Source organism: Capra hircus, chromosome 2, assembly GCF_001704415.2.
Source record: "Capra hircus breed San Clemente chromosome 2, ASM170441v1, whole genome shotgun sequence".
NCBI lineage: Eukaryota > Metazoa > Chordata > Mammalia > Artiodactyla > Bovidae > Capra > Capra hircus.
In genome coordinates this window covers 107,214,983-107,359,161 of record NC_030809.1, presented here as the reverse complement: position 1 = coordinate 107,359,161, position 144,179 = coordinate 107,214,983, and the positions used below count along the sequence as shown (strand labels likewise).

Below are 144,179 nucleotides of genomic sequence, written 5' to 3'. Positions count from 1 at the left end.
AATGTGACTTGATGTAATTCTCACAACAGCCCTGTTCATTGTGGATATGTATTGATAAAACCTGTTTCTACAGATGAATGTAAGTTCAAAGAGGCTTTCTTTTTTCTTTTTTTTCACCAATTTTATGGTAAATTGACTGTCAGATACATTTTATTTGTTGTCATCCAGAGACTGTTTTTCTCATGGTCCCTTCACTATGCCATTTCCAATATGGTTGAAATATGCACATTTAAAGGCTGGTTCCTTCATTTAAATGAAAGTCAACCCATTTAATTTAGTATTGGATGTCAGCTGCACCTGGAATAAAAGGATTTCGCCCAGTAATGTAATTAATTAGATAACTTCAAATACATAAGTCTTCTGTTTTCATATTAAGAACTCTGAAACATCTATACAATGGATGCCATGCTCATGTTAAAAGATTACTATGTAAGTTTCTTGTGTTAAAAGATTAAAGAAAAATCAAGACAAGAAAACAAAACCACCAGAAAGGAATTGTATTCTATTCAGGTCATCATAACTAGTATTTTTTTTTTTTTTTACAAACTATATACCAGCACCCCCACGAACACACTTGGATACAATAAAGTCACTCATCAAAATTTAATAGGGAACAGGTCTCCAAACCAAGCAAACATTACAACACCTAGCTTTATACTATTCCCCCTCATCATACTTCTCTCCTGAGACTTGGGAGTTGTCAGGAGAAAGGGAATCACTGAAACTAACAGAATGTAAAAGATATCCAAGGACAAAGCACAGACAGAGCGACAAGCATAGGAAACCACTTACAATTAAGAGAACATAAAGATGGCAGGGTCTCTTTGCAGGGGAGGCAATTTAATATGAAATCCCAGAAGAAACTGAAAAGTAATTTGGCACTGTGGAATCCAAGGAAAGAAAGTAGCTAAAGGACTGGAAAGTGACATATACCAACTCTTGACTCTAAATGTTGACGAGAGATATTATGGTAGGCTGATTTGAATGAAAATCATCTGACCCACACAGAATGGGAAAAGGAATTCCAGTGGGTATGCTTCTATCACATTGCAAGCGTGCTAAGTCACTTCAGTGGTGTCCAACTCTTTGCAACCCTATGGACCGTAGCCCTCCAGGCTCCTCTGCCCACGAGTCTCTCCAGGCAAGAATACTGGAAGCGGTTTCTGTGCTCTCCTCCAGGCGAGCTTTCTGACCCAGGAATTGAACCTGCATCTCTTATGTCTCCTGCACTGGCAGCTGACTTCTTTACCACTAGCGCCACCTGGGAAGCCCCTACGGTTATGTTAGAAAAGAGTTATGTTATTCTAGGTTTAGTATTTTGAAATAAAGGTGGAGTTATGATTTATACAGAAGGCTGTATAAGAATTTTAATTGATACAGAATCTCACAAAGTCTTCAAGTAGGGGCAGTCTTTATTGTTATCGAAACAAAACATTTGCAAAGATACGCAATCCTTCAATGAGTGTGTGTGTTATGGAAACCAAACCATTACCAAAATTGAAGAAAAAAAAATCTTTATTTAACTACCCTTTAGATTATCTTCAATTTTTATAGTCTCGAATTAGGTTATTTGCTTGACTAATAACTAATAAGCCAATCTCTTGTAATAATGTTCTTTTTCCTGTAACTTTAATCACTAAAGTTAATCTATTTTTCTATTGCATGCTGGACCTGCATGTTGCATTGATCCAGCCTCAAGTAGAAAAGTGGAAAGGAGATGAGAGGGCATGTGTTGGGGGAAGGCTAGGCAAGTGAAGGAAGAGAAGTGGGGGATGGAAACAGTAGGAAGAAGAGGTGTAGAGGTTTCTCTTAGTTATTTGTGAAGCAGTTTTCCATGGCTTCATAAATCAATACTTCTCTCAGAAGCCACTTAAAGCAAAGGACACTAAAAAATTAATTTTAAAAAATTGATGACTTCTATATTACCACAGTTGAATGCTGTTTAAGTGCCTAGCATAGTGCTAGGAGCTCAATAAATGTTTGATCAAGGAAAAAGGAGCTTGTAAATATTGTATGGGTTTTTGCGGGGGAGGGGGCAGGCTGCTGCTAAAAGTTAAAATCAACTGATAACATTTAACATGTCTTGTAATTATGACTATTTTACCTTTATGTAAGTGAAATCTTAATATGTAATATTACTTTTTAAGTTTTCCCAAAATTGCTGGGCAGATCACATGATGGGATACATTCTCTCCTCAGTCTGAATCTTTCTTTTCCTTAGCTTCCCAGCCCCTCACCCAGTCAGGTGTAACTCATTCTCCAGGTGCTTTTGGATGATTAGGAAATATGCCTGGAGATTGATCCTGCTTGCTAGGGAGAAAAGTGCTGGTAAAGGTCAAAGCTGAGTTCCTAGGGACTGGGGCAGCTGAAGCTAATAACATGAATCATCATTAGCTTTTACTGATGCCAAGTCATGCAAGTCTGTGGAGTTCATACAGAAAGAGAAATTTGGATCAATAGGGCTTTATACGACCATGCAGCTTGATAATTACTTTCTAGAAATTAAGTTTGTAAAGGTTTTTTCTTCCTTACAATTTTTTTCTCTGTTCTGCCTGCCTTAGTTTCTGTACCTGTAGATAAACCCATAGTTTTCAGCCCCCTTTTTAAATTTTTATGATGATGCATTACTTTGGAGGTAGGCTGGATGTGTCCTTTATAGTCAGTAACCTTTGGCGTCTATTTAACAGTGTACTGATAATTTACAATAGGATTGATTTTTTAAATCCACTTCTCTGAATGTTTAAAAAACCAAGTCACGAACATAAACAGTCCTTGTTTTGTCATCGGCTAGTATTATGGCTGTTGACCTGGCAATGCTAGGGGTAGGTAGGCCACATTGTTTAGTTGGTAAATGAAGTGTGCAAGCCACTGCTATGCTGTGCTTAGTTGCTCAGTCATGTCCGACTCTGGAAGCTGATGGCCTGTATGTAGCTGGCCAGGACCCTCTGTCCATGATTATTCTTCAGGCAAGAATACTGGAGTGGGTTGCCATGCCTCCAGGGGATCTTCCCAGCCCAGGGATTGAACCCGGTCTCCCGCACTGCAGGCAGATTCTTTACCTTCTAGCCACCAGGGAAGCCCACAGCCATTGCTACTTCTGTTTTATTGAGAGTTGACTTACAAAACCCAGTGAACACCATGGAACGCTTTTACATTCACAGAAAAAACTATATAGACTTGCACATCTCAGTGTAGAATGCCTTAAGTAAAAAGAGCCAACTAAATATTTTATGCCCTCGCAATGTCAAGAATTTTTGAAGCTTTAAAATAAACTGAGGGGTTGAGAGCATGTGTTTATAAGCATAATACCACAAAATGTAACTTTCTTTGCACATAGACTCATTCAAGCCCATTTGCCTTTAGCTACTAGTGGAGAGGACTTTTAGATATGGTTAGAGAGAGAAAATTATTCAGTTCAGTTCAGTCGCTCAGTCGTGTCTGACTCTTTGTGACACCATGGACTGCAGCATGCTACGCCTCCCTGTCCATCACCAACTCCCAGAGTTTACTCAAACTCATTTCCATTGAGTCAGTGATGACATCCAAACATCCCAACCTCTGTCATCCCCTTCTTCTCCCACCTTCAATCATTCCCAGCATCAGGGTCTTTTCAAATGAGTCAGTTCTTCATATCAGGTGGCCAAAGTATTAGAGCTACAGCTTCAGCATCAGTCCTTCCAATGAATATTCAGGACTGATTTCCTTTACGATAGACTAGTTGGATCTCCTTGCAGTCCAAGGGACTCTCAAGAGGATTCTCCAACACCACATTTCAAAAGCATCAGTTCGTTGGCACTCAGCTTTCTTTATAGTCTGACTCTCATATCCTTATATGACTATGGGGAAAACCATAGCTTTTCTAGATGGACCTTTGTTGATAAAGTAATCTCTCTGCTTTTTAATATGCTGTCTAGGTCAGTCATAACTTTTCTTCCAAGGAGTAAGCATCTTTTAATTTCATGGCTGCAATCACCATCTGCAGTGATTTTGGAGCCCCCAAAAATAAAGTCTAACACTGTTTCCCGATCTATTTGGCATGAAGTGACGGGACCAGATGCCATGATTGTAGTTTTCTGAATGTTGAGCTTTAAGCCAACTTTTTCACTCTCCTCTTTGACTTTCATGGAAAGGCTCTTACTTCCTCTTCACTTCCTGCCATAAGGGTGGTGTCATCTGCATATCTGAGGTTATTGATTTTTCTCCCAGCAATCTTGATTCCAGCTTGTACTTCATCCAGCCAAGCATTTCTCATGATGTACTCTGCATAGAAGTTAAATAAGCAGGGTGACAATATACAGCCTTGATATAATCCTTTCCCAATTTGGAACCACTCTGTTGTTCCATGTCCAGTTCTAACTGTTGCTTCCTGACCTGCATACAGATTTCTCAAGAGGCAGGTCAAGGTGGTCTGGTATTCCCATCTCCTGAAGAATTTTCCACAATTTGTGGTGATCCACACAGTCAAAAGCTTTGGCATAGTCAATAAAGCATAAATAGATGTTTTCCTGCGACTCTCTTGCTTTTTTGATGATCCAGTGGATGTTGGCAGTTTGATCTCTGGTTCCTCTGCCTTTTCTAAAACCAGCTTGAACATCTGGAAGTTCACAGTTCACGTATTGCTGAAACCTGGCTTGGAGAATTTTGAGCATTACTTTACTAGCGTGTGAGATGTGTGCAATTGTGCAGTAGTTTGAGCATTCTTCGGCATTGCCTTTCTTTGAGATTGGAATGAAAACTGACCTTTTCCAGTCTTGAGGCCACTGCTGAGTTTTCCAAATTTGCTGGCACATTGAGTGCAGCACTTTCACAGCCTCATCTTTTAGGAATTGAAATAGCTCAACTGGAATTCCATCACCTCCACTAGCTTTGTTTGTAGTGATGATTCTTAAGGCCCACTTGATTTCACATTCTATGATGTCTGGCTCTAGGTGAGTGATCACACCATCGTGATTATCTGGGTTGTGAAGATCCTTTTTGTATAGTTCTTCTGCATATTCTTGCCACCTCTTCTTAATATCTTCTGCTTCTGTTAGGTCCATACCATTCTTGTTTACCATTCTTTAATTGAGCCTATCTTTGCATGAAATGTTCCCTTGGTATCTCTATTTTTCTTGAACAGATCTCAGGTCTTTTCCATTCTATTGTTTTCCTCTATTTCTTTGCACTGATCACTGAGGAAGGCTTTCTTATCTCTTCTTGCTATTCTTTGGAACTCTGCATTCAAACAGCTATATCTTTCCTTTTCTCCTTTGTTTTTCGCTTCTCTTCTTTTCACAGCTATTTGTAAGGTCTCTTCAGACAGCCATTTTGCTGTTTTGCATTTGTTTTTCTTGGGGATGGTCTTGCTCCCTGTTTCCTGTACAATGTCATGAACCTCCATCCATAGTTCATCAGGCACTCTACTATCAGATCTAGTCTCTTAAATTTATTTCTCATTTCCACTGTATAATTGTAAGGGATTTGAATTAGGTCATACCTGAATGCTCTAGTGGTTTTCCCCACTTTCTTCAATTTCAGTCTGAATTTGGCAATAAGGAGTTCATGATCTGAGCCACAGTCAGCTCCCAGTCTTGTTTTTGCTAACTGTATAGAGCATCTCCATATTTGGCTGCAAAGAACATAATCTGATTTTGGTGTTGACTATTTGGTGATGTCCATGTGTAGAGTCTTCTCTTGTGTTGTTGGAAGAGGATGTTTGCTATGGCCAGTGTGTTCTCTTGGCAAAACTCTATTAGCTTTTGCCCTGCTTCATTCTATACTCCAAGGCCAAATTTGGTTGTTACTCCAGGTGTTTCTTGACTTCCTACTTTTGCATCCCAGTCCCCTATAATGAGAAGGACATCTTTTCTGGATGTTAGTTCTAGAAGGTCTTGTAGGTCTTCATAGAACCGTTCAACTTCAGCTTCTTCAGCATCACCGATCAGGACATAGACTTAGATCACCGCGATATTGAATGGTTTGCCTTCGAAATGAACAAAGATCATTCTGTCGTTTTTGAGATTGCATCCAAGTACTGCATTTCAGACTCTTGTTGACTATGATGGCTACTCCATTTCTTCTAAGGGATTCTTGCCCACAGTAGTAGATATACTGGTCATCTGAGTTAAATTCATCCATTCCAGTCCATCTTAGTTTGCTGATTCCTAAAATGTCATTGTTCAATCTTGCCATCTCCTGTTCGACCACTTCCAATTTTGCCTTGATTCATAGACCTAACATTCCATGTTCCTATGCTCTTTACAGCATCAGACCTTGCTTCCATCACCAGTACATCCACAACTGGGTGTTGTTTTTGCTTTGGCTTCGTCTTGTCGTTCTTTCTAGAGTTGGTTCTCCACTGATCTCCAGTAGCATATTGGGCACCTACCAACCTGGGGAGTTCATCTTTCAGTGTCCTATCTTTCTGCTTTTTCATGTTGTTCATGGGGTTCTCAAGGCAAGAATACTGAAAAGTGAAAGAAAGTGAAAGTGAAGTCTCTCAGTCGTGTCGGACTCTTTGCGACCCCATGGACTGTAGCCCACCAGGCTCCTCTGTCCATGGGATTTTCCAGGCAAGAATCCTGGAGTGGGGTGCCATTTCCTTCTCCAGGGGATCTTCCCAACCCAGAGATTGAACCCGGGTCTCCCGGATTGTAGGCAGACGTTTTACAGTCTGAGCCACCAGGGAAGATTTAAGAATACTGAAGTGGTTTGCAATTCCCTTCTCCAGTGGACCACATTTTGTCAGAACTCCCCATGATGACCTGTCTATCTTGGGTGGCCCTACATGGCATGGGTCATAGCTTCATTGAGTTAGACAGGGCTGTGGTCCATGGACTTGATCAGATTGATTAGTTTTCTGAGTTGGAGGTTTTCAGCCTGTCTACCCTCTGATGGAGAAGGATAAGAGGCTTATGGAAGCTTCCTGAGGGGAGAGACTGACTGAGGGGGAGACTGGGTCTTGTTCTGATGGGCGGGGCCATGCTCAGTTCAGTTCAGTTCTGTCACTCAGTCGTGTCCGACTCTTTGTGACCCCATGAATCGCAGCACACCAGGCCTCCCTGTTCATCACCATCTCCCGGACTTCACTCAGACTCACGTCCATCGAGTCCGTAATGCCATCCAGCCATCTCATCCTCTGTCATCCCCTTCTCCTCCTGCCCCCTATCTCTCCCAGGATCAGAGTCTTTTCCAATGCATGATGAGGGCCAAGGTTGGGCTGGGGAGTGGTATGCTGCTGCTGCTGCTGCTAAGCCGCTTCAGTCGTGTCCGACTCTGTGCGACCCCATAGACGGCAGCCCACCAGGCTCCCCCGTCCCTGGGATTCTCCAGGCAAGAACACTGGAGTAGGTTGCCATTTCCTTCTCCAATGCATGAAAGTGAAAAGTGAAAGTGAAGTCGCTAGATCATGTCTGACTTTTAGCGACCCCATGGACTGCAGCCCACCAGGCTCCTCCATCTATGGGATTTTCCAGGCAAGAGTACTGGAGTGGGGTGCCATTGCCTTCTCCAGGGAGTGGTATAGTTGCTGCTAAAAAACAGTATAGGTGTACCTCAAAATGTGGTACATACAGTTGCGGTGCTATTAACAATGTCCCACCCCAGCTCTTCTGTGCAAAGGGCTCAAGAGCAGAATTATAAGGATCCATGCTGATATGAATACAGATTCAGTTCCTGAACAAAACTTTAAAATTTTTTAAAATTTATTTTTATTTTTAATTTATTTTATAATTTATCTATATTGAAGTATAGTTGATTTACAATATTGTGTTAGTTTCAGGTGTTCAGTTCAGTTCAGTTCAGACTCTCAGTTGTGTCCGACTCTTTGCGACCCCATGAATTGCAGCACACCAGGCCTCCCTGTCCATCACCATCTCCCGGAGTTCACTCAGACTCACGTCCATCGAGTCCGTGATGCCATCAAGCCATCTCATCCTCTGTCATCCCCTTCTCCTCCTGCCCCCAATCTCTCCCAGCATCAAAGTCTTTTCCATGAGTCAACTCTTCGCATGAGGTGTCCAAAGTCCTGGAGCTTCAGCTTTAGCATCATTCCTTCCAAAGAAATCCCAGGGTTGATCTCCTTCAGAATGGACTGGTTGGATCTCCTTGCAGTCCAAGGGACTCTCAAGAGTCTTCTCCAACACCACAGTTCAAACACATCAATTCTTCGGCACTCAGCCTTCTTCACAGTCCAACTCTCACATCCATACATGACCACAGGAAAAACCATATCCTTGACTAGGCAGACCTTAGTCGGCAAAGTAATGTCTCTGCTTTTGAATATGCTATTTAGGTTGATCATAACTTTTCTTCCAAGCAGTAAGCGTCTTTTAATTTCATGGCTGCAGTCACCATCTGCGGTGATTTTGGAGCACAAAAAAATAAAGTCTGACACTGTTTCTACTGTTTCCTCATATATTTCCCATGAAGTGATGGGACCAGATGCCACGATCTTTGTTTTCTGAATGTTGAGCTTTAAGCCAACTTTTTTGCTCTCCTCTTTCACTGTCGTCAAGAGGCTTTTTAGCTCCTCTTCACTTTCTGCCATAAGGGTAGTGTCATCTCCATATCGGAGGTTATTGATATTTCTCCCAGCAATCTTAATTCCAGCTTGTGTTTCTTCCAGTCCAGCATTTCTCATGATGTACTCTGCATATAAGTTAAATAAGCAGAGTGACAATATACAGCCTTGACATACTCCTTTTCCTATTTGGAACCAGTCTGTTGTTCCATGTCCTGTTCTAACTATTGCTTCCTGAACTGCATACAGATTTCTCAAGCGGCAGGTCAGGTGGTCTGGTATTCCCATCTCTTTCAGAATTTTCCACAGTTTATTGTGATCCACACAGTCAAAGGCTTTAGCATAGTCAATAAAGCATAAATAGATGTTTTTCTGTGACTCTCTTGCTTTTTCAATGATCCAGCGGTTGTTGGCAATTTGATCTCTGGTTCATCTGCCTTTTCTAAAACCAGCTTGAACATCAGAGAGTTCACAGTTGACGTATTGCTGAAGTCTGGCTTGGAGAATTTTGAGCATTACTTACTAGCATGTGAGATGAGTGCAATTGTGTGGTAGTTTGAGCATTCTTTGGCATTGCCTTTCTTTGAGATTGGAATGAAAACTGACCTTTTCCAGTCCTGTGGCCACTGCTGAGTTTTCCAAACTTGCTGGCATATTGAGTGCAGCACTTTCACAACATCATCTTTTAGGATTTGAAAGAGCTCAACTGGAATTCCATCACCTCCACTAGCTTTGTTCGTAGTGATACTTTCTAAGGCCCACTTGACTTCACATTCCAAGATATCTGGCTCTAGATGAGTGATCACATCATCATGATTATCTGGGTCGTGAAGATCTTTTTTGTACAGTTCTTCCATGTATTCTTGCCACCTCTTCTTAATATCTTCTGCTTCTGTTAGGTCCAGACCATTTCTGTCCTTTATCGAGCCCATCTTTGCATGAAATGTTCTGTTGGTATCTCTAATTTTCTTGAAGAGATCTCTAGTCTTTCCCATTCTGTTGTTTTCCTCTATTTCTTTGCATTGATCATTCAAGAAGGCTTTCTTATCTCTTCTTGCTATTCTTTGGAACTCTGCATTCAGATGCTTATATTTTTCCTTTTCTCCCTTGCTTTTCACTTTTCTTCTTTTCACAGCTATTTGTAAGGCCTCCCCAGACAGCCATTTTGCTGTTTTGCATTTCTTTTCCATGGGGATGATCTTGATCCCTGTCTCCTGTACAATGTCACGAACCTCAGTCCATAGTTCATCAGGCACTCTATCTATCAGATCTAGGCCCTTAAATCTATTTCTCACTTCCACTGTATAATCATAAGGCATTTGATTTAGGTCATACCTGAGTGGTCTAGCGGTTTTCCCTGAACCTTTAATCCAATTTTCTGTGATGGGTGGAGCTGTGTTCCCTCCTTGCTATTTACCTGTTAAACAATGGTGGAGGTAATGAAGATAATAATGACCTCCTTCAAAAGATCCCGGGGCTTCCCTGGTTTGCAGAGGTTAAAGCGTCTCCCTGCAATGTGGGAGACCTGGGTTCGTTCCCTGGGTCGGGAAGATCCCCTGGAGAAGGAAATGGCAACCCACTCCAATATTCTTGCCTGGATAAGTCCATGGACGGAGGAGCTTGGTGGTCTACAGTCCGAGGGTTGCAAAGAGTCGGACACGACTGAGCGACTTCACTTCACTTCAAAAGATCCCAGACACTCAGTGTAGTACTGAGTAAATGTTTTAAAGAGGTAGAAACACCTACCTTTCTTATTAGCATTATTTTAACCACAAAGTGAAAATCTGGGTTTACATTTCAAAATCTTCTTAAAATGCAGCTTATGTAAACTAGAATATTAAAAATCTTATAGTCTGTATATTTATGTCCCTGGCTTACAATCTTTCCTAAAGTCTTATAACTCTATTCCCATACTGACTTTTCTTTCTGAAAAGATGTGAATTCCTAACAGTTTATGTGAATATCTCTGGGGGGAAAAAAAAAAAACACCTCGTTATTTCATTTAATTTTAAAGACTTGCAATAATAATGGCTTCTATGTTTTTTTGTATCCTTCAGTGTTTGCTTGAGATTTTATGTGTATACACTGAATTCTGGTGTTTTCTTTCCCTTAATTATACTCACCAGTTAGACCTATATAGTACTTGACTTGAGTACCTCATTCTTAGAGAAGAAATCCTGATTATTATCAAGCACTTTTCAACTGAGACATTAATTATAAATATTTATAACAAGGACATTGCATAACATAACTGCATATAGTTAGATAAGTCAGATTCCCAACACATTTGTAACATCCCTACCAGGTTTTAGGCACTCTATAAATATGTTATATTAGAAATAACATTAATATGTATAGGGAAGATAGATGACAAGGTGTTTTACCTTGCTTTCATTTAAATACCACCCCATACTGCCTCCTGGATGGTCAGGTCTCATAAAGCGACTTCCCTGTGGATTTTAATTCTTTGGTGTAAATCTTCCTGAATCTATCCAGTCCTCAGCCACATGTCATCTCAAACTCTTCTAACAGCATCCCAGCATTATATCCCCTACTCCAGTACACCAAAAATATTCTACAGTACAACCCATTAGACACAGTATAAAGTCTCAAGCCATTGTAGCAACTTGGAAATCCCTTAACAGAACATTTGGATCAGGTACTTTAATGTAACTAATTAGTGTCTTTTTAATCTTTGAAATAAATGCTGTTTCTGGGGATTGCACAGTAGACCCTAAAATCTAAAAGCAACAGATCGAATCTGAGCTGGAAGATAATTTCCAACAGCTGGCACTGGCACCAGAACATAGATCCTCTTTGTTGGGCTTTTGCCTCTGTGGGGCAAGAGCATTATCATTTTCTGAAGAGTAATAGGATAATTACATGAAGCACAACTGCAAATCAACTACAAGAAGAAAATGAATGCAAGACCCCAAAATGTGCAAGTATTCTTTTTTTTTGCTTGACTTTTAATGAAAAGGTAATGAGAAGCAACCACTAAGTCATTAATGTATAATGTCTATATTCATTGGAATGGAGAGGCTAGTATTCAGTGATACAAACACAAGAAAGGTGTAATTTTATGGGATTTTCTGGGCATTGACTGAGTGACAGTAGAACAATAAGATGAGTGTTGGGTTTGGTAATCAACTAAAAATGTACTTAAGAGAGACACAGTTAGAGTCATTTTGGAAAACCCTACCATGAAACCTCAGTCATCCCAGGCATATTTTTATTTACATGGAATAGGTAAAGCAGGGAAGTTTTAAAGTGCTTTGCTTTCTATGACATACAAAGAAGTAATTCATAATGGGGAGAGTGAGGATAGACCAATCTGAGTTAAAATTCTAGGTCTACCTCTTATGAGTCAGTTACTTATAACTCACGGAGAAGGCAATGGCACCCCACTCCAATACTCTTGCCTGGAAAATCCCATGGATGGAGGAGCCTGGTAGGCTGCAGTCCATGGGGTAGCTAAGAGTCTGACAGGACTGAGCGGCTTCACTTTCACTTTTCACTTTCATGCATTGGAGAAGGAAATGGCAACCCACTCCAGTGTTCTTGCCTGGAGAATCCCAGGGATGGAGGAGCCTGGTGAGTTGTCGTCTATGGGGTTGCACAGAGTCGGACATGACTGAAGCAACTTAGCAGCAGCAGCAGCACTTATAACTCAATGCCTCAGTTTCCTCACTTGTGTAACATAGAGATAATAATGTCTAGTTCTCAGAGGGACTTTGAAATTTAAATGAGATAATGTGTTCTAAGTGCTTAGGTTAGTGCCTGGAAGAGTAGCTATGCAGATCATTTTTCATTGTTATTGATCAATATATTAGAGTAGGAGTAATCAAAGTTGGGGTGGATGACTTGCCCCAACTTTCAAGTGTTCTTTTGAAGATCAATCTAGTCTTATAGTTTTTGTTCATGCTTTTCCCACTAAGGAGATATGTGTCTTCATTACAAATAAATTTAAGACGCCATTTCACTTTTCTTTTTTTCTGGGAAACCTTTCCTGAAGCAGTTGTTGGGATACCACGCTGAAATGGATAAACCCCAATATATCGATGGCTTAACACAATAGACCTTTCTTTCTTACTCATTCTTGTTCTATTGGTGTAGTGAGAAGGAGAAGCAAAGGGCTTTGCTCCACAGGATTGTTCAGATACTTTCATTGTCAACATAGTCTTCAGAATGGTTCAGGGAATCATCATCCCTGACGTAGATGACACGTGAGACCAGAAGGATTGTCCAGGTGCCACACGTCACTTCTGCTGACATGTTACTGTCCAAAACTCAGTGAAATGGCTGCATCGACTTCAAGGGGGGCTGGGAATGCCAGTCTAATTGCTCACCAGGAGTAAAGAGACTCAAGCTTTTAGTGAACAGCTCCTCCATTTCTACCACAGGCTGCCTTTTAGGGGGAAGGAGAAGGTAAGATGAACTGAGACAGTAGCATTGACATATAAACACTATAGTGTGTGAAATAGGTAACTGGTGGGCAGCTGCTGTATAACAGGGAGACCGCCCTGGTGTTCTGTGAAGACCGAGAGGGTGGGATGAGGTGGGGGAAGGCTCAAGGGGAAAGATATATACACGCATATATATATATATGTGTGTGTTCATCATTCAGTTGTGTCCCACTCTTTGTGACAGCACGGTCTGAGTCCATCAGTCTCCTTTATCCATGGAATTCTCCAGGCAAGAATACTGAAGTGGGTAGCCATTCCCTTACTCCAGGGGATCTTCCCAATGCAGGCAGATTCTTTACCATCTGAGTCACCAGCAAAGCCTATATATATATATATATATGTGTGTGTGTGTGTGTGTATGTATGTGTATATATATATATATATCACTTATAATTATGGCTGATATGCATTGTTGTATGGCAGAAACAAATACAACATTTCAAAGCAATTATCCTCCAATTACAAAATAGAAAAAATAAATAAATAAAATCTCACTTAACCACTACTACGGTCAGAAAGATAAAACAACTCCGAGCTACTGCCAGATACTGCATCTGGCTCACCCCTCTTCTCCTTCTGGTGTGTTTCCTCATAAACTATAAACTAAAAGACTAGTTATCTATACCTTCTTCCCAATGAACAATGGTAAATATAGCAGCAATTAAAAGCTATCTTCTTAGGAATGAGAGTACTGGGAAATGTCAAGCAGACTTTGGTCCACAGCAAACAAGAAAACATTATTGTGGGCTTCTTGAAAGCCCCCAGTCTGCATGATAAAAGTTTCTCAGTGAGGCCCTGTTTCTAATTTCTGGGAGGAAGTCTTTTGTGCATATTTCTCTCTGGCCCTGCTTCTACCTGCAGGAAGGAGTCTCTCTTGTACATTATTCTCCATGATTCCATTTGAAGCTGGTGATAGGACACATACTCTCCTTCTGCAGTCTGCTTCTTGCTGGTTCAAGTTCAGAAACATGGTGGTTGCCTTATACCCTGGAGAGTTCAAGTATCGTTGTTGCTGCAGTTGTTTTTAAAGCCTGGACTTCTGATGTCTTTGACAATACAGTTCATCAAAAATTTAAAAGGCTCCATCCTTTTTTGTTTCCAGATAGTACTGTATGCTCATAATCACATACTCACAAGTTCTTTCTTGGACATTATTCTCAAGCCTAATGTATTTGTTTTTATCCTTGTCTCTTGCCCTTCAACTCAATGGAAGCCTCTTTGAGATAAATCAACAAAACTGGTGGGGTGGATATACTCATAAACCAATTTAATTGACCAGGTTTCTCAATCTATTTTTAAATTGTCTTTCCTAATATGCAATGGCCAGAATCAAGTTTGTCAGAACTTTAAGTCACCAATTTTTTAGTCTTCCATTTTTCATTTCTAATTATGAAACAATCAATTTGCAACTAATTTTAGTACTTTGCTGAGTTTAGCTATAAGTAAATAATACACACTATTAAAACTGCATTTTCCAGCTCCTCTTAGTTCTAAGGAAAACCTTAGTGGATGTTTGGTATTGTTTACTTGATTAATTACCAACAGCAATTTCCCCAAATATTCTGTCTGCAAATGGCATCGTTCTACATATTCAAACTCATAGTACTAATTTTTTGTAGCCTACCACCCAACTCTTGGAGGGCACATACAAAACCTTGTGCACACCAGGACCCAGGAGAAAGGAGCAGTGACCCCACAGGAGACTGAGCCAGACGTCCCTGTGAGTGTCCAGGAGTCTCTGGAGGAGGCATGGGTCGACAGTGGCCTGCCATGGGGTCAGGGGAACTGAATGTGTGTCTGGGCATAAGTCCTTTTGAAGAAAGTCACCATTACCGCCATTACCCCTACCATAGTTTGGTTTCAGGCCAAACTACAGGGAGGGAACACAGCCCCACTCATCAACAGAAAATTGGATTAAAGATTTACTGAGCATGGCCCAGGCCACAGAGCAAGATCCAGATTCACCCACAGACAATCCCTCCTGTGAAGCTTTCACAAGCCTCTTATCCTTATCCATCAGAGGGCAGACAGAGTGGAAACCACAATTACAGGAAACCAACCAAACTGATCACTTGGATTGCAGACTTGTCTAACTCTGTGAAAATATGAGCCATGCCGTGTGGGGCCACCCAAGACGGATGGGTCATGGTACTGACAAAATATGGTCCACTGGAGAAGGGAATGTAAATCCACTTCAGTATTCTTGCCTTGAGAACCCCATGAACAGTATGAAAAGGCAAAATGATCTGACACTGACAGATGAACTCCCAGGTCAAACAGGAGCTGGCAAGAGTGAACATGAACATTTTAGTAATCAGTGAACAAAGTGGACCAGAATGGGCAAATTTAATTCAGATGACCATTATATCTACTACTGTGGGCAAGAATCTCTTAGAAGAAACGGAGTTGCCCTCACAGTCAACAAGAGTCCAAAATGCAGTACTTGGGTGCAATCTCAAAAACGACAGAATGATCTCTGTTCATTTCCAAGGAAAAGCATTCAATATCACAGTAATCAAAGTCTATGCTTCAACCACTAATGCCAAAGAAGCTGAAGTTGAATGGTTTTATGAAGACCTACAAGACTTTCTAGAACTAACACCAACACACACACACACAGACACACACACACACAAAGATGTCCTTTTCATCATAGGGGACTTAAATGCAAAAGTAAGAAGTCAAGAGATACCTGGAGTAACAGGCAAGTTTGGCCTTGGAGTACAAAATGAAGCAGGGCAAAGGCTAACAGTTTTGCCAAGAGAATGCACTGGTTATAGCAAACACCCTCTTCCAACAACTTAAGAGATGACTCTACACATGGATATCACTAGATGGTCAATACTGAAACTAGATTGATTTTACTATTTGAAGCAAAAGATGGAGAAGCTCTACAGTCAGCAAAAACAAGATCAGGAGCTGACTGTGGCTCAGACCATGAAGTCCTTATTGCAAAATTCAGAGTTAAATTAAAGAAAGTAGGGAAAGTCACTAGGCCACTCAAGTATGAACTAAATAAAATCCCTTACAATTACACAGTGGAAGTGACAAATAGATTCAAGGGATTAGATCTGATAGAGTGCCTGAAGAACTATGGACAGAGGTTAATAACACTGTACAAGAGGCGGTGATGAAAACCATCCCCAAGAAGAAGAAATGCAAAAAGGCAAAATGGTGGTCTGAGGAGGCCTTACAAATAGCTGAGAAAGGAACAGAAGCTAAGGGCAAATGAGAAAAGGAAAGATATACTCACTTGAATGCAGAGTTCCAAAGAACAGCCAGGAGAGATAAGAAAGCCTTCCTCAGTGATCAGTGCAAAGAAATAGAGGAAAACAATAGAATGGAAAAGACTTGAGATCTCTTCAAGAAAATTAGAGATACCAAGGGAACATTTCAGGCAAAGATGGGCATAATAAAGGGCAGAGATGGTATGGACTTAACAGAAGAAGAAGATATTAAGAGACATGGCAAGAATACACAGAACTATACAAACAAGATCTTCATGACCCAGATAATCACAACGGTATGATAACTCACCTAGAGCCAGACATCCTGGAATGCGAAGTCAAGTGGGCCTTAGGAAGCATCACTACAAACAAAGCTAGTGGAGGTGATGGAATTCCAGTTGAGCTATTTCAAATCCTAAAAGATGATGCTGTGAAAGTGCTGCACTCAATATGCCAGCAAATTTGAAAAACTCAGCAGTGGCCACAGGACTGGAAAAGGTCAGTTTTCATTCCAATCCCAAAGAAAGGCAATGCCAAAGAATGCTTAAACTACTGCACAATTGCACTCATCTCACACGCTAGTAAAGTAATGTTCAAAATTCTCCAAGCCAGGCTTCTGCAATACGTGAACCATGAACTTCCAGATGTTAAAGTTGGTTTTAGAAAAGGCAGAGGAACCAGAGATCAAATTGCCGTCATCCGTTGGATCATAGCAGAAGCAAGAGAATTCCAGAAAAAACATTCTCCTTCTGCTTCTCTGACTATGCTGAAGTCTTTGACTGTGTGGATCACAACAAACTGTGGAAAATTCTGAAAGGGATGAGAATACCAGACCACCTTAACCTGTCTCCTGAGAAATGTGTATGCAGGTAAAGAAGCAACAGTTAGAACTGGACATGGAACAACAGACTAGTTCCAAGCTGGGAAAGGAGTACATCAAGGCTGTATATTGCTACCTGCTTATTTAACTTGTATGCAGGGTATATAATGCAAAATATTGGACTGGATGAAGCACAAGTTGTAATCAAGACTGCAGGGAGAAATATCAACAACCTCAGATATGTAGAGGACATCACCCTTATAGCAGAAAGCGAAGAGGAACTAAAGAGCTTCATGATGAAAGTGAAAAAGCTGACTTAAAACTCGATGTTCAGAAAACTAAGGTGATGGTATCTGGTCCTATCATTTTATGGCAAATAGATGGGGAAACATTGGAAACAGTGACAGGCCTTATTTTCTTGGGCTCCAAAATTACTGCAGACGGTGACTGCAGCCATAAAATTAAAACACGCTTGCCTCTTGGAAGAGAAGCTATGACAAACCTAGATACCATATTAAAAAGCAGAGACATTACTTTACTGGCAGAGGTCTGAGTAATCAAAGCTATGGTTTTTCCAGTAGTCATGTATGGGCGTAAGAGTTGGACCATAAAGAAAGCTGATCACCAAAGAACTGATGTTTTTGAACTGTGGTGTTGGAAAAGACTCTTGAGAGTCCTTTGGACTGCAAAAAGATCAAATCAGTCAATCCTAAAATAAATCAGTCCTGAATATTCATTGGAAGGAATGTTGCTGAAACTGAAGTTCCAATACTTGGCCACCTGCTGTGAAAACCTAACTCATTGGAAAAGACCTTGATGCTGGGAAAGATTGAAGTCAGGAAGAGAAGGGGATGACAGAGGATGAGATGGTTGGATGGCATCACCAACTCGGACATGAGTTTGAGCAAACTCTGGGACATGTAATGGACAGGGAAGCCTGGCGTGCTGCAGTCCATGGAGTCGTAAGGAGTCGGACACAACTCTTTAAAGAGTCGGCTGAGTGACTGAACTGAACAGAACTGCCCAACTGCTAAGACAGTGCCACATATTTTAAGTTTTTGCTTAGTAGCATCCCATTTCTGACATCAGTGTCTGTGTTAGTCAAGGTGACACCAGTTGCTATGACAGATAAATCTAGAAATATCATTGGCTTAAATTAGTGGATGTGCAGGTCCTGCTCACATAAAGTTAATTAGGTGTGGGTTATGGTGGAAAAGGGCCGAGAAGAAAAGGGGCATATTAGAAAGGATATAGATGAGGCACTGGGTGCTGTTGAACATGGAAACTCCTAAGAAGAAACCAGCCAGCTCCCGTGCAAAGAGGGCCAGGGTGACAGAGCGTGCTGCCACCAGCCTGCAGAAAGGAATGAAGTTGGCAATACTGAATTCATTCAAGAATTCAGACTGATAGAAACCCAGGGGGAGAAAAGGGAAGGAGATGACATAGCTGATGTTTATGAGCAAGGCCTGGAAGTAATAGGTACTCATGGCCTATTAACTGTAAGGTAGGCTGAGAAAGAGCTTCTCTGGTAGTTCAGTTGGTAAAGGATCTGCCTGCAATGAGGGAGACCCCGGTTTGATTCCTGAGTTGGAAGATCTCCTGGAGAAGGGATGGATACCCACTCCAGTATTCTTGGACTTCCCTAGTGGCTCAGATGGTAAAGAATCTGCCTGCAGTGCAGGAGACCTGGGTTCGATCCCTCAATTGGGAAGATTCCCTGGAGGAGGGCATGGCAACCCACTCCGGTATTCTTGCCTGGAGAATCCCCATGGACAGAGGAGCCTGCAGGCCTCATACAGTCCATGGGGTTGCAAAGAGTTGGGCACAACTGAGCGACTAAGCACAACGCAGTCTGAGAAATGTGGTCAATCTGTCCAGAGGAAAGGGAGATGGGTTTCCTGCACAGCTTACTAGTTCCTCACCAGATCACTTCAGTTCTTACTGATTTTCCATTACACTCACTGTAACACCATAGGAGATGATTTTTCATCACACCAGGATATATATTTGTGTCAATTCTTCCTCATCTCCATCCAAAACAGAACTATTTATATACAAACATAAAGCATATATTTGATTCCTCTTTCTGTATTGATAGTTGAGAAAGCTTAGGCTCTTGAATCAGTTAGTCCTGTGTTCAAAATCCACCTACACCATAAATTAGCTGTGCCATTGGGTTACTGAACTTCCCAGAGTATCAGTTCTCAGTTATGAAATGGGAATAATCATAGCTACTTTGTAGGAATTTGGGAAGATTAAAGGATATAATGGCAAAAGATAAGGTATATTTTTCCCCCTAGGTACAGAAAGTGAAAGTGAGTCTCTCAGTCATATACAACTCTTTGCAACCCCATGGAATCTAGCCCACCAGGCTCCTCTGTCCTTGGATTTCTCCAGGCAAGAATACTGGAGTGGGTAGCCAGTCCATTCTCCAGTGATCTTCCCAACCCAGGGATCAAACCTTGGTCTCCTGCATTGTAGGCGGATTCTTTACTGTCTGAGCCACCAGGAGACGTACAGAGTACATACTAATTTACTTGATTAAATTATAAGAATTGAAAGGCAGTTTGCATATGCGATCTAAAATGGAATAATAAATGTAAACCTTTAATTTACAGTATATCTTTGCCCTGACTATTATCAATCAAGGGTAATCTAAGGGACTCAAAAGACCCATAACCTTGATCTTGCTTGTAAATTTTACCTTTTAAAGATAAAAATAATTCAGTGATGCTATGATTCAAATTCATTCCCAATTTTTTTTTCTCTCTCTGAAGTTCCATTCTTAGATTTTTAAGCCTTCTATTTTATACCTCAAAGAACTAGGCTATACTTTCAGAAGCATAACCAAAGACACGTTGGCATTCTGATCATCTTTAAGCATCCAGCTTGTCAGTGCCACAGTGGTAGCAGCAGAATAGAAATTAAATTAAGAAGAGATATTCAGGAAAATACAGAGACTGTAATGGGAGTTGTGTGTCAGATGACACACTCATTTATTCATAAAACCAAAAACAATTTTTTGCACTAATTTTCTGTTTAGTGATCTTAGAAAACATTTATTTAACACTCTTTTCTCTGTCTGAAAGTGTTTTACTTTTTTAATTCTGGATTTTCAAACTATAAGAGTATATTTATTAGCAAGGAATATGCTCAAAATGTATTGTTAAGTGGAAACAGCAGGTCAAAAACAAGCTTGATCCATGAAAGAGAAAAACTGATGTTGGACTGCATTAAAATTAAAAACTCTGCTCTGTGAAACACCCAGGAAAAAGAATGAAAAGACAAGCGATACACTGGGACAAAACATTTGTCAAACACATATCTGATAAAAGACTTTTGTATGCAAAATATACAAAGAACTCTTAAACCTCAGCAATAAATTGACACCCCAGTTTTTAAATGGACAAAAGTTCTGAACAGATACCTCAAAGAAGATATACAAATAGCAAATAAACATTTGGAAATATCCTCAAGTCATTTGTAACTAAGGAATTGTAAATTAAAATGATAAGGAGATGCCCGTACATGCATGTTACAAGTGACTAAAATCCAAAAACCAACTGCTGGTGAAGATGCGGAGCAACAGGAACTCTCATTGATTGCTGCTGGGAATGTAAAATAGTGCAACCACTCTGGAAGACAGTTTGGTAGTCTCTTACCAAACCCAACATAGCTGTGCTTTGTCTGATGGTACAGTAAATCCCAATAAAATGTTTATGCTTATATACTGTGCAAATGTTGATGGTGACTTTATTCATAATCACAAACACTGAAAGCAACCAAGATGTCCTGCAATAGGTAAGTGGATAAACAAACTGTAGTAATCCATAAATGGAAAATTATTCAGAGGGGAAAAGTAAAAACGATGAACTATGAAGATATACAAAGACAAATGAATAATGCTAAGTGAAAAAAAAACCAGGCTGCAAAGGTTACACACTGCGTTATTCCACTTATGTGACTTTCCAGAAAAGGCAAAATTGTAGAGATAGTAGACAGATGAGTGGTTGCCTAGGGTTCAAGCTGGAGGGTGCTGAACAGTTGAGATACAGGGGAATTGGGGGGATGGTGAAACTATTCTGTATGATTTTATAATGATGGATATATGACATGATGCATTTCTCAAAACTCATAAAACTTTGTAGCAGAAAGAGTGAATATACTAAACTAAAAAAAAAAAAAAATCACTTTGGGGGTTGGCGGATCCCAGGATGAAAGGCATTTAAATATTTACCTAGAAACAGCAACGATTATCTCTTGACATTGACTTTTAAAGAAAGTTATTCTAATTACATCAAATGGGAGGAATGGACACCATTATAAAATTTCCAAATCTTGCTTGAGGCATTCCTTGGCTTACACAACTTCTACCGCTCAGAATGCAGACTTGAGGAGACTTCCCCAACCCCCCATCCTTAGGCAAGTGTAAGACATTTTATTCCTTCCTCACCAAGAACAGCATGCTCCAAGTGAGTTTCCACAGTTAGAGCCACTGCAGTCATTTCTGTCCGCATCTTCAAAAACGCTAAAACGGGAAAAGGTCTTCCCCCTCTCTGTTGCCAGCTCTCACCACCCAGGGTCATTGTCACTGAGCAAGTTCTGTCTAGGCTGCCAGTTCGCTTCTGCTGCATAGCAGCAAACAGCAGTTGCCAAGGTCATCCTTGCTTCCCTCGGTGCCTGAGCTGCTGGACTGCTCCCTGCTCCGATCTGTCCTGACTGCCCTGATGCTTTGGGCAGGAAGTCCTCACTTCATTCAGCATGTCTTCTTTACTCAAAGCGCATAGAATTTTCTTGACTTTTTCTGTTTCACTCGTATCTCTTAAAAATGACAGAGCTTTTTGCGTTGGAATGATAGAATACACTCCCACTATTACTGAGAGTTCTTTGGCTTCAGAATTGTTCATCACATCTTTAAGACTAAAACCTTTTTTTGGTGATTCTGTCAATTTTTTTGTATGTGAATATATTTTTAGAAAACTCTCGAGAAAAACTTACGGAATAGTGGAGAGAAAGATTTATAGTTAGAAAACATGGTATTATAGTTTAAATCTCGAATTCACTAGCTGTGTGCCTTGCAGCAAGCCACTAAACTTTTGTAAACACATGCATAAACTCATCTATAAAATGGACATAATATCTCCCTTATCTCTTTCACAAGGCTATTTTAAGGCTCAAGTATGATCATGAGTGTGAAAATGCTTTAGAGAGCATGAAACTTAACGTAAGGGATTGTTTTTAAATGGAAAATAGACTCTCATATGTTAATAAAGGAATGAAATTCAGGTATTTGCCTAATTTTTATGGTTTTTCTACTATCTATGTTAGGCAGAATAATGTACCCCAAAGATATACATATCTTCATCCTCAGACCCTGTGAATATGTTATTTACATGGCTAAATAATATTTACATTTACATTTGCAGATGAGATGAAGTTAAAGATGTGATGGTGTGCTTATCCTGGATTGCTACTCTGCTGGCACACTTGAGCCAATGAATGCCAGAGGGCTCCAGAGGCTGGGAAAGGCAAGGAAACTGCTTCCCAAATTTGCTGGAAGGAGCACAGTCCTGTTCATCTCTTGATTTGGGGACTTGTGTCCTCCCGAAAGAAAAGATATAAATTGGTATTGTTCTAAGCCACTAAGTCTGCAATTATTTATTATAGCAGCAATAAGAAACTAACACATACTCATTCATTCAGAGTCTAAACTTAAAAAAAAAAAAGTGAAAGGGAATCATCCTACTTACATTATATCCCTTACTGTATTATTTGGAAATTTGATGACTGTTATTTTAATCCTAGTCCCACATGTTTTAGACACACTTATTTCAGCACGTTTATTCTTTATCTGATTATCCTACTCTGATTTTCATAATCAATATTCGATTGTTGGCATTCCTCACTCCAATATCTTATCCAAGTTTCCTCTTCTTGGGTAATCCAAGTGTTTCCTCAAACCTTGCTTCCTATTTTGTCAGAGTGAAACCAGAGTAGTAATCTCTACAAGACTTTGGGTGACTCTCATTCTTTATGACTTATTTTACTCATTGAGCATGTGTATTTTCACGCTCCTGTTTTATTCCGTTGTGGTTTATTAGTCTGTCAACATCCAGTGTTGTTTGTCTTAAATCTTGAGCTCATAGGTACTACACATAAAGCTCAATCATTTATTTTTGCACATAAAACATATTGTCATGCTCATTCACGATTCTAATGTTTTCAATTCATCAGTCCTTATATATTCTGCCTAGGCAATTTCATCCATACCCATATTCATTTTGTGTGGATGAATCTCAATTTGATGCCTCTAGTTTTCAAGCCCTGACTTATTTTATTCCTATCACTGAGAATACAGACAGGATAAAGACACATTTTTCCAACCTCAAGATGGTTGACAGTTTGTTTTAATTCCACACACAAAAACAACAGGCTACAGAGGATAGGCACCTAAGTCAGTCTAGGGTGGTAAGGATGTTTTCAAAATGAAGTGAAGCTTGAATTAATCTTCAGAGACATGTATGAGAGATGAGTTAACCTAGCGAAAGGCAGAGAAAGGGCGTCCAAGGGGAAAGGATAGCATGAGGAAGACAGGAAGAGAGAGGAAGGCAGACAGACCAACAAGACAGAGAGACGAAGAGAGGAGGAAACAAAGGATGATCACCAGCTTGCTCTGTTGACTGCTAGCCATGGTCATCTCCCTCAACTAACACACCATGAAACACAGACACATAATCACACACACGAGAGGTCAAGGTCTGGGCAGAATATACTGTGTCGAACATCTTTGTGGAAGACCAACCAGTTAGAAACAAGGAGCCAGAGCTCAGGAGGAAGGTCTGGTCTCGAGAACTGGAGACACAGCTGTAGGATCTACTCACGCAAACGTGAATATGGATTTGAATAGACTGCTCTGGGCAGAATGCATAGTGGAGAAAGCTGAAAAGCCAAGTCTGGAGAGTACACATTCAAGTGAGAAATAGAGGAGGAGCTGAGGAAAAGCCAAAGGATGAATACCAGGAGACTGGGAACAGAACCAGGAGAGATGTGTGTTACAGGAGCTAAAGTAGATGGTGGTTTCAAGGAGGGAGCCATATTCTTGCCTGGAAAACCCCATGGACAGAGGAGCCTGGTGGGCTACAGTCCAGGGGGTTACAAAGAGTCGGACATGACTGAGTGAGCTTGAGCAGAACAGGATGAAGATTAGGTAGAAGTTCTGGGAGATAGGAAGTACCATTGATAGAACGAGATCCCTGAAGAAGCAGGAGGATGAAGACCAGAAGAGAGAAGGAAAGTTTAACCATAAATTAGCTTTTGAGATTTTTGATATGGGGCAAAAGAGAAACACTTAATTTCCTCCACTTTCCCATAACAATGTTGAAATTAAGGAAAATACAAAAGCGTAGTGTGAGAGCCTTGTCACAACTCTTAGAGAAGTTTATGCATAATTTATTTATACTTGTAGATACAGTGCAGCGTGTTTTCAAAAATCTAAGCTCATTCTATATGATAAATCAACAGTTTTAAAATCAGCACAAAGTCAACTCTCTAATAAGCTGACATCTGAATCTATTGATTATATTCTATTTCAGGCATCCTGTCACTTATTTATTTTATGTGGAAAAATAAACAATTCTTCTTTCTCTTTTTTTTTCAGGTTTGGAATCACTTTCAATCCTATTTTCTAGTACTCGGTCCACTGTTTTCCTCAAGCGCATTTTCTTTAGCCACAAATAAGAACTCATGCTAAAAAATTATGATTAATTCAGTCAAGTATATGTTTAAGCTGTGATTAGTGTTAGTGATACAGGCCCATTCACATATGAGATACATTGTACTATTATGAGAGATCATCATAAGACAGCAGAGGACCAAGTACTGAAATGAATCTTTTTTTTTCTCTTTATTTATTTTATTTTTTTACTTTACAATACTGTATTGGTTTTGCCATACATTGACATGAATCTGCCATGGGTGTACATGAGTTCTCAATCCTGAACCCCCCTCCCACCACCCTCCCCAAATCATCTCTCTGGGTCATCCCGGTGCACCAGCCCCAAGCATCCTGTATCCTGTATCGAACCTAGACTGGCGATTCGTTTCTTACACGATAGTATACATGTTTCAGTGCCATTCTCCCAAATCATCCCACCCTCTCCCTCTCCCTCAGAGTCCAAAAGTCTGTTCTATACATCTGTGTCTCTTTTGCTGTCTCACATACAGGGTTATCATTACCATCTTTCTAAATTCCATATATATGTGTTAGTATAGTGTATTGGTGTTTTTCTTTCTGGCTTACTTCACTCTGTATAATCGGCTCCAGTTTCATCCACCTCATTAGAACTGATTCAAATGTATTATTTTGAATGTCTGAGTAATATTCCATTGTGTATATGTACCACAGCTTTCTTATCCATTCGTCTGCTGATGGACATCTAGGTTGCTTCCATGTCCTGGCTATTATAAACAGTGCTGCGATGAACATTCGGGTGCACATGTGTCTTTCAATTCTGGTTTCCTCAGTGTGTATGCCCAGCAGTGGGATTGCTGGGTCATAAGGCAGCTCTATTTGCAGTTTTTTAAGGAATCTCCTTAAAATCTCATGGCATCTGGTCCCATCACTTCATGGGAAATAGATGGGGAAACGGTGGAAACAGTGTCAGACTTTATTTTTTGGGGCTCCAAAATCACTGGAGATGGTGATTGCAGCCATGAAATTAAAAGACGCTTACTCCTTGGAAGAAAAGTTACAACCAACCTAGATAGTATATTCAAAAGCAGAGACATTACTTTGCTGACTAAGGTCCATCTAGTCAAGGCTATGGTTTTTCCAGTAGTCATGTATGGATGTGAGAGTTGGACTGTGAAGAAGGCTGAGTGCCGAAGAATTGATGCTTTTTGAACTGTGGTGTTGGAGAAGACTCTTGAGAGTCCCTTGGACTGCAAGGAGATCCAACCAGTCCATTCTGAAGGAGATCAGCCCTGGGATTTCTTTGGAAAGACTGATGCTAAAGCTGAAACTCCAGTACTTTGGCCACCTCATGTGAAGAGTTGACTCACTGGAAAAGACTTTGATGCTGGGAGGGATTGGGGCCAGGAGAAGAAGGGGACGACAGAGGATGAGATGGCTGGATGGCATCACGGACTCGATGGACGTGAGTTTGAGTGAACTCCGGGAGTTGGTGATGGACAAGGAGGCCTGGCGTGCTGTGATTCATGGGGTTGCAGAGTCGGACACGACTGAGTGACTGAACTAAACTGAAGGGAATCTCCACACTGCTCTCCATAGTGGCTGTACTAGTTTGCATTCCTACCAACAGTGTAAGAGAGTTCCCTTTTTTCCACACCCTCTCCAGCATTTATTGCTTGTAGACTTTTGGATCGCAGCCATTCCGACTGGTGTGAAATGGTACCTCATTGTGGTCTTGATTTGCATTTCTCTGATAATGAGTGATGAACAACTTCTCTTTCATAGGAAAATTTATCCCTTTGTTTTTCCTAGATCCTTTCAACCTATTACTCACAGTGGGTGCAAGTAATTTCATATCCAATACAACTGAATTAACTTGTTAGTTAAGATGTTTGAAATGTATTTCAGCAATGAGAATTCAAATAAGCTTTAGAAAACACCTGTGGCCTACTAGATATGAAATCCAAGGATCTCTATAAGCAGAACTGCATTTAACTTGAAAGGAAAGGTAATGTATCCATATACCTGTGCACACACACACATACACACTCATAAATATAAGAAGAGTATGAATCTTTATTTGACACACACAAGGACCTGGATGGAAAGAAAAGACTACCCCTGCCAAAGTATTCCCAGGTTTTTGCATCCATGAAACTTAACTAGGCACTGATTTGAATAACTGCCAGGAAAAAAAAATTATTAAGAAACACACAAAACACAGAGAGAGAACTACAGGACTAAACTAAACTGCCTCAGATGGCCAAATACCAAGAGGTACCCAGGCAGAAGGAGGAGGCAACAGCGGTAACTTGGTCTGTGATCCATGGGCCTGTCATTTGCCATTGACCGTGTTGCCAAAGTGTGGAATTACCCATTATCTACCCCAGCAAAAATGCAGAGGTCAAGATAATGCAAAGTAGTAGATAATGCCAGTGCCAAACCTGTTCATTTTGGGATTTAGAATGCCTTCTCCCTAGTGCATCTATCTAAAAACACAAATGATTGACTTTGGAAATTCTCCCTTTTTCCCTCAGAGACTGGAGCTGGTGCTGTATCTTTGCCAACGCATCTGTAATCTTTAGTCTCATCAGTTTTTTACCTTTTCCGTTCTTGTAGGTTTAGCAGCAATCCTCCAGTCTCTGGCAGGGCGTCTTGAAAAATGCCTGCAAGCAAGGCTGAGAACAGTAGTCAGTCCTTTCCCAGGGCTCACACCCGGGCTCTCGGGTTGTTCTAAGTGAGTGATACTCTGCTTTGGATCTCGGCCCTCAGAGTTGAGTCATTATTGTAGTGTCTGCCACGTGCCTCCCACTTGTGCAGCTTCTTAACCTTTCTATACTTGGGGGTGCTTTGAACTCTCAGATCTTCCAAAGACCCATGGTTGTTTGAAATGGCCCAGTCTGCATTCCCGCTTGAAGTTCTGCGCTGTAACTTTCCTGCCTGCCTGGTCTCCACTTTGCCTGCTCGTAACTCCTGAATCTGTGAGCTGCAAGCCTTTTGAAATGGCCCAGTCCTCGACCTCCAAAGGTGGTCTGCTTGTCTGTTTTGACTTAGATTCATCCATCCATATCATTGCTCAGCCATTAAAAAGACTACATTTGAATCAGTTCTAATGAGGTGGATGAAACTGGAGCCTATCATACAGAGTGAAGTAAGCCAGAATGAAAAACACCAATACAGTATACTAACGCATTTATATGGAATTTAGAAAGATGGTAATGATGACCCATATGCGAGACAGCAAAAGAGACACAGATAGTATAGAACAGTGTTTTGGACTCTGTGGGAGAAGGCGAGGATAAGATGATTTGAGAGAATAGCACTGAAACATGTACATTACCCTATGTGAAACAGATCGCCAGTCCAGGTTCGATGCATGAGACAGGGTGCCTAGGGCTGGTGCACTGGGATGACCTTGAGGGATGGGATGGGGAGGGAGGTGGGAGGGGGGTTCAGGATGGGGAACACATGTACACCTATGGCTGATATATGTCAATGTATGGCAAAACCCACTGCAATATTGTAAAGTAATTAGCCTCCAATTAAAATAAATAAATTAAAAACAAAACAAAAAAAAACCAAAAATGTTTATGGTGGATTTCTAAATGAAAGGCTATAACCCATACAGGTACAAATTTTAAAGAATAACATTTAGTACAAAGGTTCTGAGAAATAGATGTGGTTGGGTGTCTGAAAGTTTGGATTTCCTTTTATCTCATTGTGGCAGACGTTCAGGTACAAGCATGTTTTTATTTTCTTCCTGGGCCCAAAGTTGAGTACGTTTCCAGGCTCCCTTGCTGGCAGGTGTGGCTATAGCGTGGAGTTCTGGACAATGAAACGCAGGCAAAAGTGATGCGACCCACTTCCAGGCCTGGCTCATAGAAGCCTCACACTGCCAAACCGCACTCCCCCTTACCTCTCTGTCTGCCAGTTCACCATGCTCCAGGGCTGTGCAGGAGGGTAGAGCCAGGATGCTAGGCTCCTGAAGACCAGTTTAGAGCAGAGTTTCTTCCTCTCCAACTCACAGTGGATTGTGATAGAAGCAAGAATTAAACCGTTCTTACTTTACACCACTGAGATTTCAGGGTCTATCTGTTACACCTGGAGTCACTGACAGTAACCAATACGTTTCTCTAACTGCCCTTTCTGGGTTCTGAGGTTTCAGTCCTAGAATCTGAACCAATCTGTTTTTACTGACTGAACCCAGTTATGCTGCTAAACCCATTATTTTTCTATCATCTACTCATGATCACCCACATTTAAGTGCAAAACAAATAAAAACATATATTTTAAAATTTACTTATTGAAGGATAATTGCTTTACAGCATTTTGTTGTCTTCTGTCAAACCTCAACATGAATCAGCCATAGATATACATATATCCCCTCCCTTTTGAAACTCCCTCTCCTCTTCCCCTCCATCCCACCCATCCAGGTTGATACAGAGCCACTGTTTGAGTTTCTTGGCCCGAAAATTCCTGTTTGCCGTCTATCTTACATATGGTAATGTAAGTTTCCATTTTGCTCTTTCCATACATCTCACATACCCTGAGGAAATCAAAATACATATTTTTTAAGCTGTTCCCCTGAATAAGTTTCTCTTTTACTACATACCTCTATTACTCAGCTCTCCCAAATTAGGTTTAGGAGATTTCTGGCCAGTGTTCCCATGTTCCCATGGTCTTTCATCATTTATTGTGCTCTGCCACTTTCTAGATGGGTGACCTTGAAAAAATAGTTTAATTTTCTTCAAGATGTAAGTTATTTACATAGAGATAATAATTTGGTCTCAGAAGTATGTTGTTAAAATGAAATGAACCTCAATTGGTTACCTCAATTATAAAAACATGATACTAAAATATATGCCAGACATTTTAACATAAGTATCACATGGATATTAACAGACATTTATTTTGGAAAAACTGAACTTTGGCAAAATGTAGACATCCACCTGAGTTTCTTCCCTCCTTTTCTTCTTCCTGCTCCCTTATCTCTCCATTATAAGCTATATTGGGGAACAAAGGTCTGAAGGTGCTTTTGCAACGTGCTACCATTTGCTGTCCACAGGAACATATGTCATCACTCATTCATTCTTCTATCAAGTATTCACTGAGCATGCATCCTGTGTGAGTATTAAGGGAGGCAGAGACAGGATGCCATGGTTAATGAAAAAAGCAGGAAAAAGTGGTGTGGAAGTAAATGGCTGCATGCCCTATGGGCAGGAGAACGAGGGAAAGGAAGTCCACTGGGACTGTCTTTAGCAGGATCTTGTGTAAGATTGTCATTGAAAGCAGAAGCAGCAGAAATCCAGCCTGTGTCATTTATGCTCACAATTCCCTTCCTTTTGCCTTGGAATAAAAATATCAGAGGAAATTATTCTGTAAATGTGGCCATTATGTTTTACTTCTGCTGATATTGAAGTGCGTTCTTATTCCCGGAGGACACAAGTGAAGGTGGAAGGGAGCCAGTGGTCTGGGTAGGTTGGCGACGCCAGCCTGGAATTGAACATTTTCTGTAGGCAATCTCTTCATGGGTAATTGAAAGTGGGCTCTTTGAAATGCTAGTGATTTAATAACTTTCTTATGAGTTAAAAAGTAGGCACATGCTCTTCCTTTCTTCTTTATCAAGTAGCCATTTACACATCCTCCTGTGTTGGAAGTATTTCTAGCTTAAATATTTCAGAACTTTGAAAATCAAAAGGTTTGGTATTTAGGGTGAACAGTTCCTGTCCTGTTTCACATGGCCGTGGCTGAACCTTTCGCCTCCTGGCATTTCCTGGCACAGGAGAAAATGCTGCCATGTTTTACAGCCACACAGAGAGTGAGGTAATCAGTAGCAGCAGAGGCCTTAGTGTCTTTCTCTAAGTTATTCACAGTCTTCAGGTCCCACATGTGCTGATTCCTACCTGACATCTCTCTGCCACATGCAATTGCTTTTGTTAATTTCATCGATTTAAAAAGAGCAGTTCTGCTTGCTGCTCGCCTTTGAGGTAGGCGAGTGAATTGATGTATTTCCTTCACTTTCATTCCCTGAGGTTGATGACATTTTCAGTAAGTAATCTTTTTTTCTCTACTTTGCATTATAAATGTGTCTTTGGAATGTACGGGCATAAGTACCTGATAGTAGTCATGTAATAATATGTGTACAAACACACAATTGCACATAGATACATTTACACAAAAAAATGCAATGAGTATATGTATAACACACATGTATATTCATTGTAATATCTAAATATAGTTATAAACATAGTAGTTAGGCATACTTGTGCTCATAAGCATGTATGAGAGCATCTGGTACATATGTTTTACTCACACAATAAAGGGCTGAAAGGCCAGAAGAAGGCGACAAGGCATAGTTAATAGACTTTTTAGTCAGTTAGGACTAATTTCAATCTGTGCCTCTGTACTCACAGCCGGATAACTTCGTAAAACTCAGTCAAGAAACCGAACAGCCTTAAGCCACAAACCCTTATTTCATGTCATAATCATGAAACCTTATTTCATGTCATATCCATGGAACACTTGTGAGAATTAAATGATATCAGGGACCATGGTGCTTGTCCTTGCTGTGAGGTTGGAGCACAGCAAAAGATGAATACTATCTGCAACTAATTTATATTATTTTTGTATGGACAAGCATAGCTGTTTATTTTCCAATTAATGGAAGTTTCTTCTCTGCCTATCTGTAATTTCTGGTTAAATAATGGTTAGTCCAAACTCTATTCTTTTCAATTCTTGTTAAAATCTTCCAAAACGAATGTACTCCACAGATTATCTGAGTTCATTAAAATAATCAACACATGAAATTTCTAAATATATTGAAATTATGAGCATTTATATAAAAGCTAATACTTTTCAGCCAAATCATGTGTAGGACCTTGTTTGAGAAATAGATGCTTCAGATTTGGTTCTAGAACATTAGTATGTGTGCATACACATGTATATGTGCACATAGATGTACATGCATGCACAAATCACACACACACACACACACACACACACACATACATCACCAGTTATATACAAAGATAAATGAAAGGGCAAAAAACAAAACAGAGAGTAAAAATTAAATGTTTGGTAGCAAAATCATCAGACTTTCAGAGACTGTTTCAATGGAAGAAAGGGTATGGAACTTCAAACAATAACCTTTTTCATGTCCTTAATGTAATGTAATGAAAGTTGCTCGGTCATGTCCGACTCTTTGTGACCCCAAGGACTATACAGTCCATGGAATTCTTCAGGCCAGAATACTGGAGTGGGTAGCCTTGCCCTTCTTCAGGGGATCTTCCCAACACCAGGGATCAAACCCAGGTCTCCCGCATTGCAGGTGGATTCTTTACCAGCTGAGCCACCAGGGAAGTCCTTTCATGTCCTTACATTACAGTATTTTAAGCATAACCTTAGATGACTCAATATCTCTAAATCTTGCTTTTCTCAAATATAAATTAGGAATACTAAAATCTCTTTCTCTTCTAATTTACTAGGTTGAGTGCTAAGTTACTTCAGTCATGTCCCACTCTTTGTGAGCCTGTGGACTGTAGCCCCCAGGCTCCTCTGTCCACAGGATTCTCTAGGCTGGAATACTGGAGTGAGTTCCCATTCCCTCCTCCAGGGAATCTACCCAACCCAGGGATAGAACCCAGGTCTCCTGTATCTCTTGCATTCACAGATGAATTATTTGCCACTGAACCACACGGGAAGCCCTGTATTATTTGGGGATAAATATGTAACCTCTCTGGGCCCCAGTTTCTTTATATGTCAAATGAAATAAAGATTTACATACAGTGTAGGATTTTTGTGAAAATTGAGATAAATCATATTGACATGATTTACAAGTTACAAGGAACTACATAAACTTCTATAGTTACTCAAAGTAATAGAGATATTACCATATGCATTCTTATACTTTAAATATGCTTTTTTAAATTCCATCTTTAACAGCATTTTATTTATATGTGGGTAGTTTTTTGAAATATGACCTCCAAATCAAGGACTTATCATCATTCCAGCCTTTAACTATCCAACCAGTATGTTCTATACAAGTTATTGTACAAAGTAAACTAGTAATATGTGGGAAAATTCATACTTTAAAGCTAATGTAATGAATATTAATACAGATTTTAAATATATGTATGTATTTATATGAATGATTTTGTCTATCCTTAGGTATTGGATTAATTTTGTCAGTCTTTAAGAAAATAAACATGTTTTCCTGTAAAAAAAATCAGCCTAGCCTTATTTGCAATAATAAAGTTTACCCATTCAGCTGTTATTCTAGAAACATGCCCAATGGTGCCACTGACATTTGGATATACAGTCTGCCAGTACAACTGCAGTTCTCTCAGAAATGTTGCTTTTACATATTATCAACATGGTCTGTGATTGATGCTTTGTGTTTAATCCAAAAGTGATCCCAGAAATATCTTTATCCATTTCCATATGTTATTCTAAAACAGTATGTACTGTGGCTCAAGTTTTAGATTTAGATCGGCTCTTTACATTTTTTTTCTTCAAACTTTATTAAATGCCTACTGATGCTTAACTCATTGCTGGAATTTGAGGAAATGTGGAGAGTAAAATTAGACCCAGTACTGTCTTTGTAAAGCTTCCAGTCAGTGTGGGAGGGGTTAGTGGAGTACCACCAGCATTCATCAAATAATTTATTAAAAACATGGAAAATGATCAATACAAATGTGATTTGTGTTAGGAAGAATAGATGAGTTTTCTAAGCAGTAAAAAAATCAATTGGATTTGGTGAAAGATTTTAATTGTGAATGGATGAAAAACTAAGAATATAAACTATGAGTCCTAGTTTTTTTTTTTTTTTTTTTTTTTTTTTTTAGTGACTGGATGTTATAACAGAGTCTGAGATAGGAAATAGCAAAAGAGACCCAAGTTTAAGGCTGGAGGTACAGAGTGGGTAATGCTCTGATTCGGACATGCTGGATTTAATGTGCCATTGAAATACCCAAGAGAAACCATCAAACTGGCAGTTGTCTATGATTCCTGCATTCAGAGGAAAACTCAGGTAAAGTAATATAAATGTGGGAGTCACTGATACTAAGAAGATAATTGAAGCCTTGGGCATGGATAAAATTGCTAAGAATCATATAGGTGAAGAAATAAACGAAATTAATAAAACATTTTGAGTAGCTATAACATGGTTATAAGAATTATGTTAATAGACACACACTTGCTTACCAGTACTATATCTATTTACATTAACAACAAACCAATGAAGGTATTAATAAAGAAGAGAAGAGTAAAATGCATCATCTGAATGTTACAATTGGCAACATAAATGTTATCCAAGTGATAAATATTTATCTAAATAATGTTGTTATTAACTTCTAACAATGACGTATTCAGAATTGGTGATTTTGACAGCATTAAAATGGAATGTTCTGGCTTGCTAAAAACAGGCTGAAGAGCATAGAAAAGTGCTGATATTGATGTTTTTGAAATTTGGATATTAATTATTAAACACATATTCAGAGGAATCTTGCAATATTTTGGTTACATCAGCCAACTTATCTCCAACCATGTTCTGAATTCCATTTTTTTCCAAACAAGTCCCTGACCTTGGCAAATCTTTATGCTTCCATAAGGCCCAGCTACTCTTACAATTAAGCTACATTTAGCCTTTAATTGTTGATTGATAATTTCAGGGTTTTGTTAATTCCCCCACAGAGTGACAGTGTTTGAGAATGGCCACTCAATTTCATTTTCATTTTGTAGTTGCTATTTTTCCTACACTTCTCAAATACCTGATGTATGGTACCAGTTAAGCACTTACTTCGATTAGTACAGCCATTCAAGATCAGCAATGCTGGGATTTTTAACAATTGCACTGCCATCTTGTGCCCAGTGTCAGGCAGCAAATATTTCGGCTCCAAAATATCATGCCAGTGTCTGCGTTCTGCTAGGGTCATTCCTAGTACCAGCTGGTCCAGGTGGGTTCTCAGAGACATCGATTCTGAGACAGGATTGAGATAGTGATGGTTTATCAGGGTGTGCTCTTGGTACCAAGGGAAGGGAAGGGATGGGAAAGAATGGAGATTGGACAGAAGAAGGTGAGTTGTGATGCAGGCTCAGTGGAGAGCTCAGCCAGCTCTACAGGGAGATTCACACTGGAGTGACCCTTCAGAATTGTGCCAAGTTGTCCTCGAATTCATCTCTTATTGAATACAGTCTGTGCTGAGGGAAGCAACTTTCTTTAGCTAAAGCAATCCTGGCATGGGACTGAAAGTGGAGGACTTTCTGTGGGCTGTATTTCAAGCTTTGGGGGAAATAAGTCCTTCTTCCTGTAGGGGGAATCTTGGCTGTGCATCATTGAGTCCACAACCATATAATTCCATCAAAATAAATTGTGATTATGGCAATATGAAGATAGTTTACCTTTCAAAGTCCCAAATTTCTCACATGTTTATTTACTATTATTTTGAAGCGCTCTAATTTAAGAGACTCTTTATGGTTATTCATTTTCCTGGGTTGGTTCCCTCTACATCTATAAACATAATTAGAGGATTTTTAAAAAATTTCAAGTCTGAGACCTTATATGGAAGATACCATAAGCTATTCTTTAAAAAGTCACTCTGCCACCATATACTGAGTGTGCTTAGTCATTCAGTCGTGTCTGACAGCCCTCCAGGCTCCACTGTGCATGGGGATTCTTCAGGCAAGAATACTGGAGTGGGTTGCCATGCCCTCCTCTGGGGATCTTCTCAACCCAGGGATGGAACCCAGGTCTCCTGAATTGCAGGCAGACTCTTTACCAGCTGAGCTACCAGGGAAGTCCCAACATATACTAAGGGTTCTATGATATTTGCAGAATGGCTGTTGACTGGGACCTGCCACAGTATGTACTAGTCAGGCTTTCTATCCATCAGTTTACTTTTACAAAGAAGTACTATTATATGAAAAGGTAATGGCCACATTGTAGACATTCTATGACTATTGCTTTCCCTCTACCACTTTATTTGCATATAAATACTTACAGTTTTAAAGTTTTAAATTTTCTCATAATATTTTAGGGGGAAAAACATCCATGATAAATGGACCTTGTTAGGGGGCTTAAATTAGCCTTTACAAAGTACTCTGTCAAAGCTGAGATTAAATTACCTGTGGCTCAGATGGTAAAGAGTCCGTCCACCAATGCACAGATCCAGGTTCGAGCTCTGGGTCAGGAAGATCCCCTGGAGGAGGGCATGGCAGCCCACTCCAGTATTCTTGCCTGGAAATCCCATGGACAGAGGATCCTGGAGGGCTACAGTCCACAGGGTTGCAAAGAGTTGGACATGACTGAGTGACTAACACACACACAAAGTACTCTATCAAAGTTGAGATTAAGTTACTTTTAGATTCAGTTCAGTTCAGTCGCTCAGTCGTGTCCGACTCTTTGTGACCCCATGAATCGTAGCATGCCAGGCCTCCCTGTCCATTACCAACTCCCGGAGTTCACTCAAATTCACGTCCATCTAGTCGGTGATGCCATCCAGCCATCTCATCCTCTGTCATCCCTTTTTCCTTCTGCACCAAATCCCTCCCAGCATCAGAGTCTTTTCCAATGAGTCAGCTCTTCGCATGAGGTGGCCAAAGTACTGGAGTTTCAGCTTTAGCACTTTTAGATTAGATTTATCCAAAAATATCTCTTGTCTTTTACTAGAGATAATTCCCAGGGCATTGAGACTGAACTCTTTAGCACTCTCATATACCCTCATGGCTCTTGTTTTGAATCTGAGAATTACATTCATGGTGTATTTGTGATCTCCATGTAAATTTGATTTTTCTAAAGTAAGATTTTATATTACTGTTAATATATGCAGATTTAAAATTTTTACATCAGATGTGGCAATAACTCTTGGTTCTCAATAGCATTGCCAGAGAGAAAAAAATGCATTGTACTTTTCTTTCACTGCAACATCTGTGATTATCTTTCTATAAGTTCATTTTCTTAGAAATGGGGAAAGTTTTCTCCTCCTCCATTGGCTTATAGCAGAGAAGGTATACTTTTTCTATCCTCAAGTTCCTTAAAAAATTAATGTCCCTTTAGAAATTATTCTAGAGATGTTTATAGAAAACTGTTAATCTAGGGGAAAGTATGGTGGATGCACATGATTGTCACACATCAGAGATGGGGTAATGGGTATACATTCTGAAGTTTCATTGAACTGTAGGAAAATCACTGTCCCAAACCAACGAATGTGCTGCCCAGAGTTCCAAATATGTCACAAGGATGATTGTGTGGAAGTTGCAAAAGATAGTTCAGCACAGTTTTCTGGGTAACATAACATTTTTATAATCATTGGAAGGTCCAGTCTTGAAAAAATAATGCAAAACCCCTTATATGCTAAGCTCTGCTATCATACAGACTCCTTTGGTAAAGCACTCATCTATCATAAAACCATTTTGATTCCTTTGAAAGAAAATTATGTTCCTGGAAATATTAATTTTTACAGCATAAATCTATGAATGGTTCTTTGAAGACCTCCAAGACATTTTAGAACTAACACCCCCAAAAGATGTCTTTTTCATTTTAGGGGACTTGAATGCAAAAGTAGGAAGTCAAGAAACACCTGGAGTAACAGGCAAATTTGCCCTTGGATTATAGAACGAAGCAGGGCAAAGGCTAATAGAGTTTTGCCAAAAGAATGCACTGGTCATAGCAAACACCCTCTTCCAACAACACAAGAGAAGACTACACATGGACATCACCAGATGGCCAACATCAGAATCAGACTGATTATATTCTTTGCAGCCAAATATGGAGAAGCTCTATAGAGTCAGCAAAAATAATACTGGGAGCTGACTGGCTCAGATCATGAACTCTTTATTGCCAAATTCAAACCGAAATTGAAGAAAGTGGGGAAAACCACTAGGCCATTCATATATGACCTAAACCAAATTCCTTATGATTATACAGTGGAAGTGAGAAATAGATTTAAGGGACTAGATCTGATAGACAGAGTGCCTGATGAACTATGGATGGAGGTTCATGACATTGTACAGGAGACAGGGAGCAAGACCATCCCCCCAAAAAAAGAAATGCAAAAAAAGCAAAATGGCTGTCTGCTGAGTCCTTACAAATAGCTGTGAAAAGAAGAGAGGTGAAAAGCAAAGGAGAAAAGAAAAGATACACCCATTTGAAGGAGAGTTCCAAAGAACAGCAAGGAGAGATAAGAAAGCCTTCCTCAGTGATCAGTGCAAAAAATAGAGGAAAACAATAGAATGGAAAAGACTTGAGATCTCTTCAAGAAAAATAGAGATACCAAGGGAGCATTTCATGCAAAGATGGGCTCAATAAAGGACAGAATAGTATGGACCTAACAGAAGGAGAAGATATTAAGAAGAGGAGGCAAAAGTACACGAAAGAACTGTACAAAAAAGATCTTCACAAAAAAGATAACCATGATGGTGAGATCACTCACCTAGAGCCAGACATCCTGGAATGTGAAGTCAAGTGGGCCTTAGGAAGCATCACTACAAACAAAGCTAATGGAGGTGATGGCATTCCAGTGGAGCTGTTTCAAATCCTGAAAGATGATGCTGTGAAAGTGCTGCACTGAATATGCCAGCAAATTTGGAAAACTCAGCAGTGGCCACAGGACTGGAAAAGGTCAGTTTTCATTCCAATCCCTAAGAAAGGCAATGCAAAAGAATGCTCAAACTACAGTGCAATTGCACTCATCTCACATGCTAGTAAGTATACTACCCAAAGCAATTTGTAGATTCATGGCAATCCCTATCAAGTTACCAACGGCGTTTTTCACAGAGCTAGAACAAATAATAACACAATTTGTATGGAAATAAAAAAACCTCGAATTGCCAAAGCAATCTTGAGAATGAAGAATGGAACTGGAGGAATCAACCTGCCTGACTTCAGGCTCTACTACATAGCCACAGTCATCAAGACAGTATGGTACTGGCACAAAGACAGAAATATAGATCAATGGAACAAAATGGAAAGCCTAGAGATAAATCCACACACCTATGGACACTTTATCTTTGACAAAGGAGGCAAAAATATACAATGGAGAAAAGACAATCTCTTTAACAAGTGGTGATGGGAAAACTGGCCAACCACTTGTAAAAGAATGAAACTAGAACACTTTCTAACACTACACAAAAATAAACTCAAAATGGAGTAAAGATCTAAACATAAGACCAGATACTATAAAACTCCTAGAGGAGAACATAGGCAAAACACTCTCCGACATAAATCACAGCAGGATCCTCTATGATCCACCTCCCAGAATTCTGGAAATAAAAGCAAAAATAAACAAATGGGATCTAATTAAAATTAAAAGCTTCTGCACAACAAAGGAAACTATAAGCAAGGTGAAAAGACAGCCTTCTGAATGGGAGAAAATAATAGCAAATGAAGCAACTGACAAACACCTAATCTCAAAAATATACAAGCAACTTATGCAGCTCAATTCCAGAAAAATAAATGACCCAATCAAAAAATGGGCCAAAGAACTAAATAGACATTTCTCCAAAGAAGACATACGGATGGCTAACAAACACATGAAAAGATGCTCAACATCACTCATTATTAGAGAAATGCAAATCAAAACCACAATGAGGTACCACTTCACACCAGTCAGAATGGCTGCGATCCAAAAATCTGCAAGCAATAAATGCTGGAGAGGGTGTGGAGAAAAGGGAACCCTCCTACACTGTTGGTGGGAATGCAAACTAGTACAGCCACTATGGAGAACAGTGCGGAGATTCCTTAAAAAATTGCAAATAGAACTACCTTATGACTCAGCAATCCCACTGCTGGGCATACACACCAAGGAACCCAGAATTGAAAGAGACACATGTACCCCAATGTTCATCACAGCACTGTTTATAATAGCCAGGACATGGAAACAACCTAGATGTCCATCAGCAGATGAATGGATAAGAAAGCTGTGGTACATATACACAATGGAGTATTACTCAGCTGTTAAAAAGAGTTCATTTGAATCAGTTCTGATGAGATGGATGAAACTGGAGCCAATTATACAGAGTGAAGTAAGCCAGAAAGAAAAACACCAATACAGTATACTAACACATATATATGGAATTTAAAAAGATGGCAATGACGACCCTGTATGCAAGACAGTAAAAAAGACACAGATGTGTATAACAGACTTTTGGACTCAAAGGGAGAGGGAGAGGGTGGGATGATTTGGGAGAATGGCATTGTAACAGGTATACTATCATGTAAGAATCGAATCGCCAGTCTATGTCCGACGCAGGATACAGCATGCTTGGGCTGGTGCACGGTGATGACCCAGAGAGATGTTATGGGGAGGGAGGTGGGAAGGGGGTTCATGTTTGGGAACGCATGTACACCCGTGATGGATTCATGTCAATGTATGGCAAAACCAATACAGTATTGTAAAGTAAAATAAAGTAAAAATAAGAATTTAAAAAATAAAATAATAAAATAATAAATGGATAAAACATTTAATAAACTAACAACCTTATGAAAACCTGCAAAAAAAAAAATAAATCACAGCAGGATCCTCTATGACCCATCTCCTAGAATACTGGAAATAAAAGCAAAAATAAGCAGATGGGATCTAATTAAAATTAAAAGCTTCTGCACAACAAAGGAAACTATAAGCAAGGTGAAAAGATGGCCTTCAGAATGGGAGAAAATAACAGCAAATGAAGCAACTGACAAACAACTAATTTCAAAAATATACAAGCAACTCCTTCAGCTCAATTCCAGAAAATAAATGACCCAATCAAAAAATGGGCCAAAGAACTAAATAGATATTTCTCCAAAGAAGACATACAGATGGCTAAGATACACATGAAAAGATGCTCAACATCACTCATTATCAGAGATATGCCAATCAAAACCACAATGAGGTACCATTTCATGCCAGTTAGAATGGCTGCGATCCAAAAGTCTACAAGCAATAAATGCTGGAGAGGGTGTGGAGAAAAGGGAACCCTTTTACACTGTTGGTGGGAATGCAAACTAGTACAACCACTATGGAGAACAGTGTGGAGATTCCTTAAAAATCTGGAAATAGAACTGCTTTATGACCCAGAAATCCCACTGCTGGGCATACACACTGAGGAAATCAGAATTGAAAGATATACGTGTACCCCAATGTTCACCGCAGCACTGTTTATAGTAGCCAGGCCACAGAAGCAACCTAGATGTCCATCAGCAGATGAATGGATAAGAAAGCTGTGGTACACATGCACAATGGAGTATTACTCAGCCATTAAAAAGAATACATCTGAATCAGTTCTAATGAGGTGGATGAAACTGGAGCCTATTATACAGAGTGAAGCAAGCCAGAAAGAAAAACACCATAAGTATACTAACGCATACATATGGAATTTAGAAAGATGGTAACGATAACCCTGTATGTGAGACTGCAAAAGAGACACAGATGTACAGAGCAGTCTTTTGGACTTTGTGGGAGAGGGAGAGGGTGGGATGATTTGGGAGAATGGCATTGAAACATGTATAATATCATATAAGAAACGAATTGCCAGTCCAGGTTCAATGCAGGTTAGAGGATGCTTGGGACTGGTGCACTGGGATGACCCAGAGGGATGGTACGAGGAGGGAAGTGGGGTGGGGGGCGGGGTTCAGGATTGGGAACACGTGTACACTTGTGGGGATTCACGTTGATGTATGGCAAAACCAATACAATACTGTAAAGTAATTAGCCTCCAATTAAAATAAATAAATTTAAATTAAAAAAAAAAGTGGACATGGAACAACAGACTGGTTCCAAATAGGGAAAGGAGTATGTCAAGGCTGTGTATTGTCACCCTGCTTATTTAACTTCTATGCAGAGTACATCATGAGAAACGCTGGGCTGGATGAAGCACAAGCTGGAATCAAGATTGCTGGGAGAAATATCAATAACCTCAGATATGCAGATGACACCACACTTATGGCAGAAATTGAAGAACTAAAGAGCCTCTTGATGAAAATGAAAGAGGAGAGTGAAAAGTTTGGCTTAAAGCTCAATATTAAAAAAACTAAGATCATGGCATCCAGTCCCATCTCTTCATGGCAAATGGATGGGGAAACATTGAAAACAGTGGCTGACTTTATTTTGGGGGGCTCCAAAATCACTGTATATGGTGATTGCAGCCATGAAATTAAAAGACACTTACTCCTTGGAAGGAAAGTTATGACTAACCTAGACAGCATATTCAAAAGCTGAGACATTACTTTGCCAACAAAGGTACATCTAGGCAAGGCTATGATTTTTCCAGTAGTCATGTATGGATATGAGAGTTGGACTGTAAAGAAAGCTGAGCACTGAACAACTGATGCTTTTGAACTGTGGTGTTGGAGAAGACTCTTGAGAGTCCCTTTGACTGCAAGGAGATCCAACCAGTCCATCCTAAAGGAGATCAGTCCTGAGTGTTCATTGGAAGGACTTTTGTTGAAGCTGAAACTCCAATATTTTGGTCACCTGATGCAAAGAGCTGACTCATTGGAAAAGACCCTGATGCTGGGAAAGATTGAGGGCAGGAGGATAAGGGGACGACAGAGGATGAGGTCATTAGATGGCATCACTGACTCAATGGACATGAGTTTGGGTAACATTCAGGAGTTGGTGATGGACAGGGAGGCATGGTGTGCTATAGTCCATGTGGTCGCAAAGAGTTGGACACGACTGAGCAACTGAACTGAACTGAAAGCATAAATCCATATGTAACATAATTCTGTGATATAAATTAGAGAAAATTATTGAGAATTTTGAGTGAAAATTGAATGAAAAATTATTCATAATATTCATAGACATATATTTTTAAAAAGTATCAAGGTAAAATGTATTACTGCTGTTATGGACTGAGTTGTGTCCCCCTAAGACAATATGTTGAAGTCCTAACACTCATTACCTGGAAAAGTTACTATATTTGGATGTTGGGTCTTTGAAGTGGTAATTAATGTAAAACAGGTCATTAAGATGGACCCTAATCCAGTATGAATGGCGTCATTACAAGTGGAAGAAATCGGGACATAGATCTATACAAAAGAAAGACCATGACAGAGAGAAGGTAACCATTTAAAGCTAAATAGAGAGGCCTCAGGAAAAAAAAAAAAAAATTGTTTCCAACTTTATCTTGGACTTCAGCTTCCAGAATTGTGAGATTTCTGTTATTTAAATGACTCCAGTCTGTGGTACTTAGTTATGGCAGCCCTAGCAAACTAATACCCCCTTTGCAAAAAACAAGAATATTTATTGAATTTAGATTTGTGTGTTTATCTGTACTTTAGTTCAGTTCAGTTGCTCAATCGTGTCTGACTCTTTGCGACCCCATGAATCGTAGCACGCCAGGCCTCCCTGTCCATCACCATCTCCTGGAGTTCACTCAGACTCACGGCCATCGAGTCAGTGATGCCATCCAGCCATCTCATCCTCTGTCGTCCCCTTCTCTTCCTGCCCCCAATCCCTCCCACCATCAGAGTCTTTTCCAATGAGTCAACTCTTCACATCAGATGGCCAAAGTACTGGAGTTTCAGCTTTAGCATCATTCTTTCCAAAGAAATCCCAGGGCTGATCTCCTTTAGAATGGACTGGTTGGATCTCCTTGCAGTCCAAGGGACTCTCAAGAGTCTTCTCTAACACCACAATTCAAAAGCATCAATTCTTCAGCGCTCAGCCTTCTTCACAGTTCAACTCTCACATCCATACATGACCACTGGAAAAACCATAGCCTTGACTAGACGGACCTTAGTTGGCAAAGTAATGTCTCTGCTTTTGAATATGCTGACTAGGTTGGTCATAACTTTGGGTCCATTTATTTAGCTGAAAGATTTTGTCATAATTAGAGTTAACCAATACTCATTACTAAATAAAGCAATATTTGGACTTCCAAAATCACTGCAGATGGTGACTGCAGCCATGAAATTAAAAGACTCTTACTCCTTGGAAGAAATGTAGGAGTGGGATTGCTGGGTCGTATGGTGGTTTTATTCCTAGTTTTTCAAGTAATCTCCATACCATCTTTCATAGTGGCTGTATCAATTTACATTCCTACCAACAGTGCAAGAGTGTTTCCTTTTCTCCTCACCCTCTCCAGCATTTATTGTTTCTAGACTTTTTCATGATGGCCATTCTGACCAGTGTGAGGTGATACCTTATTGTAGTTTTGATTTGCATTTATCTTATAATGAGCCGTGTTGAGCATCTTTTTATGTGTTTGCTGGCCATCTGTACATCTTCTTTGGAGAAATGTCTGTTTAGGTCTTTTCCACACTTCTTGATTGGATTGTTTGTTTTTCTGGCATTGAGTTGTATGAGCTGCTTGTATGCTTTGGAAATTAATCCTTTATCAGTTGCTTCATTTGCTATTATTTTCTTCCATTCTGAGGGTTTTCTTTTCACCTTGCTTATAGTTTCCTTTGCTGTTGAAAAGCTTTTAAGTTTAATCAGGTCCCACTTTTTTTACTTTTGTTTTTATTTCCATTACTCTAGGAGGTGGGTCATAGAGGATCTTGCTTTGATTTATGTCATCAAATGTTCTGCCTACATTTTCCTCTAAGAATTTTATAGTTTCTGGTCTTACATGTAGGTCTTTAAACCATTCTGAGTTTATCTTTGTATGTGGTGTTAGGAAGTGTTCTAATTTCATTCTTCTACATGTAGCAGTCCAGTTTTCCCAGCTCCATTTATTGAGGAGGCTGTTTTTGCCCCATTGTATGTTCTCGCCACCTTTGTTAAAAGTAAGGTACCCATAGGTTGATAGGTTTATTTCTGGGCTTTTTATCTTTTTCCATTGGCTTATATTTCTGTTTTTGTGCCACTACTCTACTGTCTTGATGATTATAGTTTGTAATATAATCTGAAGTCAGGAAAGTTGATTCCTCCAGCTCCATTTGGAGCTTTCTCAAGACTGCTTTGGCTTTTTAGGGAATTTTGTGTTTCCATATGAATTGTGAAATTTTTTTGTTTCAGTTCTGTGAAAAATGCCATTGGTAATTTGATGGGGATTGCATTGAATCTGGAGAAGGAAATGGCAACTCACTCTAGTGTTCTTGCCTGGAGAATCCTGTGGACAGAGGAGCCTGGTGGGCTGCTATCTACGGGGTCGCACAGAGTCAGACAAGACTGAAGCAACTTAGCATGCATGCATGCCTTGGAAAAGGAAATGGCAACCCACTACAGTATTCTTGCCTGGAGAATCCCAGGGACAGAGGATCCTGGTGAGCTGCCTTCTATGGGGGTTGCACAGAGTCAGACACGACTGAAATGACTTAGCAGCAGCAGCAGCAGCATTGAATCTGTAGATTGTGTTTGGTAGTATAGTCATTTTCACAATATTGATTTTTCCTACCCAGAAACATGGAATATCTCTCCATCTGTTTATGTTGTCTCTGATTTCTTTCATTAGTGTCTCATAATTTTCTGTGTACAGTTCTTTTGTCTCCTTACATAAGTTTATCCCTAGATATTTAATTCTTTTTGTTGCATTGGTGAATGGGATTGGTTCCTTAATTTCTCTTTCTGATTTTTCCTTGTTAGTATATAGAAATGCAAGTGATTTCTGTGTATCGATTTTGTATCCTGCAACTTTGCTAAACTCGCTGATTTACTAGAGCTCTAGTAATTTTCTGATACTATCTTTAGGATTTTCTATGTACAGTATCATGTCATCTGCAAACAGTGAGAGTTTTACTTCTTTTTTGATCTGGATTCCTTTTATTTCTTTTTCTTCTCTGATTGCTGTAGCTAGGACTTACAAAACTATGTAGAATAACAGTGGTGAAATTGGACACCCTTGTTATGTTTCTGATCTTAGGGGGAATGTTTTCAGTTTTTACCATTGAGGATAATGTTTGTTTAGGCTTATCATATATGGCCTTTACTATGTTGAGGTAGATTCCTTCTACGACCTTTTTTTTTTGAAGCGTTTTAATCACAAAGTGGTGCTGAATTTCGTCAAAGGTTTTTTTCTGCATCTATTGAGATTATCATATGATTTTTATCTTTCAGTTTGTTAATGTGGTGTATCACATTGATTGATTTGCATATATTGAAGAATCCTTGCATTCCAGGAATAATCCCAACTTGATCATGGTATATGAGCTTTTTGATGTGTTGCTGAATTCTGTTTGCTAAAATTTTGTTGAGGACTTTTGCGTCTATGTTCATCAGTGATATTGGCCTGTAGTTTTCTTTTTTGTGTGTTGTCTTTGTCTGGTTTTGGTATCAGGGTGATGGTGGCCCTGTAGAATGAGTTTGGAAGTGTTTCTTCCTCTGCAATTTTTTGAAAGAGTTTTAGAAGGATACGCATTAGCTCTGCTGCTGCTGCTAAGTCACTTCAGTCGTGTCCGACTCTGTGTGACCCCATAGATGGCAGCCCACCAGGCTCTTCCATCCCTGGGATTCTCCAGGCAAGAACACTGGAGAGGGTCGCCATTTCCTTCTCCAATGCATGAAAGTGAAACGTGAAAGTGAGGTCATTCAGTCGTGTCCGACTCTTAGCGACCCCATCGACTGCAGTCCACCAGGCTCCTCCATCCAGGGGATTTTCCAGGCAAGAGTACTGGAGTGGGGTGCCACTGCCTTCTCTGGCATTAGCTCTGCTCTTCTTTAAATGGTTGATAGAATTCTCCTGTGAAACCATCTGATCCTGGGGTTTTGTTTTTTGGGAAATTTTGATCACGGTTTCAATTTCAGTGCTTGTAATTGGGTTGTTCATAGTTTCTATTTCTTCTTGGTTCAGTCTTGGAAGATTGAACTTTTCTAAGAATTTGTTCATTTCTTCCAGGTTATCCATTTTATTGCCATATAATTGTTAATAATAGTCTCTTAAAATCCTTTGTATTTCTGCCTTGTCTGTTGTAATCTCTCCTTTTTCATTTCTAATTGTATTAATTTGATTCTTCTCTCTTTTTTTCTTGATGAATGTGGCTAAAGGTTTGTTAATTTTGTTTATCTTCTCAAAGAACCAGCTTTTAGTTTTTATTAATCTTTACTATTGTTTCTTTCATCTCTTTTTGATTTATTTCAGCTCAGATCTTTATGACTTCTTTCCTTCTACTACTTTTGGGGTTTTTTGGGTTGTTTTTCCAGTTGTTTTAGGTGCAAAGTTAGGTTGTCTATTTGATGTTTTTCTTGTTTCTTGAGCTAGGATTATATTGCCATGAACTTCCCTCTTAGAACTGCTTTACCGTATCCCATAGATTTTGAGTTGTCATGTTTTCATTGTCATTTGTTTCTGAATTTTTTTGATTTTCCTTTTGATTTCTTCAATAACTTGTTGGCTATTTAGAAATGTGTTGTTTATTCTCCATGTATTTGTGTTTCTTACAGTTTTTTTTTTTCTTGTAATTGTTATCTAGTCTCATAGCATTGTTGTCAGAGAAGATTTTACTGAGGTTTGATTTGTGAGCCAAGATATGGTCATTCCTGGAGAATGTTCCATGTGCACTTGAGAAGAAGGTATATTCTTCTGCATTTGCATGGAATGTCCTGAAGATATCAATGAGATCCATCTCATCTAAAGTATCATTAAAGATTTGTTTTTCCTTATTAATTTTCTGTTTTGATGATCGTCCATTGGTGTGAGTGAGGTGTTAAAGTCTCCTAGTATTATTGTGTTGCTGTCAAATTCTCCTTTTATGTCTGTTAGTGTTTGTCTTATGTATTGAGGTACTCCTTTGTTGGGTGCATACAGCTGTTATATCTTCCTCTTGGATTGATCCCTTGATCATTGTGTAGTGTCCTTCCTTATCTCTTGTAATCTTTATTTTAAGGTCTATTTTGTCTGATATGAGGGTTGCTACTCCAGCTTTCCTTTGCTTCCCATTTGCATGGAATATATTTTTCCATCCTCTCACTGTTAGTCTAAATGTGTGTTTAGGTCTGAAGTGGGTTTCTTATAGGCACCATATATATGGGTCTTGTTTCTGTATCCATTCAGCCAGTCTGTGTCTTTTGGTTGGAGCATTTAATCCATTTACATTTAAAGTAATTATTGATATATATGTTTCTATTGCCATTTTCTTAGTTGTTTGGGGTTGATTTTATAGATCTTTTTTCTTCTCTTATATTCTTGACTATATAAGTCCCTTTAACATTTTTTTGTAAAGCTGGTTTGAAGGCACTGAATTCCCTTAACTTTTGCTTGTCTGAAAAGGTTTTTATTTCTCCATCAATTTTGGATGAGATCCTTGCTGGGTACAGTAATCTTGGTTTAGATTTATCCCTTTCAGTACTTCAAATATATCCTGCCAATCCCTTCTGGCCTACAGAGTTCCTGCTGAAAGATCAGCTGTTAAGCATATGGGATTTCCCTTGTATGTTACTTGTTGCTTCTCCCTTGCTACCTTTAATATTTTTTCTTTGAGTTTAGTCTTTCTTAGTTTGATTAGTATGTGTCTTGGTGTGTTTCTCCTTGGGTTTATCCTGTATGGGACTCTTTGTGCCTCTTGGACTTGACCAACTATTTCCTTTTCCAGGTTGACAAAATTTACAAGTATAATCTCTTCAAAATTTTCTTATACCCTGTCTTCTTCTCTTCTTCTGGGATCCCTATAATTTGAATGTTGGTACATTGACATTGTCCCAGAGGTCTCTGAGACTATCCTCAGTCCTTTTCCTTCCTTTTACTTTATTCTGCTCTTCAGAAGTTATTTCTACCATTTTATCTTTCAGCTCATTGATTCATTCTTCTGCTTCAGATATTCTGCTATTGATTTTATCTAGAGTATTTTTAATTTCAGTAATTGTGTTTTTTGTCTCTGTGTATTTATTTTTTAATTCTTCTAGGTATTATTAATTGATTTCTGCATTTTCTCCATTTTGTTTTCAAGGTTTTTGATCATCTTTACTATCATTATTCTGAATTATTTTTCAGGTAGTTTGCCTATTTCATCTTCATTTATTTGAACTTCTGTGTTTCTAGTTTGTCCCTTCATTTATGTAGTATTTCTCTGCCTTTTCATTATTATTTTTTTTATCTTATTGTGTTTGAGGTCTCCTTTTCCCAGGCTTCAAGGTTGAATTCTTCCTTCCTTTTGGTTTCTGCCCTACTAAGGTTGGTTCAGTGGTTTGAGTAAGCTTTGTATAGGGTGAAATTTGTGTTGAGTTTTTGTTTGTTTGCCTGTTTGTTTTTCCTCTGATGGGAAAGACTGAGTAGGTGGTAATCCTGTCTACTGATGATTGGGTTTGCATTTTTTTGTTGTTGTTGTTTAGATAAGGGGTCCTGCATAGAGTACTACTGGTCCATGGATGATGCTGACTCTTGTATTTAAATGGGTTCCTTTGTTTGTGTTCTTACTGTTTGATACTCCAAAATCTGTATGCAGATCAGGAAGCAACAGTTAGAATTGGACATGGAAAAACAGACTGGTTCCAAATAAGAAAAGGAGTGCATCAAGGCTGTATATTGTCACCCTGCTTATTTAACTTATATGCAGAGTACATCATGAGAAATACTGGGCTGGAAGAAACAAAAGCTGGAATCAATATCAAGCCAGGAGAAATATCAATAACCTCAGATATGCAGATGACACCACCCTTACGGCAGAAAGTGAAGAGGAACTAAAAAGCCTCTTGATGAAAGTGAAAGAGGAGAGTGAAAAAGTTGGCTTAAAGCTCAAGATTCAGAAAACGAAGATCATGGCATCCGGTCCCATCACTTCATGGGAAATAGATGGGGAAACAGTGGAAACAGTGTCAGACTTTATTTTTTGGGACTCCAAAATCACTGCAGATGGTGACCACAGCCATGAAATTAAAAGACGCTTACTCCTTGGAAGAAAAGTGATGACCAACCTAGATAGCATATTCAAAAGCAGAGACATTACTTTGCCAACTAAGGTCCGTCTAGTCAAGGCTATGGTTTTTCCAGTGGTCATGTATGGATGTGAGAGTTGGACTATGAAGAAGGCTGAGCACTGAAGAATTGATGCTTTTGAACTGTGGTGTTAGAGAAGACTCTCGAGAGTCCCTTGGACTGTGAGGAGATCCAACCAGTCCATTCTGAAGGAGATCAGCCCTGGGATTTCTTTGGAAAGAATGATGCTAAAGCTGAAACTCCAGTACTTTGGCCATCTGATGTGAAGAGTTGACTCATTGGAAAAGACTCTGATCCTGGGAGGGATTGGGGGCAGGAGGAGAAGGGAACGACAGAGGATGAGATGGCTGGATGGCATCATGGACTCAATGGCTGTGAGTCTGAGTGAACTCTGGGAGATGGTGATGGACAGGGATGCCTGGTGTGCTGTGATTCATGGGGTCGCAAAGAGTCGGACATGACTGAACGACTGAACTGAACTGAACTGAGGATTAGTTCTCTGGTAATCTAGGGTCTTGCTTCTCTGGTGGCTTAGATGGTAAAGCGTCTGCTTACAATGCAGGAGACCTGGTTTTGATCCCTGGGTCAGGAAGATCCCCTGGAGAAGGAAATGGCAATCCACTCCAGTATTCTTGCCTGGAAAATCCCATGGATGGAGCCTGGTAGGCTATAGTCCATGGGGTAGCAAAGAGTCGGACAAAACTGAGCGACTTCACTTCACTTTTCTAGGATCTTGGAGTCAGTGCTTCCACTCCAAAGGCTCAGGGCTTATCTCTGGTCAGGGACAAAGATTCCACAAGTGTTTTTTTTTTTTTTTGGCATTTAGTGAGATTAAAACAAATATCCCAAAATGAGAAACCAAAGATGAACTCCAGACAAGTGGCAGTTACAAAATCAGCAAATAATAATTAAAATAATGAATACACACATATACATATACATCTATGAGCAAAGTCAAAACAGCCCAACAAAAATAAAGTACAGTAGATTGGCCTGGCAAATAAAGGAAATCAGAAATTATATTTACCAGTTAAGAACAAAACTAACCAAAGCACAAACTGGAAAACAAAACTAAAGCAAAGTGCCAATTGGGGAATAAAGTAATGAAAATAAAATTAACAAATATGTTGAGAAGAAAGGAAAGAAAGATAGAATAGATATGCAAAGTTAAAGAGATAGATGAAGATTTATATACATTAAAGATTAACTGCAAGGGGAAAATAGCAGTAGGAAAAGCAAACAAATGAATAAATGTAGAGAAAATAATAACAGGTTAAAAAATTAAAATTAGAAAAAGAGAAAAGAACAATTTAAAAAAAAAAAAGGAAAAGTCTACAGAACTGCAGGAGCTCAATGTAGAGGCAGAGGTTTATAACAACAATAAGAAATGTGACAGAGGAAATAAAAAGTTCAAAAGCTTAATTAGATTTCATCAGTTCAGTTCAGTTCAGTCGCTCAGTCGTGTCTGACTCTTTGTGACCCCATGAATCACAGCACGCCAGGCCTCCCTGTCCATCACCATCTCCCGGAGTTCACTCAGACTCACATCTATTGAGTCTGTGATGCCATCCAGCCATCCCATCCTCGGTCGTCCCCTTCTCCTCCTGCCCCCAATCTCTCCCAGGATCAGAGTCTTTCCCAATGAGTCAGTTCTTCACATGAGGTGGCCAAAGTACTGGAGCTTCAGCCTCAGCATCATTGCTTCCAAAGAAATCCCAGGGTTGACCTCCTTCAGAATGGACTGGTTGGATCTCCTTGCAGTCCAAGGGACTCTCAAGAGTCTTCTCCAACACCACAGTTCAAAAGCATCAATTCTTCGGCCCTCAGTCTTCTTCTCAGTCCAACTCTCACATCCATACATGACTACAGGAAAAACCATAGGCTTGAATAGACGGACCTTAGTCGACAAAGTAATGTCCCTGCTTTTGAATATGCTATCTAGGTTGGTCATAACTTTTCTTCTAAGGAGTAAGTGTCTTTTAATTTCATGGCTGCAGTCACCATCTGCGGTGATTTTGGAGCCCCCAAAAATAAAGTCTGATACTGTTTCCACTGTTTCCCCATCTATTTCCCATGAAGTGATGGGACCGGATGCCATGATCTTCGTTTTCTGAATCTTGAGCTTTAAGCCAACTTTTTCGCTCTCCTCTTTCACTTTCATCAAAAGGCTTTTTAGCTCCTCTTCACTTTCTGCCATAAGGGTGGTGTCATCTGCATATCTGAGGTGATTGATATTTCTCCCGGCTTGATATTGATTCCAGCTTGTGTTTCTTCCAGTCCAGCGTTTCTCATGATGTACTCTGCATATAAGTTAAATAAGCAGGGTGACAATATAAAGCCTTGACGTACACCTTTTCCTATTTGGAACCAGTCTGTTGTTCCATGTCCAGTTCTAACTGTTGCTTCCTGACCTGCATACAGATTTCTCAAGAGGCAGGTCAGGTGGTCTGGTATTCCCATCTCTTTCAGAATTTTCCCAGTTTATTGTGATCTACACAGTCAAAGGCTTTGGCATAGTCAATCAAGCAGAAATAGAAGTTTTTCTGAAATTCTCTTGCTTTTTCGATGATCCAGCAGATGTTGGCAATTTGATCTCTGGTTCCTCTGCCTTTTCTAAAACCAGCTTGAACATCAGGAAGTTCATGGTTCATGTATTGCTGAAGCCTGGCTTGGAGAATTTTGAGCATTACTTTACTAGCATGTGAGATGAGTGCAATTGTGTGGTAGTTTGAGCATTCTTTGGCGTTGCCTTTCTTTGGGATTGGAATGAAAACTGACCTTTTCCAGTCCTGTGGCCACTGCTGAGTTTTCCAAATTTGTTGGCATATTGAGTGCAGCACTTTCACAGCATCATCTTTCAGGATTTGAAATAGCTCAACTGGAATTCCATCACCTCCACTAGCTTTGATTGTAATAATGCTTTCTAAGGCCCACTTGACTTCACATTCCAGGATGTCTGGCTCTTGATGAGTGATCACATCATCGTGATTATCTGGGTCATGAAGATCTTTTTTGTACAGTTCTTCCGTGTATTCTTGCCACCTCTTCTTAATATCTTGCGCTTCTGTTAGGTCCAGACCATTTCTGTCCTTTATCGAGCCCATCTTTGCATGAAATGTTCCCTTGGTATCTCTAATTTTCTTGAAGAGATCTCTAGTCTTTCCCATTCTGGTGCTTTCCTCTATTTCTTTGCATTGATTGCTGAAGAAGGCTTTCTTATCTCTTCTTGCTATTCTTTGGAAATCTGCATTCAGATGCTTATATATTTCCTTTTCTCCTTTGCTTTTTGCCTCTCTCCTTTTCACAGCTATTTGTAAGGCCTCCCCGGATAGCCATTTTGCTCTTTTGCATTTCTTTTCCATGGGGATGGTCTTGATCCCTGTCACCTGTACAATGTCACGAACCTCTGTCCATAGTTCATCAGGCACCCTATCTATCAGATCTAGGCCCTTAAATCTATTTCTCACTTCCACTGTATAATCATAAGGGATTTGATTTAGGTCATACCTGAATGGTCTAGTGGTTTTCCCTACTTTCTTCAATTTAAGTCTGAATTTGGTAATAAGGGGTTCATGATCTGAGCCACAATCAGCTCCTGGTCTTGTTTTTGTTGACTGTATACAGCTAGTGCCAATAAAATAAACTACTATAATAGAGGGGGGCGGGGAAAGAAAAAAAATGGAAAAATCCAAAAGAATCTACAGAACAAGTCAAAACATAAGAAAAATAGTTTTTCTTGAGTTGCTGCTTCAGAGTCCTTTTCCTTACTGAGAGTCACAGCCCACCTCACCTCCCTAGGATGCCCTCCAACACTGTGCTGATCTCTGGACCTGCTGTGGGGGCAGCTCGGATTCTAATCTGGTCCTAGTCCTTTGTGTTCTTGCCTCCAATGTCCACAGCTATCAGAACCAGTGTGTTTTATTTTTTGGGAGCTCTCAATGACCTTTTTTATATTCTGTAGATACAGAGTCTGCCTAGTTGATTGTGTGGATTTAATCTGCAGCCTGTACAGATGGTGGGAAGGCTTTGGGTCTTCTTCCTTAGCCACATTGCCCCTTGGTTTCAACTGTGGTTTTATTTCCACCTCCACATGCGGTTCATCCACTGGGGTTTGTTCCTGAGGCTGCCCTGGAGGATTTGGGTTTGCCCCTCTGAGAGCCAGATGTGGAGGTGGTGCAGCTGCTTGGGTTGCAGGTGTTCTGGCAGCATCAAGTACTCAGGGGAGTTTGTGGCTAGGGAAGCAGGAAATATAGTGCTTTAGAAGGGTATGGGAACCAGTACTGTCTAGTATGCTCCAGTATTCTTGCCTGGAGAACCCCATCCCTGACAGATAAGCCTGGCAGGCCACAGTCTACAGGGTCACAAAGAGTCAGACACTACTGACTGTGTGTGTAGATGCAAGACTTTTGCTTGCCTGTGGCAGCTCTGCCCAGTAGGAGTTGAGTGTGAAGATGGCACAGCTGCTTGGCTTGTGAGGACCCTGGCTGTGCCAAGTGTGCAGGGCCACAGACTGCCTCTGCCACAGGAGTTATGGCCCTATCGGATTTTCAAGCCTCTTGTAGCTGGCAATCAGAAGGCCTCTTTGGCCAGTCTTTCACCGTAGCTCTGCCCATCCAGGCACTTAGAGGGCTCCCTTGCCTGGAGTCGTACTCTGTTGCTCAGCATGTCAGGCACATAGAGGGCCCCCGGCTGGGGTCCTACTCTGTAGTTTGGAGCATCAGTCACTTAAAGGAGCACCCTGAGCGGGCTGCTACTCTGCAGTTCAGTGTGTCAGGTGTTCGATGGGCCAGCCTCTCTACTCTTCAGCTGCCGATGCTGGCCTGTGGGGAGAGAGCCTATGTGATGGCTTCACCCTCTATGCATGACTCGGCAGTACTGCTTTGCTTCCATGGCAGCCAGACTTTCCGCCACAGGTATTTCCCACCACAGTCTCCTCCCGCACATCCCATTGATCTGTCTCTTCACAGTCAACAGCAGCTCTCGCACTGGGATTGTTCCACAATTCCTAAACTTCAGCTCCCAGCTGCTATGCCTTCCAGGGGACCTGTGTCCCTGTCTGGGGTATGTATGGCTGCGACAAGGACTGTCTGATTCTCATTCCATTTAGGCTGCCACAGATCAGCTGTTTCACTCTTGGCCTTAAATGCTTCTCTTCTGACTCAGACAGTTGCCCCGATGTGGGGATCAGATCCCTGTTTCAGTTCCTCCACCGGCCAAGGGCAGGTCCAGTCCTACTAACACTCCTGTTTTCCCCCTTAGTTCTTTTGTCCTACTGAGGCTCTCTACATATTGTGTGTGGCTCTATATATTCTTTTCCACTGGTCAGGTACTCCTGTCTGCTCTCAGCTGGTGTTCTGCATGCACTTCTGTGTCTGAAGGCATCTTCCTGATGTATCCATGGAGAGAGATGTACTCCACGTCCAACTACTTCTCTGCCATCTTATTCTCTCCCCAAATATATCTGAATTTTTAAAAAAATCTTACATGTTACCCAAGGAAGGTGAGGCAGTCAATAATTGTGTCTGATAGAGAAGGTTTTAAAACAATAAGTTGTTGACTGAATGAAGGTTAAACAAAATAACAATTCATATTTTTCTATTGTCTTCCCTGATATCTACATTAGCTAATTTTAATCCCAGGTTTTAATGTAACTGACAGTTATACTGACAGTTATACTGCGATACCCAAATTAAATGAGCAGAATCCCAAGGTAGAAATTTTGTAAAGCAAACCACTTTTGTAAAAGTGCAACTGACATTAAGAAACTAAATCTCAAGATATTGCCATGATCATTTATAAATTATTTTTTCCTCTATGGAACCTATTGTGTAATCTTAGCATATATTATCTCACAAGACGTAATTAAAGGTTATGTGTGCCACAACTAGAATCCCAGATGCCACAACTAAAGATGCTGCACGATGCAACAAAGATGCGATCCCATGTGCCACAACTAAGACCCCGTGCCGCCAAATGGATAATGTGTGCACGCTCAGCAGCTCAGTCATGTCCAACTCTTTGTGACCCCATGGACTGTAGTTCACCAGGTTCCTCTATCCATGGGGTCTCTCAGGCAAGAATACTGGAGTGGGTTGTCATTTCCTTCTCTAGCGGATCCTCTCGACTCAGGGATTAAACTTGCATCTCCTGTGTCTCCAGTATTGCCAAGCAGATTTTTACCACTGAGCCAACTGGAAGCCAATAAATAAATAATAAAGATTCAAAGAGTAGATCAAAAGAGGAATAATTCAATTTAAACAATAATTTTGCTATTGTAGTACCACAGTTAACTGTTTTCTTTGCAGATTTTCACAGTACTCCATTAAACTGGGTAAATATATTCCCACAAAATGTATATGTTGAAGCCATATCCCCAGTGTGACTATATATGGAGGTAGGGTTTGTATTAGAGGTGATTAAGGTTAAATGAAGGTACTGGAGTGGGGCCCTACACCAGTAGGCCTAATATCTTTATAGGACAAGGAAGAGACATTGGCAGTACACCTGCATAGAGAAGAGGCCATGTGAGGACGCAGTGAGAGGGCAAGCTGTCTCCAAGTGAAGGAGAGAGGCCTTAGGAGAAACCGATCCTGCAGACACCTTGAACATCCAGCCTTCAGAACTGTGAGAAAGTGAATTTCTGTTGTCTAAGCCATCTAATATGTGGTACTTTATATGGCAACCCTGGCAAATGAATAATGTCTTAGGAACCTGTTGGGAACATACTAACAGGAGAGAATTGTTATAATTTCTAAAAAGAATGAGTTTTCAACATTACATTTTGGTTTCATACTTGACAGAAAGGCAATGGTTTGTGCTCATGTAGAAAAATACAGGATAAGGCCTATTTCATATATGTATATTTTACGTCAACATGCCTTTTCATATTCTTGACAACAAAGGACCTTTGCCAACGAAGGTCCATCTAGTCAAGGCTATGGTTTTTCCAGTGGTCATGTATGGATGTGAGAGTTGGACTATAAAGAAAGCTGAGTGCAGAAGAATTGATGCTTTTGAACAGTGATGTTGGAGAAGACTCTTGAGAGTCCCTTGGACTGCAAGGAGATCCAACCAGTCCATCCTAAAGAAAATTAGTCCTAAATATTCATTGGAAGGACTGATGCTGAAGCTGAAACGCCATTACTTTGACCACCTAATACGAAGAACTGACTTATTGGAAAAGACCCTGATGCTGGGAAAGATTGAAGGCAGGAGGAGAAGGGGACGATAGAGGATGAGATGGTTGGATGGCCTCACACTCGATGGACATGAGTTTGAGTAAGCTCCTGGAGTTACTGATGGACAGGGAAGCCTGTTGTGCTGTAGTCCATGGGGTCTCAAAGAGTTGGACATGACTGAGTGACTGAACTGAACTGAAGTCAACATGCACTGGCTCATTATTCACATTATTTTTCTTCTCAAAATTATCACATGTATTTGAGGGGAAAATTCAGAAAAGAAATTTTCAAAAGACAGTGTTTTGTAATAAAAAATTAATATCCATTAAATAGGGTAAGAAAAAAATCTGACAAAATGTAGTGATATCATTTATATGTTCACCAATTGCATATATAGTAAGCATTAAAAATGTGTGCCATAAATTTTTTAAGTAACTTCTAATACTTTTTGAGTTCAGTTGATTTCTGAGTATGAACTTCACATTATTTTGATGAAAAGTGATATTTTTTCATTAAATGTTTATAGGCATGTTCCATAATAATTTTACACAGGTAAATAAACAACCATAATAGTTCTTGTATCTCTATAAAAAGAGCAAAAAAGGGAAAGGATATTTTATATTTTCTAATAATACTGTGGCTCTGGCTTAGTATTTAATTTTTCCAGGAGTGTGTGTTTGCATATTAAATACTTGGCACAAGATATATATTTCCTAAATCATGAAAACATACATGCTTAGAATGAAAATATACATGGAGAAAAGAGACACAAGTGTTTTGGTTTGCACCCCAGGTGATTCGATTTTATTTCAGCAGAAATTATAGAGAAAGTGTAAGAATGGTGATAAATATCAGAGTACAGAATGTCACCATGATGTTATCTGGCATGTTGAAAAAACAGCAATACACTTAAGTATCATTTGACAAGAAAACATTCAAGAATGTTTCATCTCTTGATTCCATTCAGACTAAAAGTAGATTCAAATCGATTATGAAAAACATCTAGTGTAATACAAGGAATTATTATATCCATTGTGGATCCAGTGGATTTATTACATCCATTGTGGATCCAATGGATATATTACATTCATTGTGATAGACATGAGATTTCTGAATGTTTACAAATTCAACAAAAGGTTATCAAAACCCCCAGAGCCTTCTTTCAGAACACTGATACTGCCTGAGTGTGGACTGCAAGTGGCCAGAGGCGTTCTACTCAGTATCACTGTAGTGCCTATTCCTTTTAATTTGCTCTTCCACTGTGAGTTGTTCAGACTGGACTTCCACTCTGGGAAATGGAGGCTTGGCTGTAAATTCACAGCTCGGAGCATCAAAATCTGTGTCTCTGTTGACGCGTGCTGCTCCTATTGTTTGCCCATGCCAATGTTTGATATCCTTCCCCAATTCTCTTAAATACAAACATGGCATATTTTTAATATGCTCTACAGAATCTATTAAATTATGCTTAAAAATGTTCTCATTCCTTTTGGAAAAAGCAGCAATTTTCACAGTGTTCGAAAAGAAGAAATGTAGGGTTTTATTATTTGAGTGGTTTTCTTTAATGTTTAAAATATTTGTCTCAGAAGAGGGCATTGAACTTTTCCTGTCACTGAGGCCTGACCTGGGGACACACTGCACAGGACTGCCTGCAGTCGCTTGGTCAGTCTGTCTATCTAGAGTCATAGCCAGCACGTTTCTTGAGTAAGTCTTTTCAGATTCGAATATACCAAGTAACTCCGGGAGTTTAGAAGCATTTTCTAAGCTTTCAATTTGATATTCATTTGCAGTGCAGTACGCTTCACTTGACAGTGGCAATAGGTTAGGAAATTCTAAAATAGATGTCTTCTGCCTGCAATTATTCAGATATGACGCTGCTACATAATTGTTATTATTATTCTTATTCAAATTCTCTTTACGATTTTCTGGTACCACCTCATCATCGGTGTTAGTAACCTGTAGAACTTCTGCACCATCAGGTTCATTAGCTTTTTCATTTTTCTCTTTCTCAGCACTCTGCGCAACCGCATTATTGTTGTCATTAAGATCTATTTCACTTTTCCTCTTATTCTTTGTATCTTCGGCCTCATTCACCTTATCTTGTACATCCTTATTTCCTTCCTTCTTCTCTTTTCTTGCTTCATATGCTTCCATTTCTTTGATTCCTGTAATATCTTCTTTCTGACACATGAGGATTGATTGCAGGCATGGCTGCAGGAAAGAAATGTTATCTCGTTCTTGTCCTTTACTTTCCACAGTTTTCATGTGTTCTATCAGTGATCCACTTTTAAATCCAGCAGATGTAGGGGTTGTCATTTCCGGTGGCCATTTAGGTTTACTCATTTTGAGCTCTTCCTCAAGGGAAGAGCTTTTCTTAGGTATCTCCCTGGAAGGAGGCCAAATGATTTTTAATTTCCCCCTCTTTCCACATTTTTTCAAAACATCCCTTTGCCCTTCACTCTTACCAGCATCTAAATGCTTATTAAGTTCTCCAAGCATGGGGGTATTTTCCGCATTGTTTTTACACATAGTTGGTTCTTCATTAGGAGTAAAGTCAACTGAGCTGCTTTGATTTTTGCAATTCCATCGATCTTTATGCTGTTTGTGTCCAAAACCTTCATCATAATTTCCTTTTGATTTGAAAAGTTGTTTAAAGTGAGGCTTACAATATATTTGTCCATGAAGTGAGGCATAATTTCCCAAACTGTCAAAAAAAAAAAACATTTTTAAACATTTCATATATACACTGCAAATTCATACAGCATTAGGGAACTGATTATTTCGGTCAATGAATCAGAGATTGAGTACAATTAGCTTACTGGCAATAGGAATGTGCCTATTAATTGAACATTTCTGTTAGATAATATTCACCACTAATGCCCTCTATAATACTTGTCTTGCAGTAGTCAGAATTTCGTGCTGTATGTCAGGTACTGCTACAAAAGGTGCTATAGTGTAATGCATATGTAGTTATAGATGATGTAAAATGGTAGGACTAAATCTTTGCTAACTCAGAGAATTGTGAGGGGCTGCAGTTTTCAACAAATCCTGAATAGCATACAAAAATTAACTATTTGAACTTCCCAGTTAACTGGATTTTGAATGAATGAATTGGAAAGCTTGTCTATGCAATTTTTAATCTTGTCTCTTTGGAAATATTAACAAATAGAAATGCCTGTTAAAATTAACATCAAATTTAGTCACAGGCAGCAGCATCATTTTTTAATATTTCTGAATCACTACATAAAAATGGAGAGGAAAACTAAAAACCCAAGGATAAAATTACAACAAAACTAAGTGACAAGGTATCCTCATCAACCTCAAAATACAAGGAGGGAAGGACAAACCAACATCAGCTACAAGATTAGCATAATAGTAACATGTGTGTGGATGACAACAGAAGGAGAAAGGAAGGTGTCTGATGGACCTGAAAATATGAGACTACAAAATAGTCAATCAATAGTTCCTGGAAAGTATCACATGCCAATCGGAGAGCAGCAGCTCAAATTGGGAGAGGTTTTGGCATTTCAATAGCCAGTGAGAGTGCAAAAGTCCTGTGGCAGGAAAGTCTGAAGAGGCTGGAGAAATTAAACTCAAAACTGACCCGCTGTGATCCTTTAGATCCTACACTGTGAAAAACAAATATGGGAGTGGAATCAAAAGTGAGGTGAACAATGATGACAGAAATCAAAAGGTCCCAGTCAACATGAAGGAGAGAATCCAAGACAGGAAATCCCAGGAATATCAAGGCACCATAGTTTTTTGAACAGTATAAGAAAATTAGAAAAGGTAGCCCTGTGAAGTTGGGAAAACCATGCTGAATTTTGCTTCCTTCCAAGATTTGCGTAAATTAACTCCATATAAAAACAAGCAACAGCAAAGTATCAAGGCCAAGCAGTATATAAAGTTATTATGAGAAGTGAAAGAATAAGGAGCATTATCATTGTAGGCAACAAAAACATGGTAGAAAAACATGTTCTTGAAACATCAAACTTTTAACCTACTATTTCAAAATGAACTAAAAGACATTAAGAAAGTGATAAAAGACCCAAAAGAACAGCATGAATTCTAATTAGAAAAAGCAATAAAGAAGGTTTCAGGTATCAAGAAGAAAACAGTAATGAAAGGAAAAGTCAAACATGTCAGCAATAAAAACCAAACTAAAAGAAAAACAAGAGCAAATTAATAGGAAACATCTTAAGAAAAATATGGCTTTCCTGGTGGCTCAGATGGTAAATAATCTGCCTTCAGTGTGGGAGACCTGGTTTCAGTCCTTGGGTTGGAAAGATCCCTTGGAGAAGGGAATGGCAACCCACTCCAGTATTCTTGTCTCGAGAATTCCATGGACAGAGGGGCAGGTGGGCTACAGCTCATGGGGTCGCAAACAGTCAGACACGACTGAGTGACTAACACTTTCACTAACGAAAAACAGGAAAATTAAAAGGTAAAAAATTTATAATCATAAATGAAAAATATATAATAGGAGTTCCTGAATAAGAAAATAAAATTATGAAACAAGTTAAATACTAAAAAGCTATAATTTAAAGAGCATTTCCCAATATAAAAAAGAATGAAATTACATACGGAAAGATCACAAATTGTTATCAGTATGTAAGAACTAAAGGAATAAACTTTCCATGAGCCTTTTCTAAGGAATCTACTTGAAAATAAGCTTGAGCAACCATAATGACTAAGGAAATCTCAACATAAGGATTGTGGGTTAGATTAAATACACTGTTATATATAAACTGTGATGAAATGAGTGCACAAAGGGAGGTACTATAACATGTAACAGCTACATATGATGACACCAAACACTCAGTACACTATTCTAAAATATGGGGTGTGAGTGATCAGCGGAGCAAATACAATTTTTAATGCTTTGATAATCAAATTAGTGGTGCTGATAGTTTTGTTTTTCTAAAATTGTTGTTCAAATGAATATGGGATAGTCTAACTCTGTTATCTCCTTTGTCTTTGAGAACTAGAAGCCCTGAAGTAGAAGAAGATACAGCTGTAACAGAGAAGAGGCTAAGCAAAAGCTACAAAATTCTGAATTCAATTTGGAAACATCACTATGAATTCCTATTTTTTTTTCTGTATATATAAATATTTACTATATCTTAACACTAAAAAGCTTAGAAATAGTGATCAACTCGGTAGAAAGAGCATCAAGATTATAGTCTTGAAATATTTTACATTTCTCACTAGAAGAAACCAAGGCTTAGAGAAATGACTGGCTCTGCATCTGGGCCAGTAAATGTATAAGATGAACATGGGACATCTAGACCTATCAGATAAAGAGGAAGTTATCACAGACAACTTGGGTTCTGTCAAAAGGACTCAGGAGACAACTTGAAGTAGCTTCCACTGGCCAGGTATAGAATAACTGGAGTTTCAGTAATGATGATAATTGTTTGTATAAACATGTATAAATCTGAAGTTTATAAAGACATTAAAATATCTTAAAAGAGGTTATCTTTAGGAGATAAGAAACTATTATATTAAATTACTAAATAAAAATTGATACATTGACAAAACTGATGAATAAAGGAAAAGAATTATGGACTTATTCTGCCTTTTTAAAAATTAACTTTATCACCGTGTAAACAAATACCAAATACAGGGAAGCATCTTCTGTGAAAGTATTCTAATCATAAAAAGTAAAGAACAAAATTTGAGTATCAGGATTTTGCAGACATCATTGAACAGATATAGGTATTACAAGCTTCAATATCTGCTATGTCACAAAAAGAGAGAAAAGCTGACATAATGTGTTAAGTATACTCTTGTCAATACTCTCTATGTTCTTCCAAAAGGAATCAAATCTTATTTTAAACTTGAATTAATCTAGAACCTGGATTCAGCTGACAGTTTTTGAAAATACAGAGGATAAAGGAGCATATGAACTGCAGTATGAGTGTGTAATCAGCAATTCCAGACTGCAAAACTTCACAGGTCAAATGTCCTGGGTCTTTAACAAGTAAACAATATGGAATGAAAGGAATGGATGGAAAGCCTATAGATTATTTTTAAAAAAGACTTGAAAGACTTGAGAGAGTTTTTTAAAAAAACTGGGGGTGAGTACAGAATTTAAGAACGCACATTTGGGTAAACAAAACTATAAAATGCAAGGAAACAATTACTATAAAGGATGATATTTACTCACAGGCAAGAGACTGGTTTTGTTTGCATAGGGCAAAGGGAGGAAGGAGCTTCTGGAATGGCTAACAATGCTGTATTTCTTGATCTTGATAGTGCTTATGAAGTGTTCACTTTATAATTTAGTGAGCCACGTATTTGCTTTGCTTGGTTTTCTGTATCTGTGGGTGTTATATGTGCTGTACTATGTTTAATTGCTCAGTTGTGTCTGATACTTTCTGACCCCAAGAACGGTAGCCTACTAGGTAACCCTACTCCATGGGGATTCCCCAGGCAAGAATAGTGGAGTGGGTTGCCATGCCCTCTCCAGGGGATCTTCCCGACCCGGGGATTGAACCCAGGTCTCCCGCATTGCAGACAGGTTCTTTACCATCTGAGCCAGCAGGGAAGCCTGGGTTTTATATAATGCTTTTTAAAAATAGCAGTCATTGAACAAATGTTTTTGAGTCCTTATTGTATATTTGGGTTTACTTGGTATTGACAAGACAAACATTAGCACATTTCCTACAGCCAGGGAAAATTACACTAGACTGTGTTAGAATGGGGCGAGCACAGGAGATGCTGTGATCCATATACAGGGGTAAAAGCAGGTCACTTCAAAGACATAAATTCTCAGTAGAGGTCTGAGGAATGATCTGGGGGTGAGGCATGGGAAAACTCCTCCAAGGAGCAGCAACAACATTTGGAATCAGCTAGATGTGAGAGAAAAAAATGACTTTGAGGAACTGAAATTCAGTCTTCATGAAAAGCAACAGGCAACAGGAGGAAGGGGTGTTGGGAGATGAGAAGGGACAAGATATTGAATTGCTTTTTAATTCATATTTATATGTTAATTTTGGGAATAGAGGAAGCCATTATATGTTTAAAACTGGGAAGTGATCCCAGATTTGCATTTTTAGAAAGATCATTTTTCTTATTCAGTGGAGCATGGCATTGGGAGAGGTTGGTGGTGGTGAGAGTTATTTCTCTTATCTATGTGATCTTCATGCTTGGACTAAAGGGCCCCTTCTGAATTTTATTAAGAAAGCAAAACATCAAAAGGAAAAGGTCACAGCCATTCCGAGCAACATAGAAAATGACCACATTTCCATTTGTTGTTTTAACTGATGGAAACAGGATTTGGAAAAACTGACATCTTTGTAGAGACATGATGTTATAAGTATACTGCAAGCTCTTTGAATATTTGGGCCCCAGGCCACAAAACAGTTTTACCTCAGTTTACTGTTGCAATGGTGGCAGCGGAAACAGGATTTATGAAAACTCTGCCTGTCTGCTACTAGGCACTCCATTGGATAAACTGTCTTTCGACAAAGTATACACATTTCCTTGTCTTGGAGTTGCAGTTTCTAAAAATAAAAATATAGAAGAGCTTATGTAATACTGTTTTCAGTCACATTGTAAAAGCAAAACAAACAGCAACAGCATATTAACTGGTCATGCAGTTAGTATAGAAAGCTCTAACACTACTGGTCTCGATGTTCTTTCTCTGGAGGTAGGGCATCTACCATTAGGCTTAAGGTTCTGGTACAATCAACCTTATTCTGGCTTATCTACTATTTATACGTGGTACAGGTTAATTTGTATTATTTTAGGAAATATACATGCGTAAAATGCGTTCACTAACTTTAACACACTGAAAAGGATATATAAGAAAATCGGCCATGAGGCGACCTCCTGAGACCACTTATCATTCTAAATGACTGAACTTTCTATGTATATAAAAGTTTATACCTAACTTGGTCTAAAGTTTTAGTCTTTAAAGTATTCGGTAGAGATTTTTCTAAAATATATCCATATATTTTTTCAGCTGATATTGTATTTGTTCAGGTATTTTCTTGATGACTTAGTGTTGACTCTGTGACACCAATTCTTAACAATCAGATGAGACTCCTAAATACACGGAACTATTCAGGGCCATTTGTCCTCAGTCTAAAGAGCTTAAGATTTCAGGGCTTTGGGGATTCTTATCTCTGCCTGTTATGATTTCCCAGTTACATGTGATTGCCATTTCCTATGAGTAATAGTAGTTATATTACCAGTGTTTGCATAGTTATATTACCAGTGTTTGCATAGTTATATTACCAGTGTTTGCATAGTGGTTCAAAACTGACACAACTTTTGCCAGGGTATTGTTTTGATTCTCACAACTATTCTGTAATAAGCCAGTGTAGTAGTTTTATATGTGAGCATATATGTGCACTGTTCTTTATATAAAAAAATATTATATACACACACTTTAATGTTTTGATGCTCAATTTGGGCTACTAAGAAATCTCCTTTATTTATTTTGTTCTAATAGGAGACACACTTCTATATTTAACGCCAATTTCCTTGTATTTTTTTATGTCTTTAGTTAACAGAAACTCAGCATTTGAAATTAGACAGCTTTGCTTAATTATGCCAGAAGTCAGTACATTAAGAAATCATATTAACCTGATAAAATAGACACATGTTGCAAATATGATAAGGGCAGAATTATTAGTTTCAGCAGTTTTTATTTTTAGGCTTGCTATTTCTTTCGTCTATCTAAAATAATGGGCTACATTAATTATGTCAAATCTTCTTATTGTGAAGCCTCATTAATTGTAAAAAGGAGGAGAATATAAAGAAATGAACTGTTCTCTGATGTTAAAAAATCTGTACTAAGTTCATGTGTTCTAAATTTCTTCTTCCAAATATAATTATATTTTAAAATTATTGTCCATGTTTATCTGTGAATGAGACCAATGGAGCTATAATTTGGGGTTTACGAAAGGCAAAAGAAAATCAGTTATGGGGGGAAAATAGCAGTGGCATTAGAGAGCCAATTCCATCCAACTCAACAACAATAATTAAATATACTTTTGTCAGAGATCTCAATCAATGAAAATCTTTAAAGCACATATGCAGAGTGCAAATTATTTCTTGGATTATTACCAGGTTGTATTGAATGCAAACTCAAACACCACTTAAATCTGGCAGTTAAAATTCTATCAATAATAGGTCAAGAAATATTATTTCATATTGTCTTTAACATGTGTATAAAATAATATTTTAATAAGAAATACTCATAATGTACTGCTGCTGCTGCTGCTGCTGCTGCTAAGTCGCTTCAGTCTGTCTGACTCTGTGCGACCCCAGAGATGGCAGCCCACCAGGCTCCTCCATCTCTGGGATTCTCCAGGCAAGAACACGGGAGTGGGTTGCCATTTCCTTCTCCAATGCATGAAAGTGAAAAGTGAAAGTGAAGGCACTCAGTCGTGTCCGACCCTCAGCGACCCCATGGACTGCAGCCTACCAGGCTCTTCCATCGATGGGATTTTCCAGGCAAGAGTACTGGAGTGGGGTGCCATTGCCTTTTCTGTATAATGTACTAATGGTATACAATAATTAATAAATATATAATTCCATATAATAATGAATGCTACCACAATAGCAATTATTATTATACCTGCTGCTTTATCTAAAGCCTTATTTACCTTGACAAACATAGGTCTCAATAACCTATATAGTAGTGTTTGTTACTCTCACACAGGGCTGGTGAATCATATTAAATGCTTTTGTAAAGAGAAAGTAGTAAAAGCAAGCATGGTAAAGGGAAGGATAGCAACAACCAGGGAAAGCTGTTAGTTTTACGTTATGTTGTTTAGTTCTTTCCATGTACTCTTTTAATTGCAAATCGTCTTAGTTCTCTGCCTTTAAAGGGTTAATCTTACTTCACTCTTTGCAAGGTCATTTACCACGTATAAATGCAGATTCCTCTTGGAAGGTGGTTTCCATCTCTGTTGCAGAAGCATCTGAGGTTGTATATCCCAAGTTTTTAATAACTCTTTCACTCTCCTGCCAAGTCTGTTGAAAATTCCTCCTGAGTTCTTTAGGTGAATCAGAAACATCTAAAATGTGGCCAGCGATGACATCCTCATAGGTGGGTGGGGCGTGCTTGAAGTCAAAGCGAGATCTGCCAGCTTCTGAACCATGTGACGAAGAGACCGTCGTCTTCGACCCTACAACCTGACTCTCAAATGCATCCAGACCTGAGAAATGTTCACTGAGAGACCTTGTTTCAGAGCGTATGCTGGGCAGCTTAACAGGCATCATTTCTTGTCGCTCTCTAGGAAGACTGTGAGAAAAACCCGTAAAGCTAGTGCTTTCTGAAGATGTCAATCCAAATTCCTCCTTAAATGAACGGCTTTCTTGCTTTATATTACGATTTGCTTCTCCATTTACATAAACTCTTCTATTTGACTGTGTGTCAAAACTTAGGCCATCCTCAAATCCCCTGAACCATCTGTTTATTTCATTTTCATGGTCACTCACGAAATTTTCAGCCATTTCAACAGTCCTGTTGGCTGCTTCATATCTCTGCGCGTGCTCTGCCAGGCGAGGTCCTTCGACTTTGCGGATGATTTCCACTGCATCAAAACTCTCAGTATCTGGCACTATGTCTTTAGCGGAATTTACTCCATCTTTGTGAATGTAAGTCGACCTTTTCTCTACTTTCCTTACTTCCTCTTGAGCTTCCATGGATTCTTTGAAAGAACCACTATCAGCATGATTGACAGTTATAGGTATTGTGATTGTAGGTGGAGAGTCCCTACCACGAGCCTCTATCTTAATTTGACGGCGAAGTGTTGCAGGAGACGTGATGATCTCAGACCTCTTCTCCACAATGGGAACCGGGGTTATCGATGAACATGGGATGATCCCTCTGGATAACTTCGCAGTGGTATCTTTGAGTTTCACAAGTTGTTCAGAACGACTCTTGGGTGGCGAAGGGGAGGTACTTGCTCTGAGGATTCTAGTTGGTTGTGACGGTTTGGGTGATGGTTCAGCAAAACTGTCCTTTTTAGGGGACTGGGAAAGCTCATCCTTAGGAGAGGTTTGTGTTCGCCGGGCGGTAGACTCGATCGTTATGAAAGTTGGTGACGGTGGGCGTGTTTTTAAAGATGGAGGAGGAACCTTGGCATCATCTAGTTTAATTTCCCGATGGGTTTTCACTTGATGATGAGCAGTAGTTTCTTGATGAGTTGCTACTTGGTGGTGCTCTGCTTTTTCCACAATTGTATTTTCTTTCTGCTGGGTATTTTTATTATAACTGACATTAGCATTAGACACTTTAGATAATGTTTCATTAAGACTGGTAGCTTTATTTCTCTGCTTTCCTGCTTTAGATGATATCATGGCCGTTTGAATTGTATTTTCACAGGACACAAGCATATCCTCTGCCTGAGTCTTAATCTGTGTTATTTCTTCTTTGATTTTTTGTATGTTATTCTCCATAGCAATGCGAACTCCATATTCTCTTTTTTCTTCACTTAATAGCCATACTGGAATAATATTTAACAGCATCTGAAATGTCTTAAGGCCATTTTTATCTGGCTCTGCTTCAAACTCTTTTACCCTAGACAGAATCTGTTGTAGTTCTTCACGTTTTCTCAAGAATTCCAATACATTTATAGCACGTTTTCCATCATCCTGCTGGGATTCTTTCGCAGAGGAAAATAAAGATTTGTTCTGTGTAATCTCTTGCTTTGACTCTTTAGTATTAGAAAAGACTTGTTTCTGTTGTATGCCCTTGACGCCAAGATATTTTTCTTCCTGAAGATTATTATTTGGCTGGGGCAATTTTTTATGTTCAACTTGACTTTCAAAAGACTGTATATGTGTTTGCTGAAAATTCTGAGTCTGAGAATCAAGATGTGCCTCAGCAACCTTTTGTTCGACTACCTTCTGAGCTGATTTATTCAAGTGTTCTTGTTTTGCTTCAACTATTAGACTTTCTTTCTTTGGGCCAATCATCGGCGGTCCCTGAATTGTTTCTTCACTTCCTAGAGGTTTCCCACTCTCAGATTCTCTAAATTCTCTTTGCTTCTCATGAACTATTTTGACATTACTTTCATGGCTTTTCCCTGTGGTTTCTGTAGGCAACTGTATTGTTGCTCTCTTTTCCTTTGCAGGTAATTGATAATATTTTTCAGTCACTGACTGCTTATTGCTACTACCTTCAGTCCTCGCTTCTGTTCTCTCGGTTTCCTGGTACTGTTGTTTGGTAATGGTTTGAATATCAACTTCAGATTGCTTTTTATGACTTTCATAGCTGTGGTTTGTTTCATTTAACTTATGATCTAGAATTGGAACCTTGATGGTTTTAACTTTGAAACTGGGGGAAACTGGTTTGCTTTGGGGCAAGTGCAACTGCTGCAGATGCTTCTGTTGTGTTTGCTGGGTCCTACATTCTTGCTGACTGTGTTTAATTTCACAAGCTGATTTAGACTGAATCATATCCTTTGAGTTTTGCAAAACTTCCTTTTTCATGGTATCTTTGCCTTCCAAGGTTGCTGGAACATGTTGGAGTCTCTTGGCAGAGAATGTCACTGCTGGTGTTGTGGAAAGCTGGTTATCTGTACAGACCCCTAGTTCTTGAGAAAGCCTTTGAGAGACTGGGTTTGTTTGGGCCACAGTGACCTCTGAATCCATTCCAGTCAGGGGGACCTCCTCCTTTGTATTTTGTAACAGCACGTCCTTTTTCAGCTCTGATATGTTTTGATTTTGGCTCTCTGTTCTAACTATGTTGTAGCCTGAACTCCCCTGTCTCTGGTTTTCAAGCTCTTCTCTTTGTTGCCTGTATTTTTCTTCAGCAATCATTAAGGGTGTTTTAAATTTTCTCATATAAGGTTTTGGACTTTGCTGCCCTGAACCTGCTGGAAATGAATGAGATTTTATGAGAGGTGCGATAGGTTTTTTCTTGGCTGGTGAACTTTCTGGAACTGCCTGTGAAAAAGACCTTGTAGAGTCCATAGATCGTTGTTTTCTTTTATCAAGACTTTTGCTAGATATGTTCTGCTTTGTTTCTATGTGTTCACTGCTAGTTGCCATTATTACTGTTTTCTGATCCATTGAGGGAGTCATTTTACATTCTGTATCTGGCAGAGAATTTTCCAAATCAACTTTTGGGGAACTATGATTCTTTATATCTTCTATGTGCTTGGGGAACTTGGGTTTGGGGAGTGTGGGAGGTGGCAAACGTCCTCCAGATTTTCCTGTTATGATTTTAGCCTGAGAGCTTGAGGCTTCTTCTTGGGAGTATTGTATGAATGTTCCATTATGCTTTTCTTGAACAGAAGAGGAAAGGAGATGTGCTGGTTTTAGAGCTGGAGCTGGAGGAGGAGGGGGTGGTGGTGGAAACATGGATAGACATTCTCTTTCAAATTTCTCGTCTTCTGGTGGTGGAGGAAGAGGGAGGCCTGGAAAACTTTCAAATTCAGCCTGTATCTTCTCAGTGGACAGTGAAGGAGGAAACACATTTTTTTCAGGCAACATCATTAAAGGAGGTGGAGGAGGAAGAGGAAATTCAATTTCAGATGATGCATTGGAAGGTAGAGGAGGAGGTGGAGATGGAGGTGGAAGAGGGAACTCATTTTCCTTTGCATTATTTTCAGGGTTAAATTTGATGGGATTAAAGGACATTTCCATTGCCATTTTTAAATCTTTGGTGGTATTTGTCTTCATTAGAAAGTCCTGGCTCTTCAGATGAATATCAGTCTGCTTTTTGTCAGTTGCTTTAAGTTGATTGTGGCTTTTTTGGGAGACTTTTGCTTTTGTTACATTTGACATGTCTTGATTCACAGGCAAAGGCTGCCACTCTGGTTGAGGGGTCACATTCTTTTTCATTATATCTTTATTAGAATATTGCTTTTCTTGCTTTAACAGAGTCTGCTTCTGAAAGTCCTCTGAAACCTCACGTGTTTCTCCAACCATCTTGTAGACTGGAGCCTGGGTTAAACCAGGCCTAGAGCTTTGTGTATCTGTTGATGTTTTAGTGTTTCGGGGATTTTTAGAACACTTGACAGGGAAAGCCTCAATCTGCTGGTGGTCATTCCCCAGTTGGCAAGTTTCAGTCTGTTGCTTTCCAGTTGTTTTATCAGTAGATTGCGAAAAGACAGCCTCCTTCTTCTGTTCTCTCGCTGTCTCTGCTTCCTTGGTTTTTCGATGTTCCCTAACTGACAGGGTTGAAGTCAACTGTCCGCTTACATGTTCATCCCTAAGATGTTGCTCTGTCGTGTTATCAGTCCAGATACCCACTTGGTGTGAATTAGATAGTTTTCTAAGGTTTTTCTCAAGAGCATCATTGTTTTGTTCGCGATCTATGACGATCTTTATAGGGCCTTTGGGGGCTTTTGGAAGATTAACCTCAGTTCTTTCTTCCATTAAATCTCCGTGACAAGATTTGTTTACAGTTTGATTGAGAATGTCTCCTCCCTCCTGCCACCTGGCTGCTGGCTCAAAGGGTCCTGGTCTTGGCTGAAGAATGCTTTTCTTGTCCCTCTGGACAGCCACCTGATGAATCCCTCTTTTCTGCTCTTCTTTGGAGCCTGCCATCACAGTGTGCACATCATCTTTGACTGCACTTTTATTTACCTCTTTGAAAGCTCTTTGTGTTTCTTTTAGACTCTTTAATGATGCCTCAAGGTCATCTAGGATAAGCTCCTTTTTCAGTATTTCTGTCCTCGTATGTGCAGTCTTTTCAAGGCATTCAATAGCTTTCTCAATATCCCCAGGGATGACATCAGGCTGTCTAGAGTCTTTCCATTTTTGACTTGATTCCTTAAGTGACTTGAGGGAGGTCAGCATGTCACCTTTTAAAATTTCTTCTGTTTTAGCCACTGTTTTCTGACTTACAGCCTGGCTGAGGGAGTTTAGGGTTGACTTCACATCACCTTTAATAATTTCTTCTTTGGGTAACTTACAAGATGTATTCTGAGGCTCTGTCAGAAAAACCTTAACTGTGTTATGCACATCTCCTGGGATGATGTCAGTTTCATTAACAGTACGTTCAACCTGAGATTGCCTTTTCTTTAATAACAGTTTTGTGCCTTCTACATCACCACCAATTATTTCTTCCTCTTTTTCTTGTTTCCCACCTGTTAGTATTTCATTTGAGCCTGTCTGGAGTTGTCTGAGATAATCCAAAGCTCCAGTTTCTATGCATGTTGTAAAAAACTGAACATTTCCTCTCTCAGAGGCATCAATTTTAGCCCTTTCAGATACTTTATTGTTTGATATGGAAGATAGCAAATTATGAATCGTACGTTTTACATCACCCCCTACTATTTCTTCACGCTTAATTGTGTCAGCAGCATTTTCATGGAGAAGACAATAGATAGTCATGTTAATATCACCTCTCTCATCTTCCTGAATCAAAATACCTTTCTTTACAGATCTTTCCTCAGAGAACAGGTTTTTTATTGCTTGTTGGACATCACCACTCACTATCTCTTCTTTTTCAGCATGAAATTCTGTTGATCTGTTTAATAACTGAGTTTTGGTCAGATTAACATTTCCTTTCTCTTCTTCACTGACCAAGATCTCTCTTTTCTTACAGTCTCTTTTGGAAAGAAGGTTCACCATTATATTTCTGAGGTCAACCTTGATAATCTCTTCTTTCTGTATCTCAGGTGATGCTTGATTCATTAGCTTGTATTTTGCCATTCGAACATCTCCAACCTCATCAGCTTCAATGATGATTCCAGGAGCCTCAATAACTTTTTGAGAGTACAATTCTCCTAAGGTTTCTTTAATGCTCTTGCCAATAATTTCCACCTTTTCTACCCTCTTTTCAGTAAATCTGTGAAGGGGTGTGGTTTCAAAGAGCCATGTAGTTGTCTTGACATCAGCAGGAGGGATTTCTTCCTTGGTGATTTTTGTGTGCTTTCATCTGCTTCCTTAATAGAATCCAAAGTTTGATTTTCAAAGAGCCATACTGCCTGCTTCACATCACCTTTCTGCATATCTTCCTGGGTGACTGTTTTGATATTTTCATATTCTGACCCTTCTCCTCTCAGTTCATCTAGAGTATGGGTCTCAAATAGCCACGTGGATGTTTTAACATTGCCCTTCTGTATTTCATTGACACTTACTGTTCTTACATAAGTATTCTTATCCAAATTTTCAGACTCAAAGAATTGTTTACTTGTCCTTACATCCCCACCTTGAATACAGTTCACAGTGGGCACAATATCACATGATTCTTTTGCAATCTGATCCAGTGGCTGGGTTTCAAATTTGTATCTAACAGAACTAACATCTCCCTTCTGAATGTCTTCTTGTGTGACAGATTTAATTACATACACAGTCTCAGATTCATTAATTGAGTCTAATGGTTTTGTTTCAAAAAGCCACCTTGTCCCCCGTACATCTCCGTGAATTACCTCTTCCTTTTTAACTGTAGTGACTTCATGATAAAACCCTTCTCGATCTTGAATTGCATAGAGTGGCTGGGTTTCAAAGAGCATTCTATAGCTTTTTACGTCACCCTTTATTACTTCTTCAGTAATTGTTTTCTTGGTGCTAATATAGTCTGATTCTTCTTTAATCTCATCTAAAGAAAAAGTCTCAAAGATAAAGCACCCCTTTCTTACATTTCCACCTTGTATGTCTGTCACTGTCTTAACTAATTCATCACCTTCTTGACTTTCTTTTATCATATCAATTGGTTGGTTTTCAAAGAGCCACCTACAATGTAAAACATTGCCTTTCTGAATATCTTCTGTCTTTAGGGTTTTGATCTTTCTCAAAACCTCCTCTGAACCAGAACTTATAGAATCTAAGGACTGACTTTCAAATTTATGCCGCATGCTGGCGACATCCCCAGCTTGGATATCCATTTCTATGGCTTTGATCTCCTTTCCTTCTTCTCCCTGTATGCTGTCCAGATTTTCTGTCTCAAAAAGGAAGCATGTTGTACGAACATCCCCACCATGGATTTCCTCTTGTTTCACAGTTTGCAATTTGACTGTTGCTTCAGAGTCATCTTTTATCGTATCAAGTGGCTGAGTTTCAAAGAGCCATGTACAGGCTTTCACATCTCCCTTATGAATTTCTTTACTGCCAGTCATTAGTGAAACTTTTTCATAAAGAGATTCCATTGGCTGGGTTTCAAAAAGCCATCTACAGGTTTTGACATCCCCTTTAACAATATCAGTGACTTGTTCAGTTTTACTTTCTACTTCTTCCATATTGCTGAATTGTTTAATTGAATCAAGTGGTTGGGTTTCAAATAGCCACTTAGCAGATTTTACATTCCCAGTCTGTATTTCTTGAGCAGATATTCCTCTAATTATCTGATATTTATGAATGCTTTCATCAAACTGATCAATGGGCCTTGTTTCAAAAAGCCACCTACAGCTTCTTACATCACCTCTTAGGATTTCTTCTTGCTGGACTGTCTTTACTTGATGGTATTTTCCAAGGTGATCTTGAATGGCATATAATGGTGTTGTTTCAAAGAGTGATTTATTTAGCTCTACAGCACCTCTTGTGACTCCTTCCACCTCTATTTTATGCGATGCATCAAATTTAATCAAGTTGTTTGACTCAAAGATATGTGTATAATTCCTTACATCTCCTCTGTCAACTTCTTCAAGTTTCACTGTTCGTATGTACTCTTTTTTATCTTCTCTAATCTCTTCCAGAGGTTGGGTTTCGAAAATCCATTTTTGGTGCCTGACATCCCCCTTTTCTTCTTCAGAAGCAGTAATGTTTTGAAGTTTTCCTACATCAGGGCTATCTTTTAAAGCCTCTATTGGAAGTGTTTCAAATAGTTGCTTAGTAGTTTGCACATCACCCCCTATTATCTCTTCAGACTTTAGATGGTCTGCATCAGGAACTTCTTTCAGAATATCTAATGGCTGTGTTTCAAACATCCAACACTTTTTAGAGACATCTGTACCTATTACTGTTTCCTTTTCAACGATGACCTCTTCTGTCTCTTCTTTGATTTTCTCCAAAGGTTGAGTTTCAAACAACCACTTGGCCCTACTCACCCCACCTTTGACACTTTCTTCCATGGATATTCCTCTGACGACTTTAATTTCTGTTATATCTTTGTTAATTGTATCTAGGGGATGTGTTTCAAACATCCAACGTGCTGTTCTCACATCACCCTTTTCAACATCTTCTCTGTGAACAGTTTTAATTTCTAGCATTTGACCTGAGCCATCTCTAATAACATATAATGGTTGCGTTTCAAAACATTTTATACTTCTCTTAACATTTCCCTTAATTTCTTTGAGCTCAGATCTGAGTTGCAGTAGGTGCATCTCATCTACTGAGTGAAGTTGTCCAAGTTGATCCAGATGTTGAGTTTCAAACATGTATCTCACAGTCTTGACATCTCCCCCAGTTATGTCCTTTATGGCAGTTTCTGTTGATTCTTCTTGACTCTGATGCAATTTATTCATCGAGTCTAATGGCTTGGTTTCAAACATCCACCGAGCTGTGTGGACATCTCCTCTGGCTAGCTCAGGAATTCTCTCAGCATGTTCCTCAGTGCCAGAAGAATGATCCCCCAGAGTATCGATGGGTTGGGTTTCAAACATCCATGTGGTATATTTCACATCACCACCAGCGATGATTTCTTGATCAGCAATGCCCTTGGAGATGTTGTCTTCGTCTGGAGAGCCATTGTTGATGGAATCTAATGGCTGATTCTCGAAGATCCATCTCATGGACTGCACCTCCCCCTTCAGAATTTCATCCCACTCCAAGTGTTCTCTTTCTGAGTTCAGGCCTTTTTGAGAACTGTCATTCGTATTTTCAAAAACATACCGGGCTTGTTGCACATCTGCTGAAACTGAGCTCCCTGCGTTCATTTGACGAGAAACAATCTCAGAAACCTCACTGATATAATCTTTTTCTAAGTTTTTCCTTAACTCAGGATGGATGTGTTTATATAAACGGTTTAATTCATACAAATTTCTTTGTTTGGAGTATACTTCTTTGGGGACTGGTGGTATTCTAGGAAGGCTGGGGAGTTCAGGGGACTGGGAAAATGCTGTCACATCTACTGGAGGTTGAAGCATGTCGGGTGGGGGAGGAGGTAATTCTTCTGTCTTTTCCGAAGGAGTGGCATTAATTTGTGCCAGAATTGAGGAAGCGGCAGTGTGGTCACTATATCTGGTGGCTGATGTTTCCTTCCTCTGGCTGGTTGAAGTGTAAGAAGTAGAAGAGGTACCCACAATTGATGATGGCTTTAAAGTCTCTTCAGATTCACTTTCAATCTTTAAGGGAGAGAAAATCAAATCTTATAAAGATGAGTATACTGGTGGAGACTTTCTGGGCACTGCCTTTCACCTGCCCATGCTATGATGTCTCCCTTGGGAACAACAGGTGATAGACTCCATTTAGAGACCTACTTCAAAGCAACAGTCAGTATATGTTACTATCTTTCCTGTAATCCATTTGCACTTTTTAGAATTATATGCCCTATTCAATACATCAAGAACTCAGTATTTTAACATTTACCCATAATCTTGACTGTCTTTCCTTCTTTACTTAATGTGCTATGCAGAGTAATCTAGAGGGAAACAATTAAAATCTTAAAGTACTTTTGAGGGTTGTTTTGTTTTCCTTGGAATTTTAGACACAACAGAGTAAGTAGATGACATTTAAAAACTGGCTTTATTACTTTATCTAATGTTAATTATTAAACTTAAGTGCATATATAATTTTTTCTCCCCTAATTTGCTTTAGTGAGAAAAGTTTTAATCTCTGTACTGCTTTTCTCATGTAGAAAAATATTCTTCTTCTGGAACAGAATAAGGACTGGTTCAGGATATTTTTTGCTATTGAAAAACCTCCATTCAATAATTCGAAAATGTTATGTGTTTACATGTGGTTTTATACTTAACATGTCTCTGTGCAGAGAAATTATCTTACCTTAATCTGCTTGGCTGGGGTCGATTCTTTGTCAGAATAAAGGACCTTCTCCTGGACAGACTTTTCAAATTGTTCTTTTAAAAACTTAGTCGAAACCTTTGGAATCTCTTCATCTTCAGGTGTATCTATGACTAAAAACAGAAAAGAACACCAGGATATTATGTAACTAATGAACATGATGTTTGAGAAGTCATTATAATACTATGGAAAACTTCTTATAACATACGTTAAATAAAAGTATTCAGGATATAAGTGTATACATATGGTACTACTTCATTAGGTAAGTTAGTGGATGTCAAAAAATATAGGAAAAAAATGATGGTGGTTACTGGATGGAAAGTCGTAAGTTATGAAGTTGTTATTTATTTTAATTGTATATATTTTCCAAATTTTCTACAAGCATATTTTACTGTTGCGCTCAAATAATAATAAAAGTTATAAAACAAGAAAAGAACAGCAGAAGAACAAGAAAGGATCTACTTCCTTAAGCAAAACTACCATAAAACCAAATTCAGATATAGTTAAGTAACATCTGGGTCACAGTTGGCTTAAATCTTCCCTTTTAGCACTTAGGAACAGCAAAACTCATTCCCCTTTTACAGGCAAGACACTCTGTACCCATTTTATGCAGATCTGCACAAGTTTGCCTGGAATCTAATCTCATATCTGTAGGCTGGAGAATTAGACTTAAACATGTTTGTATCTATCATTAAAGTGAAGTGAAAGTGAAGTCGCTCAGTCGTGTTCGACTCTTTGCGACCCCATGGACTGTAGCCCACCAGACTCCTCCGTCCCTGGGATTTTCCAGGCAAGATACTGGAGTGGGTTGCCATTTCCTTCTCCAGGAGATCTTCCCGACCCAGGGATTGAACCCGGGTCTCCCGCATTGTAGGCAGACTTTACCATCTGATCCACCAGGGAAGATTATCATTAAAAGTAATACAATCTAGATAAATTTTCTGTTCCCAAGGAGCTTGATAAACATCAAGTTTATTCTAGATCTCTAAGGCAAAAACAATTCAGAGGTGACTGGCTTATCACTTTCTAGGCTTTTTGGATACATCATAAAGTTGAAGGGCAATGAACTATTTTAGAAGCTTACTGCATCTCTTAGCATAGACAGAACCTAATTATAATAGAAATACTGCCCTGTCTCCGTTAGAATCATGAGTAATAGTTACTAACTTTATTTAGTGGGAAGGCTTGTGCTTTGGAAGTTCTCTATTCAAACACAGAAGCATCAACAGTATAAAGGTATATTCAAATAAAATAATATCAGATTCTTACCTGTTTCTTGAACATATTGATGGAGCTGAGAAGCTTGATTTATTTCCTTAGTGTGCTTTTCAAGATGAGAGACCTGTGTTTAAAAATAATTTTAAATAAATAATTGTTTTTAAGAAATCAGTTATTTCAGGATTGTACATGTATTCTACATTGCAGAGTGATTTTCATCCAAGACTTCAGTACACATAGAGAGATGCAAATCAAACACTGATCATTTGTTTTAATGCATGAGCTCATGCTGTAACAGAACATATATGAATGGACATCTAAAGTACCCTTATATTTTCAGGGTGCTCATTTTATATTTCAAAGACTTCAAAGTTGGGAAAGAGACACTGATGTGTATTGGTATTAAATACATAAAGGAATATAAAAGCAATTGTTTATAACAAGATCAGAATGTCCACACAGTTCTGGAAACTGTGTGGAAAGTGTTTTTTCTAAGTAGTTACCATTTCTGTTCCAAGAACATCAATTTTGTGTGCTTTGGAAATTTCTGGTTCATTTCTTTCCATTTCCTGGCTGCGTCTTGAAATGTCGACCTGGTTGCTACAGATTACCTCCTGAAAATGAATGAATGAATAGACATGCCTTAAGAAAATTCTGAAATTTTTAACTTTTATCAGTGCAATTTCGGTGAAAGAGACTTCTCAAAAAAGTTGTTTCCTCAGTATATTGCTTTGCTTGACTGTTGTAACAAATGACCACAAACAGTATCTTACAGTTGTATAGGTCAGAAACACTGAATGGGTCTTGCTGGGTGTTAGCAGGCTCTAGGGGAGGATCCATTCTCTTACCTCCAGCAGTTCTAGAGGCTGCCCACTTTCACTGGCTCATGGCCTCCTTCTAGTTAAACTTTTTCTCTCTCTGCCATCTTGCTGATTTTCTCTTCTGATCCCCCTTTCACTTTTATGGACCCTTGTGATTACATTGGACTAATCCACAGAATCCAGGATTATCTCCCTGTCAAAAGGTTAGCTACTTGGCAGCTGTAATTCCATCTTCAACCTTAATTCTTTGTCACATAACTTAACATATCCACAAATCCTGAGGATTAAGATACAGGTATCTTCAGGAGCCAGTATTCTGTTCACCACCCTTAGAAAGCAACGACTGTTAATGAGGCAACTCATACCCCATATGACAGAGATGAATCTCGAAAAGAAAATGAAAATCCTTGATGAAAAAGAAATATATCAATATTGTGGTTTATAAGCCAGATTTTTCATATTACAGAAAGACATTCCTGTGTTCAAGCTGACCTTCTGATTTGGTGGCAGATCTAGAGTCTAATTCAAGAGTATAACCATTACATAAAACCAATATAAACAGGCCATATTATGCTAGCGTATCTCCATCACCACACATCAGGCTGCTTTTGATTTTAGTTATGCCGTTGCCTTCTCCAGTTAAGTTAGCGCAGGTGATCCTGACTGAACTGGATGGTTGAAACTGCTGCTAACTTTGGTGGTCCATCCCTGCTGTTACTCTGGGATGGGATCTGATGCAAATATATGATTGATTGATTGATATGAAGCATTTGGCACACTGCTAAAAATCTTACCATCAAAAAATAGAATGTAGACAGATGACTCTCCAAGAACACATCTATTTGAACACCTTTGATGTTGGGATTTCACTTTACTTTTGATAATTTACATGATTAGCAAGTACTGTTTTTGATATGGGATTTCATTAATAAAAATGTTGTCTTACTAAAGAATAGTCAAGTGAGCAAAGGTGAATTATTGCTATTAATCAAATAGAAGCACTAGAGGTTTTCTTTTTAAACATGGAGTTAAATAGTTTTAAGTGATTAAGTTCTAAACCTTTAAACCAAGAATAAGTTTATATTAAAATTAATTCATGAGATCTTGACTTGTGATTTTTTTCTTGCTAGTATACTTGCAGTGTTTGGCTTTTCCCCCTCAAGTCTATTTGGTATATAGGGTCAAATTTAATAAAGTGGCAGTCATATATTTGCATATATATATTTACATTATATGTATGTATGTGTGTGTGTCTGTGTGTGTGTATATATATATATATATATATATATATATATATATATAGTTGCTAAGTCATGTCCAACTCTTGTGACCCCTTGGACTGGAGCCTGAAAAGCTCCTCTCTCCATGGAATTTTCCAGGCCAGAATACTGGAGTGGGTTGCCATTTCCTTCTCTAGCAGATCTTCCTGACCCAGGGCTCAAACTCTGGTCTCTTGCATTGCAGCTGGTCTCCTGCATTGCAGGCAGATTCTTTACCAACTGAGCCACCAGGGAAGTTGTATATACATATATATATATATATGTGTGTGTGTGTGTGTGTGTGTGTGTATATATATAAAACATGACTTGATCTTATTATATTTCTCTGGGAAGGAGAATTAAGACAAAAAATTGATAACTTCTCAAAAGTCCTACAGAGAATTGAAGCCAAAATCTAGGTTTGCACTTTAAAATGTAGATTATATTCCATTCAGTCCAGTTCAGTCGCTCAGTCATGTCCGACTCCTTGTGACCTCATGAATCACAGCATGCCAGGCCACCTTGTCTATCACCAACTCCAGGAGTTTACCCAGATATATTTGGGTAAACCTAATGTTTATACCTAATATTCCATTAGGTGTGTTAATTAACTAGATGGGAGGAATCCTTTCACAGTGTATAAGTATACCAATTATCACTGGGTATGCTTTAAATATCTTATAATTTTTTCAATTATACTTCAATAAAGGTCTAACTGAATATCTGAAAAAGGCATTTGAAAAGGTACCTGAAAGAATTTCAATTATACCTCATTAGATTAAAGACCAGTGTAATATTTTCCGAAGCAGAACGCACTTCCAGCTCTAGTCATTTATCACATGATATTTATTAACATGCTTGATGCATAGTTTATGCTAAGGAAAAGCTTACTTAGTGAATGAATGAATAAAACAAAATAAAACTTCCATTAACAAATCAACTTCACCCAACCTTCTATTTGACTGAGAATGCCCTAGGGCCAGGGGCAGAGCAGTGAACACACGTGCACTTTATTTTCTCAAGAGGGAGTATAGGGAATAGTCCATATCCTTTCAGATTCAAGTAATCGTAATTCTATATAATAAGAAGTTGTGCATAATCAAGTTTTATTGAAGGTTATTAATAACATTAGGCTGGAGGAAATAATAAAAGTATTATCTTTTATTGTCATCACCTAGGTTTCCCAGGTAGTGCTAGTGGTAAGAAACTCGCCTACCCAGTTCAGGAGACATAATAACCTCGGGTTCAATCCCTGGGTCAGGAAGATCCCCTGGAGCGGGGCACGGCAACCCACTCCAGTATTCTTGCCTGAAGAACAACCCCGTGGAGAGAGGAGCCTGGCAGGCTGCAGTCCATGGGGTTGCAAAGAGTCAGACACGACTGAAGCGACTTAGCATGCACGGAGAGAATAATAATTGCCATTGCAGACGACAGAGAGAAAAGAATGCATGGGTACAAATAACATTTCTTTGTGTAAAAACTGTTTGCAACTATGGCAGATCTTTGTATCTATCGACATATAATGGGGATATTCTATGGGTTTCTTTTGACGCACTGAGAAATAGGAAGTACTGATTAAACAGTGAAAGAGCAATGGACATGGGAACTTGATCAGTGACAAGATCCTTACTGAAGGGCACTTTGATCATTACTACAGAATCACATCTCTGCCTAGAGGCGCATATGACAAGCTGTGACCCAGAGACCCATTTATTTGACCCACTCAATGATTTTAAGGTTTTGAACTAGTTAACACCTACCAAAAAATCAAGATTCCTGCTTATGTTTGAAATTTTGAAGATCTGGCAACACTGGATTCACATTCCAACATGGCAGTGGCTTGCTGGACAAAGTAGTGGCCACCTGTCTTAGTTGGGACGTATACTTTTCAGTTGGGCACCATTCCTATCATTCACTAATGTTTAATACCAAATCTGCCTGGAACCATAGAAATTTGAGTTTCTGATACTTGCTGCTAATTGTCAGGCTGAAAGAATAAAGTCAGTATGTTAACTTGATGTGTTGAGAAAGATAAATGTAAAATGTTGGGAGTAGAAAAACAGTAAATAAATATATTTCAACACATTTAAAAAAATTATCATTTTCTGGGGCTAACACTTTATGTGTATCTACTTGGTTTAAAACAATCCAGGCCTATCATCTCTAAATATATTTTCTTGTGGGAGATGACACAACATAAATACATAAACAGTACAAGGATACATAAATTTAGTTTAGAGTTATAAGCTTCTACTTCAGCACTTATGTGCTATTATGAAGCAGAACTATAACTGTTACACTAGTTCGGTATGTTAGTGTCAAGGCATCAATTTTACTGCCCCCTGTTTTCTGTAATTTACATAAAGCCTGTCTTAAAATATTCCAATTTTTTGTTTCCATTATTTACTGTGTTTCATATTTTGTAAGTAGTGGAGTTGGATTTTAAATCTGACTTTCTTTCTTCCCAAGTGTTGGTATCTATAGACTGAAGTATTAGATAAAAGGATGGATCGTCATAACGATCAGGAAGAAATCCAATTACACACATAAATACAATAAAGAATTCTGGCCAGAACACCATACATTAATTCACATGAAAAGTTCACAAAATTGGTATTAATACTTTAAAAATTAAGTTCAAATATAGATTGGCTGCAAGAAGAAAAATACAATTTTGGGTTCATAGGTGGATTAACCAAAATCAGTACTCACGCCCTCCTTTATACTAGGTATGTCATAAGTTACTATGGGTAACTTACTAAATCACACTTAACTTAAAAAAAAAATCTCATTTATCCCTGAAAAGAAACATATGATATATATGCTCTAACTTTGGAATCTAGACAATATCAGGCAAAATAAAAAAAAAGCTATAATGTTTGCATAACTCATGCCAATCTGATATCAGCTCATGGATTAATCAAGTATATTACAAAGTTTCCATGGATGTACATTTCTCCAAAAGGGATTTCTCCAGCACAGAAAGATTCTGCACTTCACCTACTTAATTTGCCATTGTTCTTATCACTGTAAGAAAAGGCATTGTACATTTCCACTGATAAAAATGCAAACTCATGCTACCATAATGAGTAAGGGAAGAAAAAAGACAGGTTTTTTATGATGACTCATTATTATTGTGACTCTTAGAAGGACATCCATTAAAATAAAGTGTGATGCAAGACTGGCAGAAGAGTAGTTGATAACTGCCTCACTAAAGTGGAAAAAATAGCTCATTCTCAATGCTAGTAATTCAGCAATTTTACCCATCACTAACCTCATTCTTAATAAAACCAGGAAGGGTTTGTACCATTGTCAAACAAGCGGAAATAATACCAAAAATGTGCTGTTTATGTTAACAAAAATGTCAGTTGATTCAAGACTTGAAAGAATAATCAGTTCTTTAAGTGAGGACCATAAAAATTTGTGGTTGATATATTGTGTTTGTCTATTTGGATATTGGATATATTTGAATTCAAACCTGTTTTATTTTTGCCCTGAGTTTTCTCTCTTCACTTTTTAAAAAATTTACTTTAAAATTTTACAGCATAAAATTTGATATCCCTATAGTTTGAGCTTCATGTTAGGGTTTTTCCTCATTCACTACACACTTTTGAGCCTTGGCTCAAAAACTGTATTTTCTTTGAAACCTTTCCTGACTTTTCTGTACAGAGTTACCTGTTCTTGCTCTTATTATCATATTCCTATATGGTCAGTACATATCTCTATTACCTACCTATCACATTTCAGAGTCATTATTTGATAATATGACGTTCTCCTTTAACTGAACTCATACATCTTCAAATCTTGATGTTTATCTTCCTGTTAGAGAGTAGATCCTCCCCTCTAAATGTCAAGAAGTGAATGCATGGATAAAAATAACTTTATTTTTAGGAATGTGAAAACTTTATGGTTTTATAAAAATCTAGTTTAAAAATTAAAGTTCTATAAAATCCTATGATTTTATTTTTTAATATTTCAGTTGATAATCTTTGATACTGAATATTTCATAATTGGTAGGCAGAGTTACTGAAGTTGATGCATATAGCAATCATATGTTAATCACTGACAAAGTATACTTAGCAGAGTTCTCCTGATAACATTACAAATGGTTGGAACGTTTATGGAAGAACATGGGCAGTGCTGTTATGCTATAAAGAGCAATTGAAATCACTAGAGGGAAGCCCGTATCAAGAAACCAAAAGATACACAAAGGCAGCAAACACATACAGAAAGTAAAGAACCTTTCAAAATAGGAAAATTTATTTTCAAATGTTCTTTTTATAAAAGATCTTATTGGTGATAAACTAACTTGTATGTGCTTTTTCTTTTGTAAATTGTTATTATTCATTGAGTTGGTAAATCAATGCATTATCAAGCATTATGTAAAAACAACAGGAGAATGCATTGGGCAGTTTCTATGACATCAACAAATTAAGTTGATATATTTGTGATGACAATAAAAGATAATATTTTATCCTTATTTTCACTATAAAGGGGAAAGAAGAGTCAAGGCAAATGCGAGTCGTGACCCTTTGTATAACTGTATATACTTGGAAGTGAAGACTCCAGTTGTACTTCATTTAGTACTAGCGCTGCCTGAAGCTATGAGTGCTCCCTGAAGCTGGTTGGACTATTGGAGCCTAAGAGAGTGATGATGCAAAACATTTGTAAAAAAAATTAAAGTAGCAACTTTTTCCTTTGAAGTTACTGCATCTCTAAATGTGAGTGACCTCATATCACTTCACCTATATATTTATTTATCCTACCAACAGCTACTGAGCACCACCTATCTCTGTAGCATTTTGCTAGGCATTGTCAGTATTGTTTTAATAAAAGTTTTATCTACCAACCTATCTACATATCAATAATCTGTCAGTCTATCTCTATATCTATGCAGTATATAAAAATATGTACATATATATCTAATGGAATAAAAATGGCTCACTTAACTTGAAATTCTCTTAAGATCTGTAATATATAGACATGCACAAATTATGTAGGTTTGTTGTATAAGTCTCTGAGAGAATTGAATTCATACTTTATTGAATTCATACTAATTCATACTTTAATTGAATGCTATCATTCAATTAATATCAACTATTTCCTGACTCAAAAGAATTATGCTTTGGTCCCATCTAGCTATAAAGAACAAAACTTATCATTTTTAATAAAATATTTAATTTAAAAGAAATATTTGACTTCAAAGAGAGGTTTCTGAATAAGTAATGACAGCTTTCACTGCTAAAATTCTGTCCTCTTCTTTCCCCAAAGTGTTATTTATACAGTCATATCTCAGCATCTAAAATGCTAAAGATCCATAAAAAGAACTTTAAAAGATGTACTCTCAACTGAGCCATCAAACATATTAGTTATATAAATAGCAATACTTATTTGACAAACTAAAAAAAACAGGATACATAAAACATTTGATTTTCAGTAAAAGACACCTAGAAGTTTTATGTAGAAGTATAATATACATATTATATATTCACACACACACATTTATACATGTATACAACATTTCAGTCTAACATAGAAGTAAGGCATCTTAAAACCAAAAGTGCATTTGGATATAAATAAACATAAAAGTACAATAAAAGAGGCTAAAACATGGAGTCTCAAGGAGTAGTGAAATTGCAAGTAAAAAGCTTGCCAAAAAGAATGAAAATAAAGAAAAAGAAAACCAGGGGTAACATGTATATTATGTTAATTAATACAAACCAAAATAGAGAAAAAGAAGAATTGTACCTTTTCATTACACAACTCCTCTTCACCAATATTCAGTTGATTTGTCAGTGAAAGCCCTGCCAATTCTACCTTTAATTATCTTTTGAGTCAGTGTCCCCTTTATTCTAGAATTTCTGACCCATTTAAGCCCTCATATATTTAATCTGCTATTTCAGTATTCTCTTAACTTACTTTCTCCAATCTAACTTTGACACCCTTTACATCAATCCTATACAGCTAGGAAGAACATTACTTAAATGCATATCTACTCTTCTTACTCCCTTGTTTGTTTCTTCAATGGTTTCTGATTGCCTTAGAATAAAATAAAAATTATATATTTTTTCTCTTATGCAGGCTTTGGCTACACTTCCAGCCCCATGACTCAATTATGTTTTACTATATTCATAAATATACTAATTTACCTGTGGCATAAGCTGTTTCTTTCACCTACAGTGTAGTTCTACATTTATAAAAAAAGTATTTTAAGTCTCCGCTGAAGCATTCTCCACTCTCAGATTCCCCTCCTCAATTATCCCTCATCCAGAGTAAAGTTTATCACAACCTTTGTGTCCTAACAAACCTCATTTATATTTTCTATCATAGAATCTACCATATTGCACTTGTAATCATTTGTCATGTGTCTGTCTCTCTGATAGAGAGAGCTTCTTGAGGGCAAAGTAATATCACACTCATCACTGAATCTTTCGTGCTTGACAGATGGTGCATGCTTAATGACTATCAGCACAATAACAAAATTACAAGGCACAGACTCTGGAATTAGCCTTCTTGAGTTTGGATCACATTTGCTCACTTTCTTTGGGTAAGTTACTTAGCTCTTCCATGAGTTCATTTCTTGTCCAAAAAAAGTATGTGTGTGTGTGTGTGTGTGTGTGTGTGTGTGTGTAGGGGCAGATGAAATAGTACCTATCTTGGAAGGTTACTGCAAGGAGAATTGGAGTAACATATGTGAAAACCTGGCTTATAAGTGCTACATTAATATTTGCTATCTCTGTTTAACAAATATTCATTGTACACTTACTCTGTATCAGCTATTTCCCCAGTAATTCAAGATACAGTAAATAAGGCAAAAGAAAAAAACAAAAAGACTGAATGAAAGTAGATTGTCTCTGGTTATGTCAATATATTTTGCCATGAATTTTTTCATTATAGAAATGAGTCCAGAAACAAAAGAAAAAACAAGTTTCAATATGTATATTCTTTTTTCCACCAGAGAAGTGGATTTGTGAGGTTTATTGAAAGAGAAGCAAAAAGGTGCCTGTGCATATCATAACCCTTCTAAATCATTCTGGCCCCCAGGACATGGAAATTTCTATAGAGGCATGGCCAGAGAGTAGCTTTCAGATCACCGATTTAGTTTTTCTCTGAACTGATATCCAATGAAGACTCAGTTCACAGGGATTTGATCTACTATTATACAATTCTTTTTACACTTAACTCTTCATTAAAAGGTCCTGTTTTGTGCCTCTCATGTAAATAACAAATTGAATGTTAAGATTTATAATTTTCCCTCATAGCTCAGTTGGTAAAAAGAATCTGCCTGCAGTGCAGGAGACCCGGGTTCAATTCCTGGGTCAGGAAGATCCCCTGGAGAAGGAAACGGTGACCCATTCCAGTATTCTTGCCTGGAGAATCCTATGGACAGAGGAGCCTGGCAGGCTTCTGAGCTATTTCACTTTCACTTAGTCACTAAGTTGTGTCTGACTCTTGTGAACCCATAGACTGCAGTCTGTAGACTGTAACTAGGCTCCTCCGTCCATGGGATTTTCTAGGCAAGAACACTGGAGTGGGTTGCCATTTCCTTCTCCAGGAGGTCTTTCCGACCCAGGGATTGAACCCAGGTCTCCCACATTGTAGGCAGATGCTTTACCGTCTGAGCCACCAGGGAAGTTCAAAATATAGTGACTAAACCACCACATATATATGTATATTATCAGTCACAGCTCCCAGTGCCAAGCATCAGAGTCTAACTGATATAAATAGGAAAGTACTTTGTTAAAGAAACAATTCACAGTAGAAGTGTATTTCACAGACCCTCCAGGAATAAGATTCCCGAAATATTCTCAGAGAATGAGACTTGGAGGTTTTATAGCGAGAACCCATGCTGAATAATGCTGCAGAAACTTCCGGTGAATCCACCCTTGCGGTTGACACTGGACACACCCACTGCCAAAGCCATTGACACTATATCATGAATACTGTTTTTACAGTGACTATTTCTTGAAACTTGATGCAGCTAATCTCCTGTTACCAGCCATCACCAAAACTTTCTGCATAGTTCTTGCTTCTCATGTCCTTTCTTTACTTCCTTATGCAAAGCTTGAATTGGAAGTGTCTGATTGGTGCAGTCTAGTTGACAAGCTTGAGTCCTAGATACCAGGTGAGTGAGCGTATGGTATTTGCAGCTTCTGATAGTGGAGACTGGTTCTGCCTCATGGGATGGTGAAGTCACCAGGGGGTAGACGGAGGTGCAGATGTCCAAAAGAATGAAAATAGGACATTATTTCTCCTAAGAAAGTGTTATTTATCAACACTGAAGTCTTATTAATCAAACAGAAACCAGTTAAAAACACAAGAAAAGGGATGCCATTCATTGTAGAAAACACTATTCATGTCTTATGATGAAATTGATTTGGGCTTATTTCTTGGTAATATATGTTCCATTTGACTTTACAAATTCCTTTGGGAGGACTAAGACAGTAAAATTTCTCTGCTAAAAGGATCATGAAGAGTTCCTGTTATACAAACCTGCCTCCTTCTTTCACCATCCCTCTGAGTCTTTATGGTCATCAGTCTTACTCACTGGAGGGACACATTTTAATTCCTTATATAAAAATCCAAGCAGAACAAAGTGCAATAAAACAGATTTAGCTCTGATGTAAGCATTCCAAGATAATCTGTGCAAACAAAGCCTTTCAGGGTAATTATTTATTATGATTGCAAATTAATTACTCTGATCACTTGGGTTTTCTTCAAAATGAGGGAAATTTCTGAAAAATGGAAGGGCAATTGGTTGCAGTTGCACTGGTGAATGTATCTACTAGTAACATCAGGAATGGAAAAATAATGAAGTGGAAATAGGAATGGCGGATTATGAGCTGGAGTTTGTCATCAGTTCAAGTGAGAAATCAGGTCAGTAAATGACAGCTAATTTCAGTCGCAGTTAGAATCCTGATTCATAACCTGCTGGGTAGAGTGTAGGGAAGCATTGAAGGAGACAGAAAGAAAGACCTGTCACTGACTGAGTGTTGTATATGTCAGGAGATACACAAGGCCCTTCACACTTCATAACATCTGATTTGTTAAGAATTTTACCATTTTTAAATTCTACATGTTGATTACCCACATACTTAATCAGTAAAAGGAGTTGAAGGGAAAATGCTGCACAAGATTTGAAAATTCCAAACATATACCATGGTACAGAGGTTAACAAGAATTCCATCAGTATAGAATCAATGCTTTAACACCAAAAAGCAGTAAGTTATGTGCTCAACATGCACTTGTGATGTACCTAAAGTGTGTTTAAACTAGGAACAAGAAAGGAGAGTCATTATCCTCAAGTAGCTAAATATTTATGCTGAAGAACTGCACTGTAAACACCTTCAAAGAATTAAAAAATTAAGTCACGTGCTGTAATTTTTATTGCACATTGATTTCAAAAATCACTGAGTCTTTTCCCCTAATATGGTTTTTACTAGTCCATCAGGTAACTGCACAATTTTCTTTATTTCTTTTAAGGTTCGTGATTCAGTGAAACATCTTTTCTATCAATATAATATTGGTAATCACATGCAAAGATTTAAAAAATACAAAAGTTAGAGGGGTCTCAAAATTGAAAAGAGACTCTTACAAAAAGAGAACAAAGAACTATTTGCTTTAAGTAGATGTTTAAATAGTTTCATTTTGCCTAAAAGTATACATCTATAGCTTCTAAAAATTGAGCCATTTAATTCCTATACATATATAGAAACAAATCAGATGAAATGAAATTTAAGGACATAGCCTTTGATCTGTATTGGATTTTTCTCCAATTATACTTATCAATTCCAGGGCAATGTAAAGGGTAGAACACCCACCCACTTGCTGGAGTTTCATGACTGAAGGTCAAATTAGTTCTGTAAGGAGGGGTCAGAGCAGATGAGATTCAAATAGACTTTGCTAAGAAGGGGTGATAGTCTTTTTAACACTTCAAGAATAGTGGTCTAGGAAACAGTAAAAGATAAATACTGATTACATATCTCAAAATTATAAGAGAAATTATACTGAGCGTAAGTGCTAAACACAGAGACAATGATCATTATATTTAAATAAGTTAGCCTGTATTTTGTCTGAAATGATATTGTCTCAGCACTATTTTTACAGGAGGAAATCAACACATTTGTATCTGATTCTGATATGGAAAAAGTAGTTGTGTATGTAAGTCTCTCTAATTCTGTCACCCGTATTTCTTTACATTCCCTCCTCTCCATAAATCACTGCTTTTTCGTTCTCTGTTTTCTGTACCCGGACTTGATGGTACACTCTGTCATTGTCATGATCCCCTCTTTAGTAATAAAAGGGCTGGGAGCAATAAAGACAGAAAAGAAAAGAAATTGAGGGGGAGAAAGGAATACTCCTTTTTTAGATCCTCTAAGAAAAACAAAACAATGGAAATGTGATTGGGGGAATTTGTTGTTGATACTTTTAGAATAGTGATAAAAAATGCTTATGATAACAGGTTCACAAACTGGACCCCAGCCTAAAGTCTTGACTGCACTGAAGCCTCACAAACCTTCTCCAAACCTATTTCTATACACTGTGCAATATGATGAATTGCATAATCCAAGGGAGGGATTTCAAATACCAAAGCAGAATGATGTCTCTAGAAGACCATGGTGTATACCCAAGGATAAGGAAGATGGATTGAGTACTTGGCTCCCCACTTTTGGTGTCCACCTAGTGGCTGCTACCTGAAGTGCTCTGTCCTCCTGACGGGGTTGAAAATGAAGGCTCTTCAGGAGTTGGTGATGGACAGGGAAGCCTGGAGTGCTGCAGTCCATGGGGTCACAAAGAGGTAGACAGGACTGAGCAACTGAACTGAACTGAACTGAAAGAGCTGTTTATTGGACCATGTTGAGTAGATCACTCAGGACAGAGAGGGATAAAGAAGAAGCACAAGAAAAGCCTGTTGGAAGGAGATGTAATCTTACTTTTGGGTTCTGTGATGTTGAGATTTGCAAAGAAACTGGAAAAAAATGAAGAATTTCCTAAACATATCTCTGCAGAAGCATTTCCTCTAAGCACAGAATCTCTTTGTGCTTCTTCTTCTTTGTTCACGCCTTGTGTTCTTCCAGTTTTGCTTTTTTAGCAGGATAATTCATTTGTAATTATGCAAACTAATAAATAAATGAGCATCCAAAACCAGACAGGCTTGACTCAATCCAATCATTTTTAGAGCCCCAAGAGGACAGGTTTATTTTGAGAAATATCAGATCCAGAAGCAGCAGAAAAAGCTAATAATATATCCTCTGATGTCAAGTGCTTATAGAAAATGCCCATTTTCATAAAAGTAATTATATGGGAAAAAAACATTTTTGCAGATTTTACTAAGTTCTGAAAACATAATGATTGTATAATGTTAATGATTTCTATTGGTGCTATAATTTTCCTTGCTCTTCACAAACTAGCAAAATCTCAAAACTTAAAATTCTGTATCTTGCCATTTTATTATTAAATTTAAAAAGAAAGTTTATTTAGTAAATATATTATACTATATTGTTTACATACTTGAGAAGCTTTTTAGGTGTAATTATACAAAGAGCACAGTTATAATTCTAAACTAATAGGACAATTCAGATTGAAGAAGGGGCTATACAAATATATATTCTTTTTTCTATTCCAACTTTCCCTAAATGTCTACTCTCTCCCATAAAAGAAAACATACAACTTGATTATGTCTAAATAATCTTTACATCTTTATCAACATTAAAAGCTTTTTGAGATCATGTGTTGGAGCACTGAGAATATGAAATTCTGCTGTGATTTTGTGCCTTTGTGGAAAGGGTCCAGGTGACACTCCCTCAACAGCCACAGGCCCTGTGATAAGCACAAAGCCATTCCTTTCCTCCTGAGCAATCCTAACTCCTCTTACTTGAACGAAGTGAAGGGTATATCTGTAAGCACACTTGTCTTCTGTAAAAGAAATTGAAAATGAGTTCTATAAGAACAAATAGGTTACAGAAATGGAAAGACTCACAGTACCATTCAGAAGAAGAGGAACTATGGTCATAATATTCCAATAACTGGGATAAATCTTGTTTCTACAAATTTTTTTTTTGGAGAAACAGTAAGATGATCATAGAAAGAAAAGCAACCAATTCAAGATATTTTGAAAGTGTTGAATCTATGCTTGTAACTTAGTCTTATTTATGAGTATTTGTACTATCCCCCAAGGTCCTGCCTGCCTGGGAAATGAGGGGATAGGGGTGGGGCTTCATACAGTAATGCTTCTAAATCCCTCTAAGCCACCAGGCAGATTAGTTTCTTTGCTCATTTTCAGCACAGTAAAGGTTAACAGAGATTTGTCCAGAGAACACACTGATCATAACAAACAGCCTCTTCCAACAACGCAAGAGATGACTCTACACATGGACATCATCAGATGGTCAATACTGAAACCAGATTGATTATATTCTTTGCAACTGAAGATGGAAAAGCTCTATACAGTCAGCAAAAACAAGACTGGGAGCGGACTGTGGCTTAGATCATGAACTCTTAATTGCATAATTCAGAATTAAATTGAAGAAAGTAGGGAAAACCACTAGACCATTGAGGTATGACCTAAATCAAAGTCAGGAATAGGTTCAAGGGATAAGATCTGGTAGACAGAGTGCCTGAAGAAATATGGATGGAGGTTTGTAACACTGTTAGGCGGTGGTAATCAAAACCATCCTAAAGAAAATTAAATGTAAGTCAAAGTGGTTGTCTGAGGAGTCTTTACAAATAGCTGAGAAAAGAAGAGAGGCAAAAGGCAAAAGGGAAAGACATACCCAACTGAATGCAGAGTTCAAGAGAATGGCAAGGAGAGATAAGAAAGGCTGCTTAAGTGAACAATTAAAAGAAATAGAGGAAAACAATGGAATGGGAAAGACCAGATCTCTTCAAGAAAATTGGAGATACAAAGGGAACATTTCATGCAAAGGTGGGCATAATAAAGCACAGAAATGGCAAGGACCTAACAGAAGCAGAAGAGATTAAGAAGAGGTGGTAAGAATACATAGAACTATACAAAAAAGGCCTTAATGACCTGGATAACCACAATGATGTGGTCACTTACCTAGAGCCACGCATTCTGGAGTGTGAAGTCAAGTGGGCCTTAGGAAGCATTATTATGAACAAAGCTATTGGAGGTGATAGAATTCCAGCTGAGTTATTTCAAATCCAAAAATGATGCTGTTAAAGTGCTGCATGCAATATGCCAGCAAATTTAGAAAACTCAGTAGTAGCCACAGGACTAGAAAAAGTCAGTTTTCATTCTAATCCCAAAGAAGGGCAACGCGAAACAATGTTCAGATTACCACACAATTGCACTCATTTCACATGCTAGCAAGGTAATGCTCAAAATCCTTCAAGCTAGGCTTCAACAGTACATGAGCCAAGAAATTTCAGATGTACAAGCTGGATTTGGAAAAAGAGGAACCAGAGATCAAATTGCCAACATTCACTGGATCATAGAGAAAGCAAGAGAATTCTGGAAAAACATCTACTTCTGTTTTACTCACTATGCCAAAGCTTTTGACTGTGTGGATCACAAAAGCTGTGGATAATTCATAAAGAGATGGGAATACCAGACCACCTTAGTTGTCTTCTGAGAAACCTGTGTGCAGGCTGAATAGCAACAGTTAGAACTGGACAAGGTTTCACCGAGACACGGTTTCACCGAGACACACAGAGCTATAGGAAGGTGGACATGAACAGCAAGAGAGGAGGCAGATGGAGACTGGGTAGCCGGAGGTGACAAGTTGAAAAGCATGTTCAGGGATGTTAATTTCAAACTAATCTTGAATTGCCCAATGAGCTTCTAGGAAATGATTCTGTCTCCCTAGGCCAGAAAGGCAAAAAGAAAGACGGTGTGAGGCATAGAACAATGCCATCCTTCTTTGTCAGTTTACTTATAAATAAAATAAGTTTATGAATCGTATTCTACTTTGAATGGCAAAGTAGTGGCAATACTACTACTGCTAGTAGCTGGTGTTTACTGAACTGTTCATATCTGCTGGTCAGTTCTGGTAAGAACTTTACATGAACCACCTCGTTTTATTCTTAACACACATAGTACTTAATCCTCATTTTATAAAGGAGGTTATGTGGTCAACTCAGGAGACTATAACCTGGGCTGTCTGATTCTGGAACTGATAGGCTTAACCATTCCTCTAAACTGCCTCAGTTTGATTGGGTTACTTTAGTTACAGCAGTCATTTAAAAACCATGCACATAACTTAAAAAAAAAAACAACACATTTCAAGACATACTTTTGGTCACAATCCTGTGTGCTGATAGAGATATAAGTTAGGTTGGGGTTGTTAATCGCAATCCAGGCCCTTGAAAAATTACATATGTGGCAGAAAGCTAAAGTCAGGCTTAAAACACTTTTTATGAGAAATGCTTTGCAATGTGGACATACAGTTGATAAAAATATGTTTAGCTTGCTAGAAGATAATTATGGGTCACCTTTAAAGAGTCTAAAACACACAGATGTCAGATACATCACAAGCTGTCAAAAATGTTTTCTATCAGCCTAAAATTGTTTAGAGATTGCTTCAAATCCACATAATCTTAATAGAGTATGACTGTTTATGTGAGGCTTTTTGCAACAGCAGATGTGTGTGGAAAGATACACCCTGTCTTGCAGCTCCCTACTGGTCCACATCAGACTTGGCGGCAGGGAGTGGAGGTCAGGCATGCTTTAGACTCTTGACATAGATTCAGTGCAGCCGTTCTCATATGAAAGCAATTACCTAAGCACAGCATCGGACAGAGTACTTACCAGATTTTTGGAGCTCCATCTGTTCTTCCCTATGTAGACCACTTAAAATGAGGGAAAAAAGAAGCAACTCCAGAAAAGAGCTGCTAGGACTTCACAATTAATATGCAAAGAGCTACTCAGTGCTGTGTAAATACAAGAGAAAGAAAATGAAGAGGAAATAAGCATGAGAGAATGAAGATCAAATCCTGAATGTGAGAATATGGCACAAAGAAGGAAGCTCCTAAGATTGCTAATGGGTCCAAGGTTTGGTTTTTGGAAGAATGGGAAAGTTCTAAAATTAGACTGTGGCGACACCACACAACTTTGTAAATATATTAAACAGCCATTGAACTGTACGCTGAAAATGGGTGAAGTTTATGGTATGCAAATTACCTCAATAAAGCTGTTAAAAATGAAGAAAGAGAGGATGAAAGTCTTTAAAAAGAACAACAACCCAGCAACCATACAATGGGTGAGTGAAAATAAACTCTGACAGGAAGAATGGCATTTTCCTACCAACAACATATTTATCCTAATATCTGCTCCATGTACTTCAAGACCTCTTTTTAAAGATGAGGGGATGGATTACTCAGAATGTTTTCCCAAATGGAGCCTGTTGTAGTGAGTGGATTAAAAATATCCCTCTTAAGTGGTCCTTTACATTCTAGTATTAAGAACCTACTGCTTTTCACTGGCATAGAATTCTGAGAATTCAGTCCTAAGACAAAATGAGAAACAATGCTAATGTGGTATTTCTAACCTAAATATCAACAGGACACATGCTGAATGGCTCATAATCCCTTAAGGAGGGTTGGATTTCATTCTTATCTACAGGAATAAGTAAAGGATGCTTTGAAAAACAGACTCTAAATGGGTGATATTAAAAGCAGTATTAACTACCAGAACCACCGATAATAATAAAGTTTTCCCCAACATATTCTTCTAAGAAGCTGAACTCCATACCCCTGTTACCCAGAGACCATGACTGTCCAGAGTGGCTTCTTTTTCTAATTTACATAAGGATACTCCCACAGGCTAGCAGTGATGCTGCTAACTGTTAGGCAGAACCATAAAGTCGAAGTCTAGAATACATAAATAGGACATTATTCCAAGTTTAAAATGTTTGGCATAGTGAGTGTTCCTATATCTTGTACCTGCTTTCCCCCCCACTATTTAAACCTCTTTCAATAGGTATAATCAATTAAATAAAAGAGAGAACTTTACCCTCAGAGATAGCTTAATTTTCAAAACCTGTTTAGTCCTGTTCTCTGTCTTCTAGACAAACTGCTTCCAAATAGCTAATTACCTTGAAACATTTGACTTCAGTACATTAGGAAAAAAAAAAGAGATGGATTGGAATTCATATTACACCTTATGAAATTATTGGAGGAGGAAATGGCAACCCACTCCAGTGTTCTTGCCTGGAGAATTCCATGGACAGAGGAGCTCGGCAGGCTACAAGTCCATGGGGTCGCAAAGAGCTGGACACTACTCAGCGACTAACATTTGCACTTCATTAGAAGAGTTGACTCATTGGAAAAGACCCTAACGCTGGGAGGGATTGGGGGCAGGAGGAGAAGGGGACGACCCAGGATGAGATGGCTGGATGGCATCACTGACTTGATGGACGTGAGTCTGAGTGAACTCCGGGAGCTGGTGATGGACAGGGAGGCCTGGCGTGCTGCAATTCATGGGATTGCAAAGAGTCGGAAACACCTGAGTGACTGAACTGAACTGATGAAGTTATTACTAATTGTGATGTTAAATATTGTCAGAAATCCAAAACAAATGTTCTTTCTTTTAACTCTAATTAAACTTGATTTTCAAGTTAATTTATATATGTTAGCAAACTAAATATTTTTCTGGCTATGGGCAGAATTTAGCAGAGAGATAAATCTCAAGTACTTTAAACAAAGAGACAGAAAACGCTCTCAGGCATGACAACAATTTGGATAAAACAGAATTAACTGTTTGTCTACCAATAAATGTTTTGTCCTCAATCCCTGCTGATAAAAGAAGAGATTTTTAGAATGCATTCAGAATGCTTTAAACATTTAAGTGAATATCTAAAACATGATTTTTCTACATTTTCTGCTCAAATTTGATAGATAGCTCAAATTTCCATTAAGGACTATAAGTCAGTAATTTGATTTTTAAGGACAGATTACTTGTTTCTTTTATTTCCCTACAGATTTCTGTGTAAGGGTCAATAAATGGTATTTACTTGTTCATTCTCTCATGTTTCCTTTCTATTTTATTTATATTGCATTGCATTATGACTTAGATTTAGCCATTTCTCATGGAATTATGGGGTATTATTAGTATGTCTAAAGGCAGATAATGAAACTGAAGTTCAGAGAGGTCATTACAGGCCTAGAATCATGCAGCTATTCAGATTTTTAGTACATTTTTAAAATTACTCTTACATACTTTAGTATTTCATGTTCTCAGAGCAGGGATTACAGCTTATTATAGTACACTATATTTGCAAGGAGAAAAATACGTCTGCAATACACACACACACATATATTGCTTGATTGCTTTGGTTTTTTTGATTGTTTTTTGATTTGATTGTTTTTACCCAGGATTGATTTGTTTTTGATTGGTTGATTGTTTTGGTTTGATGGTTTTTACCCAGCCTCTATTTACTGTTTGTTCCTAAGGGGATGCTGAGGACATGCACAGAGGCTGCTCAGCCAATCAGCATCCTCTGGCTATAGTACTTTAGCTCTAGGGGAAGCACATGTATCCATTTAGAGCCAATTAGATGTCATAAGGCTTTTTCCTGAGGCTTCTGGGAAAAGGATTCTCCCTCTTTTTCTCCATCATTTTTAGTCTTTTCTGGGGAAAATTTGAGTGAAAAAGGGGCCAACTGAGAGGAAGTAAGGCTGAGAGGTTAAAAAAGAAAAGAAATATGGTCAAGGAGATAATCAGTTTTTAAAACAAACACTTGCAAAGTGCTTATAAGGTCCAAGCACAATCTTAAGTACTTTACAAAAACAGATTTTTTAATGCTCTTAACATACCTATGAGGTGGGTGCTATTCTAATCTTGGCTTTATAATTGAGGAAATTGAGACACAGAGATACAAAGAAACTTGCCTAATGTCACCAGCTAATACGTTAAGGAGGGCTTCCTTGGTGGCTCAGCAGTAAAGAATCCACTTGCCAAAGCAGGAAATGTGGGTTCGATCCCAGAGTCAGGAAGATCCCCTGGAGAAGGAAATGGCAACCCACTCCAGTATTCTTGCCTGGAAATCCCATGGACAGAGGAGCCTGGCGGGCTATGGTCCATGGGGTCCCAAAGAGTTGGACACAACTGAGTGACTAAATGACAACAGCAGTAAGTTGAGGAGCAGGGATATGGACCCAAGCGATCTTGCTCCATCTGAGTGCTCCTAGCTACTGTGCTAGAGACATACTGTGAATCCTTAGTTAAATCCATGGTAAATTAACAATGGGTTCTCAAAGGAAAGACAGAAAGAGGAAAGGGAGGAAGAATAGAAGGGAAGGAAAGCAGGAAGGAAGGGAGGAAAAATATTCCTGATTTGTTGCCACTTCCCTTGGTATTAATATTCATAATATGGCTGATTGCAAGCTATTAACATGATATTATCTGGTTTTCAAAATTCCTAAAAATTTAATGATGAAAGTGTTGGCACAAGCCAGCTGCTCTAGTATACCTCTGGAGATTACATCAAATCTCCCTTCTACAAGATTGCATTTTTATGAATTTGTTATATTCTTTTTAGCTTAAGACGTTTGTGGTTGGATTTTTGGCCTTTTGCAAAATAAAGCATCCTAATTGATAGCAAATTTTACAGATGATGAAATGCTTTCATGGAAATGCCCTTTGGTATCTTTGACCACCACAGTCACGTCATGAAATAGACAAATCACTCATTGGTTTCTCCATCTTAACAGAAACTAAGACTTGAGGGGTTATGAATTTGGACTATGTAGTGCTGGCAACATAATTTGCCATACTCAGTGTAAAATGAAAATGTAATGTTTCTTGTTTAAAAATCACTAAGAATTTCAAAATAATAGCAGAGTATGAAAATAAGTGCAGGGCCCTTCCACCCAAGGGGTTCTGTGTAACTGCTCCCCGTGAAGGTGGCCCTGGGTCTATGTGACTCAGCTGATACATGTCAGAGGTGGTGCATGAACTCATATCTACCGAGTCTCATAGTTCTTACACTCTATCACACCGCTTTCCTGTAAATTAAAGGACGTGTAAAAACCTGTACTTCTACATAGGATTTATTTAAATTATTAATAATGACTATATATCATGTAGTTGATCAATTTCAAGTAAACACACATACTTGATTCACTTAGATTCCTATGTTGCAAAAGCTATATTTTAGATCGCAACTATATCCAATCCCAGGTTTCCTTGGTGGCTCAGTGGTAAAGAATTCACCTGCAAGTTTGATCCCTAGGTCGGGAAGATAGACCTGGAGAAGGAAATGTCAACCCATTTCAGTAATCTTGTCTGAAAAACTCCATGGGCAGTCCTTGAGGTCACAAAAGAATTGGACATGTCTTAGCGACCAAACAGCAACAATATCCAATCTTAATTTATTTATATTACATTTCCTTTAGGTAAAATTAAAAGAAATCTTGCCTTAAACTTGAGCTACTTATATTGCACCTTAAAATTTTTTTTCAAACAAAGCCAGAAAAAGAAAACAAATACTATTTCACATATCAGACTTTTTTTTTAGTGTTAATTAGCAATATGTTTAATACATATATTTAATATATTTTGATTGTTGCATATTTAGTAACATATATAAAATAAATCAGACTTTTAATTAATCTATCTGATATACTTTCCCTGCTACCCGACCACCATACACACTCGAATGCCTTAGCATTCAACACTTAGACAACTCTAAATATCCTTGGGATTTTTCTGAAAAAGCAAAAACAAAAAATACTTTTATGTCCTATGACAACATTTCAGAAATATCCCAGTTACTTTCTTCCTCATAGAAAGGCTATTTACAGTGCAGTTACTATTTTTCACAGTGCCAGGCTCAATCTAATGAGTCTTATTACTAATATTTTCACAATCAAAAATCATTATAACCCATGACAATACTTGGTGATATATGACAATGGAGTAATGAAATGGGAAAATAAAATCTTTTATGTAAGATAGCATTTAGAGGTTGCATTATTAAGTTTTATATAACATCTGGGTTCCACTACTCAATTTTTGATTATTTTAAGCAAATAGAAAACTCATCAAAATAAGCAGCTGAATAATGCTTCAAATTTAATCTATGCAAAGAAATAACAGGTAGTTTATCATGAGTTATAATGTAAAGGCAGAAGTTCAATGTAAATATTGTTCTCAACATTTCTGTTTACCTGTTGACTAACTTAGACTATTTAATTTTCATTTTTGAGACATTAGAAGCCGAGAAAAAAATATACCAGTGTGATTTTCTAGAAATATGTCAAAATGCTCCAATAAGTTAATACACTGATATGCTTTCAGGATGATTATCAAAACATTTCAAAATTACCATTCTTGATGAGTAATAAAAACAAATATACCACCAAAGAGGGCGGGTGTGTGTGTTTTATATTAGCACTGAAATAAGAGCATTTCAGCCAGACAGGATTTATCCTTGACTGATAGTAGTATTACCTGCTCAGATCTGTTCTGGTGTTGGTATTGGTACTGAGTGAAGGTATTAGAGGAAGAAGCAATTTTGTCCTTCTCAAATTGTTTCTTCACTCTGGCCAAACCACCAGGCACTGTGCACATTTCTGATTCTTCCAGCATCTAAAACAAATTAAGAAAAAGGAAAATTCAACTTTACATCATCTCAGGGTAGGATTCTCAAGCTATTAAAAAAAAAATCATTGACAGTTATTAATGGGTGGTATAATAGAAAGACAGTAACATAAATAATTATTTCAGAAGGCCTTTATTACAGAAAACCTTAATAAAAATAATCTATCCATGATGGTTTTTCATGTGTCAGTCTTCTGATATAAAGTTAGAAGAATCTTCAAAGTATTGAGTTAATTTTCTTTATCTCAGATAGATTTTGATGTCTGGAGATTAGACCTGTTAGAATGTATTTCTCTCATACTACATAAACTAGCCAGATATTAGAACAATGGATTAAATTTTAATCCATAATAAAATTGTTATTAAAATTCCAAATGTCTAGATAGGTAACACATCATTAACAATATTAAAAAAGAAATTTGACTTATTCCAAAACATACTTAAATCATTAAGGATAAACAAAATAGCTTTGGAGTTCTTTTAAGGGAGCATATTTTTAATCATATGAAAAAATACTAAAGTTAATAAAAATAACCACTATTTAATACATAGTGCTGAGTGATTTTCTTCTATATATTTACATATATTTTTTCATTTGATGCTTCTCCATATTCTGTGAGATATGAACATTTATCATCCTCACTTTAAAATGAGGAAATTGAGGTTTGGGGAAGTAAGACATCTTGTTAAATTCTCACAACTAGGGTGTGAGTGTGGGAGCTGGAGTTTGAAACCATATCTGCCTGTCTTAATCACAGCTGTCTGTCTTAACACTAGCCTTTAAAAAATAGGCAGAAAAACAGATACTCCGAGATGGATGTATCCTAGGACTCAGCCCTTAGCCTTGGTATATGAGACTCTGGGTTGGGTGGGAGGGTCTAAGTTTAGAAAGATCCTGGTCTATCACTGGCAGTTTATGGATGAGAAAGCTCATTCTAGTAGGAGTCACTTGGAACAACCCGAACAACTTTGAGAAGTTGTCTCAGATACTCTGTCCCTGTGGGAAGCTCAGTAACTCGACGGCTTTGGTTTTGACGATTCAGCATATTCCGCAGCCCAGCAGGCACTCAAGCCCAGGTGGGATGACAACTGTTTAGCAAACAGGCCCCAGGCCAACCCACTCTCCTCTAGGATGTGTCCCAGTATGAGACTGGGAGGAGATTCAGTGACACTTCATGCACAGAAGGTCTCCTGAGGTCTGGCCCAGTCCTGACATAACCCTGGAAGACTTGAAACCTGAGAGTATCTGGATACTTGTGAGCTGAGGTTCCCTGGACTGTGGATTCTTACGATCCTGAAATCCTGACTGAAATAGTTTCTCAAACAAGTACTAAAAGTACAACACTATATTGAGGTTTTCTATACTCTAAAATGGGTTTCCAGAGGTGGCACAGTGGTAAAGAATCCGCCTGCCAATGTAGGAGACACAAGAGACCTGGGTTTGATCCCTGGGTCGGGAAAATCCCCTGGTGGAGTCAACGGCAACTCACTCTAGTATCCTTGCCTGGAATATCCCTTGGGCAGAGTAGCCTGGCGGGCTACAGTCCGCGGGGTCACAAAGAGTCGGACAGGACTGACCGTGCATGCGTGCCCACACGCAGGCAATACTCTAAAACACTGGAGATGAAATTAATATTCGGGATTGTCTGAATTACTGGCAGATACTCAAGTGGTTGCTTTATCAAGTTTATAACCTTTCCCCAGTTACAGGGCTTGCCAAATATTTCAGAATAGCACATTAGCTCAATGGAAAGAAGGGATACATTCTATCAAACTGTAACAAACTTCACACATAAATCCTGGTCAATTACTATCACCTGATACATGTTAAAATCATAGGAAATTATGGCATCTCTTTTGAAATTTAAGATAAAGAAAGGGAAGGGTAAATTAAGGCTACAGTATTTCTCTTATCCCCTCAAACATTTAATTTACATAAATGACCTTTTTCAGTTGATCATGTATGCTGCTGCTGCTAAGTCGCTTCAGTCGTGTCCGACACTGTGGGACCCCATAGATGGCAGCCCACCAGGCTCCCCCGTCCCTGGGATTCTCCAGGCAAGAACACTGGAGTGGGTTGCCATTTCCTTCTCCAATGCATGAAAGTGAAAAGTGAAAGTGAAGTCGTTCAGTTGTGTCCGACTCTTAGCGACCCTATGGACTGCAGCCTACCAGGCTCCTCTGTCCATGGAATTTTCCAGGCAAGAGTACTGGAGTGGGGTGCCATTGCCTTCTCCGATCATTTATAGATAATATATAAATATTAAATTACAGAAATCAAGCCAAATTTTGTTAAGAAAGTTACCTTTTCCAACAACTATAAACAATGTCCAAATGATGTGCAAATTAATCTGGTAGGTCTGATTAATTATGCTAATGAATGGATACTTTCCTGGTACGTGTGTTTGCACAAAAAATATCAGTTCGTACACTGAATAGACTGCCTCTTATCTACTAAACGAATTAGAAAAAAATGGATATATCCATTCATTTCCTTTAGCACCGTGCTTTGGAATTAGACCATGTTACACACGCAACAATGCATACAGTTTGTTGATATTTTCTAGTAATACAACCCAGTACTCCTGATGCCACTTGCTGGGCTAAGAGGGAAAGCCCTTTGAGCTATAGTTCAGTTAGTAGGAGTGAAAAGGTTTTTTTGTTTAGTTCAGCTTGTAAGTGCATGTTTACCTATGTAACATGGCAGGACTTACTCAAGAAGCAGCCTGTGACTATGAGCTGGAGTGATGTTTCTTTGCTTAGACTGAAATCATTATGCCTTGGTTACCACCAGGTACTGACATCCCAACTACTCCATGTAATTGTCAATGACCATATAACTTAGATTGCTTTGCGCTGAACCTTTAAAAAAAATGTTTATCCTTATTCTATGTTTCCTATTCTTGGACACAGCAATAAGATTTGGAATTTAATGGGTACACCAATACAATTATTCTATTAACAAGTCAATTTAAATACCTAACACAAAATCTACCTAATGTTATTTTAATAGTAAGTTAATTTAAATATATAACACTTAAACCTAGGCAAGTATATTACATAGAGAATCAGCAATTTTGTTTAAAAGAATTGTTCTTGGTTTCTAAAGCATAATAGAAATAACATAATTTGGGGAGTAGGACAAACAGTGATTCTAATCCCATGTATGAGCCTTAAAACCTTGGGCTAGAGTTCCTTAATCTCAGTTTTCTTTCTTATAAACTGGGGGGGGGAGGCGGGAAGGGGAGCAACATATTTCTCACAGATTTTTAGCAAGTGTTAAAAATGAAGATAAAGGAAATAAAATTGCACAGCACAAAATGTGTTGCTTTGTTGCTTAATAAATGTTACTTCTCCTTTCTCCTCTAGGGGGCTTCTGTAGACTGATGCTTTGTCACAGGCAGGCCTTTCCTTTGGTGGTGGTGGTGGTGTAGTCCCTAAGTCGTGTCAGACTCTTGAGCCCCCATGGACTGCAGCCTGCCAGGCTCCTCTGCCCATGGGATTCTCCAGGCAAGAATACTGGAGTGGGTTACCATTTCCTTCTCCAGGGGATCTTCCTGACCCAGGGATTGAACCCCGGTATCCTTTGCAAGCAGATCCTTTACCAACTGAGCTCTGAGGGAAGCCCCAGCCTTTCCTTTATGTTCAACAAAATACCACCTGGCTGATTCTAGGACAAAGAGAAACTGATCTAGGACAAAGAAACTATCTCAGTGTAATTCAAATATAATGGGTTCAGTTTGGGGCCACATCAATGACTTCCAAATTCTGCACATAAAATATTTGGTTTATTTATGTAGACAACACTTGGTTATAAGTAGTTTCCATGCTTTTTTGATTAAACAAACATTTGATGCAATTGACCAAATGAGGCAGTTATTTTGCTGTATCTTAAATATTTATCAGGATTTCTCTGAGATAATATATGTGCTCATTTTTCTCAAAATATTAGCTTAGGGGCAAACCAAACAATAGGGCATTTTTTGGGCCAATATGCGTTCCTGTATAAGAAGAGGCAGTTGAATATAGTTAAAAGAGTACTGGAGTCAAGAGACTTTGAATCTAGTCTGGCTTCGTTGCTATCTAATTCCATGACCTCCCATAAATCGCTGTCCCTCACTTAGTTTTATCTGTACACGGGCAGGAAAGACAGGGACTATTAAATTCCTTTTACATAGACTTTCTTCAGAATAGCACTGAAATTAAAAATTTTTTATATTAAATAGTGAGAAATTGTTTCCCATGTGCCTGATTTAAATGTTTTCCTTTTAACATTAAATACAAATCATGCCTTGTACACATGTGTTTTATGGTATATTATCCTCGTGCCTAGCAAGATAAAAGTCTTCCTAGATAAAAGATGGCTTAGTAAATAGCTAGTCTTTATCTAGGTATTTTCAAAGTCAGCTTGTTTCCCCAAGAAACATTCTTCCAATTTATTATCTAACTTGTGGTGAAATGGCTTAATGATCCAGCAGGGGGTGCTATGTAAGAAGACTGGCAGGAGGTGCTGGAGGGATACTATTTGTTTTGGAAGTATTTAGATATTTCTCTACATTCATTCAACATCTATGCTGTGTCTAAAATGTATTTTAATTACTATGTAAAATCTTAAATGTCATCTAGAATTGCAATATTGTTAATGAGTTTGGCACAGTCATTCTTGTCTCTGACTAATTTGTAAAGAAAAACGCCGCTTCACAGTAGCTATTTTAGAATACCACCCTTCTTGGCTATTCTCTCTCTCTTGTGGATAAATGAACATCTTTGCTAATTTGGAGATTATAATTATAAAAGAATATCCTTACATTCCATTAAAGCTTCTACTAATAAAATGACTTCTCAAATCCTGTGGCTTGCAGGCCGCAGAATATGGAGTCCAACAAACTCTTTTGAATATGACTTTAGTATGCATTGGCTCTAAATACCGGTGGTCTTACTGAATCCTGCTCTTTCGTATAATCATAAGTGGTTTAGCAGAGTGCCTACATTGCTAATCTCCCTCATTTCTATGTTGATTAAGCTACTCGTAATGGATTTAGTGCATACAGAAAAATGAAAAAAGCAAAAGAAATTATATTGCCAGTGAATTTAAATTAACTGTACATGTGAACAAGGAGGATGGGAGGCAGACCCACATGATTAAGATTTTGAAATTAATTCCCAACCTTCCTGAGGAGAATAGCTATAGGTTAAATGATAATTGGGGCAATAATAACACATTTATACAGTGCCTTACGGCTTACATGTAAATTATCTCTTTGACTCTTCACAGAGACCATCTGCAGTAGGTGGTTTTTCCCATTTTTCAGTTAAGGAAACTGAAGTTCAGAGAGGGGTTAAGATAGGAGCCCAAGTTTATACAAATGGTAAATGGCAGCATGCATGCTAAGTGGCTTTAGTCATGCCTGACTTTTTGTGACCCTAGGGGCTGTAGACTGACAGGCTCCTCTGTCCGTGGGATTTCATGCAAAAATACTGGAGTGGATTGCCATGCCTTCTTCTAGGGGATCTGCCTGACCCAGGGATTAAGCCTTAGTCCCTTATGTCTGCTGCGCTGGCAGGCAGGTTCTTTACCACTAGTGCCACCTGGGAAGCCCCAGTAAGTGGCAGAGCTGAAGCTTAATTTCAGAAACCCTGAATCTGATACACATTATTCCTGTTTTCTCTACTTTATCCAATTGTCCAGTAGTATTCTTATATTGCCATGTAAAGAAGGCATGTGAAAGGCAATCAGCCGGCCTAATGCAGGAGCACCAGGAGCAGCTTACATTGGCGGAGAAGCTGCGGCAGTCGCCCCTGGAAACAGCTGCCTGGTACCTCGCCATCCGTTCCTTCAAGGACACCACTTCTTGGAGGTCTGACACACTCTTGCTCTGCGCGGCAGTGTCTTCTGCAAATCCACTCGCAGGCTTAGTAGGGCCAGCAGTCACTAAAAACAAACGTAGCATGCTCAGATACGATTCAGGTTTTGAAAAGAAAATAACATCATCTTAGGAACAGTGAAGGCACTTAAAACATCTGGTTTTGGAAAGCAGACTGTAATATACCACAGTATTTCCCATGTTTCACAGTCACCTTCTTTTTTTAAACCTTCAAGCAAAGCTACAAAATGCCAATAGAGAAGCATCTGCTTATGCAAACAGCAAATGAAAATACTGCCCCACTTTCCTGCCATTATTCCGATAAACAGTAACTATTTATTGACATACATAATGTTAATGAAACTCCTGAAGCACTATGTGTTGGATTTATGCTAAATGCTATAAAAGCATAATCTCATTTACTTCTCTAACAACCTCATGAAGTATGTTCCATTATTTTCTAAAATTTATAGATAAAGAAAATGGAGAATCAGAGTAATTAAAAAACTTTCCCATGATCACACAATTAGTAAGTGTCAGATTTGGTGGTTTGACTAAATCTTTAGCAAGTCTAAAAATTGCTCTTTGCCTCTTACCTTACCCTTCAACCCTCAAGGAGATAGATCTAGAAAGATCTATTGAGATAGATCTAAAATATGTGAATGCTATGAGAATTATAGACTGGAGTTTTTCCTTTTATTTCATAGTGGCATGTGTTACATAAGACAGCATTAATAGTTCCCTTTAAAAATAAGTTTTGCCAGTTATTCCAGATCACCTGATATTTTCCCATGAAAGCCATCTACCTAACAAAAATATAGGTCATTAGATATTACATATTTGCAAACAGAGCAAAAGCCTGATTGCATGATCACAGAATAACAGATGTTAGAAGCAGAAATGTCTTAGAGATACCGTAGTCTCATCTGGTCTAATCAATTCCTTTTAGGCATAAGGAAACACATCTACATGTTTCCTGATGTGAAAGGAATATAAGGACCCTCCCTGGTGAGTGTGATTCTCCATGTATTATTTAAATACAGGTGCCAGAGTTGATTTCAAAACTAGTTTTTGTTATTTAATTCAGTGTTCTTTGCTGCTATCACTCTGTTTGTTTGTTTACTATTTACTCTTTAAAAATTGTAATTCCAAAATCATTTCAAGGGCTCCTTCTGGGGCCAACCAGTGAATGGTGTGTGTGTGTGTGTTTTGATATGTTCATCACTCATTCATACACCCCTGCCTTTCTCCTTAGGGCTGTTGTTTTTTGCACTCATAGGGTAGTGGTCTTTGGTGTGCTTTGTTATTTGAATTGGTTTACCAACACTGACTCAAAGCCCCAGACAACCCCAGTTAACAGACCACCAAGCTGTTTCCTCCCTGCCCTGCTCCCCTATCTTCTCACCTTGTCCCCACACTGAACCATCTTAGTACATTGTTTGTTTTTTTCCATCAGCTACTTGAAAGTTTATGTACACATAGCAATTTGAGAATAATATGCGTGACCCAGGAGAGATTAAAAATCATTTGTAGTTTGACTCCGTATTTTGTAGTTTGATTCCGTATTTGGCTTTCCTTAAGGACTTCTTATTATATTAAATTATAGGTATATTTTAAAGTTTTAATTTTTTTATATTTTATTTCACACATATCAAAAAGAAACAAAATATAAAGGAATAAGACATTGTATCATATGCATGCTGTGATTGTATAACCTGATATATTCACAATAAATGTGAATTAGTTTTTAAAATTCACCTGTCTTCTGAAAACTCTATATATCCACACAAAAGTATAACTCCTCCAGATAATCCTGATAAAAAGAGATTCACACAAACTACTGAAAGTCTTTCACATGCAGAAGAAAATATGTCTTTATTTTTCTCTGTGCATCGTCTATTTGTACAGATGAATTCTGATTATGTTCAGCCATACTCCTCTTGTTGTAAATGGTCACTATATAAATTTTATTGAACATGAACCACTAAAGTTTTTCCACATTATGATATAAATTTCATTTTGTACATTATTCATAAAATGTGTCATTCTTATATCAATCTTAACAGAAAGTCAGTAGTTTATTTTTGCAAAAATTTACAGAGTATTTACTTTCCAAATACTTCAATTTTTATCCTACTTACGGGGAAATGCCTAAGATTATTAATGGTCAGGAAATCAGTTGTCTGAGTATTAGAGAGATTTGGCTTCCATTGCCTTGTGGCTTTTTCTTCTGATCACAGAAACGACATTATGTTTTAATCTCTCTGTTTCTCTCTCTCTCTTCCTCTCTTTTCCCCATCAGTGACTCTACCTACACAGGCAGGGTAGTGGAGTAGAAAACCTACCTGGAGCAAATAAATTGTGTCCATGTTGTTTTTTAACCTCCTAAGTCAATGTCTTTTAATTTCCTCATTTGAAAAACAAGGTGACACTTCTGTCAAATGTACTGTGAGGCAGCGTGCCCATTTGTTCCTATCCTGATGTTGATGACACCTGATGTAGATTTGTAAGGTTCGTAAAACAGTCTCTTTTTTTTCTTTTTGAAGGATAATTGCTTTACAGAATTTTGTTGTTTTCTGTCAAACCTCAACATTAATCAGCCATAGGTATACATATATCCCCTCCCTTTTGAAACTCCCTCCCATCTCCCTCCCCATCCCACCCCTCTAGGTTGATACAGAGCCCCTGTTTGAGTTTCCTGACCTATACAGCAAATTCCCATTGGCTACCTATTTTACATATGGTAATATAAGTTTGCATGTTATTCTTTCCATATATCTCACCCTCTCCTCCCCTCTCCCCATGTCCATAAGTCTATTCTCTATGTCTGTTTCTCTATCACTGCCCTGTAAATAAACTCTTCAGTACCATTCTTGTAGATTCTGTATATGTGCATTAGAATACAATATTTATCTTTCTCTTTCTGACTCACTTCACTCTGTATAATAGGTTCTAGGTTTGTCCACCTCATCAGAACTGACTCAAATGCATTCCTTTTTATGGCCACTGTGTATTTGTATCACAGCTTCTTTATCCATTCATCTATTGATGGACATTGAGGTTGCTTCCATGTTCTAGCTATTGTAAATAGTGCTTCAGTGAACAATGGGATACATGTGTCTTTTTCAATTTTGGTTTCCTCAGGGTATATGCCTAGGAGTGGGATTGCTGGGTCATATGGTGGTTTTATTCCTAGTTTTTAAAGGAATCTCCATTCCATCTTCCATAGTGGAAGACGTATCAATTTACATTCCCATCAACAGCGCAAGAGTGTTCCCTTTTCTCCACACCCTCTCCAGCGTTTGTTGTTTGTAGACTTTTTGATGAGGGCCATTCTGACTGGTGTGAGGTGACATCTCATTGTAGCTTTGATTTGCATTTCCCTAATAACAAGCGATGTATTTCATGTATTTCATGTATTTGTTAGCCATCTGTAAGGACAGTCCCTTTCTTAGTGATGTGTGGCAAAGAAGATAGGAACATTGGTTGTCTGACCGCATGATATTCTCTTTCAGAATATGACTGACATTAGAAACAGGGTTAACTGAGTTTAGGGAAACTTTAAAGAGAAAGGTAACACAGAACAAAGTGGGTGTAAGACAGACTCAAAGATATCCTGTACAACACAGGGAACATAGCCAATATTTTGTAATAACTGTAAATGGAAGATAACCTTTAAAAATTAAATAATTTTTAAAAACATTACTAATAATTGACTGGAAACTAAAGATGCTATTGTCATAAAATACTTGTAGAAAATAGGGAATAATAGGACCTGTAAGTATTCTAATGGAAACCAGAGTGTGGAGGACCATGCCATAAGGCTACAGTGGTCTGTGAAAGAGAGGAAGGGAAAATAAAATTTTACACGACTATTTCTGATAAAAAGCATTATAAATATTTACATCACAACACCATTGTACTAGAAGTTATTTGTTTCTGGGATTTAGAGGTAATTCACTGTGCAGATGAGTAAATAAACTTTTTTAAAAGTTCAATGAATTCTCTCAAATCTCCAGTTAATGAGTTCTCCAGCCCAGCCTAGAATCTATTGTAATCCTATATATAGAATATTTTATTTGCTGATAAGAAAATACTTGCTAATCCACCCCCAAATTAACTCTTTCTGTAATAGAATATATCCTGTAAAGCAGAAAGAGCATATAGGGAAGCACTTGGAAAGAATATACACCACTAACAAATCTAAGCTGTTATCATGAGACTATTAGAAACCAAGGGTAGGAATGCATTTTCAGAGAATTCTGAGGTTCTCAGGGGAAAGATTTCTATTATTACCTTTTGTAATATAAGAAGTTATATACTCCAGTTAGACCCAATTTATGTCCACTTCCTATTTTCTTAAATCATGAGAGAGCGTGTGACTATTTTTCATGTCTCTATTTTCCATGAGCCTCAAACATGTGCTTTTCTTCTGCAGGTTTTAAAAATGAAGAAACTGGCTAAACCAATGGATCAATCAAGCAAATTTACCTAGGTTGCAAAGTTTATTATGCTTCCTTGAATTTTACTTCCTGTGGAAAGTCCTTGTTTAAGGAATTTTTAAAAAAGCAAAGTAGTACAAGATGAGGCAGAATGCCCTGATTTTGTTGAGCGATTATTCATCTGCATGTAATCAGTCACAGAAGGGTTTGCATGGTCAGCCTTCTGTGTTTTCTTGGAGGTGATAATAGTTTTAAGATACCAGATATACAAAATGATAAGGAATAGGCAATGTTTTGAATACACATTGAAAATTTCTCCTAATTTCACAATTTCTGTTATCAGTGAAAGAATTCTTAGAAATATGCAGAGACTAATATCAAGAGGCATTTCAAAAGGGTCACTGAGACATTTGCTATGTCTTCAAATTAGCTGTTCAGGAATTTTCAAAGATGCAATTCAGTTTTTTTAGTTTATAAATGATATGTTCCTAGAGCATTAAAAAATGACAAATCTATCCTTATTTCTCATTAAACAAATGTCTAAAAGCTGAAATAACAAGTTATAAATATAATTAATGACTTGGAAATAAAGGTTAATGTCTAGATACATAGTGGTAGGCTCAGTGTATTGCTTCAAAATACTGTCAAAGTCATAAAAGTGTTTATTTAGAAAACACCTAATGCGACAGGATTCACATGACCAAGTGCTTTGTCATGATCTTATTTCTAAAGCAAGATTCAATCTCAACACATTTTCTAAATTTAAATATGTCTTATTATTTTCAAAATATGAGAGGCCCATTCCCAAATCATAGTTGTGGGTAAAGTTTTATGGAAAAGATGATTATGTCAATGGATGTTACTGGATGAAAGACTGATATTGAACACCAGGAGCTTTAAAACTGGCTTGTACAAGGATGGTGTAAATTTTTGTGAGTCACCTCTTTACTTCTCCCTGTTGCCTGTGCAATATGAGCTATGTGAAATAAAGTAAAAAATACTTTGGCCTCTGTATTTCACTAAGAGACTGTTTGCTAGAGTCTGAGTTGTGAAGCTGATATTTGGTCTCTCTGATTTAGAGCACAGATATAAGCAGAGGTGTTTCTGATTTCCTAGCTGTGGTGAAATCAGAAGGAAAGTTATCAAAGGCGGGAAAAGAACTAAAGGTATAAAAGTTTTTTAGAAGAATTAAAGCACACATTGAAGGCAGTTAATAGAGTTACTGTATGTTGCAGAGGGCTCCCTGGGTAGCTCAGGTGGTAAAAAATCTGCCTGCAATGCAGGAGACCTGGGTTAGATCCCTGGGTCCAGAAGATCCCCTAGAGAAGGAAATGGCTTCCCACTCCAGTGTTCTTGCCTGGAGAATTCCATGGACAGAAAAGCCTGGCGAGCTACAGTACATGGTGTCACAAAGAGTTGGACATGACTGAGCGACTTTCTTTTTCATATGCTGCAGAAGAGAAAAACCAATAGCGAAATACCAATGACAATGTGAAAGACGATGGCAAAGATACAGAAAAGACAGCAAAATTCAAAATGCTACTACAAGATAGTAGCATTTCAGTGGGAAGGTGGAGGAATGAGCAGAACAAATGAAAAATAGATTTTTTGCTGAAAATAGAAGAAATATTTGCTGAAAATAAAAGTTGGGCATTGATAGATTTAAAGTATTTACCATAATCCAGGATAAAAAGTAGTTCTAAAACACCAATAGTAAATCCTGGTAAAACATTTCAGAATCAAGGAAAAGAAATTATCCAGACAAATGAAGGATTTCTGTGATGATGAGGCAAAATTCAGGATGTCTTCTTTTTAACACTGAACACTAAAAGCAGTTAGAGAACTGATTACTGAAATTTTAGTGTCAGTACAGAACTAGAGTCTCTCTGAATTCGAGTCTATGTGAATGCAAGACTCTGAGAACTAGGGTCTATGTGAATTCAAGAGCCTATGTGAATTCAAGAGTCTATGTGAATTCAAGACTTTGAAAACTAGAGTCTATGCGAATTCAAGAGTCTATGCGAATTCAAAACTCTGAGAACTACAGTCTATGTGAATTCAAGTTGGTATTCATGTGAAAAGTCAATAAAAATCAAAACACAATCCTTTTAACAAGTCAGCCAAAAAGAAAACAAAGAGACTTAACAAAATAAAATGGAATAGTGTAAAACCAAATGTAAATAAACATGTGCCAAACTTCACCTAAAAGACAAAGACAAATATTAATAAGTCCAATCATATGCCACCTGCAAGACAAAATTTAAAAAGAAAATATTGGGCAAGAAATTGCCAGGCAAAAATAAATGAAGAGGAGTTATCATGGCTATATTCCTTTCATGCAGTAGCATTAAAAACAAAAATATGTTCAATGAAATAGAGAGCTATTCTATAAATAGAAGATGCTACCCCACTATGAAGCCATAGCAACTATGAGCTTCTGCATGCTGACTAGCATAGAACAGAAACATATAAAGGTCATCTGTAACAAAAAGGAGAATTTTTGTATAATTGTTGTGAATATAATTGCTGTAGATGACTTTAATATTTTTCCATCTTTGCCATATGAAACTTCAGAAATAAATTAGCTGAATTATACTTAAATAAGGTTTATTTTAATGTCATTTATGTATTCTTTATTATGAAATACTGATTATAATAAACATGACATATTCACTATGCTCCAGAGCCTCCAGTCTAACTGGTAAGAAAGATAGGCAATTTTAGCCCAGAGTGTTTATGGTTTTCCATCAGGTTGAGTTGGGAGCCCCTGGGATGGGGAGAACCTAATCTACCTGGGTGTGTCGTTGCGTTGTGTCAGGAAGGCATCCTGAGAAGTGGAACATCTGCACTGAAACAAGAAAGAGTTGGCTCGTGACCGCGTGGAAGAGAAGAAGATGCAGAAAAGGAAGGAAACAGCAGCATTACCAACAAATCGTGTTGGGAAAATTAGGCAATGCTTTTGAGGAAAACATTAAGAGTTTCTCACCACATGTTAAAGTCAGGAAAATATTTAGAAAACACCTAATGTGACCAGATTCACACCACCAAGTGCTTTGTTGTGATCTTATTTCTAAAGCAAGACTTAAGTGATTTTTAAAATGATGAAAATTCCTTAGAGAGATATAGCTAATTCATAAAATGAGTTCCGTTGGACATTCTTAGCATAAAAATTCAAAGTGACAAAATCTTTCCAAATATGTATTGAGACAAAAGAAAACTGGAGGACAGACAAGTATAATAAATAGGCTGAAGTGTTAATTTTCTAATTATTTTCTAACATTATTGAAAAGACAAATAAATGACTCAAAGGAATGATTCACAAGCAAAAAAACAATAGAAAATATGTACAAAGTGCTTTCTACATGTCAGACATTAGTCTTTTTAATGCTCTCAACTGCCGTATGAGGTAGAGACTATATTTATTTTTAATCTCCATTTTACAGATAAGGAAACAGAGACATGGAAAGACTGTCAAACTTGTTCAAGATCAGGTGGCTAGTAAGCTTCAGAGCTGGAAAGAAAGCTAGACAATCTGGCTCTGGGTTCTGTGACTTAAGTACAATTCTATGCTATATCTCAAGAAGTACAAGTGTCCAAAAACCAAAAGACAAACCCAAACAATTACCTTCCCAAGGAAAGAGATGAAATAAAATTCAAACAACATAATAATGTCATTTTTTTTTGCTAACTGACTCACTGCATATGCAATAAAAACATATAAAATAAATAGACCTAGAAAACTGATCTGATGTATAATTATGACTCAAAAGAAATTCTAAGGTTTAATAGTAATTTGAATTCTCAGGCAGAAAAATAAGAATTTAAAGATTTTTTTATTAGAAATTTTCTAAAATCAATTTAAGAAGCCTTTATTTAGTCCAGACTAAAAGCTAGGCAGAGAATGAGCTGGAGTGTCACAAAAGTCCACAAAGCTGATACAAATACAGATGTCAGCTTCAAGAAGGCAAGTGTTCTTCTGGAGACATATCAATAGCTTTGCTATTATATTCTGGATGCATTCTAAAGAAGTCAACTACTCAGAAAATTGACTTAGAACTAAATTGGGAGAATGATGAACTAAATTCCATAAAATCTAAATATATGATTTATAACCCAGCTCAAATTTGTGTACACCAGATCAAATCTATGGACATACCATAGACTCAGAGCCATTAGCATGAATAAATTTTCTATAATTCTTAATATTTGCATATCCCTCAGCTAATAATAAAGTTCATCTCTTTTAAGCATTCAGAATGCTGCTGCCAAGTCAAATTTGTACTCAATTTGAGTTTTATATATTTTACTCTCATTTGAATATTATAAAACCAAGAAATAGGTGGAGAATAAAATGAAACAGCAAGTGTATAGCAAATCTTGCATTAATTTACAGTGTTTTAAAAAAACATGGAGAAGAAGGGCAGAGAGTTAACTGAGTAAAAGTGTTTGACGTGACGGCACAAAAGGCATGCTGTGGCATATGAACCCAGTAAATCAGATCCGACCTTTTAGACCACCCTTCCTTTGGCCCCGTTCCCCCCAGAAGCATTGTGTTGTGGGTACTCCAGTCACCTCTCCAAACTCCATTCATTCATGTGATTTGCACGATTTATACATTAACAAGAACAGATCATCTCTCAGGGTGATAAAAAGGATTAGTTCTTGCTTTCTTAGTAAATCTTCCCTAACCACTATTCTCCTTATTCAGGTACTAGAAGAGATCCTACACATCCAGTTGCCTCATAGAGGAGAAAGACAAGGTTTAGCAATGCGGTAAACAAAGTATAGGTTCTCAAAAGATGTGTACATCCTTATCCCCCAAATCTGTGAGTGTGTGTGTGTGTGCGCGTGTTATGTGTTATGAGCAGTTATGTCTGACTCATTGCGACCCCATGGACTATAGCCCGCCAGGCTCCTCTGTCCATGGGGTTCTCTAGGCATGAATACTGGAGTGGGTTGCCATTTCCTTTTTCAGGGGATCTCCCTGATCCAGGGATCGAACCTGTGTCTCTTGCTTTTCTTTCATTGGCAGGTGGGTTCTTTACCACTGCACCACTGAGAAGCCCCAGAATCCGTGAATATGGTATTTTATTGGGTTGACCAAAAGTTCATTCAGATTTTCCTGCAAGATCTTACAGAAAATCTTGAATGTACTTTCTGGTTAACTCAATACATGACAAAGGGGACTTTGCAGATGTGATTAAATTAAGAATTTTAAGGTGGGAAGACTATCCAGGATTGTCCAGGTGGGTTCAATGTAGTCCCAAGGTTTCACATGAGGGAAGGAGAGGCAGGAGAGTCAGAGTCAAAAGGGAGAGATAATGACAGAGGTGAGAGAGGGGGAAAAAGGTGAAGAAGGAGAAAAGGAGGAGGGAGAAGTGGAGGAGGAAGGAGAAGAGGAAGAGGAGTGAGAGGGAGGGGAGGGGGGAGGAGGAGAGTGGGGTGGGAGAGAGAGCTGTAATACAAAATCTAAGCTACTGGCTTTGAAAGCAGAGGAAAGATTCCATGAGTCAAAGAATGCAGGTAGATTCTAAAAGTTTCGAAAGGTAAGCTCCCCCATAGAACTTCTAGGAGGAGGCGGGGTCCTAGGCAACACTGTGATGCTGATCCAGTGAAACTTGTTTTGGACCTCCAGAACTGTAATAGAATGGATTTGTGCTATTGTAAGCACAACTGTATGTATTAATAACTGTTTGCATTAATTTGTTACAGCAGTAATAGAAAACTAATACAAGCATCCACTGTACATGTACATGCACCTCACCAAGTCTGAAATCACTACACAGTCAGTTCTTTTAATGGCATATTTCAGTTCTAGCTGCCCCAAATTTCATAGATTTATATACACAAACCATGCTCTGTTGGAAACATCTTTGAATTTCTTTGTGCCTCAAAGAATAAATGTCTACCTACTCATAGATAAGACTTAGTATAAAAGTCCACTTAGATTCTAATCTCTCTGGGTAACAGAACTGCCATTTCTAACTGTAATAACAACTTCTTGTATAGACTTGTCTTCTCTTTTCTGCAGCCCCTGGCATCTCATAAGAAGTTCTCCTGGTACAAGAGCAGTTATAAATGTATAGAATTTAGACGGAAATTAAATAATCATTCGTGCTTAATATTGCTAGTTTGGACATATTTGAAAATTCAATCATATTGCTATTAAATATGTTAAATTGATTGCTTAAAGTATTGGCCAGTTAAAAAATCAATAATTGAATTAAATGACTTAAATTTCTTTGAAGTGGTCAAATAACTTGAAAGTATTAAATGCCTATAGATGATGCATACTTTTACAAAATAAGTCTTGTTAGATATTTCCCTAACACAATGAGACGTATATTGCATTACAACAATAACTACTTGTTAATGAGGATCAATTATGTGTTAGCCATTTTACACGTGTATTCTTACACATCATTTTATGTCTAATTCTTACAACAACTCTACCTGATGGGTGGTATTATTTCCAGTTTACTAATGGCAAAAGTAGCATTTAAAAAGATAAAATCATACAGTAAGGAGCTGAGCTTGAAAAAGTTCAGGTATTTCTGAGTACAAAGCTATTTAACTCTGCACAGTCTTTTATGTAAGTATTTTTCATTAACATATAACATTATAAAGTAAGCTTTTCATTAAGGGTATGAATCTCCCTTTCTGCTTCCTAAACATCTACACACAAATCCTTTATTTCAGAGTATCTAGGGATAAATCAAAGGAAAACCAGTAAGTTGAATTTCTGTGCCTCTAAGTGAGTTCTTTATTGTCCTTATAAGCTTGAGTTTAGAACTGGAAATCAAGCAAATTCTTCATCTATATTTCTTTGGTCACTCACTGTAGAGCTCAAACTTGAGATGGGGTTAGGTATTGATCCAAGCCAGCAGGGACAGAGTCAAGCTTTTCTGTAAGGGAAGGAAATGCAAAGCCAGGACTACTCTCAGTGCAATTGATTTGTTTTGCCTCAGGGCATGGGAGGTGGTGGCATGATTCCATCAAAGTTTCTTCTTGTTTAAATCAGTATCCCAGGTATACAATAAGGGTATTTGATAAACTCTCCCCTTAAGGCTTTCAGCATACATTTGGTAAACATTTATTACTCATCTAATGTTGACCATAAAGCAGGCTGAGCCCGGAAGAACTGATGCTTTTGAATTGTGGTGCTGGGGAAGACTCTTGAGAGTCCCTTGGACAGTAAGGAGATCAAGTCAATCTTAAAGGAAGTCAGTCCCGAATATTTATTGGAAGGACTGATGTTGAAGCTGAAGCTCCAATATTTTGGTCACCTGATGCTAAGAGCTGACTCACTGGAAAAGACCCTGATGCTGGAAAAGATTGAGGGCAGAGGGAGAAGGGGGCAACAGAGGATGAGATGGTTGGATGGCATCACCAACTGAACGGACATGAATTTGAGCAAACTCCAGGAGATAGTGAAGGGCAGGGAAGCATGGTGTGCTGCAGTCCATGGGGTCACAGAGAGTCAGACATGACTTAGCAACTGAGCAACAACTGTTGACGATGCAGAGTGCTCAGGGCAGGGCACAAATTAATCACTGTTTTATTTAGTCCTGCTCTCCTTGAAAAGAGAAGAAAAGAAAAACCCCAGAGTGATCCTCCAGAAACACAGTGTTTTAAGTGTTGATCTGGCCTTGTGTCTAAAAATAGAAAACCACAACAGCTTGCATCATTTCCACATGCTGACTTAGGAATAAAAAGTTCCCATATGGCTGGCCCTGCCAAGGAAGTTAGCTTTTGTGAATATGCAGCAGGGAGTCCTCCTGAGGTGGGGAATCCTAAAGGAACTTGGTGACACACACACCACATCCCCATCCCCCAAACCACATTCATTTATACTGAGATGAAACTGAATTAAACTAGATCAAGACTAATCATTTTGATGGGGTTGAAAAGTCCCTCACATGTATCCTCATAATGGCTTAATTTCTCTTCAGATTTTTCCCACTTAACCCAAGCAATGAGTAGCTCTCTCTACTGTGCTCTCCCAATGTTTGAAAATTACACTTTGTGTTTGTATTATGTGTTACTTTTTATTGTATTGTTGAATCTCTCTTGTCATCCCTACTTCTCTGCCCTTCCACCTATATGCAGATTCCTCCAGCACAGGGCTGGGTTAAGCTCATTTTGAAACCCATTTTATATCCGTTCTACCTGGGTTTCATCCTGCATGAGGCAAACCCAAGGGAGATTAATCATCTACTCTGGACCCAGAAAGCCTGATATTTATTCTGTCTCTGACACTTACTTTTGACTTTAAGCAAATTTCTTAACCCCTGGAAGCCTTCTTCTTCTTACCTATAACAAGAAGATGATACCAGAACCTGAATGCCTGTGAGGACTGAGGGATATCTGATTAAAGTAATGAGTTTTACATAGTATCTTGCACATAGTAAATAATATATGTTCCCTAGCTTCCTGTCTCCTTGCTGCTGCTGCTAAGTCACTTCAGTCGTGTCCGACTCTGTGCAACCCCATAGACGGCAGCCCACCAGGCTTCGCCGTCCCTGGGAATCTCCAGGCAAGAACACTGGAGTGGGTTGCCATTTCCTTCTCCAATGCATGGAAGTGAAAAGTGAAAGTGAAGTAGCTTAGTCGTTTCTGACTCCCAGCAACCCCATGGACTGCAGCCCACCAGGCTTCTCTGTCCATGGGATTTTCCAGGCAAGAGTACTGGAGTGGGGTGCCATTGCCTTCTCCTTAGGTGGTGTTATATATCCTAGGTAATATTATCCAGATAATTTGAGATGATACAAGTCTGAGAATAATAGAAGTTACAAAGTTCCCCAAATCTCAAAGCCGGTAAGTAGAAAGGATAGGACTTGACTGATCCATATGAATCTCAAGGCTGTTCCACTCCTTTCTAAAGTCAAGTATCTGTCATGCTACTTGAAACAAGAATACAATAGAGCACGACAGAGTAGATAATTACTGGGAGAGACTGGGGCAAAGAAGGCGTACAGTCATGTTCATATGGCCACAGGAACAGAGAAAGTATTTAAGAGAGAAGAATGTCAACGAATGTGATATCCAAAGTATTAGTCTGTCTGTGTTTTTGGCATTAGCCTGCTGGGGGGGATTGGGGGCAGGAGGAGAAGGGGACGACAGAGGATGAGATGGCTGGATGGCATCACTGACTCGATGGATGTGAGTTTGGGTGAACTCTGGCAGCTGGTGATGGACAAGGAGGCCTGGTGTGCTGCGATTCATGGGGTCACAAATAGTCGGAAATGACCGAGCGACTGAACTGAACTGAAATAAATGAACCATTAAATTTTTACCAGGAAACAAGAGGGCAGTCCCCTAGAAAATGTGAAATGTGTGAAAATCACAACACTGTGGGGATGGATCTACTCCTTTTCTTCCTGCAAATGGTTCCTCACATTTCCCCCTGCCCTCTGTTTTGTTAGGTAAAATCATGAAATCATCACTGAAAGCTATTCACATGTTTTATTTCCCTGTGGTGTCTCTGAGCAGTGGGCTTGGCACAGTGAACCCTGGCCTGGACCAGTTAGGTAGTGATGACTGGGCTGCTCCTTAAGACTCTGCCATCCTTGTTGCTGCCTTCCAAAGGCAAAGAAAGAGAAGGATCCTGGATTCCATGTTTAATGATCCATTCCATTGCTGCTCTGGTAAGTACCTCTACATTGCTAGGTACCTCTGCTAAGTACGTCTACATTTCTAGGTACCTCTGCTAAGTATCTCTTGTAAGTACCTTAGTAAGATGTTTGATAACTGCTAAAGGAAGAGGGGTTTTTATATTTGGTTAGTTGGAATATAGGTATTTCTATTATTTCATCTGTATATTCCTTTACTTAAATTGATTTCCATCCCCCTTTTCCCCTAAGGTCTTACTCTAGAAACTCTCCAAAGTTGATATGTTTCTGCATAATTCACCTCTTGCTAACTCATTTCCTCTTTGATGTAACTTAACTTTTTCTCACCCATTATTTCCTAATGTATTCCTTTTATATTCCTACTGCATACTAGCTTAGAATGTGTTCTTTCCCCAAAACAATCCATTTTTATTTCTCAGGCTTGGAAAAATTTCATGCAAAGCTAGTTCGTGTGTACTGAACTATTTTATTTAGTTCCAAGTATGCTGTTGTCACTCAACAGATCAAAAATAAGCAACAGTAATAAAATGCAGATGAACCTTTAATCATTTGCAGTTTTGAAAAACATCTTCCCAGTATGCCTACCTTTAAAACAAGCTTGGGCAGAGTAAGAAAGTTATTTATTACTTAAATCAGTTCTATGCTAGCTGCAATCTGGAAAAGCCAGACATTTCTAGGAATTCCTCAGTTCTTCATCCTCTAACTTTCCCCTCTCCATTAAGGTTAGCATCTGAGATTTATTCTGACAGAGGGCATTAAAAGAAAGCCTGAATCATTTAATTCTGATTCTCACTGACTTAGACAATTGATGCTGCGGCAGCTTCTCTCCTACTAACCATATTTTCCTTTGAAAAACAAAATGCATTTAATTCAGTCTGCTTTTTGTCTTAGAGAAATTCAGTCTCTGAATTTACACAAACTTTTCAATGACCTTAAGTAAGTCTTTGTTTAAAATGCTTTCTCTGCCTAAGTCCACAAATAACAGCATACTTTGATATCATTTTCTTTTGAACTAAATGGCTAATAGACTTCATCAAAGAAAGGAAAACTCACTAACTCCACACAGTTTCCTTACCGAACATTATTTGGAAAGGCTAAGCAACCAAGGAGAAAAGTGAAAATGCTTAAGTACTGCAATGTTTTGCTTGCTAAATAACAGACTTCTCTTGAAGTAAATTCACTCTTTCAGAGCAGTGATATACTAGAAAAATTCTACAAACACATTCCAAACAATGCGATCTTTAATCATTTAAATGTTTCCTGGGTAGAAAATAAAATTGTGAATGTTAAGCAGAAATAATAAGAATCCATCCAGTCTATGGGGTTGCAAAGAGTCGGACACAACTGAGCGACTAAGCACAGCTCTTACCAAAGTTCTAGGTTCTCCTAATATGCCATAAAATGAAGGGTAACCAGCACTTGTCAAATGTTTGTACTGGCATGACTCCTTTCTGATTATTGTCCCCCATAATTGTAAAGGACACTTGATAATACTGTATACATTTTGAACAGTCTTTTAGTTTAGAACAAGGATGTTTATAAATTAAAACTATAATAATTTTAATTACATCAAAACTGAATCAGCCAGGTGCTGGGTACTGTCCCTGTCACCATTAACATGCCCTAAATACCCTTTGCATATCAATGCAGCCTGTAATTTCAAAAGAAAGAGATGATGTCAGTTTCCTAATGATATCCTGGTCCTAGAACAGTCCAAAGAGTGGAAGTAATTTAATAGTCTTCCCTGCTTAAGATGCACATGGGACACATAGTCAGTCAGTCTCATCATCCCTTAATTTATTTATAGCTACTATCTTTGAAAATTTGGCATTGGCATTTGTTTCTGTTCTCTCAGATTCAAAACCTAATCCTATCAGGCCCCATAAGTGGTGGAACTCAGTTTATGCTGCTTATTTCACTCCTGTTTTTAAAGGGCGAAGTGTAAAAATCAGTCTCTAAATGTTATTCGGATTGAAACTTGCTCTTTTCTGTGCACGATAAGACAGTAACATCTGTGAACAATGAATTTAATTAAAACTTGCAAACAAAAGTTTTGATAGACCAATTATATTTAAATTCAGGCATGGTGGTAGGTAAGGGGAGGAAAGTTGTGGGGGGGGGTCGGGAAAGAAACGTAAAAAGGAATTGAAAATTATATATTGTGCTTCTTTGTAAGAGTCCACATGAAGCTAGGCTTTCACAACTTTCAAACAGATTCACTTTCCAAGACTACTCCCTTTAGGCACCAAAAAACCTTAGGCAGCTGGACAAGTCACTTCAACTTAGTGTAACCTACTGTTTTAAGATAGCTTACCTGAAAAGGAACTCAGACTATAAAGTTAAGTATCTCCTTGTTTATTTTTAAAGATTATTTAAAAATCTAGACATTTAACTGCGGCTATAGACGGGAACTAACAATCACTAGACAGGGACTCAGCATCAGGCTCCATCTCTTAAGTCTTCTAGTAGCATACATCACCATGCTTACCGTTATTTCAGTCAAAGAATCTCTTAGTCTCATCAGTTTACAGAATGGTTACACCCACAATGTGAATGTGAAAGTCTGGTCATTAAACAGTGGCCAGAAATGATCCCCATGGGCCTTTATATGGGGATAGGAGGAATACAATTCATTTGTAAGAATGATATTCTTGTGCTTTTCCTAACAATGAGTGCCAGAGCTGCTCCTAAAAATTTTTTGTTTTTGGAAGAACAGGTTATATGCAATTTTTATTATTACCAGGAACTAAAATTCCTAGATTGCCAAGAAGCAATTGACAGTTGAGATGAATATGGCCAGCTTCACAGGTATTTAACATATAACATTATAACTTGCCCAGTAAGCATTTATTGAATGAATTTGCCTTGCAACAATACTGCAAAATTCAGTGCACATCTTTTTAGGGTTCCTGTTGACAGATTTTAATTTTTCTCTTGTAGTTCTTTTTAAAGAGTAGAAAACAAGTTCTAAATTCTGTAACAGAAGTTATTTAAGCAGAGCAGTGATGTGAAATTTGGGATTAGAGCTTCCAGGAAGGAGGAAAAATAAACTTCTTGCCTGTGAACCTGTGAGTCTCCCACAATGAATCCAGCTCATCTACCAAAATGCTCAGCAAGACACCACATGAGCAGGTGAAAATTAAAACTGCATAAAATCGTGTGTTTGGAAAATGAAACAAGTCAACTTTGGGCTTTCTGCCCAGTTTAATTTCTGTCAGAAATTCTCTTGTTATTACATATCTGCAGAAAGAAATTAGAAAAGTGTTATAGCTAAAAAATTTCAGATACATTCATATCTCCATCACAGTTTGGTCCAGAAGAAAATAACTAGCTTCCTCATTCCAGTGGATAAGTACAAGACTACAGATAGAACACGTAAGTACTAATACACACACACACACACACACACACACACACACTTTTTTTTAGGGGACTATTTAATCACAAGTAGTATCCTGTTTGCTTTATGAGATCGAGGAGGAAGACCTCAGGAGGTTTTCAGACTCTCCCAGTGCAGCTCTGGGTTGGAAGCCTGCCAAGGAAAACATATGGGGCAGAAATCCCCAGGCCCCATTCACCAGCCATGCAGGACCTGAGGAAAACATCATGAAACTCTCTGAGCCTAACATTTGCTGTTACAGGAAGTATCTCAGGAGAAGGAATTTAAAATGTGGATGCTTTGCAGCACTCTCTGCAGTGTGCTTTATAAAATCTTAAAACTGAGTGTGGAGTTGGGGAGTAGCTTAGGCCAGACAGAAGTAATACTCATCTATCATGACCAGTCTCCTGAAACACACACATACACACACACACACACACACACAATTCTTGGCACCCAATCACATACATTTTTCAGGGTTCCATCCCCAGTCTTCTGTTTTTGTCTTACCACACACATTCTATTAGTTCTCAGTTTCATCCATATTATATCAATGTATATCTCTAGTAACTATTTCAGACTTAACCTTGCCATACTTTTGAAAATTCAATGTGACTTTTAAAAAGAATATTACTCACAAACGTCTTTTCATTTTCAAATTTTCCAGTTGTATATTACAATGGAGAACATCTGGGATTGTCAGGAATAGTGGTGAATGTGACATGAAGTCAATTAAAAGTGAATAAAATGATTGTTGGGTATTAACATATATGCAAAACCACAAACCTTTAAATATATATATATATATATATACACACACACACACAACCTGGGAATGGGGGCAAATATATCAGATGATGAGGAAAATGTTGAACTGGCTTTTGATAAGGTATATTTAGCTCAAGAATGTGGGGACAAATGAAATGGGAGATCAATGGAACCTCTAATCTTGCAGCTGACAATGGGCCCAGGCTGAGTGGGCACTGGGTCTGGCATGGGTCCTTTAAGCTTTAGACCCATGCCTGAAGCATGGAGTCAGGAGTGCTTAACACCAGGCCACCAACACTGCTGAACTGTTCTTGGCCTCAGTTGAAATGTGTGCCCTAATCCATCCCAGGTTCCATCCTGTCTTGTTCTTAGTTTTCCTTATTTCTGACCTTGTGATTTATTTTTCTTTTTATAGCTTAGCTTCATCCATCAAATCTGATACATTGTACCATTTCACTGGCTCATAAACTTTTGCTTCCTCTTCCATTATTGGATTCCTCTTGGCCTTTTCTGCTTTAGATTCTACTGATGAACAGGTGCCCACAGCTGCATCTTTCAATGCTTTCCTCCCAAGTAAGAGTTCTCCCTCCATCTTTACTCAGACACTGAGTGGATTTAAAATGCAGAGAGATGAGGCAAAAGAGCAGAGGGGCTGATGGGCAGGATGTGTTGAGGATGGGAACACTATGCTGTGGGTCAAGGTTAGTTGCAGCTAAAAGAAAAAAGACTGTGATCTAAGAGTATTTTGAGAGTTTAGAACTAAGTCAAAGTAATGAGGGGGTCCAATGTGTGGCTATGAGCAGCTCCATCAGAAAGGAGACAGACGTATTATGGTTGAAGTGGTTGAAGAGCTCAGTTTCTTGAAGTAATGTGATACTGACATCACTGAAGACAACCAAAAAGTTATTAGTTTCAAGTGTTGGAATGATTATAATAGAAAAATGATATTTAATAGCTTTCTACAACTCCAAAGAGGACAGAAATTTAATTTGAGCTCAAGAGTGCACCTTTGAAAAGGAAGGATGCCTTTAATAAGAGAAAAACCTATTAAAATGGGTAGATAATTTTCTCTCTTAAAAACGTTTTTATTTAGTATGGTGTTATTTTGAATTTGCAGCATCTAGGATAACTTGGTACTTTAAATTCTTAAGTTGTTCTCTGGGAAAGACATAAATGTTATTATATTAACCCCATATATTAGACAGTAATAATAATGATGATAATAATAGCCAAAACTCATGTAGCATTTACTGTATACCAGGCACTACTGTTTTAGACATTTTACAAATATGAATTTATTTAATCCTCAAAACAGTAATCTATGAGATAGATTCTATTAGTATCTCCATTTTCAGATGAGGAAATAGGCACAGAGATGGATTTAAGTAATTTACCCAGGATTGATCAGTTGGTTAGGTTTAAGAGCCAGAATTCAAACCCATACTGTCTTGTTTCAAAGCCTGTACTCAACTAGTTAGAGTTTATGTGACACAGCATTTTCTGGTTTTCTAGTAAAGTATTATGTGGGTTTCCTTTGAGATCTCTTCTGGCTCTAGAAGGTGATGTTCTTGTGATTTTGGTAAACTGAGGACACTCCACAAATCTTAAGGATAGTGATAGAGCTAGGGTTAAGTAATATATTCCACAGGTCTTTAAGAGAAATGAAATAAAAAAGAAGGAAGGAGAAAGGGAGAGAGAGAGAACAATGCACATCATTTGTGAAATCTTTCTAATTTTGGAAAATTTTCAAAAAACTTTCTAATTTCAAAATATAAAGATGATTATAAATAATGAAATTTTATATATCAACTCCATACAGCTATCTATGGGAGAATAATCTTATAGAAAAGGTTTATTATTGTTATAGTTTTTATAAAAATATAGCTTTGTACTTTATCAGTACAAATGTTTACAAAAGAGCAGTTTTTAAAGCAATGTTACATGAAAGGTAAAGTGTCACTATAGATGATATTGTGGTTATTGGTTATTGTTTGAAGACTACTCATTTTTTTTTTAACATCTAAATGGACTTTGAGAACATAAACTAAAGGGAAAGCAATATGGAGACATGGGTAACACTGTGCCTTGTGTATAATAATGTATACATATACACATGCTCAGTTGCTCAATCATGTCTGACTCTTTGCAACCTCATGGGCCATAGCCCACCAGGCTTCTCTGTCCATGGGGCTTTCCAGGCAAGAATTCTGGAGTGGGTTGCCATTTTCTCATCCAGGGGATATTCATGACTCAGGGATCAAACTTACACCAGCAGGTGGGTTCTTTACCACTAAGCCCCTGGGGAGGCCCATACAGATACATACACATACATATATATACACATACGTGTATATACATGATCATAATGGAACACAAATTAAAAGAGATATAACAAAATGACATAGTAGAGAAGCTGGGACCAGTTGGGTTGAAATGATGAATTAAAAGAAAAGCAGTGAAAATTGAAATTTGAGGTAATTTGTTGCTTCTAGTTAAAGGGTGAACTATTAGAAACTATAAATTGTAGTTTTGAGCCAACAATTGAAATAACTGAACTAGATCTTTACAGAAAAAAAAAAAGATTGCAACTTAAATACAAACACATGGCTGCCTTTCAAATTTCATTTCTCTGATACTTTATAGAGTTAAACTTGTGGTTGTTGCCCAATTGTGGATAATGAAAGGATAGTGAATCCTGAAATCCTTCCCATTCCAGAACAAGTCAGTGACTGAATCACACATGCATAGTACAGTTATATTCCTCAAAATAAGCACTTCTGCATCCTCTGAGATCCTGAGGGCTAGCACAGTTTCCACTGCAGAAGTCAGGGCTGTAAAACAGGGTTCTGTTCTTGCTCTGAGCAGTCTGGGGTGGCACAGAGGACAGAGGGAATGACCAAGCAGCTGATCGCCATCCACTGCTCTTCCTTTGGCACCTCTAGCTCTAGCCCCTGTGTTCCAACTGGAACCTGGGCTGGGCTGCACCCCAGTTGCCACAGCAGACTTTCATCCTATGCAATACTCAGGAGTCTAGGTCAGGATCCAACAGAAGCAGAGGCAGTGAATCAAAGTTTGGAGCTGGAATTGGCCACCCTTAAATAATGTGAATGAACTCATTTTATTTTTGTCTCTTTCCAGGATTTTCCAACTTGATAATAAGGTGCTTGTAGTGACAATAAAAAACTCTAATTTATATGACAAATAAATTAAAAGCTGATCCTTAGCTTTACAAAAAGATTTCTCCCTGTTTCTTTGGAACACTTATTTACTGTAGTTACTTCTGAAGTCTAATTACTTGACAAAAAGGCTTAGTGGTTAGATAAGATAAAGCTGAATTCTTGTTATGACTGCATGGACTGAAAACAGTCAACAACAACAGAGATAGTGATAAAGCACCTATGGATTTTAATGCAATCCAGTGGGGAAATGTGACTCTACTCATCAAAACTTCATATATATAGCTTTTAAAAAAAACCCACCACTTAATAAAGTGATCCACCTACATCTTACTTCAGTGCAACTAACTTCTTATGAATTAAGTAAGAAAATAAAGTAATTATTATCTGAACATTATTTTATATGTATAGTTCCTGTTTGTGAAAGTTAACATGAAAAGCATTGACATGTTTTGAAACCATTTATAACACTGGACTTAGCTTTTAAAATTAACGGTGACATGATTTTTTTTTTCTTTTAGCTTTTCTATGTTGTTGACTACCAAGTAAATGCATTTAGAAACACAGATGCTGATATATTCAGATTTGGGTGGAATTGGGTCCTTGACAAACAAAAATTTCCTAAAATAAATTATTTTAGTATTATATTCATTTTAAGTCATATGCATGCCTGGAGCAATTTGGCAATTATTTATTTTTGAACAGCCAGACATATCTAAAGTGTTCAGCTCACCAGGCAACAGGATATATCCTGCATACAATTAGAAAAATGTAGAAGACACAAGCCTACTTGAAGGTCTGCCAAAAACAACAGTGCAAAATGGTGTGTCCAATGACGGGCTGATGGTGGAGGGCAGGGGACATGGGGCGGAAGTGCTGGGGACGAGGGGAAGAGTTCATCTAGCACAGATGACAAGCAAACTTAGATGATAGTAAAGTGAAAAAATAAACCAAGCGCCATTTATTAAGTTGTCAATAAATATGTGGATCAGGTCTGCTTTTCCATAATTTACCCTAAATTTGAGAGAAATATGAAATGAAAAATAAAAAGAAAAACAATAACCTGGGACAAAAAGACTTTATCATGTTGTACTTTGAAATGTATTCCAAGTTGTGGGGGTGGAGTGATGGTTTCATGAAGCTTTGCCGAATAAAGTACAGTCAAGAGAGTAGGTTTCTACTTCTCTCTGCCTAAATCTTGTAAGTTACTAATTAGTGTTCTGTGCCTCAGTTTTCTTATCTAGAACTTAAAAGTGCTAAGTCAAATAAGTCCGTGGGGTTCCTTGTGTTATCTATGTGACAAATTCCTTTTACTCTTTGTGACATTTTAAGAACTACAGCCACTCTACCAGGAATTTGGATTACCTATTGCACTGCTCAGTGCCAGATTATTTTTGCGCCACCATTTAGGCCCATGGAGTCCCAGGGGTCATTAAATATAGCCATGCTGTCATTTGTTGTATCCAACTGACACAAATAACTCATTGAATTTGCTGACTCTCAACTCTTTTAAGAAAGCAAAATATTTGTTCTTTACATTGTCTGATTGTCACTGTCCTTTGTGCTTTTCTTGACTATAATGTACAAATAGAAAAATACTCAGGTTAGTTAAATTTGCAAAAAAAGAGATTTCAATGATTAGGAAAATAAATACTATGAATATTTCACTCTGGAGTTCATAGGTAGCATTTCACAGAGGAGTAATGTTGTGGGACATGTGAAATAATTAAAAAAATATATATTTGGCCTGTTTCCCTGATTCCTGGCGTAGAGCTCCTAAAACTCTTGGAATTTGATGGTGTCTTTGGTATGTGAGCAGGGCTTCCCTGGTGGCTCAGATGGTAAAGCGTCTGCCTGCAATGTGGGAGACCTGGGTTCAATTCCTGGGTCAGGAAGATCCCCTGGAGAAGGAAATGGCAATCCACTCCAGCACTCTTGCCTAGAAAATCCCATAGACAGAGGAACCTGATAGGCTACAGTCCATGGGGTCGCAAAGAGTGGGATACGACTGAGCTACTTCACTTTGGTATCTGAGCTAATGAGGTAACTCCTGGCTTCCTGTTGGTTGTGGGGGGAAATATATATAGTTTTAGGACAGGGTTTGCATTCAGAAAAACCAACTGAGTAATTAAAGAGTTGGAATATTCAGCTCTACATTCCACTTAAAGAGGGAGAGGGATTAGGCACTGAATCCTATTACCAATGGCCATGATTCAGTCAATTTCCCCACATAAAGAAATCTCAATTCTAAATAACAGCATTTAGTGAGCTTCCAGGCTGGTGAACATGTTGATTGATGGTGAGCCCAGAGAGGGCATGGAAGTTCTGTGCACCATCTCCACACACACACACATTACTCTATAAATCTCTTCCATTTGACTGTTCTTGAGTTGTAACCCAAATTCAAGGCTAAAGTGGGGGCAACCTGTGGGTTCTGCTCTAACTCTGGAAGTTAGTATGAGTACTTAAATGAATTATTGTATACCCAGTTGCTATCAGAGAATTGGAGAACTGGTTGGTGTTAGAAAACATCAGTCATTTGGTATAAGGGAGGAAAACCAACAATATCATATCTTACACAGTCACATGAAGACCATTTACCTAGGGGGATTCCCTGGTGGCCCAGTGCAGGGGGTGTGGGTTTGATACCTGGTTGGGAGTTAAGATCCTACATGTCTCACAGCCAAAAAACACAAAATATAAAACAGAAGCAATATTATAACAAATTCAATAAAGACTTTAAAAAATGGCCCACATTTAAAGAAAATCTTAAAAAAAGATTGAATAAATCAGTGTTCTAAAATAGTTTATTCCTGAATCAGAAAAGTCAGAAGTTAACCACACTCTGCAAAGGATGAAACTGTAATTTGAATGAGCAAGTGGTTGTTTCAGAAGCAGGAAAAAACAAATTACAATTTAATTAAATTTCAAAGTGTAACTCGAATGCTTTTAAAAAAGAAGGTGGAAAACAAATAAAAAGGACAACGTATTGTCAATTAAGTACTGTTCCCCACAGACTGTTCAATCAGAAGTCTTGAAATTATGCTGCCAGGCACTTATTAAGTTGCTGCCCTGGTCTATAAATTACTGAATCTAGACATGACTTTGAGCTAACAAATAAGTGTTACAAAATGGTCTCTTACTGCCCAGAGTTGTGTATAGGCATGAAGAAGAAAGAGAGGAGAGAGACGGAGAGAAAGTGAGAGAAGAACTGAGTATCAATTCCCTGTTCCAAGGTTATCACAGGAGTCCAACCCCAAATTGTCTCATTGTTAAGTAATATTTTACCAGACAAATAAAAAAGAATACTGATGTGCAGAAGCTTTTCAATTGTGGTAAATGTGAGAGGCAAAATGCTTGACTAGCAGACAGCTATCCATAGTAAACAACAATAAATTATACATGAACTTTGTGGTCTTTTTACCCAAAAGTCAACTTGAAGAAAGAGAACCAACCCTCTCTCCCTCTGTAATTGCTGAAGACTTGAGGCCCACCTGACATTTTCTAAAGTGATGCTCTCTGCGATCATTAAACAGTGCCTCTTTTTATTTTTCAGGTGGTTACAGGCAGTTGTATCAAAGATGCCCAGTACTTCATGCAGAAACACTCATGCCAAACTCCAGACTACATTTTCCCCAAACAGCTGGCACTTTGCCATATTGTAGACATTTGAAATGCTGATTGACTTAAAAAAATAGGTCTAGTTGTTTGTTTATATATTAACAATAAAAAAGGTAAAAGAATCAAAGATTAGGCAGAGAAGTAGAGAAATACTTAAGCATAGAATTCAAGACTTTCCCATTTTTGATCCAGTATTTTTGCTTCTAAAACTCAATGGTAATAGCTTCTAAAACTCAAAACAGGTGCTCTTTCATATTAAAATTCATGGCTCTGAAGGTAGCTGAGGTAAATATTTTACTCGTCCTTTGGCACTCTGTACATAAAATTTTAAAATGATTCAAACAACCACCAACTTGTCAGTGACCAAATAGAGCTCTGATAAAAATAAAATATCTTTCAGTTCAGCACCAGCTGGCTAAATTTAAACCCTGTTATTATGTAATCTTAAAGTGTCCTTGCTTTTAGTTGGTGTCTTAATTTAAGAGAATCTGTTATAATGTCTCTTCCAAATCACTTTAGTCTCTAACATTCTAAACATTTAAGGCACAACAGGACCAAATTAAGGTGTTCACAGGCAACTGAAGACAGAAAAAATTCATTTGAAACAGTATATAGGGCATGCTACTTTTAAAGTAAAATCTGTCTTCTCTCTTTAAGTTTGTAGTTACTATAATTAGGGCTGGCAGATCCGACTGGCTGCGCTTTTCTTAATTCTGGAAAACATGTAAGAACCTGATTCTTTAATCCTTACTCCAGTAATACTCCCAGAGGAGATGAGACTGTGGTTGGGGCAAGAAGTACAAAATCAAAGTAAGGCTGGATAAAGAATACATTTCATAGATTTCTCTGAGTAAGCTGCAACAGTTGAGAATATTTTAAGTTCTCTTTTTCCCTCAGCAAACTTTAAGAAATATAGTTTAGAGTTTTAAACATATTCATTGTATAGATGATCAATTTATGCTCATAAAAGATGAACTAATTTTTTCAGTTTTCTCTTTTAGCTAAAAACTGAAGTATAACTTCCACTCATGTCTGTTTATCAAATTTGGCTCATTGTTCTTTAATACTAAAAATAAAAAAGGACTAACTATTAATCTGTAAAGAGATTAATAGATGAAGCCCTAAATGTAATAATCTGAAGTAATGCTAAATATTGTCATAAGAACAAAATCTGACTGAGTATTTCCTCTGCTAACAAGTACAGTTAGACCTGTGGTCTTCCCTGATCTTAAGCAATCAGTAAGAACATATTACAGATATGGAAGTAGACATTTATCAGTGACAACGTAACACATACCTTCTGTAATATTTAGACTTAACCCCAAGTTCGTGGAAATATCATATATCTTTACAGTTCTTCACAGACTAGTTTCCTCCTTTGTACAGCAAATTTCCCAGTCCCCTGAAAGCAATCGGTGGAGTGGAGGCCAGCTCCACTGAAGGGTCTATCAAGCAAGTAGATGGGACGGCTGAATTTATTTTAGCCCTGCGTCTAAGGATGTAACTTAGCACCTATTTTTAGGAACTGAGCTCTGTATAGGTGGGGCCTGAGTCAACTACTCTTTTCAGAAGTGTGTCTCTGAGGGCACTCTGCCTCGTAGTTCCTCAGTAATGTATGCATGGTATTAACACATGTGCAGTCAATCAAACCTCCTTCTGCAGCCAGGACCATCAAGCCAACTCTCCACTTCCGAACAAAGCCTAAAAAATAACCAGCACCGATGAGGGAAAGGACTGCAGTCCTTGAATTAGTTTCATTTGTTTTAATAATTTCAACCTTTTAAGAGTCAAGAATATAAAGCATAGAGAAAATAAAGCATAGAGAAAATGTTCTAATTTATTATGATGGAATTTGGGTTTTCAGGAAGCAGAAACACTGTTTTTATTTACAAACAGCTCTTAGGTATTGAAAACATTGGTTTGCGTTTTGAGGCTTCACATACAAAGCAAAACACCGCTGTGGTATATTTGTAAGTAAGAAAGTGCTCTCTTGTTTAAAGAAAGTGAGAGAGGAAGGAGTGATAAGACATTCTAGAGAGAATAAAGGGCACTTGGCAGAAGGAACAGCAGGCCAGGGAAAGGAGTCACCTCACATGCTCCCGAGAGAATCATATCAGGTGTCCTTTGCTGCCACTCTCCTTACTCAGCACAACCTGGAGACCTGACCCGGAAGGAAGTAGAACTCGCCTAGAATTGCAGTTGAGCTCCATAATGCCAACATCTAATACCTTCTAAGTAATCATAAAACAGGCAGCATCCTCTATCTTTCTTCTCTTCTATTATTTGCTTCTAGTAGGTTTACTGTGTACACTAATGGCCTCACAGGAAGCCCAAATAAAGAGAAAAATCACACTTTGACTTAAAGAAATCACTTGACTTACATATTGTTTATTTCATACAAATGCTTACAAGTAAGCTATTCATATTATTTACTAATAAAGACTAGTATATACATTATACTTTCCCATATACAATATTCCATATACATGTACTTTCTATTAAAAATTGGTCAAGGAGTGATATTCCAACTGATTAACTCTAAGGAAAAGCTTCTGAGAGTGTTCTTGTACACCCACAGATTTTTCAGGGCCAGAAGCCAATACAACCTAATTATTTTAGAGCTGTGCTGTCCAGTGTGGGAGCTACTAGACACATGTGATCATTCAAAGTTTCAGTTTCAGTTTAGTCACTCAGTCATGTCTGACTCTTTGCAACCCCATGGGCTACAGCACGTCAGGCCTCCCTGTCTATCACCAACTCCCGGAGTCCACCCAAACTCATATCCATTGAGTCAGAGATACCATCCAGCCATCTCATCATTTGTTACCCACTTCTCTGCCTGCCCTCAATCTTTCCCAACATCAGGGTCTTTTCAAATGAGTCAGCTTTTCGCATCAGATGGCCAAAGTATTGGAATTTCAGCTTCAACATCAGTCCCTCCACTGAACACTCAGGACTGAATTCCTTTAGGATGGACTGGTGGGATCTCCTTTCAGTCTCAGGGACTCTCAGGAGTCTTCTCCAACACCACAGTTCAAAAGTATCAATTCTTTGGTGCTCAGCTTTCTTTACAGTCCAACTCTCACATCCATTAACAATTACTGGAAAAACCATAGCCTTGACTAGACAGACCTTTGTTGGCAAAGTAATGTTGTCTAGGTTGGTCATAACTTTTCTTCCAAGGAGTAAGTGTCTTTTAATTTCATGGCTGCAGTCACCATCAGCAGTGATTCTGGAGCCCCCCAAAATAAAGTCAGCCACTGTTTCCCCATCTATTTGCCATCAGGTGGTGGGACTGGATGCCATGATATAATTTTATGAATGCTGAACTTTAAGCCAAGTTTTTCACTCTCCTCTTTCACTTTCATCAAAAGGCTCTTTAGTTCTTCTTCACTTTCTGCCATAAAGGTGGTGTCATCTGCATATCTGAGGTTATTGATATTTCTCCCAGCAATCTTGATTCCGGCTTGTGTTGCTTCCAGTCCAGCGTTTCTCATGATGTACTCTGCATATAAGTTAAATAAGCAGGGTGACAATGTACAGCCTTAATGTACTCCTTTTCCTATTTGGAACCAGTCTGTTGTTCCATGTCCAGTTCTAACTATTGCTTCCTGACCTGCATACAGATTTCTCAAGAAGCAGGTCAGGTGGTCTGGTATTCCCATCTCTTTCAGAATTTTCCAGTTTGTTGTGATCCACACAGTCAAAGGCTTTGCCATAGTCAATAAAGAAGAAATAAATGTTTATCTGGAACTCTCTTGCTTTTTCGATGATCCAGCGGATGTTGGCACTTTGATCTCTGGTTCCTCTGCTTTTCTAAAACCAGCTTGAACATCTGGAAGTTCACGGTTCATGTATTGCTGAAGCCTGGCTTGGAGAATTTTGAGCATACTTTGCTAGCATGTGACATGAGTGCAATTGTGCGGTAGTTTGAGCATTCTTTTGCATTGCCTTCCTTTGGGATTGGAATGAAAACTGACCTTTTCCAGTCCTGTGGCCACTGCTGAGTTTTCCAAATTTGCTGGCAAAAGTTTATTTGATTAAAATGAAATAAAATTGAAAGTTTATTTTATCGCTTGCACTAGGCACATTTCAAGTACTTAATTTCTACATGTGGCTGGTGGCTATGTATTAGACATTGCAGTGATAGCACATTCCTATTATTACAGACAATTCTATGTTGATTTAGAGCACAGGATTTTAACATAGCTTTGATACCAACTAAACTCTGTGACCTGACAAATTTCATACATTGTTTATGTTTCGCTTTACTTCTCTATAACTAAATGGGACTCAGTTTACCTACTTTAAATGATGGTTGTGAAGATTAAATGACTCCGTGTGTGTGTGTGTGTGTGTGTGTGTGTGTGTGTGTGTGTAATACTCAGGAGCTTCCTTAATGGCTAAGTGATAAAGAATTTGCCTACCAATGCAAGACATGTGGGTTCAATCCTTGGGTTGGGAAGATCCCCTGGAATAGGAAATTACAACCCATCCAGTATTCTTGTCTAGAAAAATCCCATGGACAGAGGAGCCTGGTGGGCTACAGTCCACAGGGTCGCAAAACAGTTGCACACAACTTAGCAACTAAATGACAACAATATATAATATGCATGAAAGTCTAAATCTAGGAAAAATATTTAATTGTCATTATTATTATTATGACTTTATCCTGCTATATGGTTATGAAAATGGCACTAGATCTATCATCACAACAGTTCGATTTTAGTCATGAGGAGATTGACCTACAAGGTAAGTATAGTAATCTTTACTTTTGTATTTGAATATAGAACCTAATGATGCTATCATGGTTTTAGTATTTCAAAATTTTGTCAGTTATTCAAAGACAGGACTTGTAGCTTTGTACTTTCTCTTCTTACTCAAAACTGCCTGCTTTCTCATTCCACTGTAGTGATAGGTTTCTTCACTTGTTTCTGTAAGTTTAATTCAAGATAATATTTCTTCAAACTTCCAGCTTTTGGACCTTTCAGGAAATAAATATATTTGATTTAAATACAAAAATAAAATTATTTTTTTCATATTTTCTAGTGTTTGTTGTTGTTCATTGCTAAGCCATGTCTGACTGTTTTGCGATCCAAAGCACGGTAGCCCTCTAGGCTCCTCTGTCTATGGGATTCTCCAGGCAAGAATACTGGAGTGGGTTGTCATTTCCTCCTCCAGGGGATCTTCCTGACCCAGAGATCAAACCCGCATCTTCTGCATTAGCAGGTGGGTTCTTCACCACTGACCCACCCGGGAAGCCTCCCTTTAGGTTACTTGCTTTCAGTGTGGCTACCAGAAAAGCTGAGTTTGGTTTTGCATCTCCTTGCTTCTGCCATTGTTCCCTGTTATTGAATACTTTTGAAACAACACTTACTAGTTGAGAAGGATTCGTTTCAAATACACAATCTGACTTCTACATTTTTTAAATCTCTGGGGCACTTTGCCTGATGAGGGTCATTTTTATCATCGTTACATTTTCAGGGACCTCCAGGTCTGTTCGCATGTAGCACCTATAAGCATGTTGTGGATCACAGTGAACTGTGGAAAATTCTTCAAGAGATGGAAATACCAGACCACCTTACCTGCCTTCTGAGAAATCTGTATGCAGGTCAGGAAGCAACAGTTAGAACTGGACATGAAACAACAGACTGGTTTCAAGTTGGGAAAGGAGTACATCAAGGCTGTATATTGTCACCTTGTTTATTTAGCTTAGATGCAGAGTATATTACGTGAAATGCCGGGCTGGATGAAGCACAAGCTGAAATCAAGATTGCCGGGAGAAATGTAAATAACCTCAGATATGCAGATGACACTACGCTTCTGGCAGAAAGCAAAGAAGAACTGAGGAGCCTCTTGATGAAAGTGAAAGAGGAGAGTGAAAAAGTTGGCTTAAAACTCAACATTCGAAAGACTAAGATCATGGCATCTGGTACCATCACTTCATGACAAATAGATGGGAAAACAGTGGAAACAGTGGCAGACTTTATTTTCTTGGGTTCCAAAATCACTACAGATGGTGACTGCAGCCATGAAATTAAAAGATGTTTACCCCTTGGAAGAAAAGTTATGACCAACCTAGACAGCATATTAAAAAGCAGAGACATTACTTTGCCAACAAAGGTCAGTGTAGTCAAAGCTATGGTTTTTTCATATGGTTGTGAGAGTAGGACCATAAAGAAAGCTGAGGGCCAAAGAACTGACACTTTTGAACTGTGGTGCTGGAGAATACTCTTGAGAGTCCCTTGGGCTGCAAGGAGATCCAACCAGTCCATCCTAAAGGAAATCAGTCCTGAACATTCATTGGAAGGACTGATGCTGAAACTGAAGCTCTAATACTTAGGCCACTTGATGTGAAGAACTGACCCACTGGAAAAGACCCTGATGCTGGGAAAGACTGAGGGCAGGAGGAGAAGGGATGACAGAGGAAGAGATTTTGGATGACATCACCGACTCAATGGCCATGAGTCTGAGTAAGCTCCAGGAGTTGATGATGGACAGGGAAGCCCGGCGTGCTGCTGTGCATGGGGTCACAAAGAGTTGGACACGACTGAGTGACTGAAATGAATTGAACTAAGCTGAGCTGAACCTAAAAGTTTGATAAATTCTTTCTAGAAACTCTGATGGATCCTCAGTTGGTTTTGTCTCCTGAATTTTTAAAGCTCCTTTGTCTATGTACCCTTTTGGGTTTTCTCTTCGACCTCCATACCGTAATATGGTAGTCCTCTGACTCCTTTTTCTCCTGATGCAATAGCATAAATGCTTCTATATATGGCATCTCATCTCTTTTCTCTGCTCTTTTGCAAAACACTTTTGTGAGATTGCATGATAGCTGAGTGGACATTGAGAAGATCCCCTGGAGAAGGAAATGGCAACCCACTCCTGTATTCTTGCCTGGAAAATCCCATAGACAGAGAAGCCTGGCTGGCTACAGTCCATAAGGGTCACAAGCCGTTGGACATGACTGAGAGACAGCATGCAATGTTCCCATTTAGAACAATTAGAAAAGTTGAATCAATTACAAAAAAAGTATATTAAAGGCATCAAGGATCAGCCAAACAATAAGGGCTAGAGGGAGTACCTTTCAAGAAATATGATTTTTCAAATGTGAGCTAAGAATCTGAAGCTATCCCTGGAGGTTATTTTTCATTTATAGATGCAGATGAAGCTGACAATCCAGGCTAAGTCAGGAAGAGCACTGAGGCTGGGGGACAAAAGAACAGCAATTGTTTTGGCAGTTGCACCGGACTGCGATAATAAAACTGGAGAGGAGCAGGACCTCAGATTTATTTTACTCCTCAAGATATTGGCTAAGTTTCAAAATTTCACAGGACAGCAGGCTATAGCTATAAGCCCAAACACAGAAAAGTGGAATAGCCTACATTTTCAAGATCTACTAGGAGGACAGGGGGCAGCTCAAAGTCCTCAAAGGAAAGGGGAATTGACTTTTAAATAATCTTCAATAACTGCTTTGTCTCTGGGGGTGCTTGATAGTGCAGACTGAACTGGAGCTGAGTGAGGATCCTGTCTCAGCCCCTAGAAGATGGAAGACAGATGAAACAACAAAGGAGGGACCTGTTTAGGCATAGAGTGATAAAATTAATGACTTGAATAGACTTAACAATAGCCAGTCTCTCTTCCTCAATTTACCAAACTCAGAAGCTTCACAGGGTGTGTCACTACATATCCAAGCTGAAGACCTCTGAAAAGTAGAGCAGAGATAGGATCTGACAGATTCTCAATAAAACCTTAAAGTAGTCAGCCCCTCTACTTCCTCTGCTGTGTCTGCCTAGCAGAGGAGAGGCTAACCTCTCTAATGAAAGTATATCATCTGGAGATTTTTACACCTTTGTTTTTTGAAAACGCAATGCTTGACTTTCAACTAAAAAAAAGTACCTGGCATGCGAGGAGACAGAACATTGTCTCTACATGCAAAAAGGAAAAAAGCAGATATTAATAGATGGTTAATTAGACGATAAGGACTTTAAAACAATCATGATTTATATATTTAAGAAAATATAGGAAATATCACAGGATGTATATAAAAATATAGAGAATTTTTCAATAAAATCAAAATTACAAAATAATAATGAAATGGACATTCCAGTGCTGATCAGAAATTAAGAACTCGAGGGATAGTGTTAAACTATCAAGTGTTCGCTGTCTCCTGCTATCCCAGGTGGGAGACAGTGAAAGACAAGATTAATAATCTGGAAGACAGGTGAATAAAAAATAGAAAAGTTTTGTTTGGATATTTTATATTGGATATCAAAAAGTGTTCATGAGATTTTCTGTAGACATATGCCACTGTTGAATCATATAACTACTGCTCATTAAAATGTAAGCCTTTTTTTCTTTGCATATGCTACTGACAAGCCACATTACATTCTCTTATTTTTAAAAATTTATGCCTAAGTGAATAGTAATGGCACCATCCTATTAGTCCAGCATGCTTCTGCCATTTACCATAGTTTTCTCTTCACAAACTGCAATATATGTTTTATCTAAGTGAATGATAAAGAATATTGAACCGAAAAGAACCACTGACATATTTAAAGTCATACTGCTGCTAAAGACCTCCTTCTGAGGGGACACTAATGTATGAGTTTAGGTTCATTTATGTATATACAATTGTATCGTTCTTGGTGGCTTGATATAAAATGTTTTGATTAGGAGATTTCAAAATTCTATGTGCTTCTTTACTAGGTCATCAATTATCTTGAATTTATTCCCTTATTCTACTTTTCCTGGTACCATTTGTTGGTTGAAGACTATTATCCTTGACAAAAAGTATAGACACTCTCTGGAAATTCATTTGGCTCACTTTGTTTTCTTGTTCATTAATAGTAGAAATTTCCAAGAAAAGCAGTAAATCTTATTTCTTTAATTTTCTCTTAATAAATATAGACTTTATGAAAAAGAATTGTATCAGAGTGATTTACATATGTTTTATTTTATCGTCACAACACCACCAAGATTTTCGGTATTATCACTTCATATTAGGAAACTGAGGGTCAGTGAAGTTAAGGAACTCCTTCAAAGACAAAAGTTAATAATCAGCAATATTGGAGATTAGATTCAATTTTGTTGATTTCATATGTTTGGATCATTTGGGATATATTATTTATCTTGACCATAATCTACACATTCTATCCAATCACTGTTATGTATGCTGGATGATATGCCTTGAGAGCGATCACCTTGTTCAGTTTAGTTCAGCCACTCAGCAGTTGTATCTGACTCTTTGTGACCCCATGGACTGCAGCACGCCAGGGTTCCCTGTCCTTCACCAACTCCCAGGGCTTACTCAAACTCATGTTCATTGAGTTGGTAATGCCATCCAACCATTTCAACCTCTCTCGTTCCCTTCTCCTCTCACCTTCAATCTTTCCTAGCTTCAGGGTCTTTTCCAGTGAGAAGGTTCTTTGCATATGGTGGCCAAAGTATTGGAGCTTCAGCTTCAGCATCAGTCCTTCCAATGAATGTTCAGGACAGATTTCCTTCAGAATGGACTGGTTGGATGTCCTTGCAGTCCAAGGGACTCTCAAGAGTCTTCTCTAATACCACAGTTCAAAAGCATCAATTCTTCAGCGCTCAGCTTTCTCTATAGTTCAGCTCTCAAACCCATAGATGACTACTGGAAAAACCATAGCTTTGACTAGAAAGACCTTTGTTGGTAAAGTAACATCTCTGCTTTTTAATATGCTGTCTAGGTTGGTCATAGCTTTTCTTCCAAGGAGCAAGCTACTTTTAATTTCATGGCTGCAGTCACCATCTGCAGTGACTTTGGAGCCCAAGAAAATAAAGTTTGTCACTATTTCCACTGTTTCCCCATCTATTTGCCATGACGTGATGCGACCGGATGCCATGATCTTAGTTTTCTGAATGCTGAGTTTTAAGCCAAGTTTTTCACTCTCCTCTTTCACTTTCATCAAGAGGCTCCTCAGTTCCTCTTTGCTTTCTGCCAGAAGTGTGGTGTCATCTGCATATCTGAGGTTATTGATATTTCTCCCAGCAATCTTGATTCCAGCTTGTGCTTTATCCAGCCTGGCATTTCACATGATATACTCTGCATCTAAGTTAAATAAGCAAGGTGACAATATACAGCCTTGACATACTCCTTTCCCGATTTGGAACCAGTCTGTTGTTCCATGTCCAGTTCTAACTCTTGCTTCTTGACCGGCATACAGATTTCTCAGGAAGCAGGTAAGGTGGTCTGGTATTCCCATCTCCTGATGGGAATTTGTTATGATCCACATAGTCAAAGGCTTTGGCTTAGTCAATAAAGCAGAAGTAGATGTTTTTCTGGAAATCTCTTGCTGTTTCGATGATCCAACAGATGTTGGCAATTTGATCTCTGGTTTCTCTGCCTTTTCTAAATCCTTTTTGAACATCTGGAAGTTCACAGTTCATGTACTGTTGAAGCCTGGCTTGGAGAATTTTGAACATTACTTTACTAGCGTGTGAGATGAGTGCAGTTGTGTGGTAGTTTGAGCATTCTTTGGCATTGCCTTTCTTTGGGATTGGAATGAAAACTGACCTTTTCCAGTCCTGTGGCTACTGCTGAGTTTTCCAAATTTGCTGGCATATTGAGTGCAGCACTTTCACTGCATCATCTTTTAGGATTTGAAATAGTTCAACTGGAATTCCATCACCGCCTCTAGCTTTGTTCATAGTGAAGCTTCCTAAGGTCCACTTTGTATCCAGGATGTCTGACTCTAGGTGAGTGACCACACATTGTGGTTATCTGGGTCATGAAGATCTTTTTTTGTATAGTTCTTCTGTGTATTCTTGCCACATCTTCTTAATATCTTCTGCTTCTGTTAGGTCCCTACCATTTCTGTTCTTTATTGAGCCCATCTTTGCATGAAATGTTCCCATGATATCTCTAATTTTCTTGAAGAGATCTCTAGTCTTTCCCATCCTCTTGTGTTCCTTTATTTCTTTGCATTGATCATGGAGAACGGCTTTCTTCTCTCTCCTTGCTATTCTTTGGAACTCTGCATTCAGATGGGTGTATGTTTCCTTTTCTCCTTTGTCTTTAGCATCTCTTCTTTTCTCAGCTATTTGTAAGGCCTCCTCAGACCACCATCTTGGCTTTTTGCATTTCTTTTTCTTGGAGATGGTCTTGATCACTGCCTGCAAAATAGGTAGACTCTGGAAAGCTCCTTTTGTGCATTGCAGCAAAGTTAACTAACAGTGGACACTCTAAAGAGAAAAAGAGTGGATGAGTGAGAACTTTACAGCTGGGACATCTGCACTTCAGTCACCTGGTAGATAATCCCTGGACCAATGGGGCCAATCTAAGATTTTTAGAATTAAAGAACTAAATTTCTAAAACCTGTAGAATTAAAGAACTTGAATATATAAAGCTCCAAATTCTGTTATTATCCAGCGCACATGAAGTACTAGTCCACCAATTAGAGTTTAACAATCTGCTTTGAACATTGTTGATGACATGACCCATTCAGTTTTCATGCAAGCAGGATTAGGATATTAGTAAGTCTGAGTGAACTCCGGGAGTTGGTGATGGACAGGGAGGCCTGGCGTGCTGCAGTTCATGGGGTCGCAAAGAGTCGGACACGACTGAACGACTGAACTGAACTGAACTGAACTAAATTGTAGCTCAATTTAATTAGCAGCAGTTTTCACCTGCTTAAGTTTAATTCCATTAAAATTACATCACAATATTAAGGAAGCATGAATAAGTCCTTCAAGGATATATGACTGACATTTAAATTGTATCTCATAGTGTCATATAGGATGATCATGAAATTTATCATGCAAACCAGAATGCTTTAGAGAGTGAACAGAACACTATAAATAAGTATGATAACACAATAGCACAATCTGTAACAGTCCAGGGCAAACAGGATGGTGGAATGACATGACTAATAAGCCTAATGTGGACCCTCTTGACTCACTATCAGGGTCTGCATGCAAGAGACTGGTGACCTGGCTCCCAATATAAAATAGTCCTTTACTAAGTACTTCAGAATGTGAATCATCTCTACTCTTTAAATATAATTTGGATAAAACATGTTCCCTATAACAAAGATGGAGATGAAGTAAAGAACTCCAGGGACTATGAGATTTGATTCCGATAAAGTTAATATTAGGGTACAATTTGGTTACAAAATGACAGATGACTAGGTATTCCTAATAAGCCACTGTCAGTTAAAATAGTAAAAAAGAATAAAGCTGTCCAAAATATCATGGATTGCCAATAATGAGAGAGCTAGAATATTAAAGTGATGCTATGTTTGTGTAAGAGAGAAGATGAACAAAGAAGAAAATGAGAGAAAAGAAGAAAGAACAGGAGAAAATATGCTGATGTTTGTGCAGAATATCCAAGAATGGTTTCCCTTCGAGCTATAGACATGAATCACAGTTTTGGATGACACATTGCATAGAGAAGCCTCCGAATCAGGCGACACATAATTCTCTCAAATAAGAGAGAAAGACTGACTCACTCCACAGTCTCATGTTGCTCTGACCAAAACTAGGAGGTCTTCTCTCTATATCATGTGAATACCTTCTGGACCAAGCCGCAGTATAGCCCTGAGTCATCTCCACTCCTTCCCCTCTTACTATACATCAGTACATACATTACATCTATCAGAACAGAATGGAGAAGTGGGGTGGGTTGTTAGGGTTCTAAAGGGGCACTTTAGACAGTAGATGGAGGAACTTTGTACAATTTGTCATAGTTTGCATCATGCAAAGGCAAGTTTATACACTGTATCTGATAATCTTAGTTTAATTCTGTAAGGTAGAAGGTAGAAGCTTTAACCTTTACCTAGCAAATTTGGATAGGAGCAAAAATTAAAGCTTTTAGATGTAGTTCAAAGAGAAAACAGAAAAAAATTATGGTAAGAATGAAGATCCAAGTGTTCC

The 144,179-nt window shown here is 38.3% G+C and overlaps 1 protein-coding gene across 1 annotated transcript; it reads right to left on the bottom strand.

Moving 5' to 3' along the window:
• On the bottom strand, positions 58,903-132,713 carry XIRP2 (xin actin binding repeat containing 2). Its single transcript, XM_005676022.3, is given in 10 exon segments — positions 58,903-59,368; positions 64,039-64,172; positions 66,546-72,512; positions 72,515-75,863; positions 76,522-76,652; positions 77,809-77,881; positions 78,261-78,371; positions 100,251-100,388; positions 106,172-106,332; positions 132,580-132,713. Coding segments are annotated over 8 exon segments (9,921 nt in total). The 5' UTR covers positions 106,229-106,332; positions 132,580-132,713; the 3' UTR covers positions 58,903-59,368; positions 64,039-64,077.